The following is a 125,147-nucleotide window of genomic DNA, read 5'->3' on the forward strand; positions in this document are numbered from 1 at the left end:
TTCAAAGTCCGAGCTGCCTCTGGACAATCACTGGTGAAACTTTCTACCCTTCTGGTGTAGTACTTTAACAACTCTGCACTTTGCATACCCCTTTTTCCTCTACAGAAGTGTCTGCTCCTTCATGATGCTATTTTAATCTTCATTCATAATCTGATTTTAACCTCATCAATGCAACCACCTGTGAGATGGGGTAGTGTTCATAAGTCCTTTGAACAGATGAGGAAACGTGGCCTAAAAGGGGACCAGCTTACCCAAGATCCATAGGAGCCCGGAGGCAGAGCCGGACTCAAAACCAGGACTCTCCCAATTCCACAATCTAGATCACTGCACCACACCGCTCATATGTGTATGAGTGTGTTGTTGTCTGCGTGTGCCCACATCTGATTTCCCCTTGAAACTGTGGGCTTCCTAGCTCCCACTCTAGTCCCCCCCAAAGGGTGCCCTCAATGAATATATAATTTCTTGAAACTACGATAATCACAGCACACCCACTGGGTGCCAGGGGCTGTACAAATATAAACTCTAATCTTCACAGCAACTCTTTTCAGATAAGGAAACTCAGGGTCCTACAGCCAGTAATCAGTGGAGCCCTTCAGACCCAGAGGTAACCTCTTCCTCCCATCAGCTCTGTCCATTGCACCCTAAAGGCAGAGCCAGACAGCCGCAGAGATCATAGCCCAGACTGGGAGGCAACGGGCCAACAGTGGGCAACCTGACAGTGAGCAAGGAAGGCTGGGATGGGGATGTCCACTGACCACACCCACGATGCACACACTGGCCCAGCCTTCCAGGGCTATCTGCGGAATGGGATGGTAGCAGGTCAGGGGAGGCTGCAGGATAGGGTGGGGGGTTCTTTGCAAGTGTTCTCCACTCCACCCCCCAGAGAGTGAGTCTGGATAGGCCCAAGTCTGCCCTTTATGCCCTGGGCCAGGACACTATCTGACTGGAGCCATGTCCATTGCCTCTGTCCGCTATTTCTAGAACCCTGCATGTTGTAGTTCACAGTGTGAACTATTTATACGTTGTGTTTGTGTCTGTGGTATGTATTTGCGATTGTGTCTTTGCGTTGTGTTTGTGTGCGCTATGTCATTGGGGTACTTTCTCTCCCGTGTCTGTGTTACTGTGTTTTGGGTCGATGCCTGCTGCTTGTCTACATTACGCGTATGCTCTGTTGTGTGTCTATGCCGTGCACACTGTGTCTCTCCTTGTGTGTCTCTATGCCTGCATCCTGGAAGTGTCTCTATTGTATGCTGTGTGTAGCGCGCGTTGGGACCTTGGGTCCGCGCTGGGTGCGCCGTGGACGTTTCCACGCTCGGCGGGGGCCGTGTCGCGGTGCCGACTGTCCACGCGGCGAGCGCGGGCGACCGTGCGTTCACGTGTGGGAGCCCAGTCTGGCCGCCCCGGGGTCGCGGCTCCGCGCGCACTCAGTGTGTGTGCGTCCGCACCTCCCGGTCCGCACCTCTCCGCAGCGCGTCCCGGCCTGCGGGAGGTCTGCGCCCCGCGCACAGCCTGCAGCGTTTCCTCCGGCGGCGCGCGGCGGTGCTTCCGCGTGTGCCCGCGGCGTGGCCGGGTCTCGGCGGGCTCCGCGTCCCCGTGCTGTCTCGCCGCGTGCCTGCGCCTGGCGCGCAGGGCGGCGGGGATGCGCGCGCGGGGGGCGGGGGGGTGGGGACGCGCGGGGGCGGGCGCGGGCGCGGGCGGGCGGCGCTGCGGGGCCCCGCGGCCGCAGGCTCCAATGGCGAGGCCGCCGCGGCCCCCGCTAATTACATAAGCGGGACGTCAATAATTCGCGGGAAAACGCGAAAAAGATGGCGCCCCGCGCCCGGGGGGCCCCTTCCTGAGCGCCCCGGCCCCTCCCTCCCCCGCCTCCCCCCACCTCCCCGCGGCGCCCCCGCCCCGCCCCGCCCCCGCCGAGACCCCGACCCCGGCCCCACGGGCGGACACTCGGCCGGGCAGCCGCGGGCCGCGCGCAGCCGCCTCCGCCGATGCGCCTGGTGGCCAGACTCCAAGTGGGACCGGCCGACACGCAGGCTCGCGGTAAGTTCAGCGGGGACTCCCCGCCAGACGCTTTGCTCCCGGCACACGTCCCTCTTTGCAAAGTCTCCCCGGACTTGGGCGAACCGAGCGCCTCGGGAGGCGGCGGTGGGGGGTAGGGGGGCGGGGAGTTTGGGGTCCCGGGGAACTGCATGCCTGGGGCTGGAACGGGGGTAAGCGGCGTCTGCGGGGCCGGGGGAGCTCCGTCCGGGTCCCCGAGCCTTTGGGGGCGGGGGGGCAGGGGTGACAGGTCGCTGCTCCCTGGCCCCAAATCTTGACTTTTCCCGTTCGGGTGCGGGGGGTGGTGGTGGCGGCGGGGGTGGAGACCGACAGGGGCGTTTGGGATTTTGCTCACGTCCGAAGTCAGGCTGCTGCAGGACTGGGACAGGGAGGCTTGGCATCGGAGCAACCGAAGAGAGGAGCGCTTGAACACGAGGGGGGTACCTCTGCAAGTCCCCCCCCCCCCCGAACACCCTTTTTAAAAAAGCCAACGGCCGCCCTGGGAGAGGCCCCGGCGCATGAATCATCCTCGCTTCCTGCCCCCGCCCGGCCCCGCGCTCCGGGTGCCGCGGATTTGAACTGGACGCCGACGGGAACCCGCAAACAGGCATTTCTTTGCAGATGGGTTTGAATCAACCAATCACAGCCCGCGGGGGCCCGCTCCGGGAGGATGGAGGCGCTGGGAGGGGGCAGCCACCCGGGGGCCCCCGCCCGGCCAGTGGGGGCGCGGCGACCGGGCCGGCTCCCAACGGTGCAGCGGGGGAGGAAGTGTCAGTTTGTGAACCTGCCGGGTCCCGGGCTGAGGCCCGGCGGGCGGGGACTTCGCAGCGCCTGAGAGCCAGGTGGCAGGGAGAAGGCTGGGATTCGGTGCAATTACCTCGCCCAATGCCTGCACTGCTCTGCCGTCCAGAAAAGGGCAGAATGGGGGTGTGGGGTGGAGGGGAACGTGGCCACAGTGTCGTCTGGGGAGCCTAGACCTCAGCAGTGCCCTGCCTGCCCCAGGGCCCCTGACAGGCACACACATGTATTTAATTTCATGTACCCACTGACACACGGCCGCAGACATCGTGAAACACAATCTCACAGAAGTCCACACGCACTGACACAGCAAAACACACAGGACTCTTCTCTCCCTGTCTACAAACACCAGGTGCCCCCCTGCGACAGCGGGGAGGAGGGGACCAGGGTGGGAGGTGCAGGGAACAGAGCAAGGCTGTGTTCCTCTGGGCTCAGTGGAGAGTGTGTGGAGGGGCATAGAGCCAGGGGAACCCAGAGAGGGGAGGAGGGGGCCAAAGCCTGTGAAGACACTGGGGAGCCACAGAAGGTTTCTGGAGGGGAGAAGTAAGAATTGGTGGCCGTGTGGAAGAGTCTGGTGGGAAGACAGGAAAGCAGGGAGTGACGTGCAGTGCGTGCTGGTGGTCTCATTCCCCATCCCACACCCTGCATAAGTGAGCACAAAGCTTGGGAAATAGTTATGGGATGAGTGAATGGCCCAAGCAAAAGAGAGGCCTAACTCAGACGAGGACAGGGACATGGAAAAGAGGGGCCAGATGCCAGAAATCCACTGGGCTTGAAGTTGGCCAACTGTGGCAACTCACTGGTTGGAAAAGTCTAAAGGCGCTCAGGGGTTTGGGGGTCCCCATTAGTGGTCCCATTAGCAGGAAGAACAGAGCAGTGGGGCAGAAGTGTGTTCTATAGGGTGGTGAGAGAGACAGGTGCTGGGAGGGTGGCTTGTGTTGCTCTACCTGCTGGCAGCACATTTGCATCTGAGTAGAAACAGAGGGAGTTTAAATGTCCTAGGACTGGTTTCCATTAAATCACCGCATAATTGAGAGCAGAACGGGGGATTATGAAGACACAGGTGGACCATCTATACCCCGTCACAAGTCACCTAGGAGTTTTCCTTCCTAGGTGAGCTTCCTCTGGCCAGATCTCAGGGCAGGGGTTGGGCTGCGGGGGGGCGGGGGCAGGGGTTGGTTAGCAGCAATGTCTTCTCGCTGCTCCCCTGGAAAAGGCCCTCCACTCTGAGAACATGTTTGCTTAAGGGATAAATCTTCAGGCTTCTAAGCCTGGGAGTTCATGGAGACTGCTCTATGGTTGGTTGAGAGATTCTTTATCTTTAGAAGGCAGCATGGTATGGGTGGGAAGAGAGGCAGGGTTTAGAATCAGCCCACTTGGGGCGCCTGAGTGGCTCAGTGGGTTAAAGCCTCTGCCTTCGGCTCAGGTCATGATCTCAGGGTCCTGGGATCGAGCCCCGCATCGAGCCCCTCATCGGGCTCTCTGTGCTCGGCAGGGAGCCTGCTTCCCCCTCTCTCTCTGCCTGCCTCTCTGCCTGCTTGTGATCTCTGTCAAATAAATAAATAAATAAAATCTTAAAAAAAAAAAATCGGCCCACCTGATTATGAGCTTTGGCTTGGCCTCTGCCCCACAGGCCACTTTCCCTTGCCAAACCTCAGTTTCTCTGTCCGTAGAATGGGAATAATAAAGTCTCCCTCACAGGACTGTCAGGAGGATCCCATGAGATGATAGAAGTACTTGGCACGCAGGACCATAGGTTGTGGAAGTGGTAGTCTCCTTCCCTCCCCGGATGGACGGCTGAAGCAGGAGAGCGAGGAATAGACATCCTCTCCTCTTTCTTTTCCAGTGTCAGGGGAAGCCGATGGAGAATCGCTCTCTGGACCCAGGGCCTCGGGACTCCTATGGTGCCACTACCCACCTCCCCAACAAGGGGGCCCTTGCAAAAGCCAAGAACAACGTCAAAGACCTGATGTCCAAGCTGACAGAGGGCCAGTATGTGCTGTGCCGCTGGACCGATGGGCTGTATTACCTCGGGAAGATCAAGAGGGTAAACCTCTCCTCCCTGGTCCCAGATTCCAGGTGTAGTCTCTGGCCTAGGCCCCCCTTCATGCCCTTCCTGCTCAAAAGATGACCCTGGAAGGACCCAGAACCTGCTTTTGCAGGTGCCATCTTTAGGGCCAATGTCACCCAACCAGGTCTTTAGAGGAGAGCTCTGTGTGCGTATAGAGCAAAACATCATCAGGTTGGAAGGGATCTCAGATGACCACCTGGCCTTGCTGCCATCTGCATTCCCACCAGGATGTGGTCCCCCAGACCTTGACTGTGGCCCCGGGAGCTGGCGCGAGTTACCTCTGGAACTGCTGTCCTCCCTCCCCTTCCAGCCTAGCTCTGCTTTCTGGGGCACAGGGAGCAGGTATAATCCCCCTATCCTGTGGGGACAAAAAAGGGAGTGGAAGACCGTGTCCCAGTGGCTTTTCCCTAGCCACTTTCTCACATTGCCCCTCCCTGTTCATGCCCCAGGTCAGCAGTTCTAAGCAGAGCTGCCTTGTGACTTTTGAAGATAATTCCAAATACTGGGTCCTGTGGAAGGACATACAGCATGGTGAGTACTCCTAAGAGCTCAGGCACCCTGGCCTCTTCCCTGGCCCTCTCTCCTCCTCCGCTGGATTTTTTTTTTTCCTTCTCTCCTTCTCTCTTGTACTGCTTGTGTCTGGCCTTGTCCATGGACCTCCATCCCCCAAGAAGCCCACCCAAGCAGAGAGGATGGCTAGTTGTGTGTTTACATGGAAAGGCACTTCTGACATCCATCACGCCCTTGATCACTCCCACGTCACGAGGGAGGCAGGCAGGTGGAGAACGAGGCTTGGGGAGGTGCTGAGAGAGCTGGGATGGCACGTCATCCCCAACTGCACAAAGCTGAGGGTCAGGCTGGGGCTAGGAACTTGGGGGAGGGGCCCAGGCAATCAAAACTGGCGCCTCTAGATGTGAGCACGGTGTGTCCTGTCCACATGTGAAGGAAACTAGTAGAGGCAGCCCTAGTCTTGGGGGGAAGCCAAGAAAGCAGAGATGGAGCAGGCATTGTGGAGACAGACATGCTTGGACAGAGCTGGACCGCCTTCGAAAGGGAGCTGGGTTGAGTGCCATCCCTGCATGCAGAGAGCTGACATTTTCCCACTCTGGCCACCATTCTCCCTTCCCACAGCCATGACAGACGCCACTCAGCAGTCCCAACACTCCTACACTTCCAACACGGAGCTCCAGGTGTAGGCTCAGGAGACCTCAGACCGAGTTTCAGCTCTGCCGCTCGCTAGCTGCACGTCCTTGGGCGAGTGACGCCACTTCTCTGAGCCTCCGTTTCTTCCCCCGAAGAAAGGAGGTGAAGACATTAGTGGCCTCACAGGCTGGTGACATGAGACCCCAAGTGTAGCGCTTAGCTTAGCACTGCTGAGTTCCAGGGTGGCACTTCTGGAAGAATTTGTTACTGTAAGATAGGACTTCAAGGAGCCTGCCAAGTAGAGACTACAGAACCCAGCCGGGTCATAGAGGTTCCAAACCATCCCTGTCTCCAAGGTGTCGTGGCTGATGCTGACGTGGAGACTCTTCTCCAAGCCCCCCGTCACTCTCAGTTTCTTCTACAAAGGCCTAAAGCCATGGGGAGCTTTTCTCTTGAGCCACCCTCCCAGTGAAGGCGTAGGGAGCCAGCAGGGGAAGAAAGACACTGGTGCTGGGGACCCTGGACAGGCTAATAGTGCTCACCTGGGGAACAGCTTGTCTCCCCGGCCAGATAACTGTGCCCCACAGGCAGGACAGTGTCCCTCTAGCATCACCTAAGATGAGAGCACAAGGCTGAGTAAGCCAGAGTTATTGATTACCTAATCAAGCTTACTACTTTACTGGCTTACATCAGCAGCTCACTTCCCTGAGCCGGTGCGGGTTCACTGCGACCCGCAGTGGCACGTTCAGGAATAAGAGTCAAGAAACCATGTATTCAACAAACGTGTCTTGTACACATTATGTGCAACACAAAGTAGAAGGTCCTGGGGACTTAGTGATGAGCAGATACCATTTCTTCCCTTCTAAAACTTTGAGTCTGCCAGGGGGACAAGACAGAAACATGTATCAGAATGTATTAATATATATCAAACCTTTCACACATAAACACACATTATTCTTCAACAGTAACCAAAAGTAAGGGAAAAAAGAGAGAGATTAGAAAGAACTTGTCCATAAAAGCAGTTGAACATACTTAAAATTGTTATGACATTTTTATTCAAGAAAGAGTTGGAAATACGAACACTAATTGAACTTGTTGGTTAATATTAAATTGTTTTTAATTTTTAGGTGCAATAAAGGCACTGTAGTTATGTTGCATTTTTTTTTTTAAAGAGTATCCTGATCTTCCAGAATTACATACAGAAATATTTTCAGAAAATGGTTAGGTATCTGGGAATTGATTCAAAATAATACAAGAGGAAAAAGTAGACAGGAATATAGTCAAAACAAGATTGGCTATGAGTTTTTTATTGTTAAGAGCATCGAGTTTCATTATAATCTATTGTTAACATAAAAAACTAAATTAGGCAGAAGAGGAAGCATGATATGGTCAGAAAGAACAAAGGATTTGATGTCAAACAGTCATGGGTTCGAATTCCTCCTCTCCTATTTAACTTCTGGAACTTAACCACTAACCACTCTGAGCCTCAATTTCCGTCTTTAGAATGGGCTAATGATACCAGGCTGCTCCGAGTGGTTGGGGCGATTCAGTGAGTGGGCCCACGGGCCCAGTGCCAGGTCCCACACTGAGTAGAGGCTTAGTACCTAGATGGTAAATTTTTTAACTCTCCTAATTCCCTTGAGCCAGACCTGACCCAGGAGGGCCTCTCTCTCTCCCTTTCAGCTGGCGTTCCGGGGGAGGAGCCCAAGTGCAACATCTGTCTGGGGAAGACATCAGGGCCACTCAATGAGATCCTCATCTGTGGGAAGTGTGGCCTGGGTGAGTGTGGTGAGCAGGGCACAGAGGAGGCCCTGGCCTGAGGTTCCCCACCCCCTGCTGGCCAAATGGGCATGCCTCACTTTTGGGATCTCAGCGGGCTTCCTGTTTCTGTTGGAGCTCCGGAGTGACAGGGAGCTGGTCCTGGGAATGAGGGCCTGGGGAGGTGACCCTTGGGAAGAGCTGGGGCTTCTGGAAAGTAAGACAAGGTGTGCAGGTTGGAGCTCCCCCTAACCCAAGTAGAGAGAATGGGTGGAGAGATGGGACACAGAGGCTGAAGCCAGACTGTGGTGTCTCCCCCACCGGGGCCCAGGCTGTCTTTGAGTTGCCTGCTTGGACGGGCTTGCCTGCCTTGGTGAAGATCGCCGGCCGATCCCCTGGCAGCGGGCAGGCACCCAGCTGCTCGGACTTGCTGCGCCCTCCCCAGCCCCGTGGCCTTTGGGTCGACTGGCCTGGGGGCTGCTGCTTCCCTGCAGGCACTCACCGCCCCCCCCACTGCTGCAGGGTACCACCAGCAGTGCCACATCCCTCGAGCGGGCAGTGCGGATCGACCCCTGCTCACACCTTGGTTCTGCCGACGCTGCATCTTCGCACTGGCTGTGCGGGTGAGCACTCCTTCCTCGCACTCCCTGCCTTTCCCCACTTCATCCAGAAGCCTACACGCCCTGGGCTCTAGGTCATGGAGCCTGGGATTTGGAGGCAGACAGCGCTGCCGCTGCTGACCAGCAAGTCATGAGCCCTTGGCCAGGTTCTTTAACCCCCCTGAGCCTCAACAGATGGTAAAATGGATCTGGGTTTGGTGCCAGGGGTAGGAAACCCCCAATAAATGGTGTTTCTATCAAAAGACAACACCAATGTTGTCCACCCCCCCCATACATATGTTATTATCGTTACCTATATTGTTACCTAAAATGCTGTTACTAGGAGAGCCTCGGGATGGAGAGAGGATAAACAGATTTGGGATTGATGAGGAAAAACTTCTTGCGTTTCTCACTACGCTGGAATACCTGCGGGTCCGCGGGTCAGCATGTCCCTTGCTAGCCGCAGCGTGCAGACTCGTGTGGCCGCCCCGCGCCGCCAGCCACCAGCCCCCTGCTGGGACCCCCAAGGCTGACTCAGACCCTAATCTCCCTGCAGAAAGGCGGCGCGCTGAAGAAGGGCGCCATCGCCAGGACGCTGCAAGCCGTGAAGATGGTGCTGTCCTACCAGCTCGAGGAGCTCGAATGGGACTCGCCCCACCGTACCAACCAGCAGCAGTGTTACTGTTACTGCGGCGGGCCGGGAGAGTAAGGCTGCGGGGGCGGGGTCTTCCCCCCCCCAGGGGCGGGGTGAGGGGTGGGGACCTGTGGCAGGGGCGGGGCCCCAGAGGGGCGGGGTCGTGCGGTGGGGGCGGAGCTAAGGCCTCCGGGTGGGGCCCGGAGGCGGGGCTCTAGGTGGCCAGGCTCGCACTCAGACGGCGCCTCCCGGAAAGGGTAAGGGGTTTTGAGAGTGTCCACATCTTCCCAGCCCCTTGGAGCTGTGCGCAGCCCCTGGGCCCAATTCTCATCGTAGTGTTCCCGTTACATGGGATTGTGAGCAGAGTAGCGATTAGATAATTCACATAAAGTCTCACCCGGTGCCTCGCACTTGGTCAGCACTTAATACACGTGAGCTGTTACTGCTGGGGCACGGAATTGGGGATAAACCTTTCCATTGTCAGAGTCAATGAGACAGGCTGCTGGTGAGATATTGAGGTATTTTCCTTTGGAAGTGTGCAAGCAGGAGGTGGGGGTCATGTGTCAGGCCTGCTGTGGAGGGGATTCTTGTCCCTACTATAGGGCAGGGGTCTTTGATTCTTTCTGACCGGGCAGGGTCCACGTAGCCATGGGTGACTGAGCCCACTCCTCTGGACTCACTGCACCAGACACTGTGGCAGGAACCACAGAAGGGAGAGATGGGGTCTGTGCCCTCAGGACACAGCCCACAGGATGCATCCAAGTCCTGATTCTTAGCCTCAAGCTCTGTTGACAAGTAGTAGGGGTCCTAGAGGCTGAGTTTATCCAACCTTGCTGGGTAATTTGGGCAAGTCACTTGAAGTGCGTCATCTCCCAACTGGGGTTAACAAACTTGGTGTCAACTTCCCTGGGTGTGGGAAGGTCTTTGGGATAAAAGGGAGAAATGCTCAAAGAGACCTTTACAGAATTGAGACAGTGGCTCTCAGTGCTTACCCCGCAGAGCCACTCAGGGAGATTGTTAAAAATGCATCTCCCAGGGGTTCCCTGAAACACTGAGCAGGTCTCGAGGGGACCAAGGGATCTTCATAGTTTAACCCAGACCCCAGGTGCACGCAGTCCAGGGACCTCACCTGGCAAGCTGCAAACAAAGCATCATTTGTCATTAAGGGAGTGCCACTCTGCTCTTCCTTCACGCTCAGTGAGTCGTCTTTGGATGGCCATGATAGGGTAGACGGAGGACTGAGTAAGAAAAGCCAGACACGGTGCTGCCCTTGGAGCTTACAGGAGCTATCAGGCTCCCTTCCATTTCGTGGTGTTTGAGAAGTGGTCTGTGCGGTGCAGTCCAGAGATGGGGCCCTGGTGCGGCATGAGGAGCGCAGGTTTTGAAGGGAGGGAGCCAGGATTTGAGTCGCCGTACCCCACTCTCGTCCCGAGTGACCTGAGCAAGCCGTTTAAGTTCAGAGTCCCGCGTAAAATTAGGGCAGAGGCCCGTCTTTTACCAGACGGCACGATGAACCGATGGAGCGTATGCCCGGACCGCCCCCCGGCGCAGGCTCCATGCTCGGTAACTGTGAGTTCTCTTCCTTTTGCCCGGGGCGGAGCGCGCGCTGGTGCAGGGCGGGGCGGCTGAGGCTGCTGGCTGGCTGGGAGCGCGGGCCTGGCTGACCCCGGCCCCTCTGGCTCTCCAGATGGTACCTGCGCATGCTGCAGTGCCACCGGTGCCGGCAGTGGTTCCACGAGGCCTGCACCCAGTGCCTCAACGAGCCCATGATGTTCGGAGACCGGTAGGTGCTCGGCTGGCCCGGCTCAGCCTGGGGCGGGGTCATGGGGGGAGTGGGCGGGAGAGCAGCAGGGGGCAGCGCCTCTTCCAGCTTGCCTGCCCCGCCCTGCGCCCACGGGGTTCTCGGAGGGTGGGCCTCTGTCTAGGAGAGGCAGCTTGGGGTGAAGGAGGCCTTCTCAGCAGAGGAACGTGCGGGGCCGCAGCCCCAGAGGCCACCGACTTGTGGGGGAACCTTAGACAAAGTCCCACCTTCCCTAAGCCCCAGTCTCCTGCGGTGTCTGGGGAAGAAGGAGAGAGGCAGCCCCGTCCCACTCCTACCTTGGCTACTGGAGGCGCGACTGGGAGGTGGATGACTGATCTGGCTTCTGATAAATGGGGCTAAGCTAACAGAATGCTTCTGTGTGTTGCCCCAGATATTGTGTGTCTCGGTTAGTGTGTCGTGTTTGTGATTGTGTGCATGCATGTCTCAGAGGGGAAGAGGGTCCCCGCTGCAGCCCAACCTAGCCCATCTCGCTGCCAACTTAGCCGCACTCCAGGATAACATGGGGGAAGGAGGGGTGGGGAAGTATTTCTTGGTCTTTGTCCTGTCCCATCCTAACCCCCATCCGCTGTAGGGCCACTAGCCTTTGGGACAAGGACGGCGCTGCCAGTGGGAAGGCAGGAGGCGAGTGCAGGGCGAGGGTCTGGGCTACAGTAGGGTGTCAGCCCCTCCCACCACAGGCCCTTCTCCGCCCGCCCCCAGGTTCTACCTGTTCTTCTGCTCCGTGTGTAACCAGGGCCCGGAGTACATCGAGCGGCTGCCCCTTCGATGGTGAGAGGGTGGGGCTTGACCCGGCCCCCCACATCCCCTCCCAGCTGCTCCACTCCCGCTTCCCTCTGGGAACAATTTCATTTCCAGCCACCAGCTCCCAGCCTTGCCCCCGCCCTTCTGCCCAGACACAGGAGGTCCCAGCCCTGGCTGGGCAGGCTACCCCCTCACCCCAGCCCCACCTACTCGCCCCCTTGCCCAGGGTGGATGTGGTTCACCTGGCCCTCTACAACCTGGGGGTGCAGAGCAAGAAGAAGTACTTTGACTTTGAGGAGATTCTGGCCTTTGTCAACCACCACTGGGAGCTCCTGCAGCTCGGCAAGGTACGCAGGACCGTGGGACGGCAGAGTGGCGGGAGGACACTCCCCAGTGGGCTTCCCAAGCTCCCAAGAGGGGAGCGGTTTGCCCAGGACCAGACAGGGATCTGGGGAGCTGAGGGCTCGCTCTTCAGCAGCACCGCCTGTCTGTGAGGGCTGTGGGCTGTGGCAAAGAACCAGTGCCTCTTAGCTGCTATGTCCTTGAGTCCAAGCCTCTGAGCCCGTGCCCTGCAAGGGGCTTCCTGGCCCAGGCTTTGCCAGCGGGTGGGTTGGGGTCTCACTGACTCAGCAGCAGGGAGCTAGGGATGGATCTGGCCGGAGCAGGGCTCTCTACGGAGGTGTTTGACCTGCTCCAGGTACCTGGTTACAATGGAAAGTGAAATGGGCCTGCCCCCTGCTGGTCTCACTCTGCATAGCAGAAGTCGTCCCATGGGGCCTGGGACCCAGGGAGCAAAGCAACAAACCAGAGGCTTTCAGGAAATCAGAGGTGGAGACTTACTTGCTGGTGGCCAGCGCCACTTTGGAGCTGAGCCAGGACTGGAACCAAGCTCTCCCATGGTGGGCCATGCCCCCTTTTCCCTAACAACCACCTTAGAGTCCTTCCCACCAATCCAGAGTGAGGTATCTTCTCTACTGAGTGCCCCAAATCTCTCTTTGCTAAGACAGGAATTTACAAAAAAAAAAAAAAAAAAAAAAAAAAAAATGACCTTTATGCTTTGCAGAAGCTTTTCATGTAATGACATCTTCATTTATAAAGTATCTGATAATTTATAAGACATAGATATTGTTGGGGCATCTGGGTGGCACAGTCAGTTGAGCAGCTAATCCTTGGTTTTGTCTCAGGTCGTGATCTCGGGGTCATGGGAACAAGCCCCACATCAGGCTCTGTGCTTGGCAGGGAGTCTGTTTCACATTCTCCCCTGCCCTTCCTCCACCCGGTGTGTGTGTGTGTGTGTGTGCACACCTTCTCTCTCTTTAAGACAGATAAATAAATCTTTTTAAAAAGATACATATTGTATCTTAAAATAGCCTTAAAAATAGGTAGAGCTAATATTTTTAACAACTTTTTAAATAACTTTTTTCTGATTTATAAAATATTCCTGGTAGAAAAATTGTTAAGTGCTAAAAAGTATAAGGAAATAGACTTTAAAGATTTGAGTTATTTATTTGACAGACAGAGATCACAAGTAGGCAGAGAGGCAGGAAGAGAGAGAGAGGGAAACAGGCTCCCTGCGGAGCAGAGAGCCCGATGCGGGGTTCGATCCTAGGATCCTGAGATCATGACCTGAGCTAAAGGCAGAGGCTTTAACCCACTGAGCCACCCAAGGGACTTGAGTTTGGGCCCCATGTTGGGCTCCGTGGTGGGTGTGGAGCCCACTTAAAAAAAAAAAGCCACCCATATGCCCCCATCACACCGCACAAAAGCAACTGCTACTGACGTCTCCCATCCTTTCATCTATGTCTGCTTTTCCTTGGCTTACATGATATAGTAGATAAAATTTTAAATCACTTTTTCAGTTTACATTACATCATAAATACTTTTCCATATTCTAAAAGAGTTTTCGTCAACATTTTTAATGGCTCCTTTGGTTTCCGCTATGGTTTACTCACTGTGTTCCTTCTGGTTGGGCAAGTAACCTCTTCCTCACTTCGCATACTTGCCGGTCATAGGACTGATGCAGCAGGGAAGGTTTTTGTACTTAAAGCTTCATTTGTATTTCACGTTCCATTTCTATGATAGAGCCCATGGTGTGCCATGACGGGGTCAAGGGCATGGACATTCTTAAACCTTTTTTTTTTTTTTTTAAGATTTTACTTATTTATTAGAGCATGCATGTGCAAGAGAGAAAGAGCAAATGTGGGGGAGGGTAGAGAGCAAAGGAGAAGCGGACTCTCCCACCGAGCAGGGAGCCTGACGTTGGGTTGGATCCTAGGACCCTGGGATCATGTCCTGAGCTGAAAGCAGATGTTTAACTGACTGAGCACCCACCCCACCCCCGGGTGACCTCTAAAACCTCTTGATCCATCGAGGACAAGAGTTGACTCTCCGCATTTCCAGATGGAGAAATGAACTCAGAGAGGTGAAAAGATTTAGGATCCTAGAAGAAGTCAGGATCCTCACTCAGAGACCAGGGGAGGGAGGGGACAAGGGTCCTATACTGAGTCTGATTCTCCTGCTGGCTGCTCTCCTCAGCTCACCAGCACCCCTGTGACCGACCGAGGACCACATCTCCTCAATGCGCTGAACAGTTACAAAAGCCGGTGCGTGCAGGGAAGGGAGGGAGTGCGTGGGGCCCCCAACAAGTGGGATTGGGTGTAAAGCAGCTCCCTGCCTCATGGCCTTTGCTCAAACTGCTCCAGCCTGGGTCTCCCTCCGCTTCTCTTTGACTAGATGAGTCCTACCCATTCTTTAAGATTCAGGGAGCACCCCACCTCCTTTGTGATGCCTCCCCGACCCCTCCAGCATCATGATGTGTTTGGGTCCTGGGCTTGGCTCCGTGGAGGGTGCACCCCTGATCTTTGAGGGCCCCTCCTGCTCCAGCCATCTGTGGTTCTGAGCCAGGCACGGAAGGATCAGTTCATCATCTCCCCTCTGGGCTGCAGCCTCCTACCTCATCCTCGGCCGTGTCTTCCCCTCCAGACTGCTGAGACCTTCTCAAAGCACACAGCTGACACATTCCTTGTTGCCTCTGCAAGGAGTGCCCAGGATCCTGAGCGCGGCATTTAAGGCCTCTCCTGAGCAGATCCTGCCCATGCCTTCTGCCGCTGATCTTTTGCCGTATTTATTCTGAGTGTTGGCCATTCTAAACCCACCACCCTCTCACTCAGAGCCTTGGCTCCGACCCTTCTGCTGACTAGAGGGCTCTTCCATCCCTTTCGCTCATTTGTTCCCTGGATGGCTGTTTGTTGCAGTGTTACTCTGGGCCAGCCCTGTGTAGGTGCCGAGGACCCAGTGAGGAATAGCACATGGTCCCTGCTTCTGTGAGACCCTCCAGGCATCTCTAGATGCAATCATCCACTCTATCTTCCACCTTCTCGTGGTTTGGGGCCCAGACACAGTCCTAGTGTTAAAGAGTGGGGTCTCCTCCCCTCCCTATGGACAGTCTCCTGAGGGTAGGACTGTCTGAGTCACCTCTGCAGCTCATGGCAGCTCAGCCAGTGTTGGAAGGAGGGAAGCGTCTGGAGGTGTTTTCAGTCTCCTTGGGGAGAACAGAAAACAGAATGGCATAGAATCGAGTGTCTCGGCCATAGCAGTTCTGCTGGGGGCTGGAGGAGGCCCTCCTGTAGGAGGTGAGCTCAGGGCCGGTGGAGGCACAGGAGAAGAAAAGGGAGAAGAGCAGCAGGAACCATACACATGCAAGAGGCAGGACAGGGAGGAACCCTCAGCCACATTCCCAGCCACCATCCAGGACCCCTGGTCCCACAGGCCTTGAGGCATCAGCGTCTCCACGGACAACCCTGGACTATAGCTCTAGGCCTGGGGAGGCAGAGCCAGTTATTTTAATGCTTGAACCTCCTGACCAGGAAGACGATGGACCGACAGACTCCAGAGCTTTCTCCTTCCCCGGCCCACCCCCCAGGTTCCTCTGCGGGAAGGAGATCAAGAAGAAGAAGTGCATCTTCCGTCTGCGCATCCGTGTCCCCCCCAACCCCCCAGGGAAGCTGCTGCCGGACAAGGGACCGGTGCCCACTGAGAGCAGCGGCGGCGCCTCTGAGCTGCGTAAGAGAGGAAAGAGCAAGCCTGGGTCAGTGCCCTGGGGACTGAGCTTGGGGTCTCTGCTCCTCCCAGCTCCAGCCCCAGCCAATGGGCTGTGCGGTGGGCCCAGAGAGGACGGTGGCCTCCAAGCGAGCAGGGAAGACCTCCACCTGGAGAGGCCCTGCTGGAGGCACCAGAAAGGGCCAGTTAGCAACCGAGCTGGGCCTCGGTCCCACACCCTGGGCTCCCTCCACCATGGCCCCCGTTGCCTTGCTTGGAGGGCACGCCAGGTCATGGGGCCCAGTCTTGCTGGGTTAGGGCTTAGGCAGAGAGGGAAGGGGAAGAGAGAGTGTATAAAGGGTCCCTGGTTCTCCTGGCCGAGCTGAGCCCCTTGTCCTGGGCATCGGGGACAGAGCAGCCTCCTCTCTTTTCTCCCCACCGTACCTGCCCCCCACATCCTCCCACACCCACTGTCCGGAAAGAGGGCCTTTCCTCACCTGCACTGCTGTGTCCCCAGTCCTGTCCCTCCTTCCTCTGGGCCTTCAGGCTCTGACCCGGCCCCCCTCTCCCCTTTCTGTCTCCACAGTTTGTTGCCTCACGAATTCCAGCAGCAGAAAAGGCGAGTTTATAGAAGAAAAAGATCAAAGTTTTTGCTGGAAGATGCTATTCCCAGTGTTAGTTTCTTGTTTTCTTGCTCTCCACATTCACACACAGGGTCAGCCCATATCAGGGATTCCTGTGCAGGGAACTGAGCCCCCGGGCCCGGGAGCACACTGAGCCACATCCCTTAAAGGAGAAGCCAGATCCCTGCAAAGGCCAGGCGCTGCAAGACCACTCCCTTATCTTCCCAAGTTCTCCCCAGAAGCCAAGGGGGGCGGGGCAGGGGAGGTAATGTCCTTGCCCCCACAGTCCCGTGGGGTCAGTGTGGACCAAGAAGGGCCAGTAACTCTCCCGATGTCACACGTCAGCCAATGGCCAAGGCCAGCCTGGGACAGGTGCCCAGAGCACTCCTTCCTTAGTGGCTGGGCGTCGGCACCGCAGCCCTCCGCGTGAGCAGGGACACTAGCGGTCCTCACATGGCCCCCCACCTGACGGCGTGCAAGGCACTCGTAGGCAGCCTCTCACTCTGCTGTGCGTCCCAACCCCTCGAGCCGGGAAGCATGGCAGCTTTCTGTCCACCTTGAGCAGTTCAGGCGACTGAGGCCCAGAGATGGGAAGGTCGTGCAGTCAGCTAGAGACAGAGTCGGGGCCAGAACCGGGATGATCCAGCTCCCTGGTCAGCCTGGGACGAAAGAGTGGGTGGCCAGGCTTACCCTGGGGAGGCCCAGTCCTCAGAGAGCCTGTGTGACCCTTGGCGGAGAGAGGGTGCTGTGGGAGGCGGCTCTGATGCTCACTGACACTCGTCTCCCGTCCGTCCTGTGTCCACAGAGCGACTTTACCTCAGCCTGGAGCACCAACCACCACCTGGCCAGCATATTCGACTTCTCGCTGGATGAAATTCAGAGCTTAAAAAGGTAACCACGTGGGGCACCTGGGTGGCTCAGTTGGTTAAGCAGCTGCCTTCAGCTCAGGTCGTGATTCCAGGGTCCTGGGGCCAAGCCCCGCATCGGGCTCCCTGCTTAGCAGAGAGCCTGCTTCTCTCTCTCCCTCTGCCTGCCGCTCTGCTTATTTGCGCTCTCTACCTCTCTGTCAAATAAATAAATGAAATCTTTTTTAAAAAAAGGTAGCCGCGAGGGACCCAGCGGAGGGCTACTTTAAAGCATGGGGGTAGAAGCAAGCAGTGAGACCCTCCTCCCTCAGCAATGAAAGAAGGCTCTGGAAGGCGCAAAGCAGAGAGCCTTTCAAGGAATGGAAGCTCCCTCAAGGGTCATTCCAGTTAAAAGGGTCCAAATGGTGTTAGGCTGCCTGCCTGGGCTACCTGCCACCCTTCCCACATTCTCACGGTCTCGGCACACCCTCCTTCTGCGGGAAGGCTCCAGGACTCCCAGGGACGGCTCCCCAGAGCAGGGTCAAAGGCCAGGTCACCTGGCTTGGGCCCTCCCGTCCTCTCCAGCCCCTCTCCTGCTCCTCCCGGCCCTCATATACCAGAATTGCTTAGGTTATCCCACATTCCCGTTCCTCCAGGGAGCCCTCCCGGACACTACCCAGATGTGCGGACGCTCCTGTGTATTCCCACAGCCCCTCGTGCTTGGTGCGCCTCAGGGGAGGGACTGACTGCACAGTCCCCCGTTTCAGTTCCGAAAGGATGAAAAGTCATGTAGTGCTTCCTGTTGGAGGAGGAGGGCTTCGGCCAGACCGACCTGGGTTCCAGCCCCCTCCTAGAGGTTACTAACTGTGCACCTTCAGCACAGTCCTCCAGCCTCTCTGAACCTCCTCACCTGGGTCTGCCTGGCTGGTAGATGGGAACAGAGGCTGGAAATGGAGGCCCTTTGGGTCTATGGAGTAGCCAGGTGTCGGGGCCAGGCTCACCAGGGCTTCCGTCACCGCCGGGGATGGTGCCGAGGGAAGGCTTTCTCTAGTGTCCCGTGACTCCTTGGACTTGGAGGGCTGGCAGGGTAGAAGATGGACAGGCAGACGCACGGCGGGGGACAGCTCACCCTCTCCTCCCTCTCAGTGCCAGCTCAGGCCAGACCTTCTTCTCAGATGTGGACTCCACTGATGCCGCCAGCACCTCCGGCTCGGCCTCCACCAGCCTCTCCTATGACTCCAGGTGAGGTTCCTGCGGGACGGACTCGGCCTCCGTCCTTCTTCCCAGTCGCTCCGGCCCCACCCCCCCGCCCCCATACCTCCTCTAGCGTGAGGACCTGGCCCTCTCTACTCGTGAGTCTGGGTCTGGAACCATCTGGTTTTGAGTCCTGGTGTTCAGACGGGGCTGCATATGGCCACTCCGGATGCTCTGCCTCAGCTGCAGGGGATGTGACACTTGTCACTGGGAAGTTTCCATGCTAGGGTCCTTGGCCTCTGTGGGCCATGGCTTTGCAGGTCTCTGCATGGTGTCCTGCTTCTTGGCTGTCTACCTCTGGGGTCTGTCTTCTCTGTCACTAAGAAAAAGAGCCATGGATTTAGAAGCCTGATGGCAGGGGACGTGGCACCGTGCAGGGTGGGGGGTCTGGGAGAGGGGACAGAAACACCTGGGGACCTGGCCAGGGCTACAGTGTGTTTGGCTGTAGCCGGTCCTCAGCGGCGCGGGAGGCTCCTGCACCTGCGTTCCAGGACACTGGCGTCCTGGCGTCTGTGCGCCCGCGGGCATCTCGGGGTGCCACCTCTGTATTTGTATTTGGTTCCTCCTGTTTCTTTGGTTCTCCGAGCTCTTCGGGGCTCGCTTTCTGTTCCGAAGCACCTGTGGACACGCACCTCTTCTTTTGTGTGTGTCCGTCCCTCCACCAGCTCTTTCTGTCCCTGTGTGTGTGTTGCACACACACGCCCGCCTTTCTCCAGTCCAGGCTCTGGGGACAAGGCCCGTTAGTGTGTCGCTCCCATCCGCCTGCACCACTGGACTCCTAGCTGCCAACGAGTCCACGAGCGCCCAGGGAAGGGACCAAGCGGCGCCAGCAGGGCCTCCGCAGGCATGCTTTAGTGGGGGGCGCACGCTCGTCGGAATTCCAGGCTCACTGCTCCCCCGCAGCCGGTTTCTCCTCCTCCCGAGCCTCCTCGGGCCTGTGGGGAGGACCTAGGGACATACTCCATCCCCCGCCATGCCCCGGGGCCTGGCCCAGTGCCCGGTGTCCGGTGTCCGGGGGTGCACGGGAACAGGGCTCGTCAGGATGATCCCATCCCGTTCCCGTCGTCTCCCTCTCCCCATGCTGACCTAGACGGACGGTGGGCAGCCGCAAGAGGAAGCTGGGGGCCAAAGCGTACCTGCCACTGCGGGCAAAGCGGCGGGCAGCCGAGCTGGGGGGGCGCTGCCCCTCAGACAGCAGTGCCGAGGCGGCTTCGGGCCCTGAGCGGCTGGATGAAGGCATCGACAGCCACACCTTCGAGAGCATCAGTGAGGACGACTCGTCCCTGTCCCACCTCAAGTCATCCATCACCAACTACTTCGGCGCGGCCGGGCGGCTAGCCTGTGGGGAGAAGTACCAGGTGCTGGCCAGGAGGGTCACGCCCGAGGGCAAGGTTCAGTACCTGGTGGAGTGGGAAGGGACCACCCCTTACTGACTCGCTCCAGGAGATGCCAGCAGCCAGGAAACCAACGGAGAGACAGTTCTCTCCAGGCTGGGGTGGGGGAGGAAAGCGCGACAGCTCCAAGTGCCTGGCAAGGGGCCCTTCCCGCCCGCCTGCCTGCCAGCCTGAGGCCTGTGCCGCTCTGCGCGCCCATTCTGCTCCCGGGCCTCCTCAGCCTCATGACCCCTTTGCCTGTGTCTCTAAGGTCCCACTGGCTGTTACTCGGTGTCTCCACACGCTCCCTCAAACTGTTTACCTGTAACTCCGAATCTGTGTCCCCCTGGCTCTCTGACCCTTTTTTCTGAGGCCCAAGTCTTTGTCTGTGTCCCTCTCACTCCCACCCCCATTTGGGTGTGTGTGTTTACACACCTACACGCGCACGGCTGTCTCTCTCCTGGATGTCCTTCGCACGGGACCCATGGGCAGCCAGTCGACCCAGGGATCGCATTATAAGAACAGGAAACTTTAAGCATGGCTGAAGGTGGAGAAGAGGACGCGTCTCGGAGCTTTTCCCTCCCGTTTTCCTGCCACTCCCTGCTGCCCTTGGCCGGGGTGGTGAGCGGGGGAGACTGCCTCTGTGAGAGCCTGTGAGGCAGAGACCCTGGGACTCTCGGGATCTGAGGTGTGAAGAGGCTGGATCTCTGCCTCAGAAGGCACCGACCCAGGGCCCAGTGACCAAGGCTAAGAGTAAAGGCTCTGAGTGTCAGCTTCCCAGGTCCCAGAAGTTGTCCTCTCCCTGGCCACAGCCCCTCATAGCTGCCAAGGAGCTGCACCTGGCCTTGCTGGAGTGGAAGTGGCCTTGAAAACCTGTGGGACAGGGAGAGGAAGTGGGAGGAAATGAAGCCATGTCATGCTAACCTTCGGACTGTCTCCTGTGCCTCCCACCCCCGACCCACAACACACAAGCCAAACCATACACACCCACAAAGAAGCTCCCATCACATGTGTGCTTTCACCCTCCAGAAGTACACAACACACACACACACCATATACAGACACACACACCACACTCCCACCCCCTCTGGTGCCAGCCTGGTTCCTGCCCTTGGCTCTCCCTCGGCCCTCTTCAGGGGCCGTGTGCTGCAACTAAATGTGAAAGTCCAGCCTCTGCCCCCTCCTTTCGGCCATGAGCCGGCTGTGACCCCGCAGGGAGGGGCAGAGGACGCCAGCACCCTCTTCCCTAGCCCCTGCTGTGCCCTGAGATTGACAATCACTTTTTGGGACAGGTTGGGACTTTTAAAGGGCTTGTGCTATTCAGTCCCCTCAAAGGAAAGTCTTTGTCAGTGGGAGTAAAAATAGAATTCTTAGAACTGACGTTACAACTCATACCCATCTGGAGGAAAACCAAAAGTGAGAAGGGGAGGGGACCCCTCATTTTTGCTGCTTCCAGAGATTTTAGAAACAGACTCATGTGATTGGAAAGTAGAAAGAAGTGCCTTCACTAGGGCAGGGGGTGGACCAGATGGGGACCGGCCTTGCCAGCCACTGCTGTGGCCTCCAGCTTGGCTGGGTTTTACAGGCTGCCAGCTGCAGGGCGAAGGTAGATGAACAGAGGGGTGGTGTGGGGGTAGCGGGCCTGGGGAGCTGGTTTTTCCATTGCTAGGCTCAGCCCCTCCCCACCTGTGAGCATCAGGGAGTCCCTGAGATGGTCCAGCTGCCCCTTGCCTCAAACCTCAGCTCCTACAGTGCCTTTCACACGGGACCTCACCTGCTGCATGTGGCCCACCCGCTTCCTCCTGCTTCTCTAGCGTGAGCCATGCAGGGAATGGCTGGGGATGGGCCCCACTCTCCCTCTTCTCAAGCCCCACAGCTGCCGCCACTGAAGCCCCCAACTGGGGCCAGATGGAAGGGGACTGAGAAGCCAGCCTCCAGTCTGGCAGGGGTGTGGGATCTGGCATCCAATCTGTGGCTTCCTGCCTGGCTTCAGAGGGTACAGCAACCCCCCAGGCCTGCTTTCTAGGCTTCTGAGAAAGCACAGGATGAGCAAGACCTGCCACAGTGCACCTGCACCTTCTCTACTCACGCTCCGAGAGGCTCTGGGCTTGGAGAGGGGGAAGCGAGGAAGGGGGGTATCTTCCTCCCTTGCAAAGTCAGTATAAGGCCTAGCAAGGCCACCTTGACTCCACATCCCAGCATTTCATTCATACCAGTTAATAGCTGCATTACTGCCAACTGACCTTATAATAACCCTGTGCACCTTTGGAAAGATTTATGGTTTTGAATTGCTGCTTTTAATAACATTTGTTATATTAAAGTTATAATTAATGTGTCTGGTTTATAATTTAAAAGCTCCCTTTGAAAAATTAACTATCCTTCCCCTTGTGAATGAACTATCCACTGTTGGGTACCAGGAGGAATTATCTGGTTTCTGGTCTTGGTTTCCTGGAAACAGAGGAGGAATGACAGGACCCCATCTGGCCACCTGCCACTCCCTCAACTGCCTCCCCTGTTCTCCCCACCGTACTCTCACCCTTACCACCAACAGGACGTGGAACTTTTTATCTGTGACCTGACCCACGAGGGCAAAAAGCATTAGCTGAGGGCCGTGGAGAAGTAAAAGATGGGAAATGGCCTTAGAAATGGACCTTATTAAAATTCATACACAGTCACTGTAAAAATACTTACTGCTCACAGGCACACAGTCCTAGAAATCTGCAGTCACTTCTAGGCCTGTCTCTGCTGATTCTAACTTACAGCACTTTGGGCAGGTTCCTTTGCATTCCTCACCCTTCCAATGCCAGTCGTGACCCCTGTGGAAGTCAGCTCCCAGGTGAAAGGGGAAACCATATAGATGTGAAGGGTTAGGACCTTAAGCTTGTCTAATTTGAGAAAAACTGGTATAAAGGGATAGGGAAAAGTCAGCAACAGGGAGATGCAGGCCACAGTTCAAGTGGACTCTAAGTTCAGGGGTAAAGTGTAGCCTGTTAATCCCCCTGAGTAATAATGTCAGCACTTAGAATTCTTTTTTTTTTTTTTTTTTTTAATATTTATTTGACAGAAAGAAATCACAACTAGGCAGAGAGAGAGGAGGAAGCAGGCTCCCTGCGGAGCAGAGAGCCTGATGTGGGGCTCGATCCCAGGATCCTGGGATCATGACCTGAGCCGAAGGCAGAGGCTTTAACCCACTGAGCCACCCAGGCGCCCTGGCACTTAGAATTCTTAATTAACTGTGGCTCCCACTTTTTTTTGTCATGCATTCTGCTTTGGATTTTTAACTGCCCTTAGAACAAAATCACAGCTGGAGCCAGGGTTGGGTGAGGGGGTGGGATTATTCTTTGGGCTGAAATCACTATAATGGAGTGAAAAATGATTGGTCTGCGGTCTCAGGAGACCTGAGTTCCAGTCCATGTTCCAAAGTGAACAGCCGCACAGACCTCCTCAGATCAGTGGTCCTTCCCGTGGTGAAGAGTGCCTGGTTCTTTGTGGTCAAGATTACTGATCCAGATTTACAACAAACATTTACCTTCGGAGCTTAGGAGCAAAAGTTAGAATTCTCAGAAATTCCCTAAATCACAAGTTCTTCTTAAAATACTTGAAACATTTTTCATATTTTCTCCATTATCATACATATCTCAAAAAATTTTAACAAATAGGAGTTTTAAGCTCAGTAGTATTTACAAAGAGCTGTAGCCTGTAGGGAATATTTAAACACTGGAAAACGCCAGGGAACGTTATCAGATAGTATTCAAAGAATATTCAAATATCCTAGCAAGGTTAAGAAAACACGAAATCATGTGTCAAAATTGCTCAATTAAAATTTATTTTGCTTCCAAAGTTAGTGTCTTCAAACAAAGCTCACAGAATTTGTTTAAAGTATACTATATGCATAAACTTATCTGCAAAAATAACTCACAGTTTGCAGCAGACGCAGCTAGACAGACACACCCGGGACACAGCAACAATCCGAGACTGACTCCGTGGTAATCATTTCTCCCCTGCGTGCTCCCATCCTGGCTCCTTTCACCCTCAACTCTGCATGCTGGTGTCTCCTGCTCTTTTTTTTAATCTGATGATTTCTTCAGGCCAGTTAACATCTCTGTGCTTTTAAGCTTTAGTATTCACAGATAATTTTAATACTTTTTTCTCATTTTCTCAAGTGATTTTTCTGGAGAGTCTGGATTCAAAACAGACCTTTCCTGAGAAATGCTGGGAAGGCGTTCCTGTATGAAGCTGCTAGTGTAGGGCTGGGCCCAGCACTCTGGGGGGACAGCGTGGTCTAGGGTAAGTAAGCTGGGAGTCACGCAGACGGGAAAAATCACTGAACTCCCCTAGGTCTGTTCCCTCATCTACAGAATTAGATCCTGTCACCAGCCTCCAGATCTGTGGGGAGAAGGAAACAATACCATATATTTTTAAGTGCCAGACCAACTTACTGCACGGATGTTTTTGGACCGAATAACCCTTTGTTTAGAGTTGGCTACAGTAGGCTCTCTGGTTGTTTGGCCTATAAAGGGATATGTCCAACCTCTCTGAAGGAGACAGAGCATCAGATCAAGAATTGGACACGTGGGTTCACAGCCTAGTATTTCTCGGCCAAGCATTTTAAGTGTCATGCTCTCTGATCTCAGAAGTCAGCTACCAGCTGAGAACACTGAATTAGAAGGATAAGATAATGCGGAGAACCTAGGGGAGCACCAGGCAGAGAGCTGACATTTGTCCTCTCCTCTCCCATTTCCTGTAGCCAGCTGTGACCCTGAGGCAGAGGAAGTTCACCGAGAAGCGGTTTTCTGTGCATAGCACAGAAAATGGCCCAGTGAAGGCCAGAAATAGAAAAATCTCCTTTGGAATTAGTCCCACTTTAAGGAAGTTCAAAGAAAAAAATGCTGGGTTTTGCCAATTCCATAAATTAGTAACTGTGGGCTACAGAGAAAGCTTTATTCAAATCCTTGAAACATCAATTTGGGAAATTCTAGCCAAATCCCATGCAAGAGATCAAACAGACTGAGACATGCCCTTGACCTCGAGCAGCTCACGATCTAGAAACAGGAGGCTGACTATGATACACAAGGATAACGGGGACACCGAGGCCAGAGAGCTTCCTTCCAAGCGGGGGAGCCGGCCTCACAAGGAGCAGCCAGATTCCCAGGCATTCATGCAGGAGGGCACTACAGGTCGAGGGGAGGCCTGAACACAGGAGTAACTTCACACAGCATACTGGAGCCATCTCCTTGCCAGCATGGGCAAGGAGAAGTGGAAGGTGAAGATGGAAAAACTGAGGTGAAGCAAGGCTACGAAGGGCCTTGAAGGCCAGACCAAGAATCTGGGCTCTATCCCGAAAGCAACAGAGGCAATCCCTCTGTGGCCCCCAAAGCATTTTCACTAGGGTTTAAGATTTTCCCGTGTATCAGAAACATCTGTTGTAAAAATGGACATCACCATTATCATTCTCTGTCCTCCTGAGGCAGCTCCAAAATCCCCACTGGCTATGAAAAAGGATCCTCTGGACCTCTGGAATAACATCAGCCTTAAGTCCCTATAAGGGCTTCACAGACGGGCCCTGGGAGGGCCTCCATTTTATATTTGGAGGAGCTTAGGTTTAAGAAGCACAGCACGAGTCAGAACTACAGCCTGGCAATAAATACCCTTCCCTCTGGGAAGACCCAGGATTCCACAGAGGTCTGTGGACTCCCATCCAAACTGCCCCTGTGTCTCCCCAGAGTGAGGTTACCTTGTTGACAGATTCATGGGGGAGGCCTAGCTCAAGTCTTTCTTCTCACCCCAATGGGCCCTGCCTTCTCCGCCCTCTTCCACCTGAGACCCAGGGAGCAGGAAGAGAAGTACCAGACACGGCGTGAGCAGGCTTGACCTTACCATCCTTAACGCAACATGCCACCCCCTTGCTGGACCTCAGTACAGTTCCATTTCCTTTGGTAATCTATAAAATGGGAGACTGGTTTAGACCACTGGTTTACTAGCTTTTAACCAAGAAAATTGAAACAAAAACAAAAAACAAAAATCTTAAAAGGGAGCTTAATATATAAAAACGATGAAAGGTAGTTGAGGTATGGGCAAGGAGGTTGAGGTACGGGTGGGGAGCCTCATACCCTTGCCCCCACCCAGGAAGCACCCAGGGTACCTTCCACCAACCCCTAAGGCCCAAGGGAACAAGTCTGGAAAACACTGGTCTGGCAGGTCCCCAGGGGGCTTTCCACTTTAGGATGCTCAGTTTCAACACTCATGTGACAAGGTTAGTACCATGGGCTCAGAACCTATGTCTCCAAAGAGCAAGGTACCAGAACCTTCGGATACCTGTCACATTCAGGCTATGGGGGAGTCTAGACCTGCTTCTAAGCCGTGAGGCTGTATCTAATACCTAATATTCCCCAGTCCTACCCACACTCATGAAGCCCTTCGGGACTCGGGAATAACAAAGAGCATCTTTAGTTGCAAGAAATAATCCTGCTTGTCCCTGAATTTCTACCATTAGCAATTCATACTTTTGGCTAAAGGGCTTGCCGGTTCCCCTAGAAGGCGACATTCATCCCACACACTTCGGGTGAAGAGGTCACTAGGCCCATTCCTCCTGAGAAGCAGGAGAGTCAATGCATCCTGGACATTCAGGGTAGGCCCAGTGACTGAAGGAGCAGATGGCAAACCTCACCCTCACCGCCACCTCCCCTTGGCCTCCCCACATAACTGTCCTTGCCTTCCCACCCGCCGGCCACCTTTAAGCCTGAAGCACTTGAGACAAATTCCACTGGGTTCTTGCTTGTCCCAACCAACCCAGCCTCTTCTTCCAGCTTCAGGGGCTCAGACCTTCAGCCTCTCAAGTCCCTTAGTTCTTCCACACTGACAAAAACACAGAATCCAGAGGCGCTAGGAAGCAGAGAGCGGGCCCCCCTTCCCCAGAGTGCAGCTGCTGCAGGCCAGAGGCAGCCATCAGGAGACACGAAAGCCCCGCTGCCCTCAGTCCTCCTCCATGCCCTCCTCCAGCCACTTGAAATAGTGGACGTCTCCTTGGTCCATGGGAAAACTGAAGACTTCTGGGATTTCAAAAGGATGCACCAACCTTTGGAAAGAAAGCAGAGGCCTGTGAGTGATGAGGACTGGAATCAGCCCTTGCAGTTAGACCCAACTGGAGAGCCTCACGGGAGCTGCTCTGCGACCTGCCACAGCCACCTGCCCGGCACCGTGGCCCACTGCTCCTGAGCCTGTTTCCCACCTGTCACCAAGTGAGGAGTTGGGTCAGATGGCTTTAGAGTCTCATGGTCATGGGTTCAAATTCTAAGTCTGCCCCTCACAGCTATGGAACTATGGACAGATCCCTTAATTTCTCCAAAGATCCTACAAAAGAGGAGATAAAAAGTCCCTCCGTGACTAGACTGCCGAGGGTTAAGCGCGATGAGGCACAGGACACACTCACCCATATACTGACCAGCCTTGCACGCCCTCATTAAATGTCACTTACTGCCTTCATTACCATCCCACACTCATCACTGCGCCCTCCCCAAACAACCCTCCGTCCCCTACACCTCCGGATTCTCTTCTCCACCTAGAAAGTTCTGTTGATCTCTTAAAAGCCTATCTATCGCTCAAGGCCCAACTCAACCACTGACCTTCTCCAAGGGATCTTCCTTGACCATCCAAACCCACAGGGATCTCTCCTTTCTCTCCATTTCTTTCATCTGGCCATCGGCACACAATGCAAGTTCTCCTCACTTCCCAGACAGAAAACATATAATAAAGCCTTGGGCCTCATCTGAAAAATGGGGGTGATAATCCCCTGCCTCCTTTCCAGTGAAAGAGGCATTGTCAAGTTCTCATGAGGCAGCTTACTTGGTAAATCATGACACACGCACACGTAAACTTTTGGGAGTTGGGGTAATCCTATCCAGTGACTGGGGATAATGCGTTTTCTTATTTTAGGGACACATATGTGTTTGCTTTATTTTGGGGGGATGAGAGGCAGAGGGAGAGGGAGAGACCGAATCTTAATTAGGCTCCATGCCCAGCACAGAGCCTGACGTGGGGCTCAATCCCAGGATCCTGAGATCATGACCTGAGTCGAAATCAAGAGCTGGCTGCTTAACTGACTGACCCACCCAGGTGCCCCTATTGCTATTATTTTAAAGCAACTAAAAATTTTTTTTAATTTCTCAATTTAAATTTCTAATACAATAAACTTTAACATAACCCACGTAAACAAAGCTCCTCTGGGTTTTTGATAATTTTTAAACATGTACCAGGATCCTGAGACCAAAATTTTGAGAACCAGTCCCAACTAGATCACTCTAGCCTCTCATTTTACAGATGGAGGATCTGAGGGACAGGACATGCCCAGGGTCATGTGGGAGGTGGGTGAATAGGCTCTAGGTCTCCTGCTTCTCAAGCTCCTTCACTTAGTCCCCAGTATATCCCTGGCTGAGAAGAGATGCCAGAATTACCTGATATAGCTGGACAGCATGTGGACCTTGGAAGTCTTTGTCTTTATTAGCTGTAAAAGAAAAAAAAAAAATCCCTGCTTTAGGGAGGACCTCAGTCCCAGTTGTGCAGCTACTGAGTCATCTGGTCACTCAGGAACCAACACTCCTCAGGTGACCAGGCATGGGTGCATTCGCAAATTGGCCTAGGGTATCTGATGTGGGGCAAGAACCTCAACCGGTTGATCTTTGCTCAATTTTTTTTTTTTTTAAGATTTTTATTATTTATTTATTTGAGAGAGAGAGATCACAAGTAGATAGAGAGGCAGGCAGAGAGAGAGAGAGGGAAGCAGGCTCCCTGCTGAGCAGAGAGCCCGATGCGGGACTCGATCCCAGGACCCTGAGATCATGACCTGAGCTGAAGGCAGCGGCTTAACCCACTGAGCCACCCAGGCGCACAATCTTTGCTCAATTTTAATTGGAACCTGGGAAAAGGCCTTGGTCTCACTCTTCCCCTACTAAGGCCCCAACCCCCCCATCCTCACTTACCAACAGGATCTCAGTGGCTTCTTCGATTTCTCCATTCCAAAAGTACCTGGAGAAGAGAACAAAACCAAATTACGATGCTCACAAGATGAGTCCAGTAGGATGCCAAATCTGGCCCAATCGGGTGACTTACTAAGGTGGAAACTATTTTTATCTTTAAAGATTTATTTATTTGACAGAGAGAGGGAACACAAGCAGGGGGAGTGGGAGAAGGAGAAGCAGGCTTCCCGCCGAGCAGGGAGCCCACTGTGGGCCTTGATCCCAGAACCCTAGGATCATGATCTGAGCCGCTTAACAACTGAGCCACCCAGGCACTCCCAAGGTGGAAACTTTAAAATCTTCCCAAACCCACATTAAAATGTCTGGAATTGGCCAAGTCCAAGATGAAGATCATCTAGTCCCCACCATCCTAATGCATGCTCCCAGCAGCTGCCTAAATGTTCCTGGGGGTAAGAGGCTCACCATCTCTTGAAGAAACCCATCGCTCTACCTTACAGGCTTTCACATGAGAGATGGTTTTCTTTATGGCATGCCAACATCTGCCACCCAGTCATCTTCCCCAACTTCCACATGAAGAGCCACCTCAGGGCAGCCCTGCAGAAACTCCTATGTTATCTCTCCTCCAAACTGGGCTTCTCCAGCCCTTTGAGTTTTATTTTTATTTATTTATCTGAATAAGAGACAGTCTCAAGCACACTCCACGCTAAGCATGGAACCCGACACAGGGCTTGATCTCACAACCCTGAGATCACGACCTGAACTGAAGCCAAGAGTCGGACACTTAACCAACTGTGCCACCCAGGTGCCCCTTCAACTCTTTCTATGCTCATCCTATACTTCTGGCTTCTAGGCCCCTCCCATCCTTTGGACTAATGCTACTTCTATTATTTACTCTCAAAGTGGAATGCCCACAAATGGATAATTAAAAAAGCACAGGAGGGGGGCAAAAAAAGGACAGGAGGCTTCAGGGGACAAGTGAGCCTTATAACATATAGAAACAGGCCCAAAAGTTAAAAAACAAAGTCAGTAATGATGTTCAGAAAAGAGTACAAAAACATATCAATGGAAGGGAAAGAAATTTGGCCTGAAAATATCTACACTGACTCAGGGCGGGGCTAAGATGACCTAGGCCACGGGTGCTATGGTGAAGGGTCAGTTATAAAAAGGATGGACATACAAAGGGAAGGTGAGGCTGAAATTCTGTTCTAGTTCCCAAGCACTGGTTCCCAGGCTGGCTTCATGTGAATCACCTACACAACTTTCTCAAAATTCAGTGACCTAAGCCTCACCCTCAGAGAAAATGATACAGCAGATCTAGAATAGAGCTCAAGAATCTAAAACACAGGGCGCCTGGGTGGCTCAGTGGGTTAAGCCGCTGCCTTCGGCTCAGGTCATGATCCCAGGGTCCTGGGATCGAGTCCCGCATCAGGCTCTCTGCTCAGTGGGGAGCCTGCTTCCTCCTCTCTCTCTGCCTGCCTCTCTGCCTACTTGTGATCTCCGTCTGTCAAATAAATAAAATCTTTAAAAAAAAAAATCTAAAACACAGCCAAATTTGAGGATTACAGCTCTAGATGCTGCGAGTCCCTGAGGCGATGACATTGTTGGGGGAGGGGCATGGCACGAACTTCCATTATAGAGCACTTTTCTGTTTTGACCTTCAGAGTAGGTATTATCTCTCTCTCCTCACCACCCCCAACCCCAACAACAAGGGGAGGAAGGAGATGAGAAACAGGCTGATGGGAGAGATTAAGGCACAAGACAAATCCTGCACAGCGAGTACTAGGAACATATTTTGATGAGGGAAATGGAACAGACCAGAATTAACTCAAGTGAGGGTGTTAAAGAAATGAAAGGCAGACAACACAGAAACTCCTTGTCACTTGTCAACTGCTAGACTTTTCCAGAGAATTCGAATGCAGTGGGAATTATTTTCTTCAATATCCCTAATAGGATTACTCAGGGATGGAATGCCCAGTCGGACTTCTTTCCTAACAGCAAGCTAACTAATTTAAACAAAGAATGTGAGAGCAAGGTTCACTGTTCCTAAACTATAGATCTTTTCTCTTCCTTCTCCATACACAGCCTATTTTTGCTTTTGTTAGGTGACAGAAATCCACTAGGTAACTTCCTCTGAATACAAATTAACATTAAACAAATATCTTTGAGTTGTTCTTTGACAATTTCCCAGGAGCTGAGCGCTCTTTCCACCAGCCAGGACCTGACCTAGCACCCCCACAGGCCATAGCAAAACTCACAGTGAGGATGCCTTGGGCAGGATGTTCACAGAGGCAGCCAGCTTCTTATCCAGGCTAGCCCTAAAGCAAACAGACACAGTCACCGTCACCAGGCTGAGTACCCAACATTTTAAGAACAGGGACAAGGGACAGGAGTTAGGGGAATTACCCAGGAAACCAGAGTCTAAGCAGAGAACCATTTAGAGTGCCTCTTCCCCCTCAAACCAACACACTCCATAACCAACCTTCACAGAACTTCTAAAGAAAGCACAGTTTATAAATCCTTCCCTGGGCGGGGAGAAAAGGAAGGAAGCAGCTATGGCAAAGCAGTCTGAAGGATAGGCCCAGGCTGTTTGGGGACGGGAAGCTGGTTAACACTGGACACAAGACCTGGATTCCATTCCTCATCCTGCAGTGGATGGCGGTGTGAGTTTAACCACGTTCTTTCTTTCATTCCAAGAGTAAGTATTTGAGCACCCATCCAAGACACACATGTCCCCCTCACTCAAGCTGACTTTCCTGCTGTACTGTAACAGGATTGGTTTGGTCAGAGGTTTCCAACCCTTCCACGGTCATTTTATTCTATCACCATCTTCTGCTTTGACCTCTCGGGTATGTGTCAGGCTGACACTCACTGCTTCTGATCTGTAGATACTCACGTGACCACACAGACCAGCTGTAACTCCAAGTAAGAGCAAACAACAACCACAACAAACATACCTTGTGTTTGGAAAATACAGGCTCTCTTTACCTTTTTTAATGTAAAGTTTTCTACCAGAGCCCTAAGAGCACAGTCATCACTTTGCAGACCTCTAAGATTTTTTGGACAGACTACAGGCTGGAACTCCTGGTCTGAAGTTCTGATTCCCGTGCGGAGCCCCAGGAAACAAAATCAGATGTGCCCAAATCAGCGCAGGTGTCACAGAACCAGGAGCACCACCAAATCATCGATGCAAAGAAGCATTCCCAAGCATCAAAGCCACAAGCCCTCAGAATCAGGCAGGCCCTGACAACCCTTTCTCAGGTCTTAGGCCACCAAGGGGCACCAATCTCTGTGCTCTGAAGTGCTTGGACCCTGCCAGATAAACCTCTTTGGAGCCCTGCTCACCGATCCCTCCTACCCTCAGCTGCTGCCAAGAGAACTGACCTACTTTCTCTTCCAAGAGTTCCAGACTCAACAGTGCTCTCTTTACGGCTCCACATTAATGTGGCATTCCCTTAGAAAGTTCCAGAGCTAAATAAACCCCTGACTGTAAGGAGAGGCACATGGCACAAATCTGTTTAAGCAACTGTGGCAAGTCTTACTCACTCAACTGTCCACTGAGAAATTACATTTTACTGCTCCTGAAGATGGCAAGAAAACACAGGGAGTGAGTTAAACCTTTTTTTAAAAAAAAAAAAAAAAAAGTAATCCATTGCCTCCAAGGCCCAGAATGTAAACTCCTCAGTGACTGGTCACAGCAGCCTGTCCATAGATAGAAGACTGTAGAAATATGGAGGACTGTGTTACTCAAAAAGACCCTATGGCCAAAAACAACCCAAAACAAAAATAAAACCAGAGAGCATGAGAGCAAAAGAGCACATCAGCTGACAGATAACACACACACACACACACACACACACACACACACACACACACCCCCCAAGACACACAGTGAATTCCAGATGGGAGCTGGAGCCCTCATGCTCATCTGAGAACAGACGACAGACACACATGGAACTGTTAGGGCCTCGAGAAACTGCCAAGACTACACAGAAACTGCCACACACTAGTGAATCACAGACCACAGACATGGTTTGGCTCTTACAGTGTTTTAAAAAATCTTGACTTTGTTACTAATGTTTACTATTAGGATATTTTATACTAAAAAAATACAGATTATCTATCTTCTCACCAGAAAGTAAGTCTTGTAACATTAGAACTACCATCCGACAAGGTCACATTTAGCTAGAGCGGAGCAGGGGCTACTCCCTTGAGGCGTGACATCTGCTTCTCAGGTCCACACAGTTCCCACCGCTCTCCCTCCTCCCAATACACAGGGAGGATCAGGGCTGCTTTCCACCATCACCCGCCCTCATGACACTGCAGCCCACTTTGCTTATTCAGGGACCTATAGCCTTGATCTAATCCACTTCCCCCTATACACAGGAGATGGAAGCCCAGAGAAGGAAGACTTGCCTAAGGTCGTACGTGGAGTTGGCAGTGTAGAGGACCCTACAATCCAGGTCTTCTGATTCAACACTTGGAATTTTCACCCTGGTTCCAGTAAGAAATGTTTCTAGTTATTTTTTCTAGCTAAGAATGTATCTTTCAATGAACCAGGAACCAGAACTGAACTGCCCCACAACTGAGAGGCAGCAGACTAAACTCAAAAGAACACTACAGAAGACGGACCACTGGCCTGGAGCTGGGGAACCTGGTCTCGGTGCTGGTTCTATGGCTAAGCTGGGGTTCCTGCCTGCTCCTGATCGTGGGGCCCTCCCCATCATGTACCATTCACCATCCTTCTAGAAATCTTGGCAACTAAACCTGTCTCCCTCTCTTCTATTGAAACACTAAGAAAAAACACTAAACATAACACGCTGAGTGAGAGCTCCACAGCCACATCCCTAAACGCTCCACTTCAGACCTGCAGGCTAAGTGCGTGGACCAAACCGATGCCGCAGCCTCACTTTGACAGCAAACCTTAGAAACAACGGGAAATGCTCACTGCTCAGCCCTGCCAGCACACAGTAAGAAAGCCTTATGTACCAGCGACGGCGAGGAAGCCCCGAAGGAGCAAAGACCACCCTGAGACATGAGGGGGAGCACATAGGGAAACTGCCACAGGAGATGAGAGCAACAGTCCCCGTCTGGAGACGACAGGAACCAGAGCAGGGAGGAACATGGAGGCAACCATCCAAGTGAGTAGCTGGGATGCCATGGCAGGAGCAGGTGGCCCCCTGAAACCTCCCAGAGCCCAGGCGCCAGTAATGGAGTGCCTGTCGCCAGACAGGATCGCTAAGTGTGCCAGCAGAGCAGTTGCGAGGGCCCCCGGCCCGGACTCACACTGAAAACGGTGCTGCCTAACGCCAATTCCTGGCAGCCCTTTTGCACCTCCAAACAAGCATGACTGAGAAGATGAGAGAGGGCCCAATTAGTCACAAGGAACGGAGGAAGATCAATAACCAAGAGAGACAAAAACTGAACAAACAGAAGAATTTACATAAAAAATCAGTTAAGAGAACATTCAAAGCCCAAATTTTAAAATAAGTATAATTATGTATACTTGAAAGTTGCTGAGAGCAAATCTTCAAAATTTTCACCACACGCACACAAAGGTAACTATGTGAGGTCACTGGTGTGGTTTCTAACATTTCTGTGGTAATCATTTAGCAATATATATTTATATAAAGTATCAGGTGGTACACCTTAAATTTATACAATGTTATAGGTCAATAAAGCTGGAAAAAAATTTAAAATACATTAAGTATAATTAATATCCACAGAGAGATAAGGCAAGGTTATTACACCCATTAAATATGATCGGACAATTATGAAATAAGAGCAGTTGGTTATTAAAAAACAGTGAGAAATCTTGAAAAGGAAATCTATTAAAAAACTATTCTAAAAAATTATAATTGTGGTGGGGTGCCTGGGTGGCTCAGTGGGTTAAAGCCTCTGCCTTTGGCTCAGGTCATGATCTCAGGGTCCTGGGATCGAGCCCCACATCGGGCTCTCTGCTCAGCAGGGAGCCTGCTTCCTCCCCTCTCTCTGCCTGCCTTTCTGCCTACTTGTGATCTCTGTCTGTCAAATAAATAAATAAAATCTTTTAAAAAATTATAATTGTTTAAACAAACAAACAAACAAACAAAAAATAGGAGGGCTGAATAGCAAAACAGCTGACAAACAAAGGAAAGACTACTCCAAAATTTTCCCAGCATGCAAAATAAAGAAACAGAAAAATATAAAAGTTCAGTCCCAGAGAACAAATTCAGCATCTACCTAACTAGGAGCTCCAGTTAAATAGACACAGAAGGACAGAGAAAAGGACACAGAAAATATAGAGAATATTTACCAGATGAATAGCTGAACACTAAGACAGAAACTCCTAAAGTCTATCAGAGACCAAAAGCATTACCTACCAAGAATGAGACCTCGACAAACACCTGACTTATCATCAGAACCGTGGATGCAAGAAGGCCATAAAGACCTCTCTCCAGGGAGACACAGATCCATTTACTGAACTGGCCTTTTGACTAGTTAGGATCCAGTCATTAGAGTCCTTTTCCTCCCAATACCCCACCTCAGAGATGTCATCTGATGTTGGACATCAGACCCGGAGTGGCTGATCCAAACAGTTTAGCACATACCCTAGTTATACCAGAAACATCAAAGGGACTTCAATTCCTAGCTGCTAAATATTATGGTCATATTTCTGGAATAACCATGGGTTCTTTCGGACAAGTGCTAGTCTCCAAATGTAATATTAATGATGGAAAAACAGACATTCTGGTTGGGGAAAGAAAAATGGAATAAATTGCAAGGTTAATCTGTGACCAAGAATTTGGAAGCTGTATGTCCCCAAAGACCAGATTCAACATCTTAAAATACTATAACTCAGTCTACCATCAAATTTCAAGATGGCTGAGTTAAAGAGGAAGTCCATCACCCTGCAGACCCACTAACCCTCTTCAAAGTCACATCTATGAAAAGGAGTGAGGGGAGGACATTCAGATACAACAAACACTTAGTGAGCGTCTGCTACGTCTAATCTAGTAGGGTAAGAACTGTACATATTTCTTATCATTTCACCCTTACATTGCTCCTGTGAGCTAAGTGGCATTATCCTATGTTGTAACTCAGAAAACTAACACTTTGAGAAAGAAAGTGTGGCCTGAGGTCGCACAGTTACAGAAGTGGCACAGCCAAAACTCAAACGCTGGTCTCATTTTAAGGCCACTGTTCTTTGCACCACACCGTAGCTGCTTTGAGAAATTCACCAAGTACTAGGGCACCTGGGTGGCTCAGCCGGTTGATCATCCAACTCTCGATTTCAGCTCAGGTCGTGATCTTGGGGATGTGGGATCAAGCCCTACCATTGGGCTCCACGCTCAGGGGGGGATTCTGCCTGGGGTTCTTTCACTCTCCCTCTGTGCCTCCCCCTGCTTGCATACTCTCTTTCTCTCTCTAAAATAAATAAATAAATCTTTAGAAAAACAAAAACAAAACAAAAATTAAAAAACGAAAGAAAGAAATTTACCAAATACACGGAACAGCCTTGCAGGGTGAGCGCCTCCAGGAGCAAGCTAAGAGAGTATCGCCAAGGAGAGCGAGCACTGGGCCAAGAATTCAAGGACTGAAATTCTCAGCCTGCGGAGCTCCCGCGTCCTCTGACCTTAACACCTTGGGCAAGCCGCTTAGCTCTCTGGGCCTCGTATCTCTTAAATGCTCTCATGCACACTCAACATCTTCCAGCCCAGCAGCAGGATCTGATGGGGGATCATTAAGCCGTGCTTTTTTTTTTTTAAGGTTGGATTTATTTATTTAACAGAGAGACACACAGCGAGAGAGGGAACACAAGCAGGAGGAGTGGGAGAGGGAGAAGCAGGCTTCCCACAGAGCAGTGAGCCCCATGCAGGGCTCGATCCCGGGACCCTGGGATCATGACCTGAGCCGAAGGCAGATGCTTAACCAACTGAGCCACCCAGGTGCCCCCAGACATGCTCTTATGACCCCACATGAAGAACTGTGTAGTGGACACAGTGGAGCATCCTGATAGCTCCCCAGCCTCCCGGGCAGCACCTGAGACCCTTCACCATACCTGGCGATATCTCTGGCAATTTGCTCATTGGGACAGTTGACAAAGACGATGGAGTAAGTGCCGGAGACATAGCCGCCAGCGACAGCTGAACGGAGCCGCAGGCTAAGGGTCCTGAGCATGGGGTATGACAGGAAAGCAGTTGTCAGGATCTACACAGTAGGGAAAGAAAAGCACAGGTCAGCAGTGACATGGCCAAGTCGTGATCTGCCAGCTCAAGCAAACTGGAACCAAGGCTAAGGGTCATTTTTTCATCCCTATCCCCCATTCACAAAATAATTCCTGGTATCAATATCAAGCTTTAGCGCTTTAATAAAGTTTCCGTGCCTAAATATTTTCCTCTGCATTTTGCAGGTGGTAAGAAAACGGAGGCTCAGAAATCAAGATCACAGTTTGTAATTGGTGAAGCCGTGATTAGGAATTGTCATCCAGATGAGCAGAAATCCATTCTTATTGTATAAAACTGCTAGTGGAGGTAATGCCGACCAGAATCCACTGAACTGCTATTATCCGACGGGGATTATTTACGAATGATCTACTGATTTTGTAGAGTCAACTTGACCTCTGGTCATTTGTGTCTGGGCAGGCACTGTGGGGAGTCCAGCGGAAAAGGTAGCCTAATTTAAAGTAATGTGACCTGTACTGCTGTAACTGAGAGGTGGTAGGACCTAGAGGAAGGCTATACCTGAGGGAGAAGAAGATTCAAAGAGAAGGTACCATCTAAGTTGGATCTGAAATCGTAAGTAGGTTGACAAGTGGAGAGGGAGGTACTCCTAGTAAATGATAATATGTATAGACTCAAGAGGTATTTAGGGATAGATGAGATATCCAGTCTGCAGATATGGTATCACGGGGAAATAAGACTGGCTAGCCTTATAAAGAAAAGGGTCTGACAGAGGTGTTTAAGGTTTATACTCATGGAATAGGGTGCTTTTGGAGGTTTTTAGGTAGGAGAGTAATAAACATGGTCAAGCTGGACAGAGTAATGTTAGAGAGAGGAGTGACCAGAAGGCAGTCTACTTATAAGGCCACTACAATGATGTAGGAAACAGACCTCCAGATCTTGAGCAAAGAAGATAGCAGTGACAATATGAGAACAGAAGACACGCAAGATACCATTGTTCTTACTATTTTAATGATAAACATTTAAAATAAGGGAAGTGGAAACAACTGGAGAATGGCTTCTGTTCCAGGGCTCTCTGCTTCTGTTCCAGGGGAGATCATGGAGCCACTAATAGGATAGAGGCAACTTGCAAGGAGGCCCATGGTGACCCAGGCAAGGCTGAACAGAAGTGCGCTTCTCCTGCCTCCCAGCCCAGGGCTCAGGCCTCACTCAGATAAGTCTCTGTCTTCCCACTCCATCCACATTATTGCCTGGGGCCTGGCTCCTATTTCTTGGCAGGGCCTGAGAACAGCAGTTTTTATGTGTGGAGCTTCAGTTTGACTAGAGGCCTGTCTGGGTTGGGTTTCTCATTCCCTCCTCCTTCCTCCACCACCTCCAAATCAAAATACCAGTCCTTTGAACTGAAGCAGTGACCACGCAAGAACAAAAGAACCAGGCTTTTCAATGAAGCTTTTATTGTATGCGTGTTTTTAAATGACAACTCAGTTAGACTATAAGAAAAAAATAAAAGCACTAGAGAGCAGGATTTAAATCCCAGTGCCAGTACTGCCAACTGCCTGTGGCCTTTGACAAGTTACCGCCTCTCCCTTTTATAATTGTGATTTAGAGAACGTACATTCTGACACTTCTGCTGCCTACCTCAGAGTTGTCACGGGCTCAAACCAGACAGGAAAAAGACTTTTTAATCACTGATCCAATAAAGAAAGGCCCCGTGCTTTGCTCATCACTGTACTGTCCGCACAGTTCATGGCACACAGAAGGTTCACGATAAATACTTGTAAACTAGTGAATTAATAATACACCAGCAAGATGTGGCTATAAAGACTAAATAGTGGGGACACGTGGGTGGCTCAATAGGTTAGGTGTCTGCCTTCGGCTCAGGTCATGATCCCAGGGTCCTGGGATCGAGTCACACATCGAGCTCTCTGCTCAGCAGGGAGCCAAGAGCCTGCTTCTCCTTCTCCCTCTGCCTGCTGCTCTGCCTACCTGTGTGCTCTCTTCCTCTGCTAAATAAATAAATAGAATCTTTAAAAGAAACAAAGACTAAATAGTGAAGTAGATAGGGCTTTTGAGTCACCCACTGTTGGCTTTGAGCAGAGAACCAAACATACTGGAACACGGTAATGCTCCAATGACTCTAAAGTAGTTTCCAGCAAAGACTCTGGACAAAAGGGGTAGGGACCTGTCCCCCAACCAAAAAAGCCATTCCTAAGGAAGATCTGGAACATTTCGGCCAGTAGGCATCAGTGGAAAACTGCGCTTACAGGATTAACTATTAACTCACCTAAAACGTATTGAAATTCTCATATGAACTCATAGTCAAAATGCTAAGAGGTAAACGGGCCCCAGGTATCTAAGATAACCCTTCATTACACAAACAAGGTAACTGAGACAGAACATACAGAAACTCTGGGACAGAACCAAGACTCGAATCCAAGACTCCTGCATCCCACTGTGGGTTCTTTGAAGTGCCGTGAGCATGTCTAGGAATGGGTTTAGTGGGGTCATTTCAGCTTCACATACTCCAGTGGTTCTCAACTTGGAGCAATTTTGTTCCCCCAGAGGACATCTGACAACGTCTGGAGACAATTCTGACTGTCATGACTAGGGAGGAGATACTCTTGGCATCTAATAAGTGGAGGCCAGGGTTGCTGCTCACATCCTTCTGCTGTTCCATTGATCCCAGTGAAGTACAGACAGCTGCTTACACATGTGTCCCCCACTGCGCATGAGCTCTTCAGCCTCATTCATTTTCACATGCGTAGGACCTGACCACCCTTGACAGGGAGGTTTGAGAAATGTTTGTAGACCTACCAACAGTGTATCGGAAGCATGAGAGGCCAGTTTGGAACCAAAGGTGGACTACAATATATTCTGCAACATATTCTGTGACATACGAACACAAACTTGACGGAAAATACACACATCACAATACTCCCCAACAGAAACATTATAACGGAAGAAGAGTCACTATAATTTTTAAAGTCTTTATAACATTTTCATACTTACCTTTTACTAAACACTTTTTCTAATTTACATTCTTTTAAAATATTTTATGTATCCTTTCGGTTCCTATTTCATTCTCCCCCCCCCCCCTTTTTTTTGTTCTGGAATATTTACATAGCTTATGTAAGTAAGTCAGGTTATGACTGACTTTACAACCTCTGTTAAGGCAAAAGAGGCCTCAGAAACCACCCAGTGGTTCTAATCTTATCATTGACCTACTTTTAAGGAACCTGTGATACTCGGGCATTGAATGCTACATTGTGTTTACCTATACATTTTCCTTGTACAAATCCAGAATTTTCACATACTCGACACACACACACACACACACACACACACACAAATCAAGAAAACCTACAGTTCCAAAAAGGTTAAGAGCTACTTATTTGTGCCAATTTTTCAGATGAGGAATATAAGGGCCAGAGAGAAGAAATCACCGAAAAAGTGAGCAGCAAGACTTGTGACCCTCTCCTACAGTTCTTCCCACCTCCCGCTCAACCACCACCACCACACCAACTGGCACTCTGTGGCCACTTCCAACCTTAACATTTTCCGGGAGGACTTCCCCTTCCACCTCCTACCTGCCTGCTCAAAATCCCAGGAGCAGAAAAAAGAAATGCACCCTCTCCCCTCAACCCCCAGGTTGGAGGTTTAGGGGTGAGAGTTCACAGAGCATGGGGCACTCACCAGGAGGCATATGAGGACAGAGGGCCGCAGGTAGCCTGGCAGAGGGCACCGGGAGCCCAGCCTGTCCATGGCATCGCTGGTAATTTAGTAGCACAGCCGTAGCAAACTGCAGCCTCGGGCTGAGTTGCAAGCTGATGGGCGGGCACTGAGGGCCTCCACTGCCCTATGCCCTCACCACCTGCTGCCTCCCCCACTGCCCAGCCAGGCCCCAGCAGGCTGGCCGGTAGGAAAGAGGGGAGGGGGCAGGGAAAGAGGGAGTAATTCTAACTAGGAAATTCTCTTCCTAGAAACAAAAAACCCAGACACCATATGCTGACCTACAATGCCTGCAAAATGAAGAAACTAATTTACCCATCCCAGTCTAACAACAACAACAAAATGATTAAAATCCCCACATGTATACATATAGAGACCTAAATTTCTTGACTATATGAAACTTCCAAAAACCATGGCACACAAACACTAATACACATACACAAAACTTTTCCACTTTATAGGGGCCCACCCTGCCAACAAAAACAAGTGAAGCACACAAAGACATAAAGGGTGCGCACACCCACACCCACACCCACAGCTGCCTTCCTATCCCCCACAGCCCCTCCTCCTCACAGGATCTCCCATCTAATCCTCCTTGGCTTAAAATACTCTTGTTCCCACCTGCTCTCCCTCTGAACTCATTCATCTTTCTAGACCAGCTGCTTCGTGCAGATTTTTGCAGGGTGAATCCCACAGTCCTCTATTTCCCCTAAGGCACTTTGTATACACTTTTGTTCGACATCAACTACGCGGAGTTGCAAACAGATAAGAAAAGCAGCAAGCTAAAGGACTGACTGACTGCTCCCTTCAGGAACGCAGAGTCCACTGATGCCAAGATGTGCAGTTTTTTAATACAGCTTTTTAATGTGAAGTATCTTAATATCTAAATGATATCTCTGGGGCAGGGGATTGTGTACACAAGGCCACAAGTAAACTTTTTTCAGTTAAGGAAACTGTTCTATTACCTTGATTGTGGAAGTGGTTAAATAAGTGGTTTAACAAGTGTTAAAAAGATTCCACACACTATATACTTACATTGGTGGATTCTGTATCATATGTGAACTGTACTTTAAGGAGCCGTGGAAATGCTGGAAACGAATTCAAAATTGCTGTGTGCTGGGTAGACCAAACACAACACATCTATTAGCCAAATCTGGCTTGCAGGCTGCTGGTTCACAGCCTTTGTGTCTATTTTCATTATCCGTTTACTGTCTGTCTCATTCCTTGGGACTCCAGCTTCTTAAAGGCCCACACTTCTCACCAGTGTCTGACAAAGTTGTTAATAAACCAGTTACATGGTTAGCTGAAGACTCAGGACAATTACATAAATGCTCTGAGCTGGCGGTAGGGGCAGTAAAGGAAGGACTAATACCAACTTCACAGATCTACAGTGAGGAATAACAAAGAAAATTCATGTAAGAATGTTGTAGAACACGTAAGCCCATGTCAGCTTTTCAAAAGCAAGTAGTCTCAGGACTCCTGGCTGGCTCAGTGGCAGACAGAGCATGTGACTCTTGATCTCAGGGTAGTGAGTCTGAGCCCCACGTTGGGTGCAGAGATTACTTTAAACTAAAACTTTTAAACAAACAAAAAAGCAAGTAATCTCATACTGACTACCATGGTTAACTCGGAAAATCTCCGTTTGTGATTGAAGAACTTAGTATCTGTGGGAAACTGGGTTAAAGAAAATGAAGCTGTGGCCCTAAGAAAAACTTTATGTTCAAAGTCCAGTAAAATAAGACTGTGATCTTTTATACCTATTACATTAACAAGAAATGTAGCCACTGTTAATGACCATTTACCTTAGATCCTGAGATGATTTCCTGAGATGATGTCCCCAAGTTTAGCATAGGACCCCACACAGCTTATACTCAATAACTGTTTGTTGAATGACTAAATGATATGGATGTGTGGCTGGTGATGATAAGGATGGTCATGATGAAGTTAGATGTTGGGGCAACAGGGGAAGAATGGCAAGAGATGAACTGTCATTTGGAAGGAACTGCCTCTGGATTCTCTTCTTCCTTTAGTTCAGGCACGTCTACGCTCTCCAGATTCAGTTCCAAGGTTAGATTCCAAAAGTCCAATTCTGCATTTATGGCTTTGGCAGATTCTTCAGATATAGTGAGAGTCTCAGTGCCACTGCCTGAGGATCCAGGATCTTCTTCTGGAGGCTTCTTATTCTCTTTCTTTCTCTCTACCTTCTCCTCTTTATGGGATTCAGATTCGGATTTCGACTCGGATTCGGATTTCGACTCGGATTCAGATTCAGACTCCCCTTCAGACTCCGATTCTGTATCCATCGTCTTCATCCACACTACCTCTTTGTTCGTGTCTTTTACTTCCTTCAACTCCTTTGCTTTATTCTGAAGGTGCTTTTGCACCTCTTTATAGGTATATAACAATTTATTGAAGTCTTTTTTAAAGGCCAAACTTCGGTCGAGGAATGGATCCATATCAATTGCAGCATCAATGAGGTCTGAAGCCTGACGTAAGACAGCATTCAGTTTCCTTAGATTCATCTTAACCTCTGGTTCTGGGGACTTGTCTTCTTCCGTATTTACTGATACAGACTCTCTCTCAGTTATGGCCAAAGCTTGAAACTTGAGCAGTTCATTAATTTCACCCTCTTCAATGTCAAAGAATTTAAAGTCCATCCGTTTTGCAGACTCTATGATTTTCGCAACTTCTTCGTTAGCTCTAGGGAAACATGCGTAATCATTCACAACATCATCCCAAAGTTTCCACCAGGCTTTATTAAGAGCGGCTGGTTTTATATCATCCATTGCCTCTTTTATCACTACCAACGCATCGGCAATGCTGTACTGTTGCCATGTTTCTTTTAAAGTAAGACAAGGGTTTTTTTCAATACAGTCAGCAAAGTGGTCAAACATATGCTTGGTGTAATACCTCCTGAATGCTTCAATTATACCCTGATCCAAGGGCTGAAGATAGCTAGTGCCTTCCAGGGGGAGGAACACAATATCAACGTTAGGATGAGCAAAGAATAATGAGTCTGGGTGATTGGGACCTCTGTCCAGAATTAGCAACACTCTGAACTCAAGATTTTTTTCTATTAAGTAAGTCCGGGCCTGATGGATAAAACAATTATGAAACCAATCCAAAAAGAGGGCAGTGGTTAGTGATACTTTGGGGTGTGATCGCCAGAACACAGGAAGGCGGTTTTTATCTTTTTCCAAAAGACAAGTGGGATTAGGGTCTTTATAAAGCAGCAAGGGTTTTATCATTTTGTCACCGGCAGCGTTGGCACAAAAAATGAGGGAAATCCTGTCCTTGGCTTCCTCTAAGCTTTCGGGATTTTTGTCTTTTTCCCTAAAAGTACGTGAAGGCATGCACTTCCAAAACAGGCTCATCTCCTCGGCGTTGAAGACCTGCTGAGGCACATAGCCTCTGGCTCTGATCAGTCTCTGGAGTTGTTTGGAATACTTGGGCGCCGACTGGGCATTTAACGGTTCTTCCTCTCCCATCAGCCTCGAATTTCGCAGACTGTAGCGATTCCTAAACTTCTCAAACCATCCCTTGCTCGCATGAAACTTATCCGGGTTGCCGTTGCCAGTGGTTTCCACCAGCTGCTTGTAAATGCGTTTGGCCTGGCTGCAGATGGCCTTCAGCGTCAGAGGCCGCCCCCCTATGGTCTGGTCCTCCACCCAAAAGGTTAACTCGGTTTCCATCTTCTCGATGTTGACGTCCCGGGGAATGCACAGCACCTTGGAGCAGACGGGAGAAACACTCTCCATACTAGCCCTGATAGCCTTCTCGTTTTTCTTAATGGTGCGCACGGTTGACTCGTTGACGCCAAACAGGCGCCCCACGTCGGTGTTACTCACGCCTTCTTCCAGCTTCTCGAGAATTTTCATCTTGTCTTCCAGAGGCATGACCCTCCGCCTCCTCTTGATTCCTGTCTGGCCCGGGAGCAGGATGCCCATGGCCTCCGCGCCGCCTGGGGTGGCCTCGGCCGCTGCCCAAGCCGCAGCGGCCTCCACCACCGCCGCCCTCGCCGCAGCCGACAGCCTGGCTTTGGGGCCGGGAGGCCGCCCGCGAGGCCGTTTAACCTTCTGTGGGTCCTCATTGTCACCACTCCGCTTGCCGGGCATCTGACGCGCCTTCGCTCTCTAAGGGAAATACGCAAGCCGACCGGAAAGTCGGCCTCCGCGACCCACCGAACGGCACCCACGATGACGCCCGGCGGCGACCCCGCAACCACTGGCGACAGTTGGCCCAGCCCCTGACGGCCCCCGTCTCGCGAGGCTTGGCGGCCCCTGAGCGCGCGCGCTGCCCGCCGGCCCCACATCGCTATTGGTGCGGCCGGGGCAGCTCGCAGTCCCGGCCGAAACCCCGGGAAGGGAGGCTGCGCCTTGCAGATCTCGCGAGGCTAGGAGCGGCGCGCCGGGACGTGGGAGCCGCGAGCCGCGAGCCGGAAGCCGGCGGACCCGCGAGCCCAGGCGGGAGGGGCGCGATGGCTGCCCAGGCGCTGGCGCTGCTGAGGGAAGTGTCGCGGCTGGAAGCGCCGCTGGAGGAGCTGCGCGCGCTTCACTCGGTGCTGCAGACTGTTCCGCTCAGCGAGCTCCGCGAGCAGGCGGCGGAACTGCGCCTCGGCCCGCTTTTCTCCCTGCTCAACGAGAACCATCGGTGAGACGACCCCAAGCACCGAGACGAGGGTGGCTGGGACGAGGGGAGGGGCTCTCCCCGGTCGCAGGGAGCGTAAGGAAATCGGTGACACTTTAACGGAAGGGACCCCGGGTCGGGAGGCCAGACCCGGCGCGCAGGTCCAGCCTCTGAGTTGTGTGCCCCTGACCGCCGCCCGGCCTCGAGCGAATTGGAGAGGGAAACCGAGCTTGCCCATCTAGGAGGAGGCTCCGCTATCGAGTGTACGGGTTCGTGACTCTTGTCCTCTTAAGAAGGGGTCCTGTCCTGGCAATTTGGCAAGGCCCACCCACATTTTAAATTCACTTATCTTTTGATCCGTAGGCATGGAACAGGCAGGTATGCTCACACTCAAAATGTCCTGTATAGGGAGAGATGCATGACAGAAGGTGACAGCAAAAAACTAGAAACAGCCTAAATATCCATTAAAAGGAGTTGGAAATAAATTAGGATACATTACTGTGTAACCCTGTGCAGCTAGTAGAAAAATTGAGGTAGATCTATATATGTGGACGTGGAAAAATCTCTAATACATGTTGTTGAATGAAAAAGGAATATTGTAGGAGTTTATGATCTTATTATGTGTAATGTTTTTAAGGATTTCTTTCAGTCGCTGCCTCCCCCCCCCCCCCACTACACAGACTATTGTAACATTGAGAATATCTGAAAGGTACAGCAGAATCTATTAATACAGAAGTGGGACCTAGGATGGCAACTTTTTTCATTTTAGGCACATTTGTACGGTTTGATTAAAAAGCACTTTGTAGGGGCGCCTGGGTGGCTCAGTGGGTTAAAGCCTCTGCCTTGGGCTCAGGTCGTGATCCCAGGGTCCTGGGATCAAGCCCCACATCAGACTCTCTGCTCAGCAGGAAGCCTGCTTCCCCACCCCCGCTGCCTGCCTCTCTGCCTACTTGTGATCTATGTCTGTCAAATAAATAAAATCTTTAAAAAAAAAAAAAAAAGCACTTTGCATTTGACCGTTTGATCATTTAAAACAGTTTACATATGTAAAATCACTGGATCTACACTGGCTAATTTCAGGGGCTTTCTTGGCTATATCCTGCTGAGATTCCTCCCTGTTGATGTTACGCTTCATTAAGTCCATTAGTTAACATTATCTGATTCTGCCTATGAAATATTTCTTTAATGTCCTCTTTAATTCAGGCCCTTATTTTCTCCCTCTTGCTGGGTCTCTTGCATTAGTCTGACTCACTGCCTTTAAGCTTCCTTGTCCAGCACGTTGGGTCATTTGTCCCAAGTCTTATCCATGGTTTCCTGTTGTCCACAGGGTGAAATCATGACTTCTTGTTCTGGCATTTGAGCCCTTTACAGTATATTTCCATCTACTTTTCCAGCCTCATCTTTTCCCTCCACTCCTGTACAAATATTTCATCTGCTTCAACTACCATGTGGCACCCTTTACTTTCCCTTGAGCATGACTTGGCATTTTCCTATCTTCATTCATGCCAGTCCTTCTTTTATTTATTTATTTATCTGACAGAGAGAGAGAGGTCAGCAGCAGAAGCAGACTTCTTGCCAAGCAGGGAGCCCAATGTGGAACTTGATCCAGGGACTCCAGGATCATGACCTGAGCCAAAGGCAGTTACTCAACCAACTGAGCCACTCAGGCGCCCAATTCTTTCCATTTTTGAAAGCCCAGGTAAAGTGCTGTCACCTCCAAAAAGTCTCATTTGGCCATTCCAGTTTCAAGTGACCTGTCCTCAGACCTCCTGAGAGACATTATTTCTGTTAATGATGCTTGACACTGTTGCATTATATTATAGTTCTTTATGTGTTTACTTCTAGTTTGAAAATTCTTTGAATGCAAGGGATGTATTTTGTTCATCTCTGGATCTCTCTTAGGGTGTAGCACATAGTACAATATATGCCAAATAAAAGATTGACTCATAAATTTTAAAGAGGCTACCTAGTCCAACCACTTTATATCATGGATGAAGAAAATTTCAAAAGTCATACCGTAAGTTACCAGAGATAGAGTAGGAAGTGAAATGAATGGGAGTTTGAAAAATAAAGTCCATGGGGGTTGTGTTTTGCCTAATGAAGGAACAGTGCCCTAGGAAACAATTTTAGTGGAAATTTTAAAACAGGGTAATTCAGATCTGGGTACATAGTAGGTACCAATTGCAATTTGTGGGAATAATTCTTCTGCAGATAGTAGATGGGCAGTCTCTAGATCTAATTCTGTTATCCTGGCAAAACCACCCAGGTTGCTATATATTGGTTCAGAATCTGACCTAATCATCCAGAAACTTGACAGTTTTTGTGATATAAAGTAAGTCCTAAGGTTATTGCTTTACAACATGGAGATTGATTGCATGTGATTAACTCTGTGGCTCTTTAGTAAAAAGGGCCACGTGTGACCTGAAATTTATGCACTACACTGTTCAATCTATGGCTGCTTTTAAAAATAACTAGCTTTATTAAAATGTAGCTTGGGTAAAATAAACTGCACATAATAAAATAATCAATTTGAGGGATACCTGGGTGGCTCAGTTGGTTAGGCGTCTGCTTTAGCTCAAGTCATGGTCCCAGGGTCCTGGGATCAAGTCCCATGTTGGGCTCCCTGCTCAGCAGAGAGTCTACTTCTTCCTCTCCCTCTGCTCCTGCCCCCAACTTTTGCTCTCTCTCTTGCTCTGCTCTCTCTTTCTCGCAAATAAATAAACAAAAATTAAAAAAAAGAGTTTTATATAAATGAAATCCCACAGTATGTACTGTGGTTTCTTTTATTCATCATAATTATTTAAAAATTTTCCATGTGTGGTGTGGATGAATACTTCATTCCTTTTTATTGCTGAGTAGTAGTCCCTTGTCTAGATGTACCACATTTGTTTTCACTACCTGCTGGTGTACATTTGAGCTGTCTTCAGTTTGACTCTATTACAAATAATACTGTTACGAATATTTGTATACAAGTCTTTACATAGACATATTCTTTTCTCTTTGAATTAATACTTAGGAGTGAAATGGCTAGATAATATGGTAGTTGTATATTTAACTTTTTACAAAACTGCCTGTTTTCCAAAGTAAGTGTACCATTTTACATTCCTACCAACAGTGTATGAGAGATTATAAGCCTAAATATAAAACTTGAAACTATAAAACTTCTAGAAGAAAACCTGGGAGAGATTTTTTTTTTAACCTTGGGTTGAAAAAAGATTTCTTTGGTTTGACACCAAAAGCAAGATCCATAGAGGAAAAAAATGATAAATTGGACTTCATCAAAATTAAATACTCTGCTCTTCAAAGGTCACAGTTAAGAGAATAAAAAGGCAAGTCACAAATGGAGAAAAATCTTTGCAAAGAATATATCTGATAAAGGACTTGTATTCAGAATATACAAAGAACTCTCAAAATACAGTAACAAGAAAAGTATCCAATTTAAAAATGGGCAAAATATTTGAACAAGAAGATATATGGATGGCAAATAAGCACATGAAAAGATACTCAAGGTCATTAGTCATTAGGGAAATGCAAATTGAAATTACAATGACAAAGCAATTCAAGTATCTACCAGTAGATGAATAGATAAAGTGTGATATATATATACAATGGAGTATTATTCAGCCCTAAAAGGGAGGGAACTTCTGACACATGTTATAACATGGAGGAAACTTGGAGACACCATTCTAAGTGAAATAATGCCAGTCACAAAAGGACAATACTGTAGGGGCGCCTGGGTGGCTCAGTCGGGTAACTGTCTGCCTTCAGCTCAGGTCATGATCCTGGGGTCCTAGGATTGAGTCCCATGTTGGGTTTCCTGCTTAGCAGGGAGTTTGCTTCTCTCTCTCCTTCGCCTTCTGCTCCCATCCCCTGCTCATGCTCCCTTGCACTCTCTACCAAATAAATGAATCTTTTTAAAAAAATAGTTTTCCATTTGGAAAGATGAAAAAGTTCTAGAGGTGGATAATGGTGTTGGTTGCACAATGTGGATGAACTTTAATGCACAGAACTGTACATTAAAGAAATGGTTAAAATGGTAAATTCTGTGGTATATCCAGTCACACTTTTTTAAAAAGGAAAAAAAAAACCCATATCCATGAACAGTCCTTCCTCCCTCTTCCTCCTCTCTGTCCCTTCCCCAGTCCTTCACAACCAGGAATCTATAGATTTGTCTGTTCTGGACATTAATATAAATGGAATCATCATCAAAAGGAAGTTTTTTATATTTGGCTTCTTTCACTTAGCATAATATTTCCACACTTCATCCATGTTGTATAATATTCCATGGGATGGATAAAACTGGTTTGTGTTTATCCATTCATTAAATGATGGACATTTGGGTTGTTTCTCTTGCTATGAACATCCATGTACAAATTCTTGTGTAGACATACAATTTCAGTTATCTTGGGCCTAATAAACATTCTTGATTATTCCCTTAGGTGTAGTTATACAAAGTGGAATCCCTAAGTTAAAAAGGTTATGTTCATTTTTAAGTCTTTTGCTATGTATTGCTTAATCAACTTTTAGAAAAGTTGTGTCGGGACGCCTGGGTGGCTCAGTCTTTAAGCGTCTGTCTTTGGCTCAGGTCATGATCCCAGGGTCCTGGGATCGACCCCCGCATCAGGCTCCCTGCTCAGGGGTGAGAAGCCTGCTTTTCCTTCTCCCACTCCCCCTGCTTGTGTTCCCTCTCTCTGTATGTCTCTCTGTCAAATAAATAAATAAGATTTTTAAAAAGAGAAAAAAGCTGTATCAGTTTAATTGTATCCTCCTATTAGCAGTATATGAGTGCCTGGGCTATTTACTTGTACTGCCCATTAATAGGAAAGGACGTTATTCTTGAAACATCTTCTTTATCCACAACTGGTAATCCTCAAGTTCTGATTAATTTACCTCTTTAACTGCTCCTGAATCTTTTCCCTCTTCTCCATCCCTCCTTAATATTCCCCCATTTCACTCCGTTATCACCTGCCCTCTAACTGAAAAATTCTAACTGATGCAGAGTAACTTCCTCAAGTCAGTTCTCATCATGTTACTTTCTGCTTAAAACCACTTCTTGGGGCGGAGCCTGGGTGGCTCAATGGGTTGGGCCTCTGCCTTTGGCTTGGGTCATGGTCTCAGGGTCCTGGGATCAAGCCCCGCATCGGGCTCTCTGCTCAGTGGGAAGCCTGCTCCCCCCCCCCCCCCGCCCTGCCTGCCTGTCTGCCTGCTTTGATCTCTATCTGTCAAATAAATAATTAAAATCTTAAAAAAAAACACACACACTTCTTGGCTTGCCATTGCTTTCTGGAAAAAGTCTGGCTTCTGTGCATCTTTCCTGTTTTATTGCTCCCCATTCATACACCCCCTTTTTCCTTCTCCCCACTTCTCTCCCATTCTTCCCCCCTATACTTACTTGAATGTAGATTCAAGGATCCAAGGATTCCTTGGATTTATATTTATATTGAATCCAAGGATTCAAGGAATGCCTCATTCCTCTATTCCCCTTCATGTGTTCTTTTTTGAGCTCCCGTAGCTTCCAACCCCAACCTCTAACATTTATCCACCTAATTATAGTTCCCTTTCTCTTCGTCTATATTTTCCATTAGACTGAGTTCATTGAGGCTAGAAAATATATATTATCCTTCTTTGTAGCCCCAGCACAGGCATGGTACATAATAGGTACTTAGTAAATGTTTAATAAATTAATAGAAGTTAGTATTTTTTTTAAAGATTTTATTTATTTATTTGAGAGAGAGGGAGAGATAACGAGAGAGAGCATGAGCAGGAGGGAAAGGGAGAAGTAGGCTCCCCATCCAGCAGTGAGCCTGACATGGGGGTGAGGCTTGACCCCCGGACCCAGGGTTCACGATCTGAGCCAAAGAAGACATTTACTTAACTGACTGAGCCACTCAGTTGCCCCTGAAGTTAGTATTTAATTTTTTTTAATTTTTTTTAATATTTTATTTATTTGACAGAGAGAAATCACAAGTAGGCAGAGAGGCAGGCAGAGAGAGAGGAGGAAGCAGGCTCCCTGCGGAGCAGAGAGCCCAATGTGGGGCTCGATCCCAGGACCCTGGGATCATGACCTGAGCCAAAGGCAGAGGCTTTAACCCACTGAGCCACCCAGGCGCCCCTGAAGTTAGTATTTTAAAGGAAAGTCTATGTGGAGAAGATCATCATTGAGCCAGGCTCCAGATATTAATAGGTTGTTACTTCATACTGGGCAGGGCACAAACTAATGAGATCTGTGATGTCTTCTTTAGGGAACAGACTGCTTTGTGTGTATCCATTCTGGAGAGATTGCTCCAAGCTGTGGAGCCAGTTCATGTGGCCCGGAACCTCGGGGCTGACCTTCAGAGGGGACTGACTCACCCCAATGATTCCGTAAAAATTCTCACTCTATCCCAGGTATGAAGTTTTACTAGCACATAATAAGGGAACTGACATTTAATGACCACCTGCTCTGGACTAGCTCTGTGTTGGGTGCCAAAGACAGAGAGATGAAGAAAACAGGATCTGTCTGTGCCTAGGAAGTATCTAGTCTATTCCAGTGTGCATAGCTAACTACAGCCAGGAGGATCCAAGCTAGAGGAAGGAGTTCTAGTAAGTATTGTCTGAAATACTCATTCATCAAATACTGACTGAATTCCTTTTACATGCTAGGTGTTGTACCGTATACTGTTAGAGCTACCAAGATAAAGCCTATTTCTTTCCTTCAGGGAGCTCCCAGTCTAGAGGAAGTCATTGCCATAGTAGGTCGTCTTATAGTGGTGTGGAAAAAGTACTCTGTAAAGGTCACTAAACCAAGAATTAAGACAGTGACTCTTAGAACCCTGGTAACCAAACTGCTGTACTATTCAGGTGAAGAGCTGCTGCCCAGGATTATCTTGTTAAGTTGTTGGGGCCCAAGCAGTTAGTTACTCAGTAGACATTCAAGTACTGTTTCTCCTTTTCTCCTCTGGAAGTATGAATTCAACAGAAAAGGAGAAGTATTGATTGATTCTCTAACCATTTATGTGCTAGACACCATCGGAGGTACTTTCCCTATTTAGTCTCTTTCAATCATCATAACTATCCTTCAATTAAGTATTATATCCTCATTCACAGATAAGAAATTAGGTTCAAAGAAGTTAGTTAATTTGCCCGAGGTCAGTACAGCTAAAAATGGATAGAACTAGAATTTGTATTATCTTCTGTCTCTGAAGTGTCAACTTTTTACTGTTAATTTTTTTTCTTTCTTTTCAGTAATGTGACTATACATGAGTGTGTTCAGCTTTAATGAATTTGGGTCATTTGGAATTTTTTTTTTTTTTAAGATTTTATTTATTTATTTGACAGAGAGAAATCACAATAGGCAGAGAGGCAGGCAGAGAGAGAGGGAAGCAGGCTCCCTGAGGAGCAGAGAGCCCGATGCGGGACTCGATCCCAGGACCCTGAGATCATGACCTGAGCCGAAGGCAGCGGCTTAACCCACTGAGACACCCAGGCGCCCCTCATTTGGAATTTTTAATGGCATATCTTATAGCTGTTATCAGTAACTCCTAAGATAAATGAACACTAAGGAAGTTCCTGACTGCTTTTTTATTTTAGGTTGGAAGAATTGTTGAAAATTCTGAAGCTGTTACTGAGATTCTAAATAATGCTGAATTACTAAAACAGATCATTTATTGTATTGGTGGAGACAATCTGTCTGTAGCTAAAGCGGTAAGTCACCTAGAACCATCAACTTAAACACACAGAGTATCCTAAAAAACAAAGGAAGGCCTTCTGGATGGAGAGGGGAAAGTTTAGGATGAATGATTTGTATAGTTGAATTCGTAAACTCATATAGGTGGTATCAGATAAATAAATGGTGTCAAATAAATACCAGTAAACCCCTTCTGTTTTCTAGAATACACATATCCAAAGTGGAGCTTATATTAGGTCGCTTGAGAAGACAACAAAATTACATCATTGTTTTCTAGAGGGAATACTATGTATCTTTTTCAGTTTTAAATAATGATAGCTAAAACATAGTAAATGCTCATTGTGCAAATGCATTCCACACACTAATTTCACATCAATCTCATGAAGTAGATATTAATAGTCTGCATTTATGATTTAAGAGGTATTTTCTTTCCTTATAAGGCCATTAAGTCCTTATCAAGAATATCACTAACCCAGGCTGGACTAGAGGCTTTATTTGAAAGCAATCTGCTGGATGATGTGAAAAGGGTAATGAAAACAAATGACGTTGTTCGATACAGAGTGTATGAGGTAAGACTGAAAGCATGCTTTTTTTTTTTCCTCAAGAGTGAGTGCAGGAGTGCATGGGGAGGGGCAAAGGGAGAAGAAGAGAAAGTCTTAAGCAGTCTCCTAGCTCAGCATGGAGCCCAACGCAGGGCTCAGTCTCACGACCCTCAGATCATGACTTGAACTGAAATCAAGAGTCGGACGCTCAACCAACCTAGCCACCCAGGCATCCCTAAAAGCACACTTTCTGATGCCTACAATTCAGAATGCAGTAGAGCTCACGCTGGAAGACAAGATGGCTTGTTTGCCGTGCATTTATTGAGTGTGTTAGGCCCTATATTAGGTGCTGGGGATGTGGGGCTGAACAACCACCCAGCCCCGCCTAGTATGTGGGACAGTCACATAAAAACTATTTACAGTGCACTACATAAAGTACTATAATAAAGGAGATAATGTTAAAACTAGACTTTGAAATGATTATAGTAGTAAGATGAAGAAATGACTCTCATTTGCACCCACTTTGTGCTTAACATTGTGATAAATCTCCACATATATTGTCTTCAGTTTTTATAGCAAACCCTATACATGATCATCATTAACTTCACTATTGTTTTTTTAAAGATTTTATGTACCCATTTGACAGAGATCACAAGTAGGCAGAGAAGCAGGCAGAGAGAGAGGAGGAAGCAGGCTCCCCGTGGAGCAAAGAGCCTGATGTGGGACTTGATTCCAGGACCCTGGGATCATGACCCGAACTGAAGGCAGAGGCTTTAACCCACTGAGCCACCCAGGCGCCCCTAACCTCACTATTTTTTTTAACTTTTTCAGTATTCCAAGAGTCATTGTTTATGCATCATATCCAGTGCTCCATGCAATACGTACCCACCACCAGGCTCACCCAACCCCCCCCACCCGTCTCCCCTCCAAAACCCTCAGTTGTTTCTCAGAGTCCATAGTCTCTTATGGTTCGTCTCCCCCTCCCAGTTTCCCCCAACACCCTTCTCCTCTCCTTCTCCCAGTTTAACTTCACTGTTGATGGAGTAGCTGACTGAGGCCATACAGTTAATAGACTGCATATTCAAAATGGAACACTGACAGTCTAATTCCCTGTTCAGAACACTCTTTTACTTTGCATGTCTTAATGCCATGCTATCCTGGTTTCCATTCTGCCTCTCTGGTTATTTCTTCTCAATCTCCTGGCTCATTATCCTCTACTGAACTTTTAATGGGTGGAGTTCATGAAGGTGAATTCCTGAACCTTATTCTCACTTTTTATTCATTTCTAGGCATTTTTATTCATCTTATGATTTCAGTCCCCATCTATTTGGGATGACTCCATAAACCTCCAACACAGACCTCTCTTCTGAGCTCAGATCCTCATGTCCCAACAGCTTACTCAGTGTTTCCTCTTTGGACCCATGTATCCCAGGCCCCTCACACTTATGCTCAAACCAAACTCCGGTGTTTCCTTACCCAGCCCATGCTCCCGTCAAAACTAGCCACAACACCCTGGCCCTGTATCATAGTGAACATGGTTGGGTATTAAACCTTGAGCTCATTCTCTGTGAGGCCTTGTTTTCCCTGCTACATAGCCATTAGCTACATCATCATACGGGGTCAGTTTTACTTAAAGCATGCACTTCTCTTCCTTGATACAGCCACCACCACCTTAGTCTAAACTACCAGTATCTCTCACCACTAGTCTATTTTCAGATGCTGTCAGGATGATCTTTTAAAAATTCAAATCTGGGGCGCCTGGGTGGCTCAGTGGTTTAAGCCGCTGCCTTCGGCTCAGGTCATGATCTCAGGGTCCTGGGATCGAGTCCCACATCGGGCTCTCTGCTCCTCAGGGAGCCTGCTTCCCTCTCACTCTCTCTGCCTGCCTCTCTGCCTACTTACGATCTCTCTTTGTCAAATAAATAAATAAAATCTTTAAAAAAAAAAATTCAAATCTGGTTCTGTCATTCCTCTGCTTAAAATCCTTCAGTGTCCTATATCTCTCCGTAAGCCCTCAGGACAACCTTGTGGAATGAGTAAGTGAATGACTGACTGATAGAATGTATGAATGAATGAATGATTTATAACCATCTTTTTGCTGATTTAGGCTTTTGTACCCTGATTGATGAACTGATGATTTCTTAAGGAAAAAAAAAAAAAGTACAGATAGAATCAGATATAGTAGAGTATTTCTGTGCCAAAGTAATTCTTACATGTTTTATGAAGTTTTTCTACTTATGGAGACAAGTAATGGACTTTTTAAAAAAATTCAGTTGTGTAAAGTGCCTAGTTCTGTGTTTAATTTAAAATGATATCTAACACATGAAAAAATGTTCAACATCACTAGCCATCAGGGAAATACAAATCAAAACCACAATGAAATACCACCTTACACCAGTTAGAATGGCAAAAATTAACAAGACAGGAAACAACAAATGTTGACGAGGATGCGGAGAAAGGGGAACCCTCTTACACTGTTGGTGGGAATGCACACTGGTACAACCACTTTGGAAAACAATATGGAGATTCCTCAAAATGTTAAAAATAGAGCTGCCCTACAACCCAGCAATTGCACTGCAAGATATTGACCTCAGAGATAACAGATGTAGTGAAAAGAAGGGGCACATGCACCCCAGTGTTCATAGCAGCAATGTCCACAGTAGCTGAATTGTGGAAGGAGCCAAGATGCCCTTCAACAGAAGAATACATAAAGAAGATGTGGTATATATGTATATGTACATACATACAACGGAATATTCCTCAGCCATCAGAAAGGATGAATACCCACCATTTGCATTGACATGGATGGAACTGGAGAGGATTGTGCTAAGTGAAGTAAGTCAAGCAGAGAAAGACAATTATATGGTTTCACTTATTTGTGGAACGTAAGGAGTAGCATGAGGACATTAAGAGAAGGAAGGGAAAAATGAAGGGGGGAATCAGAGGGAGAGACAAACTGAGAGACTATGGACCTCGAGAAACAAAGTGTTTCAGAGGGGAGAGGAATGGGGTGATGGGGTAACAAGGCGATGGGTACTAAGGACACATGATGAGCTTGGGGTGTTAATATGCAACTAATGAATCATAGAACACTACATCAAAAACTAATGATGATGATACAGTGGCTAACTGAACATAACAACAACAACAAAAAAAGAAGTAGTATTAAAGGCCTTGGGCCAGGGAATTTTGAAAAGAGTAGAGTCTTCCTTATGTTAGAAGAGGTTTCATTTCATCTTGTCATCAGAAGAATCTGAGAAAGGGCAAAAAAACCTGTTTGGTTATAAAAATCCAATTAACTGTTTTAAAAAATGAGATCTAACAGATTTGGGGCTGTTCTGACCTTTTTGCTTTTTCTGTTTCTTTTTCTTTCAGTTAATTGTGGAGATTTCTTCCGTGTCACCAGAATCTTTAACCTACTGTACCACCAGTGGATTGGTAACCCAGCTCCTCAGAGAGCTGACTGGGGAGGATGTGCTGGTCAGGTATGTTGGTTGAGAGAGCTCTTAAAGCAAAATGTCTTTTTTTGGAGGTCCAGGAAACAGCTTGGGACTTAGTAACCAGAACACTAAGATCATGACCTGAGCTGAAATCAAGTCAGCTGAGTAACTTACTGAGCCACCCAGTTGCCCTGATACCTAGAACTTTTATCAGTTTTTAAAATATGTGGAAATGATATAATTGTGTGAGGAAATATTCATGATTTTTAGAGATGCGTACCAAAATATGCAGAGATAAATGGCTAGATGACTAGAACTTGCTTTAAAATAATTCAGCAAAAATGGAGGAAAAAAGATAAAAAGCAAAATGTTGTTAAAAATTTTATTTAAGGGGAGGCCTGGGTGGCTCAGTCATTAAGCATCTGCCTTTGGCTCAGGTCATGATCCCAGAATCCTGGGATCGAGGCTCGCGTCAGGCTCTCTGCTCAGCGGGAAGCCTGTTTCTCCCTCTACCACTCCCTGGGCTTGTGTTCCCTCTCTCTCTGTGTCTCTCTCTGTCAAATAATATATAAAATCTTTAAAAAAAAAAAAAAGTCTTGTGTAAGGCAAAATCTTGAGCTATGCAATCAGGATTATGGGTACATGGGAGCATACTGTACTGATCTCTTTACTTTTGTATATACATGACATTTCAAAATAAAAATTAAGAAAAATTCTTTAGAGCAGGTCTGTTACAGTGGAAATAGTAATGGGCCTCAAGTCAGATCAAAATTTAAGTCTAAACTCTATCTTGTAATAACAATGTGATTCTGAACAAATCACTGAAATTTTCTCATCCTTGTGTCCTCATCTGAAAAATAGAGCCAGGTTACTGACGTTCCTATTAAAAGAGTTAAGTAACATAGCCTATGAAAGCAGTTTATAAACTATGTTAACCATATACAAAATCTTGGCATTTCAGAGCCACCTGTATAGAAATGGTGACATCACTGGCATATACTTATCATGGACGACAGTACCTTGCTCAAGAAGGAGTAATTGATCAGATTTCTAATATAATTGTTGGGGCAGATTCAGACCCTTTCTCTAGTTTCTATTTGCCAGGTAAGAAATACTGATTTCTGTAAAGATGATGGTATATGTTTTTTCTGAGTTATCTCTGATGGGAGAGGCCAGGGATTATTTTCTTTAGAGCAGATTCCCTTTAGATGATACCTGCAGGCCATTAATGAGGTAGAATCTACTGCCATGGGAACCATGCCTTTTTAATTCTGATTTTCTGGAAATACCATTGCTTTTTAGAGCATTACGATAGTTTCCTTCAAACCTCAGTCAAAAGCAACATAAATAAAAATACTACTACTGCCATTTATAGTATATTTCACAGATTCAGCAAATCTCTCTTAGTTCTTTATCTAATACAGGATCTAGTCCAGCCATGCTGTTCTAGGATATGGCTAGTTAGCTTTTCTCGAGCACTTGCAGAAATTGGAGCTATATTCCTTCCTTAGGTAGCCTAGCTCTCTTCACCAGTGAACATCTCTGTTTGAAAATTTCTTGGGGCACCTGGCTGGCTTAGTCAGTAGAACATGCGACTCTTGATCTCAGGGTTGTGAGTTCCAGCTCCACATTTAGGCATAGAGCTTACTTTTAAAAAAATTTCTTCCTAACGAGCATTCCGAACTTGCTTTCCTAGAGTTTGTATCCAGTGGTCCTTGTCCTTTGTTCTTCCCCCTGCATATGACGGTCCTTCAGTGTTTGACTTCAGCTCCACTGACAGCCTGGGGTTTCTGTTCTCAGGAACACACATCACAGGTCTTCCGGTATCTCCTTACGGGTGGTCTGTTTGTCAGGCAACCTAGTAGAGCACCATAACCATTTTCCCCTTCCTGGCCGGTAGTTTATTACCATCCCTGGGAAAACACCGGGTCCACAATTTGTGTGGTCTTTCTTCTCTATTAACGTATATTTTTGTAAATATCTTCAGGATTTGTGAAGTTTTTTGGAAACCTGGCTATAATGGATAGTCCTCAACAGATCTGTGAGCGTTATCCTATCTTTGTGGAGAAAGTCTTTGAAATGACAGAAAGTCAGGACCCCACCATGATTGGTGTAGCAGTGGACACAATTGGAATCCTGGGATCCAATGTTGAAGGGAAACAAGTTTTACAAAAAACAGGTTGGTGTGACTTATTTTGGCTTTCTTTAGGGATATCTTCATTTTTGACAAGAATTAAATATATAAGCTCACTTACTGGTGCATTAGCTACATTGTAGAAACCACTCTTACAGACAACAGTCTTTTTACTGACTTTGGACTCATCCCTAGAAAGTCTCATAATTATTACTGAATTTTTGTTTATTTGTTTTTTTATTTGGCTAGACCAAGCACTGTGTCCCCCTACAACTTCCTTGATAGTATTCATGGTTCAGAGATTGTGGACTGGAGTCAGACCTGGACTCATGTCCCAGTTCTAGCACTGACTTCATTACTGTAGGCCCTGTTTTCCTTATTGATTCATAAAAAGAATAAATAACTGCTACTTGGGATTGTGACTACTTAATGAAAACATGTATTTGTTTTATGTTTGTAATGTCCAGGAAGAAATAGAAACAAAAATTTGTTAGAAATTTTTTATTAAGAGTGATACTTTTATGGCATATCCATGAGTATCATTTTTTAAAAAAAATTTTTTTTCAATGTTCCAGAGTTCATTGTTTATGCACCACACCCAGTGCTCCATGCAATACATGCCCTCCACAATACCCACCATCAGGCTCACGCCATCCTCCACTCCCCCAAAACCCTTAGTTTGTCTCTCACAGTCATACTCTCTCATGGTTTCTCTCCCCCTCTCATTTTCCCCAACTCACTTCTCTTCTCCATCTCCCAGTGTCCTCCGTGTTATTCCTTATGCTCCACAAGTAAGTGAGACCAAATGATAATTGACTCTCTCTGCTTGACTTACTTCACTCAGCATAATCTCCTCCAGTCCGGTCCATGTTGATACAGAAGTTGTATTCATCCTTTCTGATGGAGGCATAATACTCCATTGTATATATGGACCATATCTTCTTTACCCATTTGTCCGTTGAAGGGCATCTTGGTTCTTTCGACAGTTTGGCAACTGTGGCCATTGCTGCTATGAACATTGGGGTACTGGTGGCCCTTCTTTTCACTGCATCTGTGTCTTTGGGGTAAATACCCAATAGTGCAATTGCAGGGTCACAGGGAAGCTCTATTTTTAATTTCTTAAGGAATCTCCACACTGTTTTCCAAAGTGGCTGCACCAACTTGCATTCCTACCAACAGTGTAAGAGGGTTCCCTTTTCTCTACATCCTCTCCAACACTTGCTGTTTACTGTCTTGTTGACTTTGGCCATTCTAACTGGTGTAAGGTGGTATCTCAATGTAGTTTTGATTTGAATCTCTCTGATGGCTAGTGATGATGAACATTTTTTCATGTGTCTGATAGCCATTTGTATGTCTTCTTTGGAGAAGTATCTGTTCATGTCTTCTGCCCATTTTTTGACATGATTATCTTTTTGTGTGTGTTGAGTTTGAGGAGTTCTTTATAGATCTTGGATATCAGCCCTTTGTCTGTATTGTCATTTGTGAATATCTTCTCCCATTCCATGGGTTGCCTCTTTGTTTTGTTGACTGTTTCCTTTGCTGTGCAGAAGCTTTTGATCTTGACCAAGTCCCAAGGGATCATTTTTGCTTTTGTTTCCTTTGCCTTTGGAGACGTGTCTTGAAAGAAGTTGCTGTGGCCGATGTCGAAGAGTTTACTGTGTATGTTCTCCTCTAGGATTTTGATGGATTCCTGCCTCACATTGAGGTCTTTTAACCATTTTGGGTCTATCTTTGTATATGGTGTAAGAGAATGGTCGAGTTTCATTCTTCTACATATAGCTGTCCAGTTTTCCCAGCACCATTTATTGAAGAGAATGTCTTTTTTCCACTGGATATTTTTTTCTGCTTTGTCAAAGATTAGTTGACCATAGAGTTGCAGGTCCATATCTGGGGTCTCTGTTCCACTGGTCTGCGTGTCTGTTTTTGTGCCAGTACCATGCTGTCTTGGTGATCACAGCTTCGTAGTAAAGCTTGGAATCAGGCAATGTGATGCCCCTAGTCTTGTTTCTCTTTTTCAACATTTCCTTAGCAATTCAGTGTCTCTTCTGGTTCCATACAAATTTTAGGATTGTTTGTTCCACCTCTTTAAAAAGTGCCCGTGGAATTTTGATCGGGATGGCATTGAAAGTATAGATGGCTCTTAGGCAGTATAGACATTTTGACAATGTTTATTCTTCTGATCCATGAGCATAGAATGCTCTTCCATCTTTTTATGTCTTCTTCAGTTTCTTTGATCAGTGTTTTTTTAGTTCTTCGAGTACAGATCCTTTACCTCTTTGGTTAGATTTATTCCAAGTATCTTATGGTTCTTGGCGTTGTAGTAAATGGAATCGATTCTCTAATTTCCCTATTTTTTCATTGTTAGTGTATAAGAAAGCAACTGATTTCTGTACATTGATTTTGTATCTGCCACATTACTGAATTGCTGTATGAGTTCTAGTAGTTTCGGGGTGGAGTCTTGGTTTTCCTTATAAAGTATCATGTCATCTGTGAAGACAGAGAGTTTGACTTCTTCTTTGCCAGTTTGTATACCTTTTATTTCTTTTGTTGTCTGATTGCTGTTGCTAGGACTTCTAGTACTTTGTTGAACAACAGTGGCGAGAGTGGGCATCCTTGTCATGTTCCTGATCTCAAAGGGAGGGCTGTCAGTTTTTCCCCATTGAGGATGATACTTGCTGTGGGTTTTTCTTAGATAGATTTTATGAAGTTGAGGAATGTTCCCTCTATCCCTATACTTTGAAGTGTTTTAATCAGGAATGGATGGTGTATCTTGTCAAATGCTTTTTCTGCATCAGTTGAGAGGACCATGTGGTTCTTCTCTCTTCTTTATTGATTTGTTCTGTCACATGATTGATGTGCAAATGTTGAACCACGCTTGCATCCCATGGATAAATCCCACCTGATCATGGTGGATAATCTTTTTAATGTATTGTTAGATCTGGTTAGCTAGGGTCTTATTGAGAATCTTAGCATCATCAGGATGATGGTCTGAAATTCTCTTTTTTGGTGGGGTCTTTGCCTGGTTTGGGGATCAGGGTAATGCTGGCTTCATAAAAAGAGTCTGGAAGTTTTCCTTCTGTTCCTATCTTTTGAAACAGCTTCAAGAGAATAGATATTTCTTTGAATGTGTGGTAGAATTCCCCAGGGAATCCGTCAGGTCCTGGGCTCTTGTTTTTTGGGAGGTTGTTTGTTTGTTTGTTTTTTAAAGATTTTATTTATTTATTTGACAGAGGGAAAGGGAAGCAGGCTCCCCACGAAGCAGAGAGTCCGATGCGGGGCTCGATCCCAGGACGCTGGGATCACGACCTAAGCCAAACGCAGAGGTTTTAACCCACTGAGCCACCCAGGCGCCTACTTTGGGAGGTTTTTGATCACTGCTTCAATCTTGTTACTAGATATTGGTCTTTCAGGTTGTCAGTTTCTTCCTAATTCAGTTTTGGAAGTTTATAGGTTTCCAGGAATGCATCCATAGGTTGCTTAACTTATTGGCATATAATTGTTGATAATAAATTCTGATGATTTGTTTCTATTTCCTTGGTGTTAGTCATGATCTCCCTTTTCATTCATAATTTTATTAGTTTGGGTCCTCTCTCTTTTCTTTTGGATTAATTTGGCCAGTGGTTTATCGATCTTATTGATTCTTTCAAAAAACCAGCTTCTAGTTTCATTGATGTGATCTACTGTATCCCTGGTTTCTATCTCATTGACCTCTGCTCCAATCTTGGTTATTTCTCTTCTTGTGTGTGGGGTTGGCTTAATTTGTTGTTGATTCTTCAGTTCTTTGTATTCTAGATTTTTCAGTTTTTTTGAGGGAGGCTTGGATAGCTATGTATCTCCCCCTTAGGACCACTTTTGCCATATATCATAGGTTTTGGACTGAAGTGTCTTCATTCTCATTGATTTCCATGAATTGTTTAAGTTCTTCCTTGATTTCCTAGTTAATCCAAACATTCTTAAGCAGGGTGGTCTTTAGCTTCCGAGTGTTTGAATTCCTTCCAAACTTTTTCTTGTGATTGAGTTCCAGTTTCAAAGCATTGTGATCTGAGAATATGCAGGGAATAATCTCAATCTTTTGGTATAGGTTGAGCCTTGATTTGTGACCCAGTGTGTGGTCCGTGGTCTATTCTAGAGAAAGTTCCATGTGCACTTGAGAAGAATGAGTTTTCTGTTGTTTTAGGATGGAATGTTCTGTATATATCTATGAGGTCCATCTGGTCCAATGTGTCATTCAATCTCTTATTTCTTTATTGATTTTCTCCTTGGATGATCTGTCTGTTACTGACAGTGGCATGTTAAGATCCCCTGCTACTAATGTATTCATATCAATATGACTCTTTATCTTGATTAACAGTTGTCTTATTTAGTTGGCTGCTCCCGTATTGGGGGCACAAATATTTACAATTGTTAGATCTTCTTGGTGGATAGACCCTTTAAGAATGATGTAGTGTCCTTCTGTATCTCTGACTACAGTCTTTAGTTTAGAATCTAAACTAAAGATTATTTATTTTCTGATATGAGAATCACTACCCCAGCTTTCTTTTGAGGCCCATTGGCATGAAAGATGCTTCTCCATCCCTTCACTTTCAGTGTGGATGTATCCTTGGGTTCCAAATGGGTCTCTTGTAGACAACGTACATCCATGAGTATATTAAAGCACTCTGAATTTTATACAAAAAATAATATGAGCACTATAAAACCTTTATGACATATATCTTGAATTGAAAATTGAAAATGCTATTGTGTATCACAACCGATATCCTTGTGCTACATACTTTTCTAAGTGCTTTTACCTATGACATGTAATCCTTTTACGGTCCTGCAAAGAGCATACTCTGGCGTTCTTATTTTATAGATAAGGTAGGTGAAATTCAGAGAAGTTAAGAAAACTTTTAAGATCACACAGATGGGGTGGGGCAACTCATACTCAAATCCAGGTCCTTTGATTCCAAATCCTCTATTATTTGTCTCATATATATATATATATATATATATATATATATACACTATATTACATATGAATGTGTGTTTTAGGTTTGTCATTTAGTCTCCGACTGCATGCTTAATTTTTGTGTTGGTTTAGGTTGGTAGAGGTCATAATATATGAAAGCATACCTTTTTTTTTTTTAAAGATTTTATTTATCTATTTGACAGACAGAGATCACAAGTAGGCAGAGAGGCAGGCAGAGAGAGAGGAAGGGAAGCAGGCTCCCTGCTTCACAGAGAGTCCAATGCAGGGCTTGATCCCAGGACCCTGGGATCATGACCTGAGCCGAAGGCAGAGGCTTTAACCCACTGAGCCACCCAGGCATCCCTGAAAGCATACTTAAAAAAAAAAATCCTATTGTTCACTTCATACCCATTTGGATGCTATTAATGACAAAAAAGACAACAAAAACAGAAAATAATAAGTGTTGACAAGGACATAGATAAATTGGGACCCTGGTACATATTTGGTGGGAATTTAAATGGTACAGCTGCTGTGGAAAACATTATGGTGGTTGATTCCTCAAAAAGTTATACACAGAGGTGCACCTGGGTGCTCAGTTTGTTGAGAGACTAAGTCTTGGTTTCAACTCAGATCATGATCTCAGGATCCTGAGATTGGGCCCCACATCAGGTTCCACACTCAGCGTGGAGTCTGCTGGAAATTCTTTTGCCCTCTCTCGCCCTCCTCTTCTGCTCCTCTCCCCAGCTTGAGTGTGCTCTCACTCTCTCTTTCTCTCTAAAATAAATAAATAAAATCTTTTTTTAAAATTTACATAAAATTACCATATGATCCAGCAAATACACTTCTAGATATACACCCAAGGATATTGAAAGAAGGGACTCAAAATTTATTTGTACACTTGTATTCGTAACAGCATTATTCGTAATAGCCAAGAAGATAGAAACAATCCTGTTCATTGATGGACGAGTGCATAAACAAAATGTGGTGCATACAACACAATGAAACACCCAATCTTAAAAAGGAATGACGGGCACCCGGGTGGCTCAGTTGGTTAGGTGTCCGACTCTTGATCTCAGCTCAGGTCTTGATCTCCAGGTCATGAGTTAAAACCCCACACTGGGCTTCACCTTGGGCGTGGACAAGTGTGAACCATAAAAGGGAATGAAATTCTCATATGTGATATATAACATGTAGGGGCCTTGAAGACATTATGCTAAGTACAATAAGCCAGACTTAAAAAGAGGAGTATTACATGATTCCACTTATAAGAGATACTTAGAGTCATTGAATATGCAGAGACAGAAAGTAGAATCCTGGTTATCAGGGGATGGAGGTGGGGGAAATGGGAAGTTACTGTTTAATGAATACAGAGTTTTGGTTTGAGATGATGAAGCTCTGGAGATGGATAATGACAACGATTGCACAACAATATAAATGTACTTAATGCCACTGAGTTGTGTACTTAAAATTGGTTAATTTTGTCACAATAAAAAACATTTTGTTATCCTTCAAAGGAACTCGTTTTGAACGCTTGCTCATGAAAATAGGATATCAAGCAAAGAATGCCTCGACAGAGCTCAAAATTAGGTGTTTGGATGCAATTTCATCGATTTTTTATATACCGGTAAGTAAATCAGGAAGTTAATGAAGGACAGTGGGATATGTTTGGGAGAATAAATCTTTATAAATCAACAAAATACTGGTTAACTTAATATAAATGTTACTCAGGGGCACCTGGGTGGCTCAGTGGGTTAAGCCGCTGCCTTCGGCTCAGGTCATGATCTCAGGGTCCTGGGATCGAGTCCCGCATCGGGCTCTCTGCTCGGCAGGGAGCCTGCTTCCCTCTTTCTCTCTCTCTGCCTACCTCTGTATCTACTTGTGATCTCTCTCTATCAAATAAATAAATAAAATCTTTAAAAAATATATATAAATGTTACTCAACTTTTAGTAAAACAAGGTAACCCTCAGTATATGACAAGTGACAGTTTTTTTGTTTTGGTTTTTTAAAGATTTTATTTATTCGACAGGCGGAGATCACAAGTAGGCAGAGAAGCAGGCAGAGAGAGAGGAGGAAGCAGGCTCCCTGCTGAGCAAAGAGCCCGACACAGGGCTCGATCCCAGGACCCTGGGATCATGACCTGAGCTGAAGGCAGAGGCTTTAACCCACTGAGCCACCCAGGTGCCCCTAGTGACAATTTTTAAGTTAAAGTGGAGTCAGCCTGAGTCAGCCTCAGGTCAGAATTGGAGAGAGAGGACCCTAGAGCTTGCCTAATCAACCCCAAACGACTGGGGAAGTGTGGGCCAGGTTTGGGAAAGTGTGCTCCAGACTTGGCAGAGATCACGGAGCAAACTCAGGACAATGTGCCGTCAGACCCAGGCTTCCTGACTTCCAAAGGCTTGAGATTTTTCCTTTCGGTCCTGTAGCCAGAGCAGCAGACTGATGACCTCCTGCGGATGACAGAATCTTGGTTTTCTTCTTTATCTCGGGATCCGCTGGAGCTCTTCCGTGGCATCAGTAATCAACCCTTCCCGGAACTGCACTGCGCTGCCTTGAAAGTGTTCACGGTACGCATCCTCTTCTTTTTCACAGGTCCTTCCGGTACAAAGCTAGTCCAGCACATGAGTACTTAGAATGCGTCAGTACCTCTGCCGTGCCCTGGGATATACCAGCCCATAGTGCACATTCTGCCCTATGCTCTCAGTGTGGACTAATGAGGGAGACAGATGTGTAAACTATTGTTTCAGTTAAAGGTATTAGGTATTATGGCAGAGGTTTAGGCAGGATTCTATGGGACCACAGAATTAATTCCAGATTCCTTATCTGCCATCAAGCAAGCCCTCTACTGACCCAGCCCTGGTCCTCTTCCTGAACCTTATTTCCTGCCATTTCCCCTTCTGGCACTTAATGCTCTAGTGACACCAGACTGCTTGCTTCCCATCTCTGGACCTTTTTGTGCCCTCTACATTCAACACTGTTCCCCAACTTTGCTTGGTAACTTCTTACTCATTCTTAAAGGACTAGCTCATGTATGTCTTCAGCAAGCTTTGCCCAAACCCACAAGGTTGAGTTACGCTATGTCAGCTCTCATAAAAGCTGTTTATTCATTATTTTAAAATTTGGTAAACATTAAGTAGAAATTTTTGAAATCACTGAAAGTCAGACCTGTTTTGTGTATTTCCTTTTGTGTTAGTATTTATTTTCTTTTTTTGGTGAAGTTTTGTTTTTTAAGAATTTATTTATTAGAGAGCGAGAGCAAGAGAGTGCACAAGCAGGGGGAAGGGCAGAGGAAAAGGGAGAAGCAGACTCCCTGCTGGGCAGGGAGCCTGATGCAGGCCTCAATCCCAGGACCCTGAGATCATGACCTGAGCCGAAGGCAGACACTTAACCAACTAAGCCACCAAGGCACGCTTTGGTGAAATATTTCAGAAACCAGTAACACTTTCCAATCTCTGCCCACCGCCCCCTTCCTCCCTTTCTGGATGTGATCACTGTCGTGGGGTTTACAAGCCTATGCATGGTTTTATACTTCTGTACATATGTGTGTATCTTTAAATGAATTACAGTATTTTGTATATTCTTAAACTTTGTGAATGGTATCATGCTGTTCATGTCATTCTTTTCTCTGCAACATTATGTTTCTAAGGTTTGTGTATGTTAAAAGTGGCAATTAGAAAGTCTTTTATTTCAGGGGTGCCTGGGTGGCTCAGTCGGTTAAGCATCTGACTCTTGATTTCAGCTCAGGTCATGATCTTAGTGTCCTGAGTCTAAGCCCCGATTGAGCTCTGCCATCAGTGTGGAGTCTGCTTGACACTCTCTCTCTCCCTGTGCCCCTCCCCCACTTGCACTCTAAATAAATGAATAAATAAATAAATAAAATATTTTCTTTAAAAAGTCACTATTTCATTGTATAGTCACAGTGAATCATTCTATCAGTGAAGATTTCAGTAGTTCTCTATTACAAATTGTACTACAATGAACATTCTCAAAAATATCTGTGCACAGGTATGAGAGTTTCTTCAGGATAGTCTTTTCTTTAGTTTTTGTTTTTATTTCTCCACTGTTGTAATCATGCAATGTATATAATTTGGATCTACTTTTTTAATATCATAGGTTTACCTATTCTTTATAAACATTCTTTAAAAAAAAAAAAAGATTTTATTTATGTATTTGACAGATCACAGATAGTCAGAGAGGCAGGTGGGGGGGGTGGGGAAGCAGGCTCCCTGCTGAGCAGAGAACCCGATGCGGGGCTTGATTCCAGGACCCTGAGTGATGACCTGAGCTGAAGGCAGACGCTAACCCACTGAGCCACCCAGGCACCCCTTTATAAACATGCCTTAATGTTTATTTAATTTTTCTTTCTCTATACCATAGTTTAGACATAGTTTAGACTATTAGACATTTATAACTTTCACCCTATGATAAACATCTTTGTAAACAAAGCTTTTTAATATTTAGATCCTTTTTTTTTTTTTTTAGATTTTATTTATTTGCAAGAGAAAGGGGAAAAGAGCGCAAGTGGGGGGAGTAGTAGAGGGAGAGGGACAGGTAGAGTCCACGCTAAGGACAGAGACCAACACTGGGCTTGATCTCATGACCCTAAGGTTATGACCTGAGCCAAAAGCAAGAGTCAGATGCTTAACTGACTCAGCTTCAGCCATCCAGGCACCCCTAGATTATTTTCTTAAGTTAGATTTTCAGAGGGGAATTTATTTAGGCAAAAGTATCGTTTTTTTAAAGATTTATTTTTATTTATTTTAGAGAGAGTGTGAGTAGGGGGAGGGACAGAGGGAGAGAGAGAATCTCAAGCAGACTCCCTGCTGAGCACACAGCCTGATGTGGGGCTCGATCCCAGGACCCTGAGATCATGACCTGAGCTGAAATCAAGAATCAAACGCTTAAAACTAAGCAAGCCACCCAAGTGGCCCAAAAAGTAACATTTTTAGGTTCATTTTGTGCTATCCAAGTAACACATTTAACTTCTTAAGGCTCAGAGGAGTTGTAATCTTTCTGCTTTCCATTTCAGGCCATCGCAAACCAACCCTGGGCTCAGAAACTTATGTTTAATAGTCCAGGGTTTGTGGAATATGTGATGGACCGGTCTGTGGAGCATGATAAAGCTTCAAAGGATGCCAAATATGAACTGGTGAAAGCACTTGCCAATTCCAAGACAATTGCAGAAATCTTTGGGAACCCGAATTATTTGAGGCTCAGAACTTACCTGAGCGAAGGTCCATACTACGTGAAACCTATTTCCACAACAGCCGTGGAAGGAGCTGAATGATTTCTTCTAGAGTCTAGCCCATTTTTGACCCAAACTTCTCCTAAGGCATTTGATTTCACCTGTATTTTACAAAAGAGAGGCTTCCCTTCCCCCAGAATTATCATGGAGTGTCTTAATGCTATTATATCACTACGTCTGTGGTGTTTCTACATGGAAGCACAGTGTGGAACCAGGAAAGCAGGCAAACTTGATCTTCATGGCACTGGGTATTTTTCAGATTCCTTTGACTGCCTTGATCTTTCCAAGAAGATGGTGTTTTTGTTCTCCCAGAAAATTTCCATGGACTTACTCAATGTCTTATTTAAAGTTCTGCTTCAGATGGAATGGAACCAAATTGTTTCTGAATTCTCTTTACCACTTTTTTTTTCCTTTTTGGTCCTTTCACCTTTCTGATTCCACTGTCAAAGTCTTGAGTATAAATATTCTTTGAAAAACAATATGGAATCTTGAAATTATGTTCTCCAAACTAAGAATAAATACTTTTAATATGATGTCTTTGGGTTTTTTGTTACCATTATATCCCTTTGGAAAATGGACAATAAATAAATCTTTTAAAAATGTTTCTAGTGAAAAAAAAAAAAATGGGGCGCCTGGGTGGCTCAGTGGGTTAAGCCGCTGCCTTCGGCTCAGGTCATGATCTCAGGGTCCTGGGATCGAGTCCCGCATCGGGCTCTCTGCTCAGCAGGGAGCCTGCTTCCCTCCCTCTCTCTCTCTCTCTCTGCCTGCCTCTCTATCTACTTGTGATCTCTGTCTGTCAAATAAATAAATAAAATCTTTAAAAAAAAAAATGTTTCTAGTGTTCTTTGCTTTTTTTTGTTGTCATTGACTTTTACTCTGTTGTGGTTTGTGGTTTGGAAGGATTGCTAACATGCTAAAGCAGGAAGATTCCCAAACTCTTATTTTGGTGGATCAGCATCGTTGAGGGTTTCGCATTTAATCTTTCGGAGCCATCAAGTTAGAATTGAATTGACCAGAGAGAGAGACACTGACTCCTTAATAACCAGAGTCCGATGGCAGGGCACTATACAAAAACCAGGATGCCATCTCACTGATTAACAAAGGATGCACTTTTCATTGACAAAGAAAAAAAATATGCCCACCTATTTCCATTGCCCTGCTTTCTCACTGGAAAAGCACTCTGCACACCAATCACCAGTCAGAGGTTTTAGCATGAGTGTATTATCAAGAGTGCGATTCAGAATCGAGAGGTAGATCTCCTTTAAGCCATGGTGATGTTGATAAACCATTCCCACTCTGTAACAAAGTGGCTCACAGGTGCCTGGAATTCCCTTGTCCCGGATTAATCATCTCGTTTCTATCATCTGATATCCCTCTGTGGGTGTTTTGTTTGTTTCCATGCTCATTGTTTCTCTACAGCTAATACCGCTAATTAGGCTATAGCCAAGTCTTTCGTAGCCTGAGAAACATTCTATCTCTAAGTTGACTTTTGTTTAATCTCATTCATGATGTTGATTTCAGTCATTTAATATCCAAGTTCAGAGAGTTGCCCTCTCTCCTATGTGTGGCGTATAAACTCATTCTGATTTTGCACCTATGACTTCTTTTTTTTAAGATTAAATAAAATTTGCAAATTATTTTATTTTGCATTTAATCAATAAATACTATTGACTGCTCATTGTGTGCTTGGCATTGGGAAAAGCGTTAGACATTGTCCTAAGTGCTAAGTTCATCGTGTTGACATTTTTACATCTGTTATTTCACTGACGAAGAAACTCAGGCTCAGAGAAATTAAGTAGGTTATCTCAAAATCACACAGGGAGCAAGCCACAAATAGTGGAAGAAAAAAGAAATTCTGTTAGAAATAGAAATAGAACATTAGTATATAGTTAGTACAATAAGAGAGAAAAACAGGAAACACCTACCCTAGACTTGAAGGAAGGATTTCCAGAGAAGGAAACACCTGAATCTTGAAGACACAGTAGGATAGAGTCAAGCGAAAAACAACAGAGTAGCAGGGAAAACAGAGGTCCAGATATGAAAACAAGAAACATTTGGAGGAACTGCAAGGCAATATGACCAAAACCTGGAACTTAAAAGGGGAAAATTGCAAAATTCTCTACCATTATTACTAATAGTGGCTACTATTTCTGACAGGTTGCACACTCCAGAGCTAGAATGTTAACCTGGCTTCCTGGTGGCTACTCAGTTGTGTTACTCGATTATATTTTGAAGATATCAGCAAACAAATGTTTGTGAAGCATTGTTCTAAAAGCTTTTCAGGGACACCTAGGTGGCTCAGTCGGTTAAGCATCCAATTCTTGATTTCAGCTCAGGTCGTGATCTCAGGATTAAGACTGAGCCCCACATCAGGCTCTTGGCTCAGTGAAGAGTCTGCTGGTCCTTCTCCCTCTGCTTCTCTCCCACCCCAATAAATAAACAAATAGACTTTCATCTATTAACTCATGTTGCTCTCCTTCCTCTCCTAGGAATAAAATACTGTTATTACCCTGTTTACGCATGAGGCCAAGGCACAGCAAAATTAAGGAACTTGCACAAGATCACACAGCAAATAAATGGAGCCAAGATTTGAACCTAAGCTATTTAACTCAGAGCATACGTTTTTAAATGCTGCCTCTTCCTCTTATTGGACACTTACTATGGGCTAAATCCAATGCTAAATGCTTGACAGATCTCATTTAGTCCACAAGTCCTACAAGGCTGATTTTATACATAAACTGAGGCTCAGATATTTTAGTCATATGTCAAAAAATACGATCTAATAAGTATAATGGCAGGAATTTTCAAAGTGTGTTACTTTGGGGACACCTAAAATCCCAAGAACCCCAGGATGGGAGCTATTCATCTAGCACCTGGTCTTTATACAAGAGAAATCAGAAAGTGTGTTGTAAGTTGAATTGTGTCCCCCCAAAAAGATAATGTTGAAATCCTAACCCCTGATTCCTAATGTGACTTTATTTTGAAATAGTTTTGCTGATGTAATCAAAGTACGATGGGGTCATTTGGGTGCCAGTCCAATGACTGGTGTCCTTAGAATAGGGAAATTTGGACACAGCACAGAGGGAAGATTATGTGAAGTCACAGACACACAGGAGAAGGCCATGTGTGAAGATGGAAACAGATTAAAGTGATCTCTCTGCAAGCCAAAGAATGCTAAGTATGGCTGTCCACCACCAGAAGCTAGAAATGACAAGGATTTTTCCTTCTATAGGCTTTAGAGAGAGCAGGGTCCTGCCAACAACTTGATTTCAGACACCTAGCCACCAGAACTTTGAGAAAATACACTTCTGTTCTCTTAATTCACCCAGTTTATGGTACTTTCTTACAGCATTCCTAGGAAACTAATGAAGAGTATACACATAACACGAAATGTGTTGAATCCCATCTGTAAAGCAGTATCTAACCAGGACTTGATGAAAAGTGCTTTACAAAGAGAGATCCAAGTCTTTGGTATGGTTTAAGTTAACATATACTAGGTGGTTAATGCTTTTAAATTAGGTGTAATTCCACCACCCGGTTACCAAAATGTTTCTTGCTAACATCCAAGATGAAAATTTTGTTCAACACATTCCTTAGTGTTCTCCTTCAATTCTGAGCATTTTCAAAAATCAGTTACCCTTTCTGTTGGTGAGTCATGACAGTTCCACAGAATATGATGTTGACACATTCATTAACTGTAAAGAGAAACAAGACTTCTGGTTATAATTAATGTTCTCTCATTTATGTATAAAAGATCTTTTTTTAAAGATTTACTCTTGGGGCACCTGGGTGGCTCAGTGGGTTAAGCCGCTGCCTTCGGCTCGGGTCATGATCTCGGGGTCCTGGGATTGAGCCCCACATTGGGTTCTCTACTCAGCAGGGAGCCTGCATCCCCCTCTCTCTCTGCCTCTCTACTTGTGATCTCTCTCTCTCTCTCTCTCTCTGTGTCAAATAAATAAATTAAAAAAAAAAGATTTACTCTTTTTTTTTGAGAGAGAGAGAGAGAGAAAGAGAGGAGCAGGGAGGGGTAGAAGGAGAGGAAAAAAGAGTCTTAGGCAGCCTTAGGCACACCGAGCACAGAGCGTCATGTGGGGCTCTATCACAACCCTTTGATCATGACCTGAGCCAAAAACAAGAGTCCGACACTTAACTGACTGTGCCACCCAAGCACCCCAAAAGGTTTTATTTTGAAAAGAATCATACTCTTATCAATTTAAATATCATATAATAAAATCTCAATATGATGTAGTACATCACAGCACTAATAACATTTTGAAACTTGCTAAGAGAAACTACAGAAACACAAGGAAGGAGGGACACTTTTTTTTTTAAAGATTTTATTTATTTATTTATTTGACAGACAGAGATCACAAGTAGGCAGAGAGGCAGAGAGAGAGGAGGAGGAAGCAGGCTCCCTGCTGAGCAGAGAGCCCGATGCGGGGCTCGATCCCAGGACCCTGGGATCATGACCTGAGCCGAAAGCAGAGGCTTTAACCCACTGAGCCACCCAGGCGCCCTGAAGGACGCTTTTTATAGCAAGGTAGCAGTTAATTTACGAAGAACACATTTATAAGAAAACACACACACACAAAAAAACCCCACAAAAATCCCTCCTAATCACCAAAATACATGTCATAGTTTTTAACGGTACTCATGTGAAAACGTTTAAAGCTGTCAAGGTATGTCAGAAGTTTGCAGGAAATGAGCCCATAGTAAGTCTCAAACAGGGTACATTCTTTCCCACTGCTAATTTCCTCCCATGCCAGGGGCATTTCAGCATCTGTAGTTTCCAAGGACGTAAAAATGAACTTATAGCAACATCTGTTGTATCTGATGTGCTTTTTCCCAGAAAACCTGGAACTGTGGATGGGTATAAGGCCAATGGACTTGGCACAAATCCCTACAAACACATCAGCAGGAACCATTATGGGTACTTTGTTGAAAACCACATACATCATCCGAGCCACATCTTGGGACATAATAAAGGCTTCACCACTGCAGTAATCTGGGTAGTACTTTTCTGGGTACTTGCTAAAAGGGACAAATTCTTGACTATTGGGGTCTCTGTTGGGTGTATCCTGATGGATAACTCTTCCCACATAGATATCCTCAAGGTGTTCTTTCAGATTGAGAAGATAGTTTACCAAGCTTGGAAGATTGACAAACATCTCTTCATCAACCTTGAGAACGAATAGGGCATTAGGGCAAAAAGTCACAGCCCATTGCATCATTGTGATGATCTTCAGGGTTTGGTTCTCAGAAGTGTCCAAGAAGATTCCTTCAATTATATCATTATTCTTATGGGACTCTTTGTCTATCTCTTTCTGGGTAGTTACCAAAACAGGCATTCCCAAAGCAAACAGTGTGAGAATGTGGTGCCCTTGGACACTGGTCACATTACCCCAGGTTTTCCTGATGAGGTCCCGCCTTGTTCCGTTTCCTGGGCTACTGAAGATAAGAGAGAGTAAAAATATATTCTTCCCTTTACACACCTCCGACTGGCTCAGGATATAATACTTGGAAAGATTACTTCTTAGGGGTTCCATGTTCAATTTTCTTGCCTTATCCTTTATTTCAAGAACTTTCATATCTACATAAGGCAAAGCACGCAGAAAGTATTCTTCCACAAAATCAGCCCCAAAAAGCAAGGCGTGAAATAGGATAACATTAAATAGAATGAAACACCACTGGTGAGTCCGAAGTCTGCAGAATGTCACCTGAATAAGAAGAAAACACATGTTCATTCAAACTTCATCTCCATTCTTGTTTTTGCCCCCACTGAATGTTACAAGTACTCCTCACAGCACTTAGAAGTACACTATTTTAAGGGTTTTTTTTTTACTTATTTTTGCTATAAGTCTCTCCCACTATATCATGGCTCCTTGGACAGGTGATATGCCTCTTTCTTCTTCAGTGCTGCAGAGTTCAGTGTTGGTATGAGGTAGAAACTGAATAAAATGTTAATTGTTTTCTTCCTCGTTTGGATGAAAGCCTACTTACTAAATGCAAGGCATTGTGTCGGTCGCTGGAGAAGCAAAGAGGAATCAGACACAGACACATGATATAAAGTAGCAAGTTTGTGCTAAAAACCTATAGGAAAATATATGATGTTCTTTCAGGAAGTGAAACACTTGGATCAGTTTCTTCTCTAATTACAAAGGTCAAGGGCTAATTTTCCATGAAGTAGTTGCTTTTGTTGCCCAGTGAACAATGGCTACTATAAAACATTTATATCCTTCCAGTATGATTTTCCAATTTAATCCAATACTGAATTCTGACATTGTCTGTTTTGGCAATGTCCCCTAATCCATCTGACACATCTATCAATATGGACAAATTCCCACTATCTGCATAGCACCCCTTTGGAGATCTAGGGTGGACCTATGCCAAGTTTACTCCACATCATTGAAGAAGATGGAAACTTTCCAACTGGAAGGGTAAATACAGCATTGTAACATAATAGAGCAAGGGAACATTAAAGGAATTAAATTTCTACTGGAACTTCAATTGACAAAGCTTCTCATAATAAAAGTAACCTCTTACTGAGCACTTGCAGTGTTCCAGGTACTGTGCTAAGCACTTTATATGGCTTAATTAGCCCTGGTAATGCTTTCAGATAGGTTATCTTCAAAATTAAGGTAAGAATCTAGGTTTCATAACTTGCCGAAGATCACTCAATGGGTAAGTACAAACAGTAATGTCATGATTTGAATTCAAGTCTGCAAAATTCCAAAGCTCACTCTTAACCACTGAGAATCCTGACTCTCTTCCTTCTCTGTGTCCACTGAATTGGAAAGGAACAACAAAACAAAACGAACCCCTGCAATTATCATCTGAACTTCTTTCCATTTGCTCAATTGCTAATGATTTAAATAGAGAAGAAACTTCAGTTTCCTCAAGCCTATTTTAATAGACATCAAATGCTTCGAAGATTTGAGAAGCTTACCTGCATGTTGTCTGTAAGCAATTTCAGGGCTTTGGAAATTATTGAGTCCAGATGCCAAGTGATGCCCAAATGTAGCTCAGCATCATTCCAGTCTAACAGCAATTGAAGTAAAGTACTTTGTGCCCAAGACTTTAAGGATAAAGTTTCTTCCTAATCAACTTGAGCTTTTGTCCCAGAATACCTGCTGGCTGAATAGGAAAGCAAGTGCAGATTATGTTACAGCTAGAGTGAATCCAGAACAAAAAACAGAGAACACAAACCTGTTCAAATGCTCCCAACCTGTGTACCTCTTGAAACGGACCCCTTGCCTTTATGCTGAATTCCTGGTGAAGTAAGTGTGGGAGTTGAAAGAGCAGTTGACCTACATCACCCCTCCACACATCGTCACACAAGGAGAAATGTCATACAGTCTGTTTTGGAGTGTTTTCAAGAAACTAAACAATTGGAATAGTTCCTGTTCCCTAGTATATGCACGTGCAAGGCATAGACTAAAAACCTAATGGGTGCATACTTCTCTTCCAAAGAAACATCATATGGTGAGGTTTGTTTAATGTTTGCCATTTTCCTAGGGCATGAATGTGTAGGAATTATTCTAAATACTGTTCCTACCAGCAAGCTGAAGAAAAGAAACAACATTCAGCATATTTTCATGTTCTTGTCACATAAGCAGTTGTATTGAGCATTCTGTTTTTAGGCAGGGCTATATTTCATCTTTGTTTTTTCTCATGTTGGTCTTCCTGCTGCCACTCATGGCATTTTTTTTTAATTGTTTGGCTAGGAAAATCTTATTACACTCAAAGTTGGCTATGTTTTCTCAACCACTGTCATGCAATCTTGGAAATTTGTTTTACAAAGTGGGAAAATATAACCTAAAAAATGCAAGTGAAAAGAAATTGTTTATACATTCTAAGTTTAGCAATTAAATAGGTCTTGTATTTAATTAAATACAAATCCTGTTTTGCAACTTTCAGTTCTCAGCTATAAATTTTGTTCCCAGATCTCCTCTTGGCTTCAACTTAGACAGTTTGGTTTCTTTCTTTTCTTTTCTTTCTTTCTTTTCTTTCTTTCTTTCTTTCTTTCTTTCTTTCTTTCTTTCTGTCTTTCTTTCTGTCTTTCTGTCTTTCTGTCTTTCTGTTTTTTAGACAGTTTGGTTTCTTTGTCCATGGCAAGGTCTAAACATTATCTCTAGGCAGCTCCATCTGGGATTTTCAGTTTGATTCATGAAACTCCTACCACACTGGGGTTGAGACACATAGGGGTGCTTGGTTTTCTTAATTTCCTTGGCACTGCTTTCCCTTTCATAGAGGTTATTTGATCTTTGTGCACATTTCTTCCTAAATTTTCTTATAATGTTGTCATCAGTCACTCTTTGGCTAGAGACTTCCTTTAGCTCTCTTGAGACCTGACTTTCAAGCCATCATAGTGACTTCTACCTCACATAGTCAAATTTTTACTTCCCATGTTTCAAGTACACTAGATGAACCCAGGACGCTAGGAGTCTTGGCTATTCTCTACCACTAACTGGATATGTGACTGTCTTACTGTCTATATAATGTGATATATCTCTTGGACTAGTCTTTTCAACAGGGTAGCCATTAGCCACATGTGGCTATTTAAATTTAAATCAATTAAAATTGTATTTCCTCAGTCATATCAGGCATTTTCAAGTGTTTAATGGTCACAAGAGGCTAGTGGCTGCCCTATTAGACGATGCAAATTAGAATATCATTGCTGAAAATCTTATCAGATGGTGCTGGTATAAGACAGGAGTCTGTGTATGTGGTTTATGAGCCTTAACAGAGAGACAAGGAGAATTTATGTTCTGAAGGGGGCTTGGGTTGAAATCCTATGAAGCCAGTTACTAAGACTTTAGGCAAGATGCCTTTTGACCTCGGTTTCCCCATCTCTAAAAACAGAGCTAATAATAGTAACTGCGGTGTAGGGCTGCTGCGGGAATTGAGTGAGGTGACGCAAATTGAGTTAGGATACTGCCGGGGACATTGGAAGCACAGTTCTAGTTTTTTGACGCTTAAAGATTTATGCTTCAACTTTCAGTCCTCAGAAGGATGACATGAGGAAGGTACTAGAACTACTACGCAGAAGAAGGAAATAAATGCAGAGAGGTGAAATAAGTAGGCCATAGGCACAGCATGAGTGTAAGAACTGGGATTCGAGGGGCGCCTGGGTGGCTCAGTGGGTTAAGCCGCTGCCTTCGGCTCAGGTCATGATCTCAGGGTCCTGGGATCGAGTCCCGCATCCGGCTCTCTGCTCAGCAGCGAGCCTGCTTCCCTCTCTCTCTCTCTCTCTGCCTGCCTGTCTACTTGTGATCTCTCTCTGTCAAATAAATAAATAAAATCTTAAAAAAAAACAAAAAACAACTGGGATTCGAGCCTAGATCACCTGACTCCTGTTCTTTCGCTCACCAATCCCCTTAACCTGCTTAATTTTTCTCCTTGGCACTTGCTAAGACTTGCACATGCCTTGCTTAGTTATTTATCTGTCTGCCTCCTTCGCTAGGACGTAAATCCCAGGCGGTCCGTATTTTTGTGCTTTTCGCTCATTAACCCAATCTCCCAGAACAGCGTTTGGGAAATAACCGGTGACTCAACGGGCTGTTTGACTTCGGACACGTCTCTGAAATTTTCCTTCCTCTCCTCCGTAAAGAAAGGGATAAGAAAAAGGGCCACACGGGGCAAGGTCAGGTTGGATGAGACACAGCCCCGATACACAGCAAAAAATGAATTTAAGACGAGGGTCCACAAGTCGAAGCCATAGTGCGGACGCTCTCCCTCCCTCCACGCTCTCCCCGGCCAGCCCGCTTCCCCCGGAGGCCGGGGCCGGAAGTGCACCCGCGTCCGCTGGGCGCCGCGGGCGGAGGGACGCGCGGAGATGACGCAGGCAGCACCGGAAGCCGCTCCCCTGTGAGGTTGCAGACCCCGAGCGGCGGCCGCTGGTCCAGGTTTGTATGTGAGGCGGGGTCAGGCCGAGGAGGGGGTTCTCAGGCGCCCGCGCCTCTGCTGACCAGCCGCGCCTTGGGCCATTTGTCTTTCTTTCTCTGCAGGCGCCATGGCTGCGGAGCGGACCCGGCCGCTGCGACGCTCTGGCGGCCCGAGCGCGCCTAGTCGGTGTGAGCCCGGCGCGAGGTCCTGGGCCCCGGGGCGCTCGCTCAGGTCAGTGCTGCGCGGAACTCGACTCTGGAAGCGGGGGACCTGGGAACGACGAACGAGTTGAAGGGATCTGGAGTTGATTTTAGAGATGGGAAAATTGAGTCTCGGAGTTACTGCCTATTAGTTGCTCAGTTTCCTTAGCCGCGAAATGAGTTAACAATGATATTCCAGGGCTACCATGACTTTGAAAGATGATGAAGTGTGTCGAGGTGGTTTATGAAGTACAAAGCGCTGTATTAATGTGAGGGACTGCGCCGTAGTTGTGGGTATGCGGTGGAAACAGGTGTGTATGTGGGGTGCCGCTTGAGATACAGATAACAATATTAATGCTGAGTAATAATGGTAACTGGCATTTCTCGGAAGCTTACAGTGTGTCGGGTATTGTGCTAAACGCTTTACGTGCGTTATCCGACTTAATCCTCACAAAAACCCATGTACGGAATGCTGTGCGTGATTGCATTTTGCAAGTGAAGAGGCTGAACTTGAGATGGGTGAAGTGATTTCCCCAGGGTCACTCAGCAACAGGTGGAATTGCAGAGCCTGTATTTAACACTGTTTCTTTCCGAGCTGTTTTTATTTATCTTAGAGCTAAAGGCGGTTTTATTTTATTTTTTTTAAAGATTTTATTTATTTGTTTGACAGATCACAAGTAGGCAGAGAGGCAGGCAGAGAGAGAGGGGGAAGCAGGCTCCCCGCCAAGCAGAGAGCCCCATGGGGGGCTCGATCCCAGGACCCTGAGATCATGAATCTAGCCAAAGGCAGAGGCTTTAACCCACTGAGCCACCCAGGCGCCCCTAAAGGCGGTTTTAAAGTAAATAGTATATTCACATGGTTTTAAATTCAAGAAAGGGCTCCTCCTGCCGATTCCTTAGCTCTCCAGTTTTCCCGGGAGGCAACCAGGGTTACCAGCTTCTTGATATTCAAAAGATTCCGGTCATGTGTATGTTTATAAATAACATGTTTTCAAAACCTCTGTACTGTAACTGCTGATAGTGCTTGATAAGAAAACAGGAAAGGTGAATCCTCCTCTCCAACAAGAAATGTCTTGCTTTCGTTTTTAACTAGGCCAGGTCCTGGTGGAGAAGAGGAAAACACATATATGATGTTTTATCCAGAATGGCTGTCTCCAATAAAACCTAGGGGTATAGTTTTGTTTTGTTTCGAAGGGGTGGGGGCTGAGAAAGATGTTAAGGTGCTTCCTATGGGACCCTGGGAAAGTCACTCCACTTCTTAGGCCATGAATTGCCTCATTTATTCGTTAAGGGCAGTAGTACTGATACTTTCCATGAAGTTCTGATAATCCAATGAGGTAATGTCTATGAGTAGTACTTGAGTCTTTTAAACCAATACAAATATGAGAGTTACCTAAGGGAACATAGGGAGCTAATGGCAGAACAAGAGACCAAACCTAGACCTCCCATCTTCCAGTTTAGGAGTCTTCATCAGGCCACCCATTTTGGAGCCTTAGTGATTGTTAATATTGAGGGCAGAAGGGCAGGTTTAATGTTTAATCTGAAGTGGGGGTAAAAAGGGCAAGACTCAATGAAGTGTGGGTAGATACAAAATGCACCTAGTGGGAAATTCTAGCCTCAAGTCAATAACTGCCCTTAATTATAAAACTAAATCTCAGTAAGTTTGAGCTCTCGAGTTTTTCCTCCATACATTTTAAGCTATTTTAAGGGAAATTTTATGATAAGGGTCATAGGGTCGAATGGGATGTTGGTGGCCCTATCTTTTCCAGCCTTAGGGCTACTATAAGCTTTCCTGGCAGGTATTCATAGTGATAAAACTAAGAAAAATACCATGTGAGTTACTTCAGACTGTGTGTTAAGGATGTCCTTGCCCTGTTTCTTTCTTTCTTGTTTTTTTTTTTTTAAGATTTTATTTATTTATTTGACAGAGAGAGATCACAAGTAGGCAGAGAGAGAGGAGGACGCAGGCTCCCTGCCTAGCAGAGAGCCCAATGCAGGACCCTGAGATCATGACCTGAGCTGAAGGCAGAGGCTTAACCCACTGAGCCGCCCAGGTGCCCCCTTGCCCTGTTTCTGATTTTCATAACTCTCAAAGTGAGTGATAGCTTCCATTTTACAGATGACTGAAGTTTAGAAGTTGGTCTCAGAGTTGCCCATAATCCCATAGAAGTGGCTGAATCAGTAAAAGATTTGACTGACTCCAGGGCATTTTCATTTACCTCATTCTGCCTGTTTCTACTGTCCTTGACTTTCCCAGCAATGGGAATTGCACAGCATTCTGGAGACAGCCCTTACATTATTGGAAAGTTCCTGTTGAATTGAAATCCTTCTTCCTGAAGTTGTCCTGTTTGCGCCTTGTGCTGCCAGTAGTATATGATATTCCTAGAGGCTCTCCAAAAGGGTTCATTTTAGACCTGTGACCTTAAGAAAGTTCCCTCCAAAGTCAGTTGGTTTTTTGTTAGAAAAGTAGAAACTGGTGGTTTTTGTTTTGTTTTGTAATAGTGCAGAGTTGGGGAAAAAATCATTAGGGGTTAAGAGAATATCCGAATCTCAGAAATGGCTGAGTTTTTCAAAGGTGCTCTTTGGAAAGTTTGTCCCATAATCTTCTGTGGTGTCATGACTACATTAATTTGGCATTCTGTAGGATGTCTCTTAGTTTTTGTCAGTGGTGGAAACCTGATAACATTTTCATGGGTATTATAAATTTGTCTTATAGTCATTTAAATAATAACTCAGCTTCTTATAAGCAGAAATAAGCATTTCTGTGATGAATGTGTGGATACTTCTGTGTGTGTAGGTGTGAGAGAGGAAGTCCTCCACACTTATTCCTGGGTAGATGTTTTGGTATATGTTTTTAATTGGCCAGTATTAATTAATTAGATTTTGTGACATTTTGTGAGTGTTCACAGAAAAGGATTGTTTTGGCTTGCTGTGAGTGTACTTTTAAAAGTAAAAAATTTCCAGAAATGTTACAGATAGAATGTTGTTTGGATTCAGAAAGAAGAAGCTTGTTAGCTTGTTTTGTTGATAAAAGTTTTGGTGAACTGATTATTTTTGGCTGCCAAGTGAATCCGTGAACTAAAAAATCCTGCCTAGCCCAAACCCTGAGGATTCCGGAGTATTATTTTAAAGTTCATTCACTGTTCCCAAAACCAGACTGTTAGATAAGACATGATATGATTGGAAGGTTTGGTTGCTTTTACTCTTTTGTGTCCAATAACATTCTTGTCAAAATTTGTTATTGGAAAATTAATGAAAATGATTTTTACTGACCTACATGAACAAAGTTGGAAGATGAGATCTGGCTTTTGACGTAGACTTGACCTAGATGACATATATGGGAAGGAATTTATTTTCCTCTTCCGCATTAATTTGTATATAAATTTTTAAAATTAGTATGACAGTCTGGTTGGAGAATAAATAATCAGATAGAAGGAAGGTTTTTTTTTTTTAAATTATGGAAATGTTTAAACATATGATAATAAAAAGAATAAAAAAACCTCCGTGTACCGATCATTCAGCACTAACATCTATCAACATATAGCCAACCTTGGGAAAGATGTTTTTATAGATTTGCTTTATTTTTTGTTTTCTTTTCATTAGTTTAGTCCCTTTTGTCAAAAGTGGATTGACACCTTGACACAGTATGTAATGCTGTATATTTGTAAGGTTTTTTTCTGTTCCATTTAGTCCTGGAGCAATTTGGTACTCTCTGAAAGGAGAAGGTGCTATAATCAGATAGTCACAGTGCCTCCAGATTTTTTAACCAGGTTGTGATTCTCCTGGTTGGGGCTGTCATCAGAGAGAGACAGCTTGGTGTGGTTGGAAGAGTACGGATGGTGAGAGCACTGACCTCCGGGTTGTTCTGATGCTATTTTAATAGCTCTGTTGACTGTAGGCAAATCACTTACCTTCTCTGACTTTTAACTTCCTCCCCTGCAAAGTAGAGCTGATGCTTCCTGTTTTCTTGGTGTTTTCGAAGCATCAGGATTACTAATTGGACTTATTTGTAAGGCTTCCTTGACCCTCATTGCTCTGTGTGGCACATGGTTAGGAGTTGTCACCAGCTCATATGAAGCTTATAAAAACTGTGTAAGGCCATGTAAGGCCTTTCATAATACATGTTCTAACAGGCAGTGCCATAAAGGAAGTAGAAGAACCAGAATACCTGAGCCACGTAACTTACGACATCTGCTTATGTTTCTTCCCTAAACCTTTTTGTCTGAATGTCTGTCGAAAAGCCAGTAGTCTGTTTTGTAATTTTGGTAACAGGTCAGGCTGTGCCTGGCATGATAACTAAAATGTCCAGTTACTGCTCAGGGGACTTGCCTTCTGGTTGTCACATGTTGGGGCTTGTTTTTGTGATTTTAGTACCCAAATAGAGTGTATTAAGTAAATAGTGTTATGAAGGTTTTGATGGGAGGTGGGGTGGGGAGAAGTATATTACGTAGAATAAGCTATTTTATAATGAACACTTTGTAAATCTTTCACCGTGAAGACGCATGTAGCATGTGCTAGACTTCAAAAGGAGCAATTCACATACACCTACATAAGTCTCACTGACTTGTGTTTCAGAGATCATGATTTATTAAAGTATGTTTTCTCAGTATGTATTTTCCTCTGTGTGCATGGAAGATTTTCAGATGGAATATATTTACTGTAAAGTTGTAACGTGGTAACTAAGCATAAAGTTGTTAATGCCAAGTTTTTTACACTAATTTTCATTTGTTAGCAGTCTTGCTTGAACAGTCTTTTTGAGCAGAACTAATACAATATTTTGATGTGCCACAGGTAAATTTTTCCATAACCTTATGGAGAGAAAGGACTTTGAGACATGGCTTGATAACATTTCTGTTACATTTCTTTCTCTGACGGACTTGCAGAAAAATGAAACTCTGGATCACCTGATTAGTCTGAGTGGGGCAGTCCAGCTCAGGCATCTCTCCAATAACCTGGAGACTCTCCTCAAGCGGGACTTCCTCAAACTCCTTCCCCTGGAGCTCAGTTTTTATTTGTTAAAATGGCTCGATCCTCAGACTTTACTCACATGCTGCCTCGTCTCTAAACAGTGGAATAAGGTGATAAGTGCCTGTACAGAGGTGTGGCAGACTGCATGTAAAAATTTGGGCTGGCAGATAGATGATTCTGTTCAGGACGCTTTGCACTGGAAGAAGGTTTATTTGAAGGCTATTTTGAGAATGAAGCAACTGGAGGACCATGAAGCCTTTGAGACCTCATCATTAATTGGACACAGTGCCAGAGTGTATGCACTTTACTATAAAGATGGACTTCTCTGTACAGGTAAGAGACTGCGGAACTGTTTTGTTGTTGTTTTGTATTTCATAGGGTATAATTTTAGAAACAGAAAAAAATTACTCCTTAGGCTTGAGAATGGCAAGATTAATTATATGAGATATCTATAGTGGCATTCTCCCTTCCCCCATCCCTAACCCTTTCCTCTTTCCCTCTAGAAAACAAATCATTTTTATAAAATTGTATGAGAAGAAAGCTCCAGACATTCTTTTAAATGTGATGTGAATCAAAAAGCTGTAACTATTTTTTTCAGTGCTTTTTCCTTCCATGTACAGTTCTCCACGTTGGTTAAAAATTTTTTTTTCTGTCAGCAGTATTTTTTGAGAAAAATCAGTGGAAAAGTTGGTGTCTAGACTTAGCAAGTAGTTAGATCATCTTGGAAGAATTACTTAACCTCTGTGTGTTTGTTTCCTTGTCTGTCTAATATGGGAAGGGAATTATTTCTCTTTTGCTGTAAATTCCTGTGGTTCTAAGAAGACTTAGAAGAGTTTGCGCATGGAAGTTAGATATTTTAACCCTAAGCAATTAAGTAACTATATAACAAATAAAATAATCATTAAAATTTGGAATTAGGTATATCTTTTAATAATGATGGGCGTATGCTTCTACTTATAATCAGTGCATATGTTTTAGGCAATACATTTTGATAGGCATTGTAGATAATTCTTAGGCAATGTCTAAAATGGTTCCAGGTAGTTGTTATCAATGATCCCAATGCCTGTTCGCTTTCATTGTGTATAATATTTAGGGTTCTTTCTTCATTCAAGATAATTTCTTTCCTTCTTTAAATATTTATGAGAGAGAGACAGGGAGCAGAAGTGGGAGGGATACAGGAAGAGGGAGAGGCAATCTCAAGCTTACTCCACAGAGCATGGAGCCTGACACAGAGCTCAATCTCACAGCCCTGAGATCACAATCAAAAATCAGGAGTCAGATGCTTAACCAAAGCAAAGTTTTAAATAACCCTCCTTCTCTCTGGGAGTTCCACCAGACTCAGTTTTAACATTTTTGAGATATATGATTTCTCAAGGATATATATTTTCTCATGTGGTGATATATTCTCTGAAATGCTAGATACTTTGCCAGTTTTATAAAATAAACATTAAATTTAAGGCATTTCATGGTTTCGTTTGTCATCCAAAAGTTACTCCGTGCTCATGTTATTCCCTGTCTTATAAACCAGATTATTGGAAAGGCATCATCTGTTCTTTTATACTTTGATGTACTTACCCACTGGGGTGATAGCTTTTCTGTGTTCTTTTTGCCTTAGGATCAATCAATGGCAGGTAGTTTTTAAAAGATTAAGATTCAGTATTGCCTTTGAGATTTGTGCTCATTTGTACTTAGGTAAGTACTGGCAGTTGACTCACTTTCAGAGCCACATTGAGCTTTAAAAAAAAAAAAAAAAAACTCTCATCCAACTTTACTTTTGAAATCTAGTAAAACTGCATTAGTTATTTCAAGCAGAAGTGAATGGGACACATTCACTGAATTCTTTAACTACCTGGAAAGTTAGTATCTACAGTAACTGTGAACCCAACCCTGCATTTTAAGGTTATTTTCTACGTGGGTCTATAGTTTGTATTTTTTATTCTGATTAAATTCATCAGGTTTGCATATTGAAAATTCTGCTCTGTCTTTTGAAAATAATCCAAAGCATTAGTTTAATTTTTCTAATAGCAGCATCCCTGGGACCGTAACCAGTGAGAGAAGTATTTGTTATACAATCATACATGTGTTTGTCCTTGCTGTTACTGAAGAGCTCGTGTTTTCTCCGTGGTAGAATTGGGAAATTCTGAATTTGGCAATAACTTTACAGTGGACATTTTTAGATTAGCCCCTTGAACAAGCAATAAAATAATATTGCCAAAAAGATTGATGGCTGATAGTAAAAATTAACATAGCATAGTGAATTAGGTAGTTACCCTTCTGCTTAGTTCTAAAATGGTAAGAAAGGAACCTGTTGCGCTTTGTGCTGTTCAGTAGATATATATAAAATGACTTCCGTGTGAAAGACAATGTGAAGGCATACATGGATGAATTAGGACAGTTCTTGCTCGGAGAACGTGCACAGTGGGAGCAGGAAGGTAACCTGATTAGGTAGAAGTCTCCATGTAGACTATGAGAGAGCAAGCACTTGCCCTTTTAGAGAGGGTAGCAGCTGCTCCGCTGTAGTGAATTATTGCCATATGGGATTTAAGCTTAGAGTGATCAGATCTGAAACTTAAAGTCCCAAATCTAGATTTCTGTGCAATATTCTGATTTTTTTTAGTGTTTTTGTTTGTTTGTTTTTGTTTGTTTTTTTAGTGTGATGATTTTTAAGTATTATTCACAGTTAAGTAGTATTCAGATTTTTAAAATATTGGTTGGGTCATATTGAGTCTGCAAGCTGCTGTAGTGTGACCTTGGCTTATAGTTGAATAAGAAAAATAATAGCTATAAAAGATGTGGTCAATTGATACAGTTGAATCATATGAGGAGAACAAATCATATAGATGTTCAGAGGAAGCAGTGCTTTCCTTCATTTGCAAAAATTGAGCAGTGTTTATGTTGAATCTTGGAAAGTGGGTGGATTTTAGAGAGAATAAGTGCTTTGCAGTAGGAAGATCAGCATTAGCATTAGCAAAAGGGTGGAAAGGGCTTAAGTGTGGCGCTTATAGGAGAAAAATAAAGAACATTCATTTTAGCTGATCTCAGGATATAAGTAGGGACCCTGTGAGATTCTTAGAATATAAGCTGAAGAATTGACTTGAGGTGTGTTATAAAAAGCTTAAACATTGGGAACATGAGTTTGGACGGTTTTCTATGAGTAGTAAGAAAAAAATATGAAAGTTTTCTGAGCTGAAAAAGGGCCAGTATCAGAGTTGTCTTCAAGTAGACCAGTTTTTCTTATTTCTATCAGACCCAGGTCCTCTTCTTATAATATATTTTGTAATATTATCTTACCTTGAACTGAAATTCATAGAAATAACTTACCGCACAAACACCTATTTCAGAAAGTTAATGTAATACCTAAATGCTGATCCAGAGCAGAAATAAAAAGACAGTAATTTAAAATAATACACATTAAACGTGTTGGGCTCAAGCCCAGCTGTGCTAGAAGACAGAAGTGTAATGAGATGTTTGCACCTGTGTATGTACTGTTGTCATGAACATGATGGCTCTAAGTGCAGTGTGTTGTATTTGTACCATCAGTGGTATGACCAAGCAGTGAAAAAACTCTTAGCAAAGTCCCCAAGAAAGCAAAATACATTTTTCCTCAATCTACCTGGTATACTCTGAAAATTTAGAATAAACTCCATGCTTTGTAAAACAGGTCTGAGGCTCAGACAACTAAGGATAAGCTTTTTACTTAGGAATATCGGGCAGAATCTTTAAGAGGTCATGCAAAATACACAATTCTTTTTGTGTACTGTCCCAAACATTCCATGATGTCTAGCATTTTCAGCCTTTGCCAGGTAGAGGCTAGTAATGCCCCTCACCCCCTGCCCCAAAATCATTGTGACAATTGAAATCACTCCTGCACATTTCTAAAATGTTCCCTTAGGAGGTGACGTTACTTCTGTTGAGACCTCTGGCATTGACAAATGTGGAGTTCCAAATTAAAGTATTAAGAGTATTGCAGTTTAGGTAAGAGTAAACAGAACTAGAGTTTCTAAATTAAAGTATTAAGGTAGAGACGAACCATGAGAGACTGTGGACTCAGAAACAATCTGAGGGTTTTGGAGAGATGGGGGGGGTGGGAGGTTGGGTGAGCCTGGTGGTGGGTATTGTGGAGGGCACATATTGCATGGAGCATTGGGTGTGGTGCATAAACAATGAATTCTGGAACACTGATAAATTTTTTTTTTTTTTAAGATTTTATTTATTTATTTGACAGAGAGAGAGATCACAAGTAGGCAGAGAGGCAGGCAGAGAGAGAGGAGGAAGCAGGCTCCCTGCAGAGCAGAGAGCCCGATGCGGGGCTCGATCCCAGGACCCTGAGATCATGACCCGAGCCGAAGGCAGTGGTTAATCCACTGAGCCACCCAGGCTCCCGTACTGATAAATTTAATAAATAAATAAAAATGTAAAAGTATTAGCGTGTTGCAGTTTAGGTAAGAGTAAATAGATTTAGATTTAGAACAGTAAGGGTAGAGATTTTTTAAAGGAGCAGTTAAATGGAAGAGCTGCCATTAAAATGGAATTGACAGGATTTTGGAATGGATTGAGTATGTGGCGAGGAAAGGGTTAATTTAAAAATAACTGGGATTTCTAGCTATATATACACCTGGGAAGTTGGTGGTACTAGAAACAAGAATAGGAAATGAAGGAATAGAGAGGGTAGAGGGATTTAAATTTGGGATGAATTTAACATAGTTGGATGCGAGTGGGTATTTCCATAGGTATCTGGAATGCAACATCAGAGCTTTGAGAGTAGCTCAGGGCAAGAGCAAAAGGTTGAGGGGTTAGCCACGTCACTGCTACGGCTAGAACAGGGGGATTTTAAAAGGAGTTGGAGAGGAAGAAGAATATAGCCTAGGATGGATCCTTGAAGAGCGTATAGAGGGGGAAGAGGTACAGAAGCAGAATGAAGAGTTTCAAGGACATTGAAAACTGCCTGTCATGAAGAGGCAGTGGCAGATGTTTGTTTAGTTAGTCATCAGAGTCAAATGCCCCCAAGAGGCAGCTGAGAGCTGAGATCTGATTCTACCAGTTAAATATTTAAACTTCACTTGATCCGGTAGTTTACTCCATTTGAGTTACAGCTCCATTGTCTGCTTACCTTTTTGTTATATACCCATCCCTGTAAATTTTTATATCAAAGTATTGTTTTCATCATCTTTCTGAGTAGAGAGGGCTTGTTTTTTTCTTTCATATAATGAAAAATAGTCTCCATTTATTTAGTCCCCTTTCATCTCTGGGTTGTATCATTGATGACCTGCTGCTAGTCAGTGCAGCAAACGGGAGTCCACAGGGAAGGTTGAAAAAAAATTAAATAGGAGGGGAGAATAATGGCTCCTGAAGGCATAACAGTGAAGAGTAGACTTGCAGCGCTGTAAAATGGAACTGAAATCAAGCTAATTTTCTCTGATATTTCTTTAGGGTGTAAAACTGAATATTTTCCTTTATAAACTAATTTAAACAATTAGGATAATTTTTTTGTTTTTATCAAATTGTGGTAAAATAGACACAAGATTGAGGATCCAGTCATGCCACTTCCTAAGACATATTTATGGAACATCTAGATTTATCATTTTAACCATTTTTAAGTGTTGTATAATTGAGATTATCTAAGGTGCCTCGTTAGTGCAGTAGGTAGCGTGTCAGTCTCATAATTGAGATTATCTAGACATACTGTCCAGTATAGTAGCTACAGGCCACATAAGGCTTTTGAGCTCTTGAGATGGCGCTAGTCCAAACTGAGATGAGAAATGGGAAATACTCAATGGATTTAGAATATAAAATGTTTTACTAATTTTTTATATTGGTTATGTGTTGAAATTTTATTTTGATACATTGGGCTAATGAAATTATATATTTTTTTACTTTTTAAAGTAAATAATAGAAAATTTTAAATTACATATCTGAATTACTTCTGTGGTTTGTATTTTGTTTCTGTTGCACAGTGCTGTTTCCAAAGATTTTATTTTTAAGTAATCTGTACACCCAACATGGGGCTTGAACCACACCCCAAGATCAAGAGTCACATGCTTTACCTACTGAGCCAGCTCAGTGCCCCTCCCCATATGACTCTGATGCCTCATATGACCATTGGGAGCACCAACCAAGTCCCATCCCTTGTTTTATAAACTTAGAGTCTCTAAATACTTAGAGTGACAGCAAGTATAGTCTTCATTTCAGTGTGTTCTCCTAGCATTTGTCCAGGTTGAAATTCATGCTCTACCCTTTTCATAAGTGGTATTTTTCAATTATGTGAAACAGTGGCTTTCCACCAGCCCTTAAAGGTAGAATTGTGGCCAGTTTTATTTAGTAATTTCATCTTTTCCAAAGCCAGTGATTCAGTGCTTTCCCGCATACTATGTCCTTGTGAGTGTATTCTTTTTTATTTTCAAAACGTCTTTAACAATTCTTATTACTACTTTTTTGTTATAAAGTTAAGTTTGTGAGGCTGATTTAATCATTAGACTTTTAAACATTAAAGCTAATCCTGAATTATCATCATGATCAATATAATTTCATCGATGCGGAAATAAAACCCACTCTTTTCTGCAGAATCTTGAGAGGCTTTATAAGCTCATTGTTGAGTTGTTGTGAATGTATGGGAATAATGGTTTTCTTAGAGGTTCCTTTACAGATTTCAGGATGGCTTAAGGAAGTAGTAGTTAGCTTTTGCAGAAGTTAGCCGGTGATCTGTGGCTTATCTTTGACTTATCTTAGAGTAGAATATATTCCAGCAGACAGGTTTACTCTTCAGCATTCTTTATTCGCTCAGAGTTGTTGGGTCATGGGTAGGCATGCAAATGTGTGCGTGCAATCGTAGGTAATACTCATCATTTCAAGCTCAAATCAGAAAGCTTGTGATAGTCAAAGGTTTATGAAATTTTGCAAGTGCAAACACCAAGGGATGCTTTGTCTAGTACTCCTCTGTCGCCTGGAAAGTTAAGGAAAGAGGACTAAACCAGAAAGCCTGCATTCAGTCCCTGTGCTGTTCACACCATTTTGGTGACCCTGAGTGAGTTATTACCCTCCCCATGCTTTGCTTTTCTCAGCTATTAAGCAGAAATGCTAGAAGAGGGGATCATGAGGTTCTACTTGAAGAATACCATGGTTTGGGGATTGACTTTCCTTCTTTAGTGTTTGGTTTCTTACTAACTTCCCTGTTTTTCTCTTGAAGGGTCAGATGACTTGTCTGCAAAACTGTGGGATGTGAGCACAGGACAGTGTGTTTATGGCATCCAGACCCACACTTGTGCAGCAGTGAAATTTGATGAGCAGAAGCTCGTGACAGGCTCCTTTGACAACACTGTGGCCTGCTGGGAATGGAGTTCCGGAGCCAGGACCCAGCACTTCCGGGGGCACACAGGGGCGGGTGGGTTGCCCTTTTTCAGGGGTTTCTACAGTTACTCTAACCTCTCATTCCTTAAAACCAGGCGCCAAGAATGTGACCCCGTTTTGTTTTCTTTTTGTTTTTTAACTTAACCTGCCTTTCCCTCCTATTATTTCTTAGTCATAGCCATTAATCCCTTTACTTAAGGCATTCCTATTTGGAATTTTTTCCTGAATTTTGCTTTTCCGTGGCATATTTCAAAACTCTTCTGTGTACCCTTGTGCTGGGAGGGGGTGGTTTTCCTTGATGTATTTCATTTATACCGTGTTGAACAGTCAGTTCATTTTGCTTTTGTCAGATTCCATACCTCCAAATTGAGCAAGTCCTACACTTGTAAATTCAGTCTACTCTGTTTGTAGAATCAGGGCTGAAAATCCTTTGGAGTGACAGTAGTTCTCAGATTGTATGATATACACATACTATGTTGAGTTGGATCTTGGTTGACAGTTGATTAAAATAAACCAGTGCCTAGAGATAAGATAAATAGATACCTGAGTATTCCTAGTAGTTTTATAGTGGCCTAGTGTGTAGAAACTGGTCATTTGAATATAGCCTTGAGACCTGAGCTGCTAATCTCTGCTGCTTTGTATTTTGGAGCTTTGTGCAGAAATCATGTTGAGCTGTTTCCCATTCTCTTGTGCATCAGCTCCCTTCTTCCTTTTCTCCGTTTACTCACTGCCTCAGCCCTGGAGAGTCATAGTCTATGACCTTAAGCATCCCGTTTTATGAGCAGTCTTCTTGGACTCCCTTCTACTGTAGGTTTCCCAATAATCTGAATTTTGTCATAACACTCACAATACAAATGAGTAAGGTAATCTAATTCCCCACCAGGCTATACATGCCAGAAGGACAGGGACCCTGCCTGTCTTATTCACCCTTAGGTCTTGAGTTCCTTTTATTGTGTCTGGTGCTCAGTAATACTTTGAAGTGAACCTAGCTATTTTGCTGAAAACAATTTTTTCCCTATTCTGTTTGTCATCTTAAACATTTTTCCTCAGTCTATTTGTTTCCACTTGCTTGTTATAGAAATAAATATTGGAAGATATATGATTTAGCATGGTATATATTAAATTGAGTGTACTGTTCCATATGTTAGGATGTACATTCCAGGTGATTTTATACCTGATCAACTTCAAGACCTCTGCTCTAAAAAAGTTCGTCTTTGCTGTTCCCTGGACATTGCTGTGGCTTTTCCTAACTCCATGCCTCTGCTGTTCCCTCTACCTGCAATATTCTCTTTTCTTGATAAACTCTACTCATCCTTCAGGGCCATCTCCAATATCGCCTCCTCCCTGAAGTCCTCTCTGATACCCCTGGGCAGAGTTAGTCATTCTCCTTGGTGTTTCCCTAGCAAGAGGTAAACATTTAAATTTTTTGGACGCCTCCTTTACCCTTAGATTGAGTTCCTTAAGGAAAAGCCCAGTGTATATCTCTGGGTCCCCAATGTTCCTTTACAGTTTGCAGGCATTTAAAAACAAATGTTTGAGTATTTGCTATACTCAGGCACCTGTTTTAGGTGCTGGGGGTACACCCCTCAAGAAATTCAGATAGTTGAAGAGAATGGCTTAGTCTCACCTTTGAGATACTTATGTGTGTTTTGTTTTTCTCATTACACTGGCTTTTCTTGCTCATGGGTATTGTTCTTGACATTTTGTCTCATCGTGAAGAATAGTGCAAATCTGAATAGGGCCACCTGTGTTGTTTTTTCCCTGCATGAGCTGGATTGGTTTTGTGGCGTGTCAGGCAGGCAGGCCTGAGTGGGAATGCCATTATCTCCAGCACTGGTTTTACCTCTCACTTCGAAGCTAGCACAAGTATAAGAGATTGTGTAATTCCAGGGATGTTCCATCCTTAGAAGAATAAGCTATTATAATAACAAGAATTTTGAAATGAATATATTTTTTATCACAAAATTCTTAGTTGAGTAGCACCATTCTTACAGTATCTCTGGCTGAGAATTACACAGTTGGTCAGCTAGGAGAATGAACATGATTGAACTCTGTTATAGAAGACCGTCACAGGGGCGTGTTTTAACTTTGTGTATGTTATATATACTAGTGTTTAGCGTTGACTACAATGATGAACTGGATATCTTGGTGAGTGGCTCTGCAGACTTCACTGTGAAAGTATGGGCTCTATCTGCTGGGACATGCCTGAACACACTCACCGGGCACACGGAATGGGTCACCAAGGTAGGAAGACTTATAGAAGAAATCTTGACATCAGGTTTTACAGGGGTGAGGGAGCTGTGGATGGGGTGGAGGATGGTAGGTGCTGTCTTGTTAAGTGGTAGGTGAGCCCTAAAATGGAACAGATGTACCCACAATGCATGATGGCCTGCAACAGTGACCAGCCAAGTAAAGGACACTTGATAAATAGTTTAACAAATGAATGACTCACGGGAATGGAAAAATGCCCACAGTGTATTTGGTGGGTAGAGGGAACAAATAAAACAGGTCATAGACAAAAAACCACATTATAGAGTATGATATCAATTTCTGAATAAATGTGTTATGCACCAAAATGTTACAGGTTATTATTACTTATGGAATTGTAGGTGCTATTTTTCCTTTTAGGATAAACATGTATCTTTTTTAATCAGGAAAGCAGTTTTCATCTTGAAAAAATAATAGTTGTAAGAAATGGGATAAAGAAAAATGTATAGGATTTTTAAAAGAATATTACGTTTTCTTATTTTCAAAAAAAGGTGATTATGAGGATCAAATGCAGTACTAATCATGGGAATGTCATATAGAAACACTTTTCCTGAGCTTCCCATTCCCTCCTGTGTGGGACAGCGGATAGAGGAGTGAGCAAAACAGACTTGGGCTTGACACAGACATTAGCCCAGTAGGAGAGATAGTTATTAAACAGTAATTTCACAAATAAATGTACAATTACAAATGGTGTTAAGTGCTATGAAGGCAAAGTGCAGTGCTCTGTGAAAATGTCTAGAAGGTATCTAATGCATTCAGGGAGAGCTTCTTGAGAAGGGGCAAAACATGAAGACATTGGAGGTAGCTAGATAAAGAGTAAAGTGCAGTGTTCAGAGTACGTGGTATGTGCCCAGGCCCTGGGGTGGGAAAGATCCTAGAACATTTGTTGGTCTGAAGGCCAGTGGAGCTGTGCTATGGTTGGGGGTGGTATGGAAGAGGTGGCCATCATGTAGGCCTTCCTTGGCCATGTTAAGGATTTGGGTGTCGTATGTGTAGTAGGAAACAGTTGAGCGTTCTCAGCACGAAACTGTGTGATTGATTTATTAAGAAAATAACTGCTAAGTAAAAAATGGATTGGAGTTGGGACACAAATAGACCCAGGGAGGCCAAGTAGGCTTTTGCAGTAATCTAAGCAAAAGATACCTATGGCATGGACCCGTGTGGCAGTGAAGAAAGAGATGAGCACACATGAAGGATATGTCTTTAAGGGAAAGCCAGCTGAACTTACTGACTCATAGGTAACAAAGGAGGAGAAATTAGAGCTACCTAGTGGGTTTTAGGTCAGGTAAGTGAATGTGTTTTTCTGAAACAGGCAGAGCTAAAAGGGTGATTGGTGAGAAGATCAGTAACATCACTAAACTGTACACTTAAAATGTTTGAGAATAGTACCTTTTATGTTATGTATCTTTTACCACAGTTCTGTATTGGGTACATTGACTATATAAGCATCTCTCTCTTTTTTTTTTTTTTTTTTTAACATTGACTATTTATATGGAAAAGTTACATAAGACAATCTCGTGTTTTGTTAAAAACACTGGACTTGGGACCAGGACGCTGACTGTGTGATGTCTTAAGGCAAGTCACTTCTCTCTTTAGGGCCCGAGTTTCATCTGGTAAATGTTTCTGTGAATTCTGAAAGAAGTGATGGGACAGGACCCAGCAGGGCATCTGGGTGTAGTAGGTCTGTCAGTTTCAGTTGAATCTGGAGCACAGACTACTGAAGAAGTGAGCTTGGCTTCCCTCTCACTTGATGCTGGCTTACTACAAAAATAACTAGCCGCTGAATGTTTACAGACTATCCCAAGGGCTAATGAAATGTTAGCTTTTATTACATCATCATCCTCATTTAACTGTTTTATTTCATTTTCATTTCAGTTATGAGATATAATAAATGCCTCATCCCCTATTTTAAAGATGAGGAAATTGAGAAACAAAGATGCTGGCTGGTCTTGCCCAAGGTTACAGAGTCAGTATATGGCAGATTCTGGTCCCAAGTCCAGTGCTTTTTCCATTATAATGCATCTGCTCAGGAAAACAAATCATTCGTATTTGCTTTTAGGTCTGTGGGCTGTTTTCTTTCCTATTCCTCTCATTTGGTATAAAGTCACATTTTATCGTTTTTAAAATCATTTCTAATGTTTGCTTCCAGACTACAGCAGAAATTAAATGCTGCCGCCAGCATTAGACAATTTTACATCCTGCTGACATTATAGAGAATCTGTTTGTCCTAACTAGAGGCTAACGTCATAGAATTACTGCTTAGCTCTTCTAGCATACCATCTCATTTCAGGCTCTTTCTCATATTTTAATTTTTAAAAAAGTGATATAGAAATAGTTTTAAAAGGATCATTCTGTAACATAGATGTTTATATTTCTAGGTGGTTTTGCAAAAGTGTAAAGTCAAGTCTCTTTTGCACAGCCCTGGAGACTACATACTCTTAAGTGCGGACAAATATGAGATCAAGGTGAGGTTTTCTCTTCCATTAATTTGCCTCATCAAAGAAAAACCAGGAAATACAAGAAAATTAAAGTGGTATAGCACAGAGGGAATATTTCAAGGGAAGCAGGAATGTCTTAGTATAAGCCATCTTAAACTCCTTGGGAAGAGAATTACTCATTCTATGTATGAAGACGTTTCTTTTTTTTTTTTTTTTTTTTTTTTTTTTTTTAAGATTTTATTTATTTATTTGTCAGAGAGGGAGAGACTAAGGACAAGCAGGGGGAGCAGCAGTTAGAGGGAGAAGCAGGCTCCCGGCTGAACAAGGAGTCTGATGCAGGACTTGATCCCAGGATCTTGGGATCATGACCTGAGCCGAAGGCAGACGCTTAACCACCTGAGCCACCCAGGAGTCCCGTATGTACGAGGCAGTTTCTATCCCTGATTTGTAAATGAAGAAAAAAAGATCCACAGAAATTTATCTTCACATTCTATTTCCTTAAGACCCATATCTCATACCCTTTTAATTCTTAGATCTAAATTATGAAAACATAAAAATGTACTTGTGTAAAAAAAAAAAACCAATTTGCAAAAAGTTTATGGAGCACTCTCATATCTGTTCTTATTGCATTTTTTAAATCATTCCAGTGGTAGGTGTCTTCCTTGTGGGAACTGAGGTTCAGAGAGATTAAGTATTTTACCCAAGGGCACACAGTACATACATGTAGCATCAGAGCTTGAACTATAAAACCTGTGGTCTTTCCGATTTACTTCACTTTCTATCTGGCTTTGGCAAATGCAAATCACATTGTTTAAGGACAGGTTTTTCTATGGTGATGTGATCTGTCATCGTCCCTTATTTTCTTTTATCTGTAGATTTGGCCAATTGGGAGAGAAATCAACTGCAAGTGCTTGAAGACATTGTCTGTCTCTGAGGATAGGAGTATCTGTCTGCAGCCAAGACTTCATTTCGATGGCAAATACATTGTCTGTAGTTCGGCACTGGGTCTCTACCAGTGGGACTTCGCCAGTTATGATATTCTCAGGTAATGTTTTTCTGAGCCTTCCCTTGACAGTCTATTCCTGTTTATCTTTTTGTTGTGGTTTAATATTAAAGACAAAACTAAATATTGGAGAACCAGTCAGTAGCTTGAATCTGGGAAATGTCATAAACAGAGTTATATGCTGAAAATCACACACATAAAAAAATATTTTAGAGGCAATTATTATAGAGTTTTATGCTAGAGTCTAGAAGATCTAAGTTTTGATCTGTCCTCTTACTAGGTCACTTCCCCTTTCAGAATTAAACCTGCTGGGCAACCCTCTTGTGTCCCCTCCCTCTTTGGGAGCTTTATACTAGCCCTCAATAAACTTTGCTGCCCACCAAAACAAACAAGCAAACAAACAAAAAAACTGCTTTTCAGGAAAATGAGGGGTTTGGATGAAGAGATCTTTCAGGTCCCTAGTTCTGATACATTTAAAAAAAATTTTTTTTAAGATTTTAGACAGATAATGTGTATTTAGTAAAATAATGATATATTTATTTTCTTATTTTAATTCCAGTATAGTTACCACTGTAGTGTTATATTAGTGTCAGGTGTACAATATGGTGATTCAACATATACTGTTCATACATACATACACCACATCTTTATTCATCTGTTGATGGGCACTTGGACTGCTTCCATATCTTGGCTGTTGTTAATAACTGCTGCAGTAAAACATCAGGATGCGTGTATCCCTTTGAATTAGTGTTTTCTATTCTTTGGGTAAATACCTAGTAGTGCAGTTACTGGATTGTAAGGTAGTTCTGTATTTTTAACTTTCTGAGGAACCTCCATACTATTTTCCACAATGGCTGCACCAGTTTGCATACCCACCCAGCAGTGCAGGAGGGTTCCTTTTTCTCTACATCCTTGTCAACTCTTGTTATTTCTTATGTTTTTGATTTTAGCCATTCTGACAGGTACGAGGTGATACCTCATCATGGTTTTTTATTTTTGCTTTAGATTTTATTTATTTGAGAGACAGCAAGTGAGCATGAGCAGGGAGAGAGAAGCAGGCTCCCCCCCGCTGAGCAGGGAGCCCAATGCAGGAGTCGATGGGATCGTGACCTGAATTAAAAGCAGATGCTTAATGCACTGACCCACCCAGGCATTCCTCATCATGGTGGTTTTGGTTTGCATTTCCCTGACGATGAGTGATGTTGTACATCTTTTCATGTGTCCATTGGCCATCTATATGTCTGGTTCTGATATTTTAAGTTCTGCTTCCTGTTCAGTGGAATTCTGCATTGAGGGATCAAGTGGCCTTCTGTTGACTGGTAGAAGGACAGAGGTATTTAGAGAAAAATAAAACTTACAGGATTTCTCTCCAAAGAAATAAATAAGAAGAGGTCCATGGCAAAATAATTTTGTGATTTACTGCATACCTTAGACTCTTCTTGGAGATTGATGGTATCTGTAAGCATGTTGGAGGCTAATGGAAGCCATTGCTCTATGGTGACTAAGAGAACTTACTTTGGTGGGACACCTGGGTGACTCAGTTGGTTAAGCATCCCAGCTCTTGATTTTGGCTCAAGTCATGATCTCAGGGTTGTGAGATCAAGTCCCATGTCAGACTCCACTCTGTGCATGGGGCCTGCTTGGGGATTCTCTCCGCCTTTCCCTCTGCCCCTGCACACACCCCTACCCCCACCCCAGGCATGCATGCTCTCTTTGTCTCTCTCTACAAAAAGAGAGAGAAATTATTTTGGTGATAATCCTTGATTTAAAACCCAGCATCACCTCCTGTACATTGGAGGATTTTATATAAGTTTCTTAACCTTTCAGATCAGTTTCCTGATCTGGAAAGTGAAGATCAGATGAAGTGCCTGTGAGGACCAAGCACAGGACCTGGTGGACCGTTATTACTGACAGCTCTGAGAAGCCCTGCAGAAAGAAGCTGCTTAAAGAGGCACCTACTGTGCCTCACACTCACTGTGCACAGAGCCTTTCTTTTAAGGAACACCTATTACCAGCTCCCAGAATGAGTGTTCTGCGGCTTGGTTCAGAAAATGCTGACTTGGAGTAGTACAGAAAATTGAACATTGTCATCATTGTTTTTATGCATGACTGTTTGAGGTCAGCCATATGGGATCTGTCATGCTAGCCGGCAGGACTTTGGCAGGCCCTGCCTCTCTGGTCATACAGTTATAACCCCTTTTATGTCTTCCTGGAATCAGACTTACATTTCTAACCAATTAGGATTCCAAACTGTCAGAATCATTTCTAGAAATGATTGATAATTACGCTTTGAGAAAAAAAGACTGGAACAGGTCCCAGAGAACATTAGTCTAAGTGTTTCATTCTATAGATGGAGAAAATGAAGCCAAGAGTGGGTATGGGCCTTGCCTAGCATCCCACAGCTCACCCTAGTCCTCCATCCATCCATCCATCCATCCATCCATCCATCCACCATCTGTCTGTCTGTCTATCCACATCCTGGCGTCATCTAGCAAGCATATGCTTCAAGTACCAGCAAGCCAGAGAGAAGGAACTTTTGAAGGAACTTCAAATCCAAATGGTCACTGTGGGAAAATCAGATCTTTTACGGTTTAGTATAGTTTTTGTTTTTAAAGATTTTATTTATTAGAGAGAGAGAGCATGAGCTGGGTGAGGGGGAGAGGGAAAAGCAGACTCCTGCTTGAGCAGTGTGCCTGATGCAGAGCTCGATTCCAGGACTCCAGGATCGTGACCTGAGCTGAAGGCAGACGCTTAACCACTTGAGCCACCCAGGCATGCTGTGTTGTTTTGTTTTCAATTAAGACTTGGATGGGAGGGATGGAGAGGTAGGGTGGAATAGAGGTATCATCCTCTTGTTAATGCTTTGAGTTTCTAAGGGTTTTAATTTGATACTGCATCTGCCTTTCTCATGTATGTATTTTACTCACTCTGAGTGGCATGTACAGAGTCCAGAGGCCCAGATGAAAGTTGTGTTAATTTAGGGATTCGGATACAATCCCTTTGAGCAATAAAGCTGCAGAATTGTTTGCTGCTAAAAAGTGTTAGATTCAGATTTCTTGGAAGGGGGCCGTTTTATCTCTTGCCTCCTCCCCACCTGCCACAACACAAATAAACCGGCCTCTTTTGAAATCTTAGTGCAACTCCTTTGGCCTCAGTTGCTAAGATCAGATAGGGCCGCTTATGCCTTGAAGCTAACTGAGAAGAAGCAAAGCACAAATGGTAGCATGTTGCTCAATAAATCTACGCTATGACGCAATCTCTGGAGCTGAGTTCTCTTAGTACAGCAAGCAGGGTTATTTAAGTTCAAGGGCCCAGACTACAGGGCAGGGATGTCTGTTTACAGTTCTAAAGTAACCAGAGTTAAAGGGGCTGCGAGCCTGTCAGGACCTGCATTCTCTGCAACATACATGTGCTTCAGTCTTTGGAGTCGGCGCATCTTCACCAGGCTTAAGTCCTATCCCCAGCCACCCAGTTATCGAAGCTTCTGGTTATTTCCTGCTTTGCGTTGGTGATGTGGGGCTTACTAGACTTTCTTGCTGTTTTTCCCAGTTTCCTTTGGATTTGCTTTGTAGGCATTTTCATTTGCCTGTGTTCATTGCACCACGGCTGCATTCATTATGTGCTGCAGATAGTTACTGAGCACTGCCTGTGTCTTAGGCATGGGGATCTACACTGGGAGCCTGCAGAAATACTCACCACACTGGTGGAAATTACTAACCCACAGGAGGGAAGATTGATATTAAATAGCTAATTACCTAGACATGTTGTCATGGTTGGGCTAAGGGCCACACTGTGTGGAGTAAGTACTTTAAGACCCCACATAGTTGAGGAATAAGGGAAAGCTTCTTTGAAGAAGAGGTTTGGGCTTAGCTCTGAGGGACGAGTATCTGCATTAACCCGGCAGTGGGCGTGCAGTAAGGACATTGGAGACCAAGAAACCAGTCCGTTCAAAGGCCCTAAGACTGAAGGAGCCTGGTGCTGGAGATGTGCGAGCAGTAGAGAGCCCTCAAAGGGTTTAAAGTTAAATGAGGTGGTAATAGGATTAGATTTTAAGGTGAGATTAACTGATTGAAAGGGGCCAAGAGTAGATGTGGTAAGACCTATTGGAATTATCGGCAGTCGTGCAGGCAAAAGATGACATCTTGGATCAGAGTCTGGCAATTTAGATAATAGTGAATAAAGTAGGAGAAAATGTAAGAGGTAAAATCAATAGATGATGGTGATTGAATTTGTGGCTTGAATAAGGAGGAGAGTTGGATGGTTGCCATGTTTCCTAGCTTGAGTAACTGGGTGAAGGAGCAAGCCAGGAAGTAAGAAGGAGAAACAGGTTTGGCCAGCAAGTTTGGTTTGGGACAGAGTGAGTGTGAGGGACAGGTCTTCCTCATGACAAAAATCCCCTCCCTTTCTAAGGTCAGGGGAAATCTGCTTCGCTGCAACTCTTCCTTGGACCTAGTTCTCTATTCTAGAGCTCATCATGTCTGGCCTCACACATCCTTCATTTCGCATTTACAGGTGGTGATCAGCTATAGTTTCCCTGTCCCTGCAGATTCTGTTTCCCTCTCAGCTGCTCTCCTTCACCTTTTCCCTATTTGTCCTGGTTACCAGGCCCTGCCCTTTCTGGTTGACCTCTTGGACAGTAGTGTCCTTGCTGACACTCAAGTTAATTGACCTCTCACAGAGCTCAAACCTATTTTCCCAGAGCAGAATTTGCATATCCTTCACTCATAGCTCTTTTCTTAGTGCCTCCAAATGATCTAAGCATGCTCACAAAAGACTTAAGTGTGCAGACAACAGACTATGCTTTTTGTTTTTCATTTATGCTGCTGATTGGCTGGATCGCTCCCACTCTGTGCCTTTGTCATCAGCATTTAGGGAAGGTGAAGGCTGTCTGTCCTCCCACTCCCTGAGTTTTCTCTAACAACTTCTGAAGCATTTATTATTAATGTTTCTGGATTATTTAGAAAAACTTTAATCTTTCAGCTTCTGATGTTTTTATAGTTTGCTACCTGCTGAATAGAGTAGCACGTGAGTCCCTTGGTTTCCAGTCTTTATTCCAGGCTTTAAGAGGCTGATGGTATTCTAGGATTTGATGAATCCATCTTTTTACCTGGTCATAAGAGTGATTGCACCCCAGTTCTTACTGATAACTGACGAGTTATGAATCCTTAGGCAAAGTATGTACCTCAACTAGACTTCAGTCTTCACTTCTTGGAAATGAGATGTTAAGTGAGACAATCTGGGTGGGCATTTTGTGCTTCCATAAATGTTCATCAGATGCTGCCTTTCTCCTTACATGCCTATGTTACCATGTCATTGTGAAGGGTTCTTCCCCCTGCCCTTTCTTAAGGAAGCTCTCTTCTTCTTCTTTTAGGTCCCGTGTCTGCTGAGCTTCTTAAGGAAGCTCTCTTCTTTTTTATGTAAAACTTTCATTTAACTGTCTAAATTTTCTTGAATTTTGCATTGTTTTTCTGCGTCTCCAGAAAAGATTACAGCGGCAGAAACAGAAGTAATATTGCCTTCTGGTTCATGTCTCCTAACTCTTGTCTTTGTAGGGTCATCAAGACTCCTGAGATAGCAAACTTGGCCTTACTTGGCTTTGGAGATATCTTTGCCCTGCTGTTTGACAACCGCTACCTGTACATCATGGACTTGCGGACAGAGAGCCTGATTAGCCGCTGGCCTCTGCCAGAGTACCGAAAATCAAAGAGAGGCTCGAGCTTTCTGGCAGGCGAAGCGTCCTGGCTCAATGGATTGGATGGGCACAATGACACGGGCTTGGTGTTTGCCACCAGCATGCCTGACCACAGTATTCACCTGGTGTTGTGGAAGGAGCACGGCTGACGCCACGAGCTGACCACCGCTGACTGACTTTGGGTGCCAGGGCTGCGGGTTTTCAGTGGAACCTTTCTGGCAGCCGACTGCATGAACCAAAGTTCTCACCTTACGGTATCATCGCGCAGTGCACAATCATTTATCTGTGTTTGCCAGGGGGCCAGGGCTGGGGCGGGGGAGGGCTTGTTTTCTTGACACACAGCACAGCATGCTAATGACTTCATTTGTACTTAGTTACGTTGGTCAGTATAAGAGAATGCATTTGGGGTTCATCTTTCTCGAATATTCGTTTTTAGTAAAGAAGGTTAAATGGTTCATTAATCTGCTAATTGGTTACCTATAAAAACACATTCAGTCTATTAAAGCTTCTTATTATCGCCTTTTTTTCCTTTTGAAGTTGAAGCAAAGGTGCTATGATGTTGTTCCAGCAACTTCTCTCACATGGGGCTTAGCTTTTATAACCACCAGTGTTATAAAGACAGCTGAGTCCTGTGACATTCAAAAACTCTTCACCAAATACCAGTTCTAAAGAAAGTCTGTCTTCCAGGGCAAATCAAGTTCTATAAATTGATTGTTCACAACACATTCTAAACTCTAGCACTTGGCAGAGTCAAGGTTGGCTATGTCTGAGGTATAAGGGAGTTCTGGAGTTTTTGTTCCCATGTGGAACAAGCTGGTCCTGGATCCCTGCCACCTGGGTGAGTGCACAGAGGTGATGGGATACAGTAGAAAGAGCACTGAGCAGGAAGGTTGAAGACCAGCTCTATTACCTAGCATCCCTGCGGCCTCAGTGTATCACTTCCCTAGGCCCCATTTTCCTTGTCTGTGTAGCCACGATTGTTAAGCTGAATGATTTCTAAGGTTTTGGTCCCGTGTCTGCTGAGGTGTGGGCACAAGTTGGTATTTCAGTTTTGTCTGATTCATTGTTTTCATTTAGGTTGAAGATATTTAAATATTTAAATGAAATCATAGAAATCATTGGTACAAAGTTATTATCTGTAAGGAAACCAGATATATGAAAAGGATGGATAAAGGAGGAATGTAGAAAATAATAACAAATTCCACCTAGAAAATGTTAGCAACTGGATGAAATGCTAAGGAGGATTGTGGTTCTTTAGACAGAATGGGCAGTCTTAGACACCTGAACCTGACTTTTCTTGCTCCTTTGCCTCTAACCTGATGTGTGGCTTTAGGCAGATTAACTTTCTATCCCTCGACCCTTTAAAATGAAGGAATTGCCCTAGATTGGGGTTCACAAACTCCAGTGCCCTTGGCAGCCATGTACATGATGTAAATGATTGGAGTGTGCTAGACAGGGTTGTGCTGAATCATGGAAAGCTTGTCTAATGGGAAGTTACTCAGCTCTTAAGTGTTAGGTAGAAGTGAGCCCAGTGGAGGCAGGTCTTGTGATTTTCTTCAGGAGGAAGTGGAAATCCAGATTTTTATTTGAAATCTCCTGATTTGTAAAATGTTGACAGCTAATTGAGGGTAGTTTAAAATACAGTGAGCTAAACAAAGTATGTCTGCGAGCTGCCAGTTTGTATCTTCCACCTTCTCATTCTTGTAAAGTTAGGTAACTCTGGGATCGGGAGTGGGAATGTTTTAGCATAATTGTCACGGACATGAAGGGGAGAGTAGAGGGAGCCAGCCCGAGGACAATTCAGCTGTTTCCCATTGTGTTACAGGAAGTGAGGGGGCTTATTTCATCTGCACACCAGCAGGAAGTAGTTTGAAGATGGACACACAAACTGGAACCTCAGTTGTAGCCTCTGCCTGGGGGTATGGGTGACTCATTCTTGCTGGCATGGATATAAAGCTTATCCACTTCACAGGTGGGCAGAGGGCTTGCTGGCAAAGCTGAGAAGGAAGCCAACCCTGGTGGGGACCCTGCTGTTCCAGAATCTGCAGTAGCACAGAGCCTGGCCGGACCTCTGAATGCCGTGGAGTTAATACTCTAGAGAATCGGTGTTCGGTCTCAAGGACAGGTGTACTTCATATTCCTGTAGACTCTAAGGAGATTAGGCAAAAGAATAAGTATCTTCTCCATCCCTGAAGTCCATCTCACAGTCAGTTGTGTTCCTGAGCTCCGCTTGGGCTTCTCAAGAAATGGACCAGGAATTGCGGCTGGAGTCCATTTTGGAGGCGCCTCAGGAGACGTGGGGCAAGGAGGAGGGTGGATGCCTTTTTCCTCTACCTCTGGCCTGAACAGATCTCTGAGATCACTGATCTGATGACCATCCCTGTTCCCACCTCACCTCCAGATACATCCAGCATTTCACAGGGCAAGTAATTATAGTTATTTGTGGGAATTTTTTTTTTTTTTTTTTTTTTTTTTTTAATGACAAACCTGGAACTTGTGTGACACGTCCCATTTCAGTTTTCAGTGGACACCGAAGTTACCCTCCGGGTGGTAGCATGGTACGGCTGATGTTAACAGCAGTGCTGGAGGCAGTGGCTGGAGACCTAACTTTGATTTCCTCCTCACAGAGGCCTTCATTTCACCTGAGCATTTTATTTAAAAGCTTTATAGATGCTGGGTTTATTCATAAAGTGCCAGCTTTTATAAAAATGAAAAACTAATGCATCCTTTAGAGAATAAAGCCAAGTGGAGGGTCAGTGAGAGAAGTGGTAGGGGAGAGCCAAAGCTGGAGTGGTGTTGTTCCCTTGCATTGCATGAGGGGGCTGCCCTTCCGCACGCAGTTACTTCTGCTTCCTTAGCTCAGAGGGGAGGAAATTGCCTTTTACTCTTTTTTGGTGAATATTCTCATTTCTGAAAAATTCGTAAGTCATGAGCAGAAGAGACCCCATCCTTTTTTGATGAGCGTTGGATTTCTTGAGTGAAGTTGTGTGGTGGAAACGAAGGGCCCCTCTCCTCGCAGGTGCATAAAAGGCGGAGAAACAACTTCGGGCTCCGGGGTGAGGGTGGGGGTCTAGGAGAGATGAGTGATGGGACATTTTCGCATTCCAAAGGGTGGTAATTTCCTCCAGCCCCATTATTTGAAGTAATAAGTCAAATTTGTCAAAACTGGCTCTGAGCTGACCTTTAGACCTATGGGTGAAATAGGAAGAAAGACTTCTTTTCAGGGGTGGGGTTAGATGTTGAAAAGTTCCACAGGAAGGTACATAGCTTTGGATAGCTTTTCATAAGTGGAAGGTAGGGGACTGTTGCTATTAAATTTTAAGGATTGTACTTCATTTTTCATGGTTAAAAGAAGACCATTCTGGCCACTACAGACACTTATTAAATTGTGAATGAGGAGTGTGTAATCACTCTAGTGTTTGTTCTCAGGAGAGGGATGATTGCTCTGCATTTTAGAAAACGGGGAAAAGAAATATTTTTGGAAACAGTATTATTTTAGACATGAAGTTGTTTGTTAGGTTAGGCATTTTGACCTAGCAGAAGTAGCTAACGATGGTGGAGCTGGGCTTTAAAACATTGCCTTGGCCAAACCCACCCAGCTCCCTGCGGCTGTGGCTGTGTGCCCTGGCTTCTTGGGAACCTCGCGGTGAATCTTCCATCATCACTCTGCCAGTCTCTGGGCCTCCTCCTCTTGTGGGCCGAGGTGGCCTGCAAGTGCCTTTCTCAATAGGGAAGTGTGCAGAATCAGATCACTGTTCTAGGATGCAGTCTGGGGCAGGGCATATGGTCACCTTTGCCTTTAGGGACAGAGTTCGTCGGGGTAGGGGAGAAACTCTTTAGGTCTGTCCCATTGATGCAGCCTTCCTGGTTATGCTGGTGCTTGCTAAGATATTTTTAAGACCACCAAGCCTGTTTTGAGAATTCTGCAGTCCCCAGCTGGAGTGTCTGATGGAAAGAGCAGGTTAGCATTTTTGATAGAAATGCCCACTAGCCATCTCTGGTAGTGTCTGATAACAGGGTCCCTTATTCGTGACTACTCTAGGAAAGTGAAGGTTTTTCCCATAATAAATCCTCCAATGGAGTCCTGGGTCATCGTTGCACCACTCCCTAGGCAGGCGGAATGGTCATGCTCAGTGCAGATGGACGTTTGCGGTCAGGCGGTTTCAGTGTGTTTCCAGTCTTCCCTACAACACAGAACTGTGGTTGCTTCAAATCCGTATCACAGTCCTGAGGAATGAGACCCCACTGGATTATTACAGTTTAAAGAACCCAACTACTTCTGCTCTTCATGAATGTGCTCAGATTAAAATGTTTTTGCGTATTTAAACCTGGAAAATCATGAGTTCAGATGACGAAGCTCACAGTTATTCTGTGTTCCCTCTATTCACATTGCGAACAGACGAATTTCACTAATTTAGACTTAGTGCTCTTGAGGAGAACGCTCAGGTTGAGAAAGGCTGGTCTCACCAATCCAGCGTCTATGGCAATGTGGTAAACATGTCTCAGCTCACATTTCACTAATTTGATGTATGTTGTGATCTAGGGAAAGAGGTAAAGTTTATCTGAAGTGTCTGGGGGGCGTGGGGAGAAGGGAGTCTAAGATAGTAGAGCAAATGTGGGACAAGATGTCTCTATAAAATGAGAAGTTATTTTCATGCATCCCGGAAGCGTTCTACCATGGGTGATTGTGCTGACTATAAATCATTGATATCTATACATTAAGGCAGGTCCTCTCAATTAGGCAACATTTGGTTAGTCAAGTCCAAGTTATTGTTTGTACTTGAAAGTAATAAAGCTGCATTTCCTTAAAAATATATTCTGTAGTGAAGACTATTTTCTCACCTTCTTTCCCCAGTGAATTCAGATGGGACTTTGCGAGAGCAGTTGCATTTTAGAATGTTTTTAGAAGTGGAACTGCCTCTCGTGTGAGCTGAAGCAGCTCTATGCCTTTACTGTTCCTGCGTGCTCTAGAATGTAAACCCAACTTCATAACAATTTCTGAATGAGATCCAAGAGGAAAACACTACACTGAAAAGGCAGATGCAAGGAAAGGATTCTGGCGACCCCCATGAGTAGATGCAAATTGGGCAGGGGCAAGGGGAAGAGTGCCATTAATGCAGGTTCCAGATTTGGGGATTGTCTTCCTGCCTCCTCTACTCAATCCCCTAGTTGGTTGATTCGTAATTTAAATTTGTAGGGCTCCTTGTTGTTCACCAAGCATGGTCCTGTACTTTTGATCCCCAGCAGTACCGTCATAGGCAGATTGTCACTTCTGTTACACAGAGGAGCAGATTGAGGCTTGGAAAATGGCCAATTGCTTAGAAGAACAGTGAGTGATGAGGTTGGGGCCCAGAGTTTTAGCCTCCACAGACCCAGATCCTCGATTACCACCCCCAATCCTTGTTTCCCTTCCCATTCTCTGCCTACTTCAAGTCTCTTCCATCCAAACCTGGACAGCTCCCCTCCTCCTTGGCCACTTGTGTGTGCCTTTCAAGCTGTTGGCACCTGCCTCTAGGGCATTTCACCAGCCACTCCTTTGAGTGCGTGGCCCCTGTTGAAACAACTGCAGTGACTTCCTATTACCAACAGGGGGTGTCTAGATTTATTAACCTATCCATAACCGAGTTCCGACTCATTTCTTTAAGAGTTCTTGCTCTTTCTTTTCCTGACTTTGCTCTTTGGGTCTCCTCCCGTCCTCATGGAAAAGCCCCCAAGTTCCTTGTTACCACTCCTAGAGCCAGACTTTAGGATCCCATTGCCCTCCCACTAGCTTTCAAGCCTCCGATGATCGACATTGCCCACTCAGCCTGACTCAGCATTTTTGCCTGAGGTAGTTAGACGTGCAGTCTGTTGGCAGTTCGTCACTTTGTACCTTTTCCAGATGGCAGACCATCAACTTTCACCTTTGATCCATAAACTTTTCAAAATTCAGGTGAACACCTTACCTCCCCAGCAACACTGTTTAAGGTCGAATCATTACATGATGCTCGGTAGGTTCTTGGGAAGATATTTTAGTAAGTTCATGGATCATCTTAGGGGCTACATTAACTGGAAGAAACATAACTTTTGAGTATCCGAACACTGAAGCAAAATGAAAGACCAGTGACACACAGCTCTTCCTCCTAGATTCCCCTGTTCTGGATATCGTATAAACATCTAAATTGTTATGAGAACATTTGGGCGCAATGTTTGATGATCACTCTGATTAGACATGAGTTGTCTTTACCAGTGGGATGTACCTGTTCTTTGCATTTGAACCACGTGTTCTGCTCTCATTGTGGTAAAGGTCATCTAACAATAAGACAGATTTATAGAGGAAATTCCCCAGAGATCCTATATCGTAACAATTTTTAATATTCTAATCCTTATGCACCTAAGTATAGATTTATATGGTGACAAATCTTTGTGTTTTCTTGTGCTGTCAAAAATGTGCTCTCTTTTCAGTTATCATAATACTTTGTAATATTCTTTTATTATCATAATTTGCTAAGCTGTTCCTATTTTGGTGGGTGATTAGGTACCTTCCAGTTTTGCTTTTAGACAATGCTACAGAGGACTTCTTTGTGCATATTTTCTTAGAATAAGTTCCCAGTAGAAGACTCACAAGTAAAAGCAGAGAATTCTTTCTTAACACTTTTGTCACTGACAGGGAAGAGTGCATAAAGCACACAGTTTATTGAACAGATGCAAATGAACACCTAAGGACTGTCACAGTCAAGAAGGATCATTTTTGGCTCCCCAGAAACTTCCTCTATGTGGGAAGGAACATTTCATGGCCTTTGTATCATAATTACCATATGGCTTTCCAAAGGGGTTACAGGGATTTATTTTGTCACCTTGCTGGATTAAATACAATGTTTCACCACAACACCATCAGTTTTGAGTGTTTTTTTAAAATGAACTATAAGAGATATTTACGCATCCGTCAGTGTTGCTTTTCATACCACTTGAAACGTGCATCCGTTTCCCAGTGCTGATTTCTGCAAAGCCATTATAAATTACCAAGGAGGTATTTGGTTAAAAAAATAAATCATAAATCATACTGTCCAAATGAATCAACTCTTGTTGTTGGACAAAGAATTTAACGGTATTTACCTGGTAATTCTGATGTTGACTGGAAAACATCACAGATGTATTGCCATTATTTTCTTTTACATTGATGTAACCTACATAGTTTGCAGAATTTTATAAAGTCATTCCTTATGGTACCAGTTAGTTTACTGGGAAGTTTGAGTGGTTATTTTGAATACGTGTGCCAATTTAGTTTATATAAAGAGGGCATCTCAAGCTTGCTTTAATTGACATTTCTTGTCTTTATGTGAAGACAGAAAACAGATTTTTTTTACTCTATGTGTCATTCTTTGTGCTTCTTTTTAATTCTGTCTGCATCTTTCACCCATTTACTTTTATTACATTTTCAAATACTTGGACAACATTGTTTAAGATGAATTAGGGTCACAAATAAAATTTCACTAATCTAGGCATCACTAATTTAGAAATAATAATTAAACCCAAGGCATGTGTTGAAAGCAAACCTATCAACAATCACTATTAACATTCCAGTAATTAATGTGATAGGTCACAAATATGCATGGTCTCTCTCTCTCTCTTTTTTTTTAAGATTTTATTTATTTATTTGACAGAGAAGAGAGTACAAGCAGGGGAAGCTGCAGGCAGAGGGAGAAGCAGGCTCCCCACTGAGCCAGGAGCCCGACGTGGGGCTCAATCCCAGGACCCTGAGATCATGATCTGAGTGGAAGGCAGAGGCTTAACCAACTGAGCCACTCAGGCACCCCTGCATCGTCTCTTAAAGTAGGTCTAGTAAGACCCAGAACTGCAGAAGAAAGCTAATCAACAGTACTGGTTATATAGTAAAACTGTATTTTTAATTTTATACTTTACTAATGCGGATGTATCACAGGTGATCAGTAGTATTTAAAGGAAAATAGGGACAATCACAAGCCAAGTTTTTCTTCCAAAATTAACCATAATATGTTTGAAATTTAAAATGGGGGAATTAATCCAAGAGGCAACCAAGTGCAGATACCAAGAACATAGTCATACCAATGTTTTGTTTTTGCTCATGCAGAGTCAGGGAAGAGGTTGTCCGGTGTGCTTTTATATCTCAGGCTTGGTGGGTTCAGAGAGGAGAGTTTTCATCTCTGGGAATTTTAGGAGAGCAGACATACTGAGTTTGGTGTTGAGCACATTCGGCCATGTGAGGTGACTCTTGAACTAGTTGGTCATTCAGGCTTTAAGGGCAGAAAGCTAGAACTCTCTGTGGAGACAGGATCAGAAAAACAAACATTCATGAAGGCTGCATGTCAGGAAGAAAAAAACGGAGAGGTAGAACTAGTAAACAGAGCATTATTTTCTTCATTCCTCCTCTCTCCTACCCCCCACCCCTTTCACAAGACTATGTCTGGAGAACAGGAAATCTCTTAACTCTCTCCTGTGCTCACAGAACCAGTGGAAAGTAAACAACATGGGCATGCATGGATGTGTGGGTGAATGTGCTTTGGATTGATCTACATCGACTTCCTGTAATTCAGAGTTCTCACAGTGTGTTTCCTTCCAGCGTATCAGAATTACCTGGGACTTATTAGAAATGCAAATAACTGGGCCACGCCAAGGCTATTTACTCAGAATCTCTGGCAGGAGCCTGGCAGGTGACAATGCCCATGGAGGTTGAGAACCACCATTAGCTAACCTGTTCTGCCACCTACTGGAATTTATGGGAGTAGCACCTGGCAATGAGTTGACTACATTAATTCTATTGATTTTTTTGCCCTTACAACTTCTCTGAATGGGTTCTAAAACAGGAGTTGCCTTATACTCATTCCCAGTTATTATAGGGCAGGTTATGTCAAGATATCAGCAGGAAGTCTGTGTAAGCCCATCTTTATTGAAGTGCCTTTACTTTCGTACTGAAATGGCTTTTATTACACTCTGGTATAATACACAGCTATTAAATAGTGCTAGGAAAAATAATACACGGGGCAAATGCAAAAATATATGTGAAAAACGGGGTTAAAATGGCCTCCAACATTATTCCAACTAATTAGTTTAAATATGCAGAACAAAATGGAATACGCCAAAGGGTAATTAATAGTGGTTCTGTCTTGGGGATGATACTGTAGGTAAATTTTTTCTATATGCTTTTTAAAAAGTTTTCTAAGTTTTCTATGATGAGTCTGAATTATTTTTAAGAATAATTTTTTAAATGTTTTAAGTTATGTAATACAGCTGTAAGCATCATTTAGCTCAAATTTCTTCTCAGGAAGTATTTATGAAGTCCCCATACCAGACATTGTGCTAGGGCCTGGGGATGCAGAGATGAAATGTGTATGGTCCCTGCTTCCTGGAGCTCTCAGTTCTCTGGGGTGGCATACACACAAAACCCAAGAGGTATAATGAAGGAAGTGCAAGTAAGGGAGAAGCTCTACTTAGGGGTGGTAACCACGGTTTCCCAGAGGAAGTAACTTTCCAGAGAGTTCCCAAACTAAGAGGATTCTAGAGCCAGATACCCTGTAAGTTACCAGCCTTTGTGAGCCGGCTGTAGGATATTCGTGGTTGACTGGATTGTATTACTTCTGGGGGCCTCTGTAGTCAATACAGGAACATAAAAAGACAGTGCTAGAATTTGGAGGCAAAATCATTAAACAACTGAAATTCAATAGAAAAGGAGCAGGTTGTTGGTGGAGGCCTATTTTTTCAATCTCTTTAAATCTGTCCATAAAAAACCCCAAAACCCTCAGTAGCAAAACTAAAAATCCAGACAATACTTACAAGTAGGTCACAAGGTAACCCCATGAGCCCCCAAATATAAGCAGGTGGGGCAAACAAAAAACACCATGAGAAGAGCATTTGCGCAGGAGGAATAGGAAGGAATGAGGTAGTATATGATGGATGTGAGAACAGGAGAACCCAAGATAGGCAACAGGTGATCACTGAAGGGCAGCCCATCTAAAAATGTTGGCTGAAGCTGAGAGAAGTTTTGTCCTCTCCCAAAAAGGGAGTTCATGCGAGGTGGGTTCATGCGAGGACCTGCTGGAAGAGCACCTGGAAGGGCTGGAGCAAGGCAGCCCTTATAAGCTCATGAGACTGCCTGCTCTCTTCTAGGACAGGACTCCATACTGGGGAAAACACCTGGGACTAAAAGAATTGAGCAGGACAGAGACAAAGGGGAGACTATTCCTCTTGAGAGTCTTCGTAGGCAGTGTAGGAACATGTAAGATACTACAAGAATTTGAAGACAAGGAAAAAAAGATGGCCCAGACCCAAGAAAGGGTAAGGACAGAGGCAGGAAGTCCCAGAAAGCAAGCTGCTTTATTTTTAAACTCCACACAAAAGTAACAGAAGAGAGGGCTCTGTGAAGGTTGAAAAATCTTTTCTGAACATAGCCTTAATCCAAAAAGCCAGGAAGGATCATTTCACAATCAAACAAACAATAGAAAAGTATTAAGGCCAAATTCCACCCAAAGTTATGAGCAGAAAAGGGACCAAGAGGAAGCACAATAGCATCCCTATAGACAATGGAAGCACACCAGGGAGATGTGGTTAGAAAGAGACCAAAACCATAACATATTAAAAATGAAAATACACTAATCACATGAAAGAAGACATGAGAAAATTGCATAAATCGAAAATGGAATGAAGAATTAAGAAAATGAGAAATTATTTGAGAAATGAAGACAGGGCGCCTGGGTGGCTCAGTCGGTTAAGTGTCTGCCTTTGGCTCAGGTCATGATCCCAGGGTCCTGGGATTGAGCCCTGGATTGGGCTCCCTGCTCAGCGGGGAGTCTGCTTCTCCCTCTCCCTCTGACTCTCCCTCCTGCTTGTGCTCATGTGCACTCTCTCTCAAGTGAATAAATGAAAAGTCTTTAAAAAGAGAGAGAAATTAAGACTGGAGCACAAGCAGCGTTAAGGACTAAATACAACAGATAGCAAACACCTTAAGAAAAATAGACGGTGACAAAGAAAAATAGAAAGTGATAAAGAAAAATAGAGGGTGATAAAGAAAAAGATGTATAAGTAAAGAGGAGATGAAGAATCGGAGACACAAGATTCGAGAGAAAGTGACCCATCTTTGAGGTGTGCAAAGGAGATCAAACACAGGTAACAGGCTTGAAGAAGAACCCCAAAGCAAGAAGAAACGCTAAAAACTGTAATTCAAGAAAACATTGCATTTAAACAAAAAGGTCAACACTGCATATTGAAAGTATACCGTGTACCTGAAAATACAGACCCAGAGGGACTACCCAAGTAACAAGTGAAGAGAAACGCATCTTAATAAAAGTATTTCAACTCTAAGCGGGAAAAGAGTGATAGAAAAGCACTGGTTGTCAGCCCCACTGAACACCTAGGCATGAAGCATCAACAGCTGCTGAGATCCCAGTGGGAGAAACAACCAGACAGGGGCCTCTTACAGCCTTGCCAAAGGGACCAAACCTGAGTCTGAAGCACTCTCTGAACACTGCTGCTGTTGTACAGGAATACAGAGGACTGAAGACTCGTGTGTGTGCAGGGTGGCCTGGGGGAATGCCCTCTGCGGGAAGCTGCAAGTTCAAAGATTCTGCAACACATACTTTGTAGGAAAATGAAAAAGGACAGAAGAGGAAATCTATAGATTAAAAGAGAGAAAAGACAGGATTTTATAAAAGAGGCAAGGCTCCGAATGTATCTTAACCAGTATATTTTACTCCTGGTAAAGGGGTAAACAAAGGCAGGTATGTCCGCACGATGGAATGCTACTCAACAATAAAAAGGAAAAACTATCAGCACATATGATAACATGCATGCACTTCAGAATTATCACGCTGAGTGAAATCCGCCGCACACAAGAGAAAGCAGGCTCTAAGAGTCTAGTGACATGAAATTCTCAGTGTAAAACTGACTTCTAGTGACAGAAAGCAGATCAGTGGGTTCCGGGGTAGGGGGGAAGGAGGAACCTTTTCAGAGGGGAGGAGATCTTCATTATCTTGATTAGAGCGGTGGCTTCACAGATGGATACTTATGTCAAAACTCATCAAGTCGAATACTTCAAATGCATGCAGCAAATTGTATGTTAATTACCCATCATGAAAGTTGTAAAAAATGACTTCCTGTTTTTTGCTTTATATTTTTACGTTTCTTTCTTCCTACCATCCTTTCTTTCCTTACTCACTTACTTAAAATGCCTTTAGTGTATTTACCATGCATATTCTCAGCCAGTCTGTTCCAGTCATTTTGCTTCAGATGGTTGGATGTCTGTCCTGGTAGATGTTTGTCCTCCTTTTGCTGTGATTGTGCCTCTCAAGTGGCTCATTAGTCTGGTTTGTGAGCACAGGTTCCCTTGAGATATCACTGCTCTGTAATGTTTTGGGGGAAGGGCTGAGGACCAGACTCTAGTCTCTGTCCCCCCCCCCCCCCCCCCCCCGGGTTTAAGGTATGAGGAGGGGTAAGTCCCAGGTCACAGACCCTCAGTTCCCTCCACAATGACTCTTGATCTCTCTGGTTTAATCCCACTCTTCTAAGCGGACTTAATTCCCTGGTCAGGGATTTGTCTTTAAATTCACAGTAAGCGGCAGCTTTGGGAGGAGGCAGTCTCTCTGAGGTGTAATCTCTGGCTCCATTTTCTTTTTCTTTTTGTGGAGGCTTTTTTGCTTTCCTGACAGGCTGACGTGGCCTGCCTGGGCTTCTGGCTTCTCACGGGGAAAAGCAGTCAGTGGTTATCCCAGAACAACACCTGATGAGGCAGTAGCCAGCCTTAAAGTCTTTTCTTTCAGCCTGTCTTCTTTCTGCTCCCTCTATCAACCTCCCCCCACCCCCGTCCCGGCGCTGCAGGGACCCCCTCCCTGCTTCCAAGTGCACACACACCAGTTCCAGACACACTTCTGGCTCCTCAGGGGCCTCTTCTTAGGTGTTGTTTGCAAGCTCCTCAACTCTGTCCTTCCATTTTCCTAAAGACAGAGGGCCCAGTGTAGTTGACCATCTTCATATGGACCCCATAACTTAATTTGCCTGCTTTAAAACCATTTATAGTCTTTGAAGAGGTGGTTTAGGTCTGAACATCTGGTTGTGAACACTGTAAGAACACTAAAGACAAAAAACACTAAAGAACTATAGAAAAGCAGAAAACAGTTTGCTGATTCCAAAGCCAGAAAAAGAAAGAACTTTTAGACATCTTTTGTCAAATAACTTCCGAACTGTATCCATTTGAGTTAGCACTTCAGGGTCAGGAAAGCACTTTCCCTTGTTCTCAGCGAAGTACAAACTGAAATCTAAAGAATTCTAAATATGTTACAAAGTTACCTTAAGCAAGAAATGTTGTATTTAACAGATCCCACTGGCCTCCTGGCTGTGTGTGTACATAAAGATTTTCCTGCTTTGGGTATGTGTAGTGACTTTTCCATTGGCCTAGAACACACTTCTTTCAGATCTCTACTGGTAGTCGTGTTTTTCAGTACTTAGGACTATCCTCAGATTTCCCCTTTCTAGAAATTTCCATGACCACTCTACTCTCAAAATCGCATGCCCAACACCAATCACTTTCAAATTTATTTGCTTTGATTTTCTTTACACACCTAATCCCCAATGAGATTATATGCCTATCAGTTTACTTAATTATCCTCTGTCTTCTCCCATATGAGGCTGGGGGCTTCTCCTCTCTCGTTGCACAACGAGACCAAGGAGATCCCAACACTTAAGATAATATAAAACCTGGTGCACAGTACACCCTCAGTAAATAATTGTTGAGGGAACGAGTAACCCTCTGTGTATTGCTGTTTCTGGCTATTGCTGGGTAATATTCTACTCCGAAATTGAGTGGCTTAAAACAACAGTGATTTGTTATTTCTCACAGTCTAGTAGGTAGACGGCCTGCTGACCTCTCCTGGTGGCCTGTCTGGGTTTGCCTCTCCCACAGGTCGGGGCCTCCTCTCTCTGTGGTCTTTCACCCAGGGCTTCTATTCTCCATGGCAGAAGCCTTCCAAAGGGCAGAGGTAGAAGGAACACCACAAGTTGCTGCCACCAGGTTCTTTTGGTCAAGACAAGTCATGAGGTCAGCCCCAAATTAAGGGGTGAGGAAACAGATACCGCCCCTTGATGGGAAAGGCTACAAAATGTTATGATCTTGTTTTTCCTTCTGTCACGTTGTTCCAAAGCAAATTTCCTAGTTTGTAGACAGCGGAAGAGTTACAAGAATCATCCACCATTGACCGGCATTGACCCAGCAGGCCCTCACTGTTGGTCCAGTGAATGAATGAATGAATGTCAAGGCTGATCCCACCACCCCCTTCAAGGAGACTGCTTCTCTGGACACAGTGGGCTATACTGCCCCCTAGTGGAATTTGAGGATTGAAGGAGGGCTAATTCCTTTCTTGGAAGATTGAATTTTAGGATTCCAGGTTACAGGTTAGGGTACTGGTTCCTAAACTTTAGCATCATTATGGAGTATATAGAGATCTTACTAAGAACAGTAGATTCTGACAGACAATTTCAAAATAAATCTGACAACTGATTAAAAAAAAAAAACAAGAACAGAAGATTCCTGGGACACATCCCAGTAGTTCAGTAAGTCTGGATAGGTCCAAATACACTGAGTCCTAGGCTGTTACTTGGGCTTTGTGATGAGTGGGTGTTGGAGGGAGAAGCTGCCTTGTAGGAAACAGAACCCTAGTTTTGCAAGCAGAGAGACATGCATTGGAAAAACAGCTCTGCCCCTGATGGTCTGTGTCACCCTGGGAGATCCACAGACTCTCAGATTCTCAGGCTTCTCATCTGTAAAATGGGGTTAATGACAACTATCTCATAGGGTTGTTAGGAGATTAGAAATAGTGCCTGGTTATGGCGCATAGCACACCCTAACTCAATAAACAGGGTTAACATTATTGCTCTAATACCACAAACGTACAGTGTATAATAGATGTTCAGCAACTTTTAGCCAAATTTAAATATTGCTTAAGACTACAAGGGCAAGAATCATATCTTTTTTTCAATCGCCACCGATTACCAGGATCTAGGGCATCAAAAATGTCTTATAGCAGGTGCTTAACCAATAGTTTCTCAAGAATGAACGAAGTCCTCATATCCCATCTCTATCAACATGAATGTGTTCGCTGGTTGTACCAGGTGGGTGTGAATGTACACGTGTATACCTGTGCCTGTATGTGTGTGTGCACGTATGTAGTTATTTTATGTCCTCTAAGGACTTCGGGACACATTTTGCTTTGTGTACACTCAACACTGACTAAGCTGCCAATTGTTTTCAGAAGCATTTTTTCGATTGTAGCACCGTGAAAAGAAAACGAACCTTAAAGAACACCTTGGTTCAAATCTCAGATCTGACCAGTCCTACTTTAGGCAGGTCCCTCATCCTCTCTGAGCCTCACTTTCCCTATTGGGGACATAAGGAAGTTTTTGCCACAGTCAAATCTGTTCTAATGCATTAGGATTCTGTATCTGATTGGGAGAACCAGAGTACACAAAGGGTGCCATTTTGTATTTTATTGTTTTTTTATTGAAGATCATCACTGCAAGTCACTTGTTGCTACATTGCCTTCATCATTATCATTTTCACTGACTGTACATTATTCTGTTGAATAACAGAATTTATCTAAACATCTCCTTTATTGTAGACTCTTTAAATAGTTCCAATTTTATGTAACTGTGGAAATTGCTGCAATTAACATCTTTGTCAACATAACTTTTTGCTTTGGTTGGATAATTTCCTCAGGAAACGGGGTAATTTTGACTGCCTCATAGGGAAGACTAGAAGGATGTTGTGGCAACATTTTTTGCATTAGCATTTTGTGTGAACCAAAAATGGGAAAGATCAGATCAGTAGCAAGTGCTTAAATAAACTACATGCCAACCAATCAATGAAATATGATGCAACTAATAAAAAGAACAAGGATTATGGAGCAGTTAGGTGGCTCAGTGAGTTGAGTATCTTGACTCATGGTCTCAGCTCAGGTCTTGATGTCAGGATTGTGAGTTCAAGCCCTGTGTTGGGCTCCATGCTGGGGATTGAGACTACTTAAAAAACAAACAAACAAAAGAACAAGGATTATTCATTATAACCAAAAAGTAGAAACAAGCCAAATGTCCGTCAACTCGTGAATAAGCAAAATGTGATATGATATCCATACAATGGAACATCATTCAACTGTAAAAAGCAATGAAGATTTGAGACATGCTACAACATGGATGAATCTTGAAAACATGCTGACTGAAAGGAGTCAGACACAGGAGGCCTCACATAATAGATTCCATTATATGAAATGTCTAGAATAGGCAAATCTATGGAGACAGAAAATAAGTAGTTATCAAGGGTTGGGAAGGGAAAGGGAAATTCTAACTATTGATCTATACTATTGGTGTAATGGAATTGCTAACAGGAACTAGGATTCTTTGGGGGATGATTAAATTATTCTGGAATTAGTAGTGATGGGTGCACGACCTTGTGAACACACAAAATCCGCTGAATTGTACACTTTGATTTTTTAAAAGATTTTATTTATTTATTTGAGAGACAGCAGGAGAAGTAGGAGGAGCAGAGGCAGAGGGAGAAGCAGACTCCCCACTGAGTGCAGAGCCTAACTTAGGGCTCGATCCCAGGACTCTGAGGTCATGACCTGAGCTGAAGTCAGACGCCTAACTGACTGAGCCACCCAGGAGCCCTGAATTGTACACTTTAAAAGAGTGAACTTGGGGCGCCTGGGTGGCTCAGCGGGTTAAAGCCTCTGCCTTCAGCTCAGGTCATGATCCCAGGGTCCTGGGATCGAGCCCCGCATCGGGCTCTCTGCTTGACTGGGAGCCTGCTTCCTCCTCTCTCTCTCTCTGCCTGCCTCTCTGCCTACCTGTGATCTCTATCTGTCAAATAAATAAATCTTTAAAAAAAAAAAAAAGAGTGAACTTTATGGCATGTGAGTTATAGCTCAATAGAAAAAAGAATGAGGAAGACCTATATTGACATGATCTCTTATTCATTGAAAAAAGCAAAGTGCAGAGCAGTATCTAAGACATAGCACTTCGGCGGAAGTTTTGTTTTCTATCCTCGGTGTTTGACGTTGTGAGGCTTCCCCAGGAAATGTCTGTCCTGCCCTCACTGTGCCGTGAGCTCAGGCATGAGAGCACTCTCTTTCTCTGGACTGTAGAACCCGTTGTGTGCTGGGGGCTGAGATAGTGTATCATGAATGTAATGTGCACATAGAATGTAATATATAATTATTCTCATTGTTTCAGATAACAGAACTGAGAGGTGAGAGAGACAAGTGGCTTGCCAAGGCCATACAGCAGAGAATGTGGCCCACCAGGAATCAAACCCAGGCCTGTATGACTCCAGAGGAGGGGAGTCAGAAGGGGTGCCCAGAAGCTAGTTTATTTGTTCCCTGTGCACTGACGGACCAGGGGGATGGAGGTTGGTTTGCTACAGAGAACATAGTTTCCAAGAATGGTGGTTTATGTACTTACCCAGAGAGGTCCTTTATTTTCCTTTATTTGAGGATTGTAGGAAGGGGATCTCAGAGACACTTATCTTGCCCCAGACTATTCCCTTATTGCTTGACGGGAATATTTTGGTAGTTCCTAACTGGCTCACTCATGCTCCTTCACAAAGCTGCCCTTGCTGTTGTTTCTAACTAGAAAACTCTTCCTGCCCACCAGCCACTCAACTCAATGAACTTCTACTTACCTGTCAAAACCCAGCTCATATGTCCCTTCTGTTGTTTTCTTCTTATCAACAACATTTATAGATGCCCTTCCTGGCATCTGTAGAACAATACCGATCATACTAATAGTAGTTATCATTTGGAGAGCCCCACTCTGCGCTAGGCCATTTTAACCATTGGCATGTTTGTTCCTTATAAGTCTCATGGGAATTATGCAATGAAAGTATAATTATTTACATCTCTTTCAGAAGAAGAAACAACCTTAGAGAGGTTAGGAAATTTGCCCAGAATCACACAACCAGGATGTGAAGCAACAGGTCTTTCTGACTCCAAAGTTCATACTTTGCCCCTTACCCCACATCCTCTCTCCTACACCAGTCACCTTGAATTGCAAATTCTGTTTATTGCTGTTTTCACCATTGCCTTGTGAGCCCTAGAAGGCAAGTGGTCAGTCACTCTGATTTAAGAACTGTGACCCTACTGCCCAGTGTGGGGTCTGCTCCCCAGTGGCTGGTCCTAAAAGTGGAAGAGGAGTGAATTGTTCCATTTGCTGGGACCCAGCCTGGAAAGTAAATGCAGCCTATTTGTCTTATCCCTGCAGATGGGGCAGGCTTGTTATCTGTCCTGGAAGGGCGATAAAGAGGCAGGTCTTGCCTCCTTGAGGACTTGCAGATGTTTCCTGAGGCCATGAGAGCACTTTCTGCTTCTTGCCAGTTCGAGGAGAGCGGGCTTCATGGCTCTGCTAGCGTGAATGTCAACAACAAACTCTAGCCGGCACTCTGGATATCGCATTGAACAGTTGGGGCCCGTAGGGGCCCGTGGAGGATGGAGGCAGCATCCCCAGCTGGCCGAATTTTTGCTCCAGCCCAAAAGAGGCTTCACTGTCGGGACAGCAGGACCTGGTGGGTGGGACCTCCAGCTTTGTAGTTAGCTGTGGCTTTGAACACCATCTCCACCCCTTACTAATCCGTGGAGCAAGTTTGGCAACCTTTCTCAACCTCAATTACTTCATTTTTACCTGGGAGTAATTGCCTCCTTTTTTTAAAGTTATGGGTAAAAAGAGATAATGTACATCAACCCTTGCCACCTAGCCTAGTACAATGCCAGCATCTAGTGACAGGGATGCCAACGACAGTAATAGCAACAGGAATTATTGTTATTTTCGAAAAAAATCTATAGGAGATATTTGTTGTTTGCAGCCAAGAATCCTGTCTGATATGCTTACTGTTTTTAGTTAGGGAGAAGAGTTCTCTAGGACAGGCCATTGGGGCCAGAGGGATGGTTTCCCCTGGGCCAGGACAAGAGCTGACTGACAGAGTAATCTCCTATCCTTTAGGGTGAGCAAGTGTGGTTCTGCCTGGATCCCAGCTCCTGGAGTAATCTGAGAGGGGAGTGCCCTGGTCAAGACTCAAATCCCTATTCTTCCCAACCCCAGGCAGCAAATAATCATTCTTCTGTCCTGACCACCTAAGGGGGCATTGAGCAATTAGTAGTTATTAAAATCATGGACTATATTTTGGAGAAAATGAATAATAATTTTATATTGAACCTTACTGAAAAGTCAGCATTTTCCCCAGGTTTATTTTATTTACATATCTAAGCCACCCAAATACCCACAAAATAGAGATGTGCTTTATTTAAGTTGTATTTAAAATGTCCTTGAGCTCTTCCAGTTTTTAGGTATAGCCCTCTAGGGAAGAAATTGATAGGGCTGTGCATTTTGATTTCTCATATATTCACTGGACATTCTTTCACACGTGCTTTTCCGTGTCTTGACAAGATTTTTATTTGTCATTTGTAAGGCTTGTCATGATATTCCTTCAAGTGGGTGGGCCAGTTTGTCCTTCCACCTGTCATTTGGTACTGGGGTAGCTCCAACTTTCTGCTGTTATATGTAATACTATCAACCTTTATGAAAACAAGCTTTTAAAACAATCTTTGGAAGCATTTCCTTGTGACACATTCCTAGAAGCAGACCGAAGGACCAAAGGGTGGGAATAGGTTTTCTTGGCCTTGTTGCTTAAGGTTAGATCATTCCCGAGGAAAGATAAAACCAAATCCCAGAGATTGCCCATGTGTTCTCTCCTGGTCTGAAATGGGAAAGAAATACAGACGCAGTGCCAACGAGACGACAAGACAATTTGCTGAGCCAGACAGAACTTTCTGGAAGGGGCTAGACTTTTCCATGAGAACATCCTCAACTGATACCCAGTTCTCTGACTGTCCACTTATTTGGGACCACCCCACCCTTCCACAGGAGTCAGACTCCAGCCATTAGTGCAGACCCTACAGATTCCCGAGAGTCAGATGCCTGTGGTGGGTGGAGTAAATGTTCTACCCGAAGAAGGCCACATAGCCTGGTGGAGTGAATGCTGGCCTGAGCCTGGAGCCAGAAGCCTCGGCTGCAGGCAGAGCCCTGCCATCCACTTGCCAACGCCACAGGTACTCCCTTCCGCGCCCACCTGGAGGGCAGATTACCAAAATTAAGTTTTGGTATGTTCCTTTCACTCAGGACTTTGACTTTTGAAAAAAATACAGGACTCCCTGGGAGAGGGCATAGTGCCATCGATCCCCCATGGGTGAACCGTCTTGTCATCGCTGACCCTGAGAACTAGTCAGACTGGAGAAGAAAGTGAAGGGTCCCCGAAAAGACTCTGAGAGCCAGGGAAGGAGCCCCACGAAGGAGGTGAAGCTCAGAGTCTAGCCTTTCTCGGAAACTTTGAGAACGGCGTTCTTCTGTTGCCTCTGGCCTGTGTGGCTGCCCCAGGAGCACCGAGTTCCCTGGGGGAGCAGAGGAGCCCTCCCGAGGTCGTGGTCTAGGCAGAAAGCCCGGGTGGATGGATGTCTGCTGTTGAACTGGAGAGCTGGGTAGGAGCAGGAGTCAGACAGTGGCCCCGTGACCCCAGTCTAGCCAGGCACCTGAGAGCACCGGGTCCTCACAGGTACCAGCAGGACACTGCTGTGATTTCTGCTTTGCTGTGGCTCTGCTCCTTGGGGACTGGGATCACGCCGTGATTTCTTCTTTGGCCAAGCACAGCACAGTAGGTCATGGTGCAGACCACAGGCTCCTCCCAGATTTTATCTCATACCCTCTTCCCCTCATTCACCCTGCCCTCCCCACGCTGGCTCTTCTGTTCCTGACAGTCAGCTTGCTCCTGTCCCAGAGATGGACTTGCATGTGCTGTTCTTCCTCCTTGCCCTCCTTCCGGTCTCGCCTCTTTTCCGAGATGTCATGCTGCCCCCGAGTCACTGTTCAACCGGTCCCTAGCGTGTTTTCGTCTTAGCAATTATCCGCGGTCATCTGATTTCCTCTAACCGACTCCCCAGCCAGAAAGGAAGCTCCAAGAGGGCAGCCTCAAAGGCCTTTGTGCTCTCTGCTCAGGGCAGAGAACCATGTGGGCCCGTGTAAGGGAATCCCTCCAAGACTCCCTCCTATCCCCCCCACCGCAGAGCTGCCCTTGTGCTTCCTTTGTTCAGTTGTAACATTTTTCTCTTCAGAGGGCTCTGCGCAAGGGCCTGGCAGGGGAGAGAGCCTGGCAGGCCTGTGTGCGGATTGGGGCTCCGGCCTGACTCAGCAGTTTCACATACAGTACCATCTGGGCCGCCTCTTACCAGGGTCTGCAGGAAGAGAGGAAGGGACCCAGGAGGCGGAAGGGCAGAGAAGCAGACTGTAGTCCCATCCGAAGAGGATGCTGGAATAGAGCTGATGGGAGACAGAAGGGTCATTCCTCAGCTTACCAGGCTAGCTCCACCCTCCCTGGCCTGCTCACCACCCTCTGCCTCCTTGGGGTCTGCCCACCCACCTGCAGTCTGGGAAAGCACCCTGGCTGTTGGAACTCTTTCCCAGCACAGGCACTGGGCACCTTACCTTGCTAAGGAGACTGGACCAAATGCTCCCTGGGGGGGCCATTTCACCCCCAGTTCCGGGGCCCAGCAGAGAGCTGTTTATCTCTAAGCCAGGGACTGGGGACCGCAGGACCTTCAGGCAGGAGAAGGTGACAGTCTGGGTGAAGATGTGTGGAGGTTAAAGGTCAGTGACCCGGAGCACCAGCTCCCAGCTCAGGGACCACATCCGCCCACCTGCTGCTTGCTCTTCACTCAAATCTGATCGTCTGAGTCAGGAATGCCTCATCTAGAAGAAAAGTGAGTTCCAGGCTTGGTTCTGCAGCCAAGTTACAGTGTGAGCTCAATTACAATCTTTTCTTCTCTGAGATTGGTGTTTTTTTCTGGGGGGAAAAATGAGAATGTTTAGATCCAACTGAGACGTTTTGAAGGCTCTCTCTCCTAACCCTAACATTTTAAGACTCTGCCACTGAGCATCAGATGTGAAAAACAGGCTCACCCATGCTCACAACTCTCCAGCAAGTCACCTTTTTTAGTTGACAGCCCGTCAAGGAGCCAAGATCCCTGACCTCTGTCATCAGCTGTAGAACCCTTATGGAGTGTCTGTGTTTATTTGCAGCTGTGGCTGTGTGGATGACATCAGTAGGTGATCTGTCAGTGGGCAGA

The 125,147-nt window shown here is 45.1% G+C and overlaps 5 protein-coding genes across 15 annotated transcripts; 3 read left to right on the forward strand and 2 right to left on the reverse strand.

Annotated features, from left to right (window-relative positions):
- Window positions 1-1,679: 1,679 nt before the first annotated feature.
- On the forward strand, window positions 1,680-22,045 carry PHF19 (PHD finger protein 19). Of its 2 annotated transcripts, XM_046023614.1 has the most exons (15): window positions 1,680-2,034; window positions 4,676-4,876; window positions 5,350-5,431; window positions 7,727-7,822; window positions 8,324-8,424; window positions 8,957-9,105; window positions 10,722-10,817; window positions 11,556-11,624; window positions 11,824-11,944; window positions 14,133-14,200; window positions 15,520-15,684; window positions 16,222-16,309; window positions 17,064-17,149; window positions 18,250-18,345; window positions 19,448-22,045. In XM_046023614.1, the coding sequence occupies exons 2-15, from the start codon at window positions 4,691-4,693 to the stop codon at window positions 19,788-19,790; spliced, it is 1,746 nt and encodes a 581-aa protein (XP_045879570.1). In that variant the 5' UTR covers window positions 1,680-2,034; window positions 4,676-4,690; the 3' UTR covers window positions 19,791-22,045. The 2 variants fall into 2 exon arrangements, with proteins under 2 accessions (XP_045879570.1, XP_045879571.1); XM_046023615.1 differs by lacking the exons at window positions 18,250-18,345; window positions 19,448-22,045 and adding an exon at window positions 17,760-18,185 and having other exon boundaries at window positions 1,905-2,034.
- A 1,484-nt stretch (window positions 22,046-23,529) lies between these two features.
- LOC123952965 (protein CutA homolog) lies at window positions 23,530-44,794 on the reverse strand. Of its 9 annotated transcripts, XR_006820787.1 has the most exons (8): window positions 42,393-42,587; window positions 41,626-41,706; window positions 36,741-36,889; window positions 30,958-31,017; window positions 28,706-28,751; window positions 28,181-28,230; window positions 26,806-26,958; window positions 23,530-24,116 (listed from the first exon to the last, which is right to left on the reverse strand). XR_006820787.1 is itself a non-coding variant. In XM_046022753.1 (7 exons), exons 1-7 carry the CDS (start codon window positions 42,438-42,440, stop codon window positions 24,101-24,103), a joined length of 450 nt encoding a protein of 149 aa, XP_045878709.1. In that variant the 5' UTR covers window positions 42,441-42,587; the 3' UTR covers window positions 23,530-24,100. The 9 variants fall into 9 exon arrangements, 7 of the variants coding, with proteins under 7 accessions (XP_045878709.1, XP_045878704.1, XP_045878705.1 ...); XM_046022753.1 differs by lacking the exon at window positions 26,806-26,958; XM_046022748.1 differs by lacking the exon at window positions 26,806-26,958 and having other exon boundaries at window positions 23,530-26,805.
- Window positions 44,795-45,061: 267 nt separating this feature from the next.
- On the forward strand, window positions 45,062-69,783 carry PSMD5 (proteasome 26S subunit, non-ATPase 5). The gene is made up of 10 exons (XM_046022755.1): window positions 45,062-45,240; window positions 51,459-51,603; window positions 52,786-52,899; window positions 53,323-53,451; window positions 56,800-56,909; window positions 57,826-57,968; window positions 58,852-59,043; window positions 65,461-65,570; window positions 66,371-66,511; window positions 68,974-69,783. The coding sequence occupies exons 1-10, from the start codon at window positions 45,068-45,070 to the stop codon at window positions 69,229-69,231; spliced, it is 1,515 nt and encodes a 504-aa protein (XP_045878711.1). The 5' UTR covers window positions 45,062-45,067; the 3' UTR covers window positions 69,232-69,783.
- Window positions 69,784-73,802: 4,019 nt separating this feature from the next.
- On the reverse strand, window positions 73,803-76,141 carry B3GALT9 (beta-1,3-galactosyltransferase 9). Its single transcript, XM_046021823.1, has 2 exons — window positions 76,136-76,141; window positions 73,803-74,906 (listed from the first exon to the last, which is right to left on the reverse strand). The coding sequence occupies exons 1-2, from the start codon at window positions 76,139-76,141 to the stop codon at window positions 73,803-73,805; spliced, it is 1,110 nt and encodes a 369-aa protein (XP_045877779.1).
- A 2,895-nt stretch (window positions 76,142-79,036) lies between these two features.
- On the forward strand, window positions 79,037-109,855 carry FBXW2 (F-box and WD repeat domain containing 2). 2 transcript variants are annotated; one of them, XM_046022355.1, is made up of 8 exons: window positions 79,037-79,094; window positions 79,197-79,305; window positions 84,066-84,575; window positions 91,426-91,620; window positions 93,697-93,830; window positions 96,233-96,319; window positions 97,168-97,337; window positions 102,848-109,855. In XM_046022355.1, exons 3-8 carry the CDS (start codon window positions 84,086-84,088, stop codon window positions 103,134-103,136), a joined length of 1,365 nt encoding a protein of 454 aa, XP_045878311.1. In that variant the 5' UTR covers window positions 79,037-79,094; window positions 79,197-79,305; window positions 84,066-84,085; the 3' UTR covers window positions 103,137-109,855. The 2 variants fall into 2 exon arrangements, with proteins under 2 accessions (XP_045878311.1, XP_045878312.1); XM_046022356.1 differs by lacking the exons at window positions 79,037-79,094; window positions 79,197-79,305 and adding an exon at window positions 79,335-79,585 and having other exon boundaries at window positions 84,158-84,575.
- The last annotated feature ends 15,292 nt before the right edge of the window (window positions 109,856-125,147 follow it).

This window comes from Meles meles, chromosome 11 (genome assembly GCF_922984935.1).
Source record: "Meles meles chromosome 11, mMelMel3.1 paternal haplotype, whole genome shotgun sequence".
Lineage (NCBI taxonomy): Eukaryota > Metazoa > Chordata > Mammalia > Carnivora > Mustelidae > Meles > Meles meles.

Coding starts and splice junctions, on each gene's coding strand:
- LOC123952965 (XM_046022748.1), bottom strand. CDS start 42,440: ATGCTAAACTTGGGGACATCATCTCAGGAAATCATCTCAGGATCTAAG. Junction 31,018..36,740: donor ATTGCCAGAGATATCGCCAG/GTATGGTGAAGG, acceptor TGTTTGCTTTAG/GGCTAGCCTGGATAAGAAGC. Junction 26,806..28,180: donor ATGCTGTCCAGCTATATCAG/GTAATTCTGGCA, acceptor TTCTTTCCAAAG/GTTGGTGCATCCTTTTGAAA.
- PSMD5 (XM_046022755.1), top strand. CDS start 45,068: ATGGCTGCCCAGGCGCTGGCGCTGCTGAGGGAAGTGTCGCGGCTGGAA. Junction 51,604..52,785: donor AAATTCTCACTCTATCCCAG/GTATGAAGTTTT, acceptor TTTTTATTTTAG/GTTGGAAGAATTGTTGAAAA. Junction 59,044..65,460: donor ACAAGTTTTACAAAAAACAG/GTTGGTGTGACT, acceptor TATCCTTCAAAG/GAACTCGTTTTGAACGCTTG.
- PHF19 (XM_046023614.1), top strand. CDS start 4,691: ATGGAGAATCGCTCTCTGGACCCAGGGCCTCGGGACTCCTATGGTGCC. Junction 8,425..8,956: donor TCTTCGCACTGGCTGTGCGG/GTGAGCACTCCT, acceptor ATCTCCCTGCAG/AAAGGCGGCGCGCTGAAGAA. Junction 15,685..16,221: donor AGAGGAAAGAGCAAGCCTGG/GTCAGTGCCCTG, acceptor CTGTCTCCACAG/TTTGTTGCCTCACGAATTCC.
- FBXW2 (XM_046022355.1), top strand. CDS start 84,086: ATGGAGAGAAAGGACTTTGAGACATGGCTTGATAACATTTCTGTTACA. Junction 91,621..93,696: donor CCGGGGGCACACAGGGGCGG/GTGGGTTGCCCT, acceptor TATATATACTAG/TGTTTAGCGTTGACTACAAT. Junction 96,320..97,167: donor CGGACAAATATGAGATCAAG/GTGAGGTTTTCT, acceptor TTTTATCTGTAG/ATTTGGCCAATTGGGAGAGA.